A 144,179-nucleotide genomic window follows, 5' to 3' on the forward strand; every position below is an offset into this window, starting at 1 on the left:
TGATATGCATGATGATCTAGTGTATAACATTCCAAATTGAAAATTTGGGATGTTACAAACCTACCCCCCTTAAGATGAATCTCGCCCTCGAGATTCGGGTTGGCTAGAAAATAGGTGAGGGTGGTCTTTGAGCAAATCTTCCTCTCGTTCCCAGGTGGATTCATCCTCCGTGTGGTGGCTCCACTGAACTTTGCAAAACTTGATAACCTTGCTGCGAGTAACTCGGCTAGCAAACTCGAGGATCTTAATTGGTTTCTCCTCATTGGTCAAATCGTTATCCAACTAATAGTTTCCAAAGGCACTGTGTCTCTCAACGGTATGTCAGCCATCTCCGCGTGACATTTCTTTAACTGAGAAACGTGGAACACATCATGTACTCCTGACAATCCTTCGGGCAATTCCAACTTGTAGGCCACTTCTCCCATACGCTCCAAAACTCGATATGGTCCTACAAATCGTGGCGCTAACTTCCCTTTAACTGCAAAATTTTTGCTCCCCGAAGTGGAGATACTCGAAGATAAGCTCTGTCTCCGACTTCGTAAACTGTCTCCTTGCGTTTAGAATCCACATAACTCTTCTGTCTGGACTGGGCTACCTTGAGCCTATCGCGAATCAATTTCACCTTCTGTTCCGACTCCTTAATCAAGTCAGGACCAAACAACTGGCGGTCTCCAACTTCGTCCCACGACAACGGTGTCCTGCACCTCCTTCCGTACAAAGCTTCGAAAGGGGCCATCCTTAAACTGGTTTGGTAACTATTGTTGTAAGAGAACTCTGCATATGGAAAATTATCGTCCCAACTAGATCCATAATCTAGCGCACAAGCTCTCGGCATATCGTCCAAAATCTGATTGACTCTCTCGGTCTGTCCATCTGTCTGTGGATGAAAAGTTGTACTGAATTCTAGCCTGGTACCCAAAGTTTCGTGCAATTGCTTCCAGAACTTTGAGGTAAACTGGGTTCCTATATCCGATACGATACTCCTTGGAACTCCATGCAAACATACGATCCTGGTCATGTATATCTTTGCCAACTTAGCACTGGTATAAGTGGTCTTTACTGGGATGAAATGAGCTACTTTCGTCAATCGATCAACTACAACCCAAATCGAGTCATAGCCTGAACGAGTCCTGGGCAATCCCGTGATAAAATCCATGCCTAGCTTATACCAGTTCCATTCGGGTATCGGCAATGGTTGTAACAATCCTGCTGGCTTCTGATGCTCTGCCTTTACTCTCTGACATACATCACAAACTGCTACATACTCCGCAATATCCTTCTTCATTCTGGTCCACCAGAAAATATCCTTCAAATCCAGATACATGTTGGTATTTCCTGGGTGAATTGAATACGGTGAGTCGTGTGCCTCTTGCAAAATCAACTTCCTGATCTCCGGGTCATTGGGCACATAAACACGGTCTTCAAACCATAGGGTGTCGTGCTCATCCTCACGAAATCCTTTAGCTTTTCCTTTGCTCAGTTTCTCCTTTATAGCGGCAATCTCTTTGTCAGCTTTCTGAGCTTCCCTGGTTTTATACCCTAAACCCTAAATCCAGATGATAGCGATGATGACTATGTTGATGAAGCCGGAGCAGATATCATGGAGTCTGCAACCGAAGAATATTTCTAGTAGACCACCTCATCAGTAGTAGTAGTCCACCATGTAAATATATTAGTCCGAGCACTTTTGCGATAGTTAGATCGATTGTATGCCCTTGTTTGATTGATTGAATGAAGTGAATTGTTTGCTTTTGCCGCATGTGCATATGGGTAGTGTTTTCTCTTTAGACCCCCTCTATTCTTACATCTCATCTTTTCTAAACCCTCAGATGTCTCCGAGACATGACCCCGGATTTACCTTTCCACCGGAGCTCACCCAGTTGATCCAGCAGCAGAACACATTGATGCAGTTGCTAGTCTAGAATCAGAATCAGGGGAACAACAACAACCCACCACCACCACCACCTGTTGATCATTTAGCCCGTTTTCTTAGGCTGAACCCGCCAGTGTTTTCCAGTAGCACCGAGCCAATAGTAGCAGATGATTGGCTCCGCAAGACAGCTAGAGAGTTGACCACAGCAGGATGCACAGATGCGGAGAAGGTGAAGTTTTCCGCACATCAGCTTGAAGGACCCGCAGCATCATGGTGGGAGAATTTCACAGCCACTTTCCCTGTCGACACTGTCACATGGGACCAGTTTCAGCAGGCTTTTCGTACTGCCCATGTTTCAGCAGGAGCTATGTCCATGAAGAAGCGAGAGTTTCGCAACTTGCGCCAAGGAGGACGGACAGTTGGCCAGTATGTGGAGGACTTTAGTAAGCTAGCACGTTATGCCCCAGATGACGTTGCTATGGATGCAGGTAAGCAGGAGAAGTTTCTGGAAGGACTGAATGATGAGTTGAGCATGCAGTTGATGGTGGCAACCTTCAACAACTACCAGGAGTTGGTAGATCGTGCTCTTATGATTGAAGGCAAGTAGCATCAAATTCAGAACCGCAAGAGGAAGTATGGACAAGGAAAGTACAATTCAGGAGCTCAGCAGAAGCCACGTTTTACCCCTAGACCGGGAGGACATTTTCAGCATACCCATGGAGGAGGTAGCTCGCACAATCAAAATGGCCCCAGGAATGGTAATGGTAATGAAGGAAGTAACGGCCAGAACCGCACCAACCCATCAACCCCAGCCAAGAAAGACACGAGCCAAGTCACTTGCTTTAAGTGTTCGAAGACCGGACATTATGCCAATGAATGTCCTGAAGGCCGGAATGGCAATGGAAGTTCTGGGAAGAAGCCGAACCCTTTCAACAGGGGACAAGTGAACCACGTTAGCGTGGAGGAGGTTGAAGCTCAGCCTGATGCAGTAATAGGTAAGTTTTTGGTTAAGTCATTTACTGCACTCATTCTTTTTGATACTGGTGCATCGCATTCAAACATCTCAAGGGGATTTGTGGATAAGTATAACCTGTCAACCCAAGCCCTTAGGTCACCCATGTTAGTAACCTCTCCTGGAGTAGAATATGTGGCTAGTCTATGGTGTGATCGGTTACCATTAAGGATTGGTAACTATGTTTTTCCCTCGGACCTAATAGTACTGGAATCTCAAGGATTGGATGTGATATTAGGCATGGATTGGTTATCAAAGTATGAAGAGAATATTGAATGTGCTAGTAAGTCAATTTTACTTACCACCCCAGAAGGGAGAAGGATCAAGTATGTATCCCGACACGTGTCAAAGAGGACTCAAGTAAATTGCTTAGCAGGAGTTGTACAGGAGGAAGTACTAGTGGTAAAAGAATTCCCTGATGTATTTCCAGAGGAGTTGCCAGGCATGCCACAAGATAGAGACATTGAGTTTTTGATTGAGCTATTGCCAGGCATAAGGCCAATATCAAAGAGACCATACAGAATGCCTGCAAAGGATTTGGTAGAAATTAAGAAGCAGATTAAAGAGTTACTGGATAAAGGTTATATTCGCCCAAGTTCTTCACCTTGGGGATCGCCGGTACTTCTAGTGGGGAAGAAGGATGGATCGTTAAGGATGGTTGTTGATTATCAAGGATTGAATGAAGTAACGATCAAGAACAAGTACCCACTACCAATGATCAATGATCTGTTTGATCGATTGCAAGGAGCTAAGGTATTTTCCAAGATCGACCTGCGATCAGGATACCACCAGTTGAAGATTCGAGAACAGGATATTCCTAAGACAGCTTTTACCACCAGGTATGGGCTGTACGAGTATACCGTTATGTCATTTGGTCTGACTAACGCACCTGCATATTTTGTGAACATGATGAACAAAGTGTTTATGGAGTTTTTGGATAAGTTCGTCGTAGTGTTCATTTATGATATCCTGGTTTACTCGAAGAACAAAGAGGAGCATAAGGAATATTTGTGTTGGTTCTTGGAAAGCTCAGAGAACATAAATTATATGCCAAGTTTAGCAAATGTGAGTTTTGGTTGAAGGAAGTAGGATTCCTCGGACACGTTATATCCGGAGAAGGAATAGCAGTTGATCCCACAAAAGTTGATACCGTGACCAAGCGGGAAGCAACAACCACGGTTGGAGAGATACGGAGTTTTCTTGGACTCGCAGGATACTACCTGAGATTTATTGAGAATTTCTCAAAGATTGCGAAGCCTATGACGGAGTTGTTGAAGAAAGATACCAAGTTCACATGGACGGAGGAATGTGAGGCTAGTTTCCAGGAGTTGAAGAAATGTTTGGTTACTTCACCATTGTTGATTTTACCGGATCAGACCAAGGATTATGAGGTGTATTGCGACGCTTCACGTCGAGGACTTGGAGCAGTGCTTATGCAGGAAGGGAGAGTTGTTTCATATGCCTCAAGACAACTGAAACCTCATGAGTTGAATTATGCTACGCATGATTTGGAATTAGCAGCCGTAGTGCATGCATTGAAAACATGGAGACATTTCCTCATTGGAAACCATTGTGAGGTGTACACGGATCATAAGATTTTGAAATACATTTTCACACAGAAGGAGTTAAACCTCAGACAAAGGAGATGGTTGGAGCTCATCAAGGATTATTATATGAGATTGCATTACCGTCCCAGAAAGGCTAATGTAGTAGCTGACGCATTAAGCCGTAAGAGCCATGCCAATACATTAATGACGGGAGAAATCCCAAGGGAGTTAGCCGAAAATCTTCGAGAGTTATGTTCGGAAATAGTTCCGAGAGGCTATGTAGCAGCATTGGAGATTCAGTCAATTTGATGGATAGAATCAGAGAAGCTCAGAAGACTGACAAGGAGATTGCCTCTATAAAGGAGAAAATAAGCGAAGGAAAGGCTAAAGGATTTCGTGAGGATGAGCACGACACCCTATGGCTTGAAGACCGTGTTTATGTTCCCAATGACCCGGAGATTAGGAAGCTAATTCTGCAAGAGGCACACGATTCACCATATTCGATTCACCCAGGAAATACCAAGATGTATTTGGATTTGAAGGATATTTTCTGGTGGACCGGAATGAAGAAAGATATTGCGGAGTATGTAGCAGTTTGTGATGTGTGTCAGAGAGTAAAGGCAGAGCATCAGAAGCCAGCAGGATTGTTACAACCATTGCCGATACCCGAATGGAAGTGGGATAAGTTAGGCATGGATTTTATCACAGGATTACCCAGGACATGTTCAGGCTATGACTCGATTTGGGTTGTAGTTGATCGGTTGACGAAAGTAGCTCATTTCATCCCGGTAAAGGCCACTTACACCAGTGCTAAGTTGGCAAAGATATACATGACCAGGATCGTATGTCTGCATGGAGTTCCGAGGAGTATCGTATCAGATAGAGGAACCTAGTTTACCTCAAAGTTCTGGAAGCAGTTGCACGAAACGTTGGGGTACCAGGCTAGAATTCAGTACAGCTTTTCATCCACAGACAGATGGATAGACCGAGAGAGTCAATCAGATTTTGGAGGATATGCTGAGAGCTTGTGCGCTAGATTACGGATCTAGTTGGGATGACAATTTGCCATATGCAGAGTTCTCTTACAACAACAGTTACCAAACCAGTTTAAAGATGGCCCCTTTCGAAGCTTTGTACGAAAGGAGGTGCAGGACACCGTTGTCGTGGGACGAAGTTGGAGACCGCCAGTTGTTTGGACCTGATTTGATTAAAGAGTCTGAACAGAATGTGAAATTGATTCGTGATAGGCTCAAGGTAGCTCAGTCCAGACAGAAGAGTTATGCAGATTCTAAACGCAAGGAGACTGTTTATGAAGTTGGAGATAGAGCTTATCTTCAAGTATCCCCACTTCGGGGAACAAAGTATTTTGGTGTTAAAGAAAAGTTAGCGCCACGATTTGTAGGACCATATCGAGTTTTGGAGCGTATGGGAGAAGAGACCTACAAGCTGGAATTGCCCGAAGGATTGTCAGGAGTTCATGATGTGTTCCACGTTTCTCAGTTGAAGAAGTGCCACGCGGAGATGGCTGACATACCCTTGAGAGACACAGTGCCATTGGAAACAATTCAGTTGGATAACGATTTGACCTATGAGGAGAAACCAATTAAGATTCTCGAGTTTGCCAGCCGAGTCACTCGCAGCAAGGTTATCAAGTTTTGCAAACTTCAGTGGAGCCACCACACGGAGGATGAATCCACCTGGGAACGAGAGGAAGATTTGCTCAATGACCACCCTCACCTATTTACTAGCCAACCCAAATCTCGAGGGCGAGATTCATCTTAAGGGGGGGTAGGTTTGTAACATCCCCAATTTTCAATTTGGAATGTTATACACTAGATCATCATTGCATATCATATTTTACTTTGCTTTTAGTTTGATCCTAGAAATTTCTACACAACTCAAGGACCCACGGAGAGAGTTGGGGAATTCATTATTTTCATATTTGAGTTTTCTCAAATTTTGAGAATAGGATCATTTGATTTAATTATTTTATCATCAATTATTTCTATTACAAAAATATGAGAGAGGGAATAAAATAACTTTCCCAAAATAAAGAAATATTGAGAATTTAATAATAAAATGAAATAAGATTTTATTTCAGAGTTTTCGTTATTTTATTTGAATTTAGGAAAAATGTGCGTTTTTAAAAATTGCATTTAGGCTCCAAATAAATGTTCACCTTGTGCGGCTTGATTTTAGAAGCCCGGGAAAATTTATTTCGGGATTTTTGGAGTCCGTTTAGTATTTCTTTTTATTTTTCTTCTGCGCGTAATTATTTAAAAAAAAGGCAACCGACCTAACCGGGCCGTGTCCGCTCGGGCCTCTGGCCTGGCAGGCTTTATAAGCCGGGGCACCCGAGGCCGAAGCCAGCCCAGCCGCCGCCGCCCCCAAACCCTAGCCCCGTGCCACCCGCCAGCGTCGCCGCCGCCGCACGCCGCCGCCGCCGCCGCCGGAGCCGTCGCCCGCCACCTCGCCGACCCGCCGCCCGAGGTCGCCTCAAAATCCGTGCCGCCGTTTTTTTTCGAAAAACCATTCGGTTTTTTCGTCGGTTTTTTTAGTTTCGGTTTTTTTAAATAGATCGGTTTTTCTGATTTATTTAATTAGCGAGCGTTCGTCCGTTCGTTCATTCTAGCGAACGTTTGTTGTTTTTCTTTTTCTCATATTAAATCCACGATTTTTCTGATCGCGATTTCTGATCCGATTTTCGTTTTAGTATAACTTTTCGCTCGTTTATCAGAATCATGCGATTCAAGCGCCTGGAGTTTTGTCTCGAAACCCTCTATCCATTTAACCAACTTAAACAAGTTTTTGTTACTATAAAATTTTACTTAGATCCAGATTAGTAGAACGAAGTTGTTTTCTTTCGTCGTTTGATTTTCGTTGCTTCGTTCGATTTGATTCTTTTTGCAAACCGGAGTTCTTAAGTTGAACCTTCTGGTTAGATCTCTTATTTGAGTTTTACCCGTGCATTAGATGAGTACTTATTGTAAGCTTGTTTGTTTGTCTGTGATAGAATACCTGGAGTGCGCCGCCTGTTACTTCGGATCGCTAGGTTTCACGGATCATCAGCAAGGCAAGTAACACTTGATCATACCTTTCCTACTACCCAGTTTTATTGCATTAGATCAAATCCTCAAACATTGCATGATTAGGATCTAATTAAATTGTGGGATGGGAAGTAGTTGAGGTAGTACCTATTACCTGTTATTATCAAACCTTTGGGAGTTACTTCTATGTTTTCTTATTATGCCATGCTATGCTAGTAGACGTGGATTGGGTGAGTGATATCCATGACAGATGTGAGTTTGTTAATTAATTGTTTATCTAAGGTAGCAACTTAAACACACATCTGGGTGGATTGAGGCACCTGGGTAATCCAGGATTTGCCTGTTTTCTTTTGGACTGCCACCCAGGCTCAAAGGGATCATGAGATTTTTCATGCTAGAAACTTCTGTGTGCAGCCACAAGCTATTATGGGCTCTAGCATAGTTGACTAAGTCGTGCAAACTCTTACAGTGGTAGACTAGCAGATGTAGGGGATATAGGTGGTACGGTCTACCCGATCGTAAGGTGCTAGCGCTTCTGAAAGACTATGTCTCGGTCATCTGTCTTCTCAAACACCATGTAGTGCGAGAAACCAAACGGAGGCGATCGAGTCTTGTGGGGAAAAGTGCGCAAACCTCTGCAGAGTGTATTAAACTAATCATGGTTAGCCGTGTCCCCGGTTATGGACATCTTGAGTATCTAGTACTTGCATTATCATGTGAATCTCAACATGTTACTCTAAATTAATTTTGTTGGGTTTTGTTAATGATGATGTTTAATTGGGATTGAGGATGCTGTCAACCATTCTCAATGTTTAACAACTACCATGATTGTTAAATAAATTTGATTCCTTTGTAGTAGGGAAAAATTGGCTTTACGCAAAACTATAACCATAGAGCTTTCCACCAGCCAAATATGCATATAGTATAGCTGTTTCATTCCATTACTCTCTATGTGTTACCTTGCCAGCATATTCCATGTGCTGACCCGTTTCGGGCTGCAATGTTAATGTTGCAGACTTTTCAGACGACGATTAAGGAGTGTTTAGGTCGTGGTTCTATACTCAGTGATGCCGTTGGAGTTGATGGACTCACTTATCTTCCTAGCCATCCGTTGTTATCATTGTTAGATGGCCTTAAGCCATATTTATTGTAATAAGTTCTCTATGGAGACACTCGATGTAATAAGTGTGTGATTGCTACTCTGTTATAAATCCTCCGAGTACTGTGTGGTGTCAGCATTACTGATCCAGGGATGACACCGGAGCACAGAGATCAGGCTGTTTGAGGTCTGGTCGGTACATGTAGTCATCAAGCATCGTTCTTGCCATCTCAATAAAAGTCCGGTTCTTCCTCTCAACAACTCCATTTTGTTGAGGCGTGTACGTGATACGCCCATTTTGCATCATGTTTTCTTACTGTTATTTACATTTTATCCATAAAAATGCTTTTGGAGTAATTCTAATGCATTTTCTCTCATAATTTTCAAGGTACACACCAAGAGGGAGAATTCTAACAGCTGGAAATCTGGACCAGGAAAAGCTACGTCAGGCCACCTATTCTACACAACTCCAAACAAGCTGAAACTTCATGGAGATTTTTTATGGATTATTTAAGAACTATTGGAGCAAATAACTACCAGAGGGGGCCCACCAGGTGGGCACAACCCACCTGGGTGCACTAGGGAGCCCAGACGCGCCCTGGTGGGTTGTGCCCTCCTCGGCCCACCTCCAGTGCCCATCTTTTGGTATATAAGTCATTTTGACCTAGAAAAAAAATAAGGGGAGGACTTTCAGGACAAAGTGCCGCCGCCTCGAAGCGGAACTTGGGCAGGAGCACTTTTGCCCTCCGGTGGAGCAATTCCACCGGGGGAACTCCCCCCCCCCCCTGGAGGGGGAAATCATCGTCATCATCATCACCAACAACTCTCGCATCTTGGGGAGGGCAATCTCCATCAACATCTTCAACAGCACCATCTCCTCTCCCACCCTAGTTCATCTCTTGTGTTCAATCTTGTTGCCGGAACTATAGATTGGTACTTGTGGGTGACTAGTAGTGTTGATTACATCTTGTAGTTGATTACTATATGGTGTATTTGGTGGAAGATTATATGTTCATATCCATTATGCTATTTAATACCCCTCTGATCAGGAGCATGTTTATCATTTGTGAGTATTTACCTTTGTTCTTGAGGTCATGGGAGAAATCATGTTGCAAGTAATCATGTGAATTTGATTTTTGTTCGATATTTTGATAGTATGTATGTTGTGACTCCCTTAGTGGTGTCATGTGAACGTCGACTACCTGACACTTCACCATATTTGGGCCTAAGGGGATGCATTGTGGAGTAGCAATTAGATGATGGGTTGCGAGAGTGACAGAAACTTAAACCCCAGTTTATGCGCTATTCCGTAAGGGACCGATTGGATCCAAAATTTTAATCCTATGGTTAGAATTTATTCTAAATACTTTTCTCGTAGTTGCGGATGCTTGCAGGAGGGTTAATCATAAGTAGGAGGTTTGTTCCAGTAAGAACAACACCTAAGCACCGGTCCACCCACATATCAAATTATCAAAGTAGCAAACACAAATTAAACCAACATGATGAAAGTGACTAGATGAAATTCCCGTGTACCCTCAAGAACGCTTTGCTTATCATAAGAGACCATTTTGGCATGTCCTTTGCCTCAAAAGGTTTGGGCTACCTTTCTACACTTTTGTTCCTACTACCGTTACTTGCTCGTTACAAATTATCTTGCTATCAAACTACTCTACTACTTACAATTTCAGCACTTGTAGACATTACCTTACTGAAAACTACTTGTCATTTCCTTTTGCTGCTCGTTGGGTTCGAGACTCTTACTTATCAAAAAGAGCTACAATTGATCCCCTATACTTGTTGGTCATCAAGGCTATTTTCTGGTGTCGTTGCCGGGGAGTGAAGCACCTTTGGTAAGTGGAATTTGGTAAGGAAACATTTATATAGTGTGCTGAAATTTATTATCACTTCTTACTATGGAAAACAATCCTTTGAGGGGTTTGTTCGGGGTATCTTCACCTCGTCCGGAACCACAATTAGCTCCCCTCAACCTACTGCACCTACTGAAAATATTGAATATGAAATTCCTTCGGGTATGATAGAACAACTGCTAGCTAATCCATATGCAGGAGATGGAACCGAACATCCTGATATGCACTTGATATATGTAAAACAAATTTGTGGATTGTTTAAGCTTGCAGGTTTACCCAGAGATAAAGTTATGAAGAAGGTTTTCCCTTTATCTTTGAAGGTAAAATCATTGGCATGGTATAGGCTATGCGATGATATTGGATCATGGAATTGGAATCGTTTGAAATTGGAGTTCCACCAAAAAAATTATCCTATGCATCTAGTTCATCGTGATCGGAATTATATATATAATTTTTGGCCTCATGAAGGAGAAAGTATCGCTCTAGCTTGGGGGAGGCTTAAGTCAATGTTATATTCATGCCCCAATCATGAGCTCTCAAGAGGAATTATTATCCAGAACTTTTATGCTCGGCTTTCTCGTAATGATCAAACCATGCTTGATACTTCTTCTGCTTGTTCCTTTATGAAGAAGACTATTGAATTCCGGTGGGATCTTTTGGAAAGAATTAAAAACAAATCTGAAGATTGGGAACTCGACAAAGGTAAAGAGTCGGGTATTAAACTTAAGTATGATTGTGTTAAATCTTTTATGGATACCGATGCTTTTCAAAAGTTTAGCACTAAATATGAACTTGATACTGAGATAGTAGCCTCCTTTCGTGAATCATTTGATACTCATGTTGAACTCCCTAAAGAGAAGTGGTTTAAATATCACCCACCTATTAAAGAAGAAATTTAAGAACTGGTACCAGTTAAAGAAAAAACTATACTTTATAATGTTGATCCAGTTGTTCATTCTGCTTATATAGAGAAACCACCTTTCCCTGTTAGGATAAAGGAACATGCTAAAGTTTCAACTATGGTTAACAAAAGCTATATCAGAACACCTAAACCTGATGAAAAAATTAAAGTAGAAGCTAGTATTGCCAAACCTGGTAATAAAGATATACATAGACCTGTTGTTGGCATGCTTGCCATCTCAGTTAAAATAGGAGATCATTGTTATCATGGTTTATGTGACATAGGTGCTAGTGTGAGTGCTATTACTTACACTTTATACCAAGAAATTATGAATGACATAGCACCCACAGAGATAGAACAAATAGATGTTAGTATTAAACTTGCTAATAGAGACACTATATCACCAATTGGGATTGTTAGAGATGTTGATGTCTTGTGTGGGAAAATAAAATACCCTATTGATTTTCTTGTTCTTGGTTCCCCACAAGATGACTTTTGTCCCATTATATTTGGTAGACCTTTCTTGAACACCGTTAATGCTAAGATAGATTGTGAGAAACAAACTGTCGATGTTAGTTTTGGTAATGAGTCTCAAGAGTTAATTTTTCCAAGTTTAGTAGAAATCTTCATGAAAAATAATTGCCTAATAAATATGAATTAATTGGTCTTGCTTCTATTGTTGTACCACCTACAGATCCTTTAGCACAATATTTGCTAGACCATGAGAATGATTTTCATATGCATGAAAGAAATGAAATAGACAAAAATTTCTTTGAAAAACGTCCTCTGCTTAAACACAGTTTTCCTATTGAAACTCTAGGAAGTCCTCCTCCATCTAAAGGTGATCCAATGTTTGAATTAAAAAAAATTTCTAACACTTTGAAATATGCGTATCTTGATGAAAAGAAGATATATCATGTTATCATTAGTGCTAACCTTTCAGAACATGAAGAAGAAAGATTATTGAAAGTTCTAAAGAAGCACCGAGCTGCTATTGGATATACTCTTGATGATTTAAAGGGCATTAGTCCCACTCTATGTCAGCATAAAATTAATATGGAACCTGATGCTAAACCCATTGTTGATCACCAACGTCGGTTAAATCCGAAGATGAAAGAAGTGGTAAGAACAGAAATATTAAAACTTCTGGAAGTAGCTATAATCTATCCCATAGCTAATAGTAGATGGGTAAGTCATGTTCATTGTGGTCCTAGGAAAGGAGGTATTACTGTTGTTCCTAATGATAAGAATGAACTTATTCCACAAAGAATTGTTACAGGCTGTAGAATGGTAATAGATTTTAGAAAACTAAACAAAGCAACTAGAAAAGATCATTACCCTTTGCCTTTTATTGATCAAATTCTTGAAAGGTTATCTAAGAACACACACTTTTGCTTCCTTGATGGATATTCTGGCTTTTCACAAATACATGTTTCTCAACCTGATCAAGAAAAGACCACTTTTACTTGTCCCTTTGGAAACTATGCTTATAGACGTACGCCTTTTGGTTTATGTAATGCACCTGCTATCTTTTAAAGATGTATGACTGCTATATTCTCTGACTTTTGTGAAAAGATAGTTGAGGTTTTCATGGATGAATTTTCTATTTATGGGAAGTCTTTTGATGATTGTTTAAGCAATCTTGATCAAGTTTTGCAGAGATGTGAACAAACAAATCTTGTCTCGAATTGGAAGAAGTGCCACTTTATGGTTAATGAAGGCATTGTCTTGGGTCATAAAATTTCTGAAAGAGGTATTGAAGTGGATCGAGATAAGGTTGACGCAATTGAGAAAATGCCATGTCCTAAAGATATAAAAGGTATTTGTAGTTTCTTAGGTCATGCTGGTTTCTATAGGAGATTTATCAAAGACTTATAAAAAATTTCTAGGCCTCTCACTAGTCTCTTGCAGAAGGATATTCCTTTTTATGATGATTGTTTAGAAGCCTTTGAAAAACTTAAGAAAGTTTTAATTTCTACACCTATTGTTCAACCTCCTGATTGGAACTTGCCTTTTGAAATTATGTGTGATGCTAGTGATTATGCTGTTGGTGCAGTTCTAGGACAAAGAGTTGATAAGAAACTTAATGTTATTCATTATGCTAGTAAAACTCTATACAGTGCTCAAAGAAATTATGCTACTACTGAAAAAGAATTCTTAGCAATTGTGTTTGCTTGTGATAAATTTTGACCTTATATTGTTGATTCCAAAGTAACTGTTCACACAGACCATGATGCTATTAAATATCTTATGGAAAAGAAAGATCCTAAACCTAGACTTATTCGATGGGTTCTCTTGTTAGAAGAATTTGATTTACCTATCATTGATAGAGAAGGAGCTGAGAACCCAGTTGCTGATAATTTGTATAGGCTTGAAAATGTGCTTGATGACCCACTACCTATTGATGATAGTTTTCTTGATGAGAAGTTAGCTGCAATAAATGTTTCTCATGGTACTCCTTGGTATGCTGACTATGCTAATTACATTGTTGCTAAATATTTACCACCTAGCTTTACATACCAACAAAATAAAATTTTCTTCTATGATTTAAGACATTACTTTTGGGATGACCCACATCTTTATAAATGAGTAGATGGTATTATTAGTCGTTGTGTACCTAAGCATGAACAGGGAAAAATCCTACGGAAATGTCACTCCGAGGCTTATGGAGGGCATCATGCTCGAGATAGAACTTCTCACAAGGTATTGCAATCTGGATTTTATTGGCCTACTCTCCTCAAGGATGACCGTACGTTCGTCTTATCTTGTGATGAATGTCAAAGAATAGGTAATATTGGTAAGCGTCAAGAAATGCCTATCAATTATTCACTTGTTGTTGAACCATTTGATGCTAAGGGATTTGATTACATGGGACCTTTTCCTTCCTCTAATGGGTATAGACATGTTTTGGTTGCTGCTGATTATGTTACTAAATGGGTAGAAGCTATTCCAACCAGTAGTGCTGATCACAACACCTCTATTAAGATGCTTAAGGAAAATATTTTCCCAAGGTTTAGAGTCCCTAGATATTTAATGACTGATGGTGGTTCACACTTTATTCATGGTGATTTCCGTAAAATGCTTGCCAAGTATGATGTTAACCATAGAATTTCATCACCATATCATCCTCAGTCTAGTGGTCAAATTGAACTTAGCAATAGAGAAATAAAATTAATTTTGCAAAAGACTGTCAATAGGTCCTGGAAGAATTGGTCTAAGAAATTAGATGATGCACTTTGGGCTTATAGAACAGCATATAAAAAACCTATGGGTATGTCACCTTATAAAATGGTTTATGGAAAAGCATGTCATTTGCCTCTTGAGTTAGAACATAAAGCATATTAGGGCATCAAAGAACTCAATTATGATTTCAAACTTGCTGGTGAAAAGAGGTTATTTGATATTAGCTCATTAGATGAATGGAGAACCCAAGCTTATGAAAATGCAAAATTATTCAAAGAAAAAGTTAAAAGAGGGCATGACAAAAGAATTCAAAAGCATGAGTTTAAGGTTGGAGAATATGTTCTTTTGTACAACTCTCTTTCAGATTCTTTTCAGGAAAACTCCTCTCAAAATGGGAAGGCCCATACGTCATCGAGGAGGTTTACCGGTCTGGAGCCATCAAAATAAATAATTCCAAAGGTACTAACTCGAAGGTTGTCAATGGGCAACGAATAAACCATTATATCTCAGGCATGCCTATTAATGTTGAAAGTAATATTATCCAAACTATGACACCGGAAGAACACATAAAAGAGTCCTTCCGGAACACTCCAGAATCGTGAAAATAAGGAGGTATGTAATACGGTGAGTAAACGGACTCCGAAAAATCCGCAAAAATATTTTATCAGTTTTGGAATATTTAAGAATTTTAGGAATAAAGAAACTTCCAGGAAGCGTCCCCTGGTGGGCACAAGACACCAGGGCGCGCCAGGCACCTGGCGCGCCCAGGTGGGTTGTGCCCACCTGGGACACCTTCCGTACTCTATTTTTCTACCTTATGCTTGTACTCAAAGATTAAAAAATCTATATATACTTCCCGAACCTGTTGATCACCGTATCGCGGAGAAATCCCTTGTTCTCTTTTCTTGCCGTTTTCTGACAGATTCAACTCGACCAACGTCATGTCTTCCTCACCCTTCAACAATGGAGAAGGAGACATAAGGTCGGTCCAGGAAGATCTAAGGAGGGATGAAGCCGAAGAGGTTGCTATGGAGGAAGAAGAGGAAAGCCCCTCTGGGATTCACCCTCCGGCCTCCGAGAGGGATACACTGGCTGGCATCTCTACTCACCCTGATCCTCATTAAGCCATGGGATCACCGAGCAATAAAGCGAGCCTGGAAGTGCAAGAAGAGCTCACACCGAGGAGTGATACGTCTCCAACATATCTATAATTTTTGATTGTGCTATTATATTATCTATTTTGGATGTTTAATGGGCTTTAATATACTCTTTTATATTATTTTTGGGACTAACCTATTAACTGAAGGCCCAGTGCAAATTGTTGTTTTTTTCCTATTTCAGTGTTTCGCAGAAAAGGAATATCAAACGGAATCCAAACGGAATGAAACCTTCACGAGGATCTTTCTTTGAACAAACGCAATCCAGGAGACTTGGAGTGGAAGTCAGAAACGCAATGAGGCGGCCACGAGGCAGGAGGGCGCGCCTAGGGGGGTAGGTGCGCTGATACGTCTCTGTCGTATCTACTTTTCCAAACACTTTTGCCCTTGTTTCGGACTCTAATTTGTATGATTTGAATGGAACTAACCCGGACTGACGCTGTTTTCAGCAGAATTACCAGGGTGTTGTTTTATGTGTAGAAAACAAATATTCTTGGAATGACCTGAAACTCCATGGAACAACTTAAAAAAAATAAAAAATCCTCGCAAAAGATGAAGACCAGGGGGCCCACACCCTTCTCATGAGGGTGCCCCCCCCTAGGGCGCGCCCCTACCTCGTGGGCCCCCTGGAAACCCTCCGACGCCAACTCCAACTCTATATATTCGCTTTCGGAAGGAGAAAAATAAAGGAGAAGAAATCATCACGTTTTACGATACGGAGCCGCCGCCAAGCCCTAAAACCTCTCGGGAGGGCTGATATGGAGTCCGTTCGGGGCTCCGGAGAGGGGGATTCGTCGCCTTCGTCATCATCAACCATCCTCCATCACCAATTTCATGATGCTCACCGCCGTGCGTGAGTAATTCCATCGTAGGGTTGCCGGACGGTGATGGTTTGGATGAGATTTATCATGTAATCGAGTTAGTTTTGTTACGGTTTGATCCCTAGTATCCATTATGTTCTGAGATTGATGTTGCTATGACTTTCCTATGCCTAATGCTTGTCACTAGGGCCCAAGTGCCATGATTTCAGATCTGAACCTATTATGTTTTCATGAATATATGTGAGTTCTTGATCCTATCTTGCAAGTCTATAGTCACCTACTATGTGTTATGATCCGGCAACCCCGAAGTGACAATAATCGGGACCACTCCCGGTGATGACCGTGGTTTGAGGAGTTCATGTATTCACTATGTGCTAATGCTTTGTTCCGGTTCTCTATTAAAAGGAGGCCTTAATATCCCTAAGTTTCCAATAGGACCCTGCTGCCACGGGAGGGTAGGACAAAAGATGTCATGCAAGTTCTTTTCCATAAGCACGTATGACTATATACGGAATACATGCCTACATTACATTGATGAATTGGAGCTAGTTCTATGTCACCCTATGTTATGACTGTTACATGATGAACCACATCCGGCATAATTATCCATCACTGATCCGGTGCCTACGAGTTTTCCATATACTGGTTTACCCTTATTTACTTTCCCGCTGCTACTGTTACAATCACTACAAAATACCAAAAATATTACTTTTGCTGTCTTTACTTTTGTTGCTGCTACCACCACTATCATATTACTTTGCTACTAAACACTCTGCTGCAGATACTAAGTTTCTAGGTGTGGTTGAATTGACAACTCAGCTGCTAATACTTGAGAATATTCTTTGGCTCCCCTTGTGTCGAATCAATAAATTTGCGTTGAATACTCTACCCTCGAAAGCTGTTGCGATCCCCTACACTTGTGGGTTATCAAGACTAATTTCTGGCGCCGTTGCCGGGGAGCATAGCTCTATTCTTTGAGTCACTTGGGATTTATATCTGCTTATCATTATGAAGAACTTGAGAGATCCAAAAATCAAGATCTATCCCTCAACTACGAGGGGAGGTAAGGAACTGCCATCTAGCTCTGCACTTGATTCACCTTCTGTTATGAGTAAGTTTGTGACACCTACACCTGCTTCTGCTATTCGTTCTGATATGTCGCATGTTATTGATGATGCCACTTCTGCTATGCATGATACTTATGATGAAACTTCTTCTATGCCTGATACTACTGTGCCCCTTGGTGAATTTCTTGATGAACAAATTGCTAGGGCTAGAGAAAAAGAAATTATTGAATCTGAATACGATGATGATAGTGATGATGAAAATATGCCTGTTATTCCTGAGGGTTATCTTTTTGATATGGAATCTTCTGCCGCTATTTTTGCTTGCAAAGATAGATATGAGCTTAAGAGGTTATTAATTAAATGAAACAAAGAATCACTTAGAGATAAAATGAGACCCGACCCTACTTTTGCTACTTCACCTATATGTGTTCCTGATAAAGATTATGAATTCTCTGTTGATCCTGATATAATTACTTTGGTTGAATCTGATCGGTTTATGGCTATGAATCTGAAACTGTTGTGGCACATCTTACTAAGTTAAATGATATAGCTGCACTGTTCACTAATGATGAGAGATCACGTTACTTCTATATACTCAAAATATTTCCGTTCTCATTAAAGGGTGATGCTAAGATATGGTTTAATTCTCTTGATCCTGGTTGTGTGCGTAGTCCCCAGGATATGATTTATTACTTGTCTGCTAAATATTTCCCTGCTCATAAGAAACAAGCTGCTCTGAGGGAAATATACAACTTTGTGCAAATTAAAGAAGAGAGTCTCCCACAAGCTTGGGGGAGGCTTCTCAAGTTACTTAATGCTTTGCCTGATCATCCTCTTAAGAAACCCGAAATACTTGATATCTTTTATAATGGACTAACCGATGCTTCCAGAGATTACCTGGATAGTTGTGCTGGTTCTCTTTTTAGGGAAAGAACACCAGATGAAGCTGAAATTCTATTGAATAATATGTTGACAAATGAAAATAATTGGGCACCTCCTGAGCCAGCTCCTGAGCCAGCTCCTTCTCCAATTACGGAGCCTATTCCTAAACCGACTTCGAAGAAGAGGGGTGTTCTATTTCTCAGTCCTGAAGATATGCAAGAGGCAAAGAAATCTATGAAAGAAAAGGTATTAAAGCTGAAGACATTAAGAATTTACCTCCTATTGAGGAAATACATGGTCTTAATTCACAACCTATTGAAGAAACTTATGATCTCAATTATTTATTTGTTGAAGAACCTCCTGACCCCGATATCCCGACACAGGTAGTAAAGGTAAATTCTCTTTATAGATATGATAAAGCTGAAGTTCCTCCTACTAAAATTGCTAGTCAGTGCTTGGATGAGTTTGATAACTTTATGTATAAGCAAGACGACTTCAATTCTTATTTTGGTAGACAATTAAAAGAAAATGCTTATATGATTAGACACTTGGGTGACTATATGGCTAATATTAAAGATGAACTTAAACTTGTTAGCAAACATGCTTCTATGGTTACCACTCAAGTAGAACAAGTACTTAAGGCTCAAAAAGAAGTGCTTGATGAAATTAATAGTAAGAAAAATGATTATGTTGTTAGAGTGGCTACTAGAACTGGTAGAATGACTCAGGAACCATTGTATCCTGAAGGCCACCCTAAGAGAATCGAGCAAGATTCTCAGAGAAATAATATTGATGTTCCTAGTTCTTCTAGAAAGAAGAAAAAGAAAAATGATAGAAGTGTGCAAACTTCTAGTGAACCTATTGCTGAACCACCTGATAATCTAAATGATATATCTATGTCTGATGCTGAAACACAATCTGGTAAACATGAACCTAATAAAAATATTAATGATGATGTTCATGATGATGCTCAACCTAATAATAACAATGATGTAGAAATTGAACCTGCTGTTGATCTTGATAACCCACAATCAAAGAATCAATGTTATGATAAAAGAGACTTTGTTGCTAGGAAACATGGTAAAGAAAGGGAACCTTGGGTTCAGAAACCCATGCCTTTTCCTCCAAAATCATCCAAGAAAAAGGATGATGAGGATTTTGAGCACTTTGCTGAAATGATTAGGCCTATCTTTTTGCATATGCGATTAAATGATGTGCTCAAAACAAATCCTTATGCTAAATATATGAAGGATATCATTACTAATAAAAGAAAGATACCAGAAGCTGAGATTTCCACCATGCTTGCTAATTATACTTTTAAGGGTGGAATACCAAAGAAACTTGGAGATCCTGGAGTACCTACTATACCTTGCTCCATTAAAAGAAATTATATTAAAACTGCTTTATGTGATCTTGGAGCCGGTGTTAGTGTTATGCCTCTCTCTTTATATCGTAGACTTGACTTGAATAAGCTGACACCTACCGAAATATCTTTGCAAATGGCTGATAAATCAACTGCCATACATGTTGGTATTTGTGAGGATGTGCTTGTTGTGGTTGCAAACGTTACTATTTTAACAGACTTTGTTATTCTTGATATTCCCGAGGATGATAGTATGTCTATTATTCTTGGAAGACCTTTTCTTAATACTGCAGGGGCTGTTATTGATTGCAACAAAGGCAATGTCACTTTTCATGTTAATGGTAATGAGCATACGGTACACTTTCCGAGGAAACAACCTCAAGTTCATAGTATCAACTCCATTGGAAAAATTCCATCGATTATAATTGGAGGTTCTGAATTTCCTCTTCCTACTGTCAAAAAGAAATATGATATACTTATTATAGGGGATGTGCATATCCCCGTTGAGGTAACTTAGTGTTATTCGAAATTTCTTCAGTTCCATGATTATTGGAATGAGTTTGTTAACAAGACTTGATCAACCTTGTTAGTGGATTATTTTTGATGAGCATGAGATGGATGAAACTAGAAGCATAAACTTCTGTACCCTCTCTATACTTTCTGTTAATTAGTAGAAATAAAATAAAAATAGATATTTTTCTGTCTGTTATCTGATTATCCGTGCAATATAAAAATATCCCGAAAATAAAAGTCCTCAGAATGACAAGCCAATTTAATATGATTTTTTCGGGAATATTTGTGGATTTACTGTGCAAAAATTACCGCGGGAGGAGCTGCCACCTGGCCACGAGGGTGGTGGGCGCCCCCCCCCTATAGGGCGCGCCCCCTGCATCATGGGCCCACGGTGGCCCTCCTCCACTTATCCCAGCACCCATCTTCTTCCTCTGTCTCACACAAACCCAAAAAACCAACTCAAGCACGAGTTCCAGCCACTTTTGCTGTGATTTTCGATCTCCTTGCTCAAAGCACCTCTCGCAAAACTGCTTGGGGAGATTGTTCCTTGGTATGTGACTCCTCCATTGGTCCAATTAGTTTTTGTTGTAGTGCTTTATTCTTTGCAAATTTGTGCTGCATAGGTGACCATGTTCTTGAGCTTGCATGTCAAATTTATATGGTTCTAAGTAGTTCTAATGCTTGATATAGGCTCTAGGCACTTGTAGGAGTAGTTGCTATCGGTTTTATTGAAGTTGGTTCACTTTTGTTTTGAAGTTACTAAAAATTTCAGATTATTTCAGAAAATAGTGAGGAGATTCTTGAGGGGCTCATTGAGCCAAAGCTCAAAGGAAAAGACACCCAAGCCTAAGTATAATTTGCCACGCACCACGGAGGTTCGGGCGTGTGAATGGCCTTCCAAAGATTTCTTGAGAGCAGCCGGGATTTATGAAGATTTTCATGAATTGGCTCACAATGCAGGCCTCACCGCTTTCCTCCACAACCAGTGCGATCAGTATCTCTTACTCACAAATACCTTTGTGCAAAACTTTCATTTTCATTCTAGGAACTCACCACCCACGGTGGAGTTTCATTTATATGATGAGCAAAAGGAGATGTCACTTTATGATTTCTATCGGATTTGTTTAGTCCCTTTTGAGGGCAAGACAGAAGAACCACACCATGATGATGTGGAGGGATTTATTAATAATATCACTATAGGAGAAACCAGGAAGGTTTCCGATGCATGAATCACTAGCATACATTTTCCTGTTTTACGTTACTTTGCATTATTTGCTGGTCGTTGTTTAATTGGATGCGGAAACTGTGGAAACCTTAGTATCCTTGATATAATTATTCTACTCCAAGGTTTATACAGTGATAACACTTTTAGTATGGGCGGTATTATTGCTAGACGATTAAATATGAACAGTACTAAGGGCCCCATCTTTGGAGGCATCTATGCTACACGCCTAGCCGCATATTTTAACATACCTATTAGGCATGATGAGAAGGAAGAAAAGGTGTTGCCCCGTGTTTATCTAGATCATAAAAGTATGGTGGCACATGATTTTATTGTTAAGAATAGGGCAGGAGAGCTTAAATATCAATTGTTCTTTAATAAACATCATCCTGGGACTATTACCTTGCCTGCTCCTTCTTTGTTTGATTTGACTTTAGGCACGTACCTTGTTCCGTTGACGGCTATTCACGCCTACCGGAACCGTGCACCAGCCGAGAAGCCAGAACCAGAACCACAATTTGATCCTTCACGACAGTCTAACTATCAGTGGGATCCGGAGATGATTGCCAGCCAGTGGCAATCGGAGCCTTCTTCTTCCTCATCGCAGTAAGACCCCAACTATTACTATGGATATCCGCCAAGCCAGCCGTGGCCATAGACCAACTTAGGACAAAAGCTTAAGCTTGGGGGAGTACGTATTTCTCACCGACATTACATTTATGTTCACACACACTCATTGCTAGATGTCGATGTTCATACCTTTTCACTGTAATATCCATGCTAGTTTATTTTCTTTTTCCTGCTTTCTTCTTGTGTGTTTTTTAAACCTTAAGAAAAACCAAAAAATTAGTAGTAGTTTATTTTTCTGCTGTAGTAGTAATAATTAAAAAGAAAACCCAAAAATATTTCCCGTTCTTCTTTTGCTTGTTGGGAGCTTTCCTGTCTAAATAGTTTTATTTCTTTTCTTTTGTTTGGGGGTCAGTAGGAGAAGACCATAATTAAATTGTTGAAGTGACTCTTATATGCATTATTGTTGAATTAACCAAAGAGCCCATATTGCCTTGTCTTCTCCTGTTTATTGAATGCTCGCAGATTCCAGCTTAGTCCAATGCACGTGCACTCTTATTATTATTCCCACCGTTCGGTCGTGCAAGTGAAAGGCAATTATGATGATATATGATGGACTGACTGAGATGAGAAAAGCTGGTATGAACTCGACCTCTTTTGTTTTTGTAAATATGATGAGTCCCGCGTTCCTGATTTAGCTTATTATGAATAAACATGTTTGCAATGACAATTAGAGATCGTAGTTGCTTGTGCCATGCTTGATTAGCTATGAGTTATAATGGTTTACCTTGTGTGCCAACATGCTATTGAGATGATTATGATGTGGTATGATGGGGTGGTATCCTCCTTTGAATGATTTAAGTAACTTGACTTGGCACATGTTCATGCATGTAGTTGAAACAAATCAACACAGCCTTCACAATATTTATGTTCATGGTGGATTATATCCTACTCATGCTTGCATCCAATGTTTATTAATTTTAATGCATGTACATGGTTGTTGACGCTCTCTAGTTGGTCGCTTCCCAGTCTTTTGCTAGCCTTCACTTGTACTAAGCGGGAATACTGCTTGTGCATCCATTCCCTTAAACCCCAAAGTTATTCCAGATGAGTCCACTATACCTTCCTATATGCGGTATCTACCTGCCGTTCCAAGTAAATTTGTATGTGCCAAACTCTAAACCTTCAAATGAACATTCTGTTTTGTATGCTCGAATAGCTCATGTATCAACCAAGGCTGTCCTTATCTTCCGTGTTAGGCGGGTTATTCTCAAGAGGAGTGGACTCCGCTCCTCACTCACGAGAAAATGGCTGGTCACCGGGATGCCCAGTCCCATGCTTTATGCAAAATAAATCAAAATTAATTGCATAAAAAACTCCCCCTGGGACCTGATGTATGTTGGAGGCACTCGTTGTTTCGAGCAAGCCATGAATTGATGTTTGTTGGTGGAGGGGGAGTATAAACTTTACCATTCTGTTTGGGAACCGCCTATAATGTGTTTAGCATGGAAGATATCGCCATCTCTTAGTTGCTACGTTGACAATGAAAGTATACCGCTCAAAATACAATTTATCTCTGTTTCAAAACCGAGCTCTGGCACCTCTACAAATCCCTGCTTCCCTCTGCGAAGGGCCTATCCATTTACTTTTATGCTGAGTCATCACCCTCTTATTAAAAAGCACTAGCTGGAGAGCGCAGCTGTTATTTGCATTCATTATTGTTAATTTATATTGGGTGTGACTATGATTGGATCTCTTTTACCATGAATTACAATGTCTAGTGAGTCCTTGATCTTTAAAGGTGCTCTGCATTTATGTTTTGCGGTCTCAGAAAGGGCTAGCGAGATACCATCCTGTTATATCATATTATAATTGTTTTGAGAAAGTGTTGTCATCCAACATTTATTATTATGACTTGCTAGTTGATTATGCTATTGATATGAGTAATTATGAGGCCTGAGAATTATTGCAAATGTGGTTAGTTATGATCTATGCTGAAAACTTGAATGCTAGCTTGACATAGTTACAACAACAAGAGCAAACAGAGTTTGTAAATTTTTTTATTTCTTTCTTTCAGTTTGTCAACTGAATTGCTTGAGGACAAGCAAGGGTTTAAGCTTGGGGGAGTTGATACGTCTCTGTCGTATTTACTTTTCCAAACACTTTTGCCCTTGTTTTGGACTCTAATTTGTATGATTTGAATGGAACTAACCCGGTCTGACGCTATTTTCAGTAGAATTACCATGGTGTTGTTTTATGTGCAGAAAACAAATATTCTGGGAATGACCTGAAACTCCACGGAACATCTTAGAAAAAACAATAAAAAATCCTCGCAAAAGATGAAGATCAGGGGGCCCACACCCTTCTCACGAGGGTGCCCCCCCTAGGGCGCGCCCCCCTACCTCGTGGGCCCCCTGGAAACCCTCCGACGCTAACTCCAACTCTATATATTCGCTGTCGGAGAGAAAAAAATAAAGGAGAAGAAATCGTCACCTTTTACGATACGGATCCGCCACCAAGCCCTAAAACCTCTTGGGAGGGCTGATCTGGAGTCCGTTCGGGGCTCCGGAGAGGGGGATTTGTCGCCGTCATCACCATCAACCATCCTCCATCACCAAAATCATGATGCTCACCGCCATGCGTGAGTAATTCCATCGTAGGCTTGCTGGACGGTGATGGGTTGGATGAGATTTATCATGTAATCGAGTTAGTTTTGTTAGGGTTTGATCCCTAGTATCCATTATGTTCTGAGATTGATGTTGCTATGACTTTGCTATGCCTAATGCTTGTCACTAGGGCCCGAGTGCCATGATTTCAGATCTGAACCTATTATGTTTTCATGAATATATGTGAGTTCTTGATCCTATCTTGCAAGTCTATAGTCACCTACTATGTGTTATGATCCGACAACCCCGAAGTGACAATAATCGGGACCACTCCCGGTGATGACCGTGGTTTGAGGAGTGCATGTATTCACTATGTGCTAATGCTTTGTTCCGGTTCTCTATTAAAAGGAGGCCTTAATATCCCTAAGTTTCCAATAGGACCCCGCTGCCACGGGAAGGTAGGACAAAAGATGGCATGCAAGTTCTTTTCCATAAGCTCGTATGACTATATACGAAATACATGCCTACATTACATTGATGAATTGGAGCTAGTTCTGTGTCACCCTATGTTATGACTGTTACATGATGAACCGCATCCGGCATAATTATCCATCACTAATCCGGTGCCTACGAGTTTTCCATATACTGGTTTACGCTTATTTACTTTCCCGCTGCTACTGTTACAATCACTACAAAATACCAAAAATATTACTTTTGCTGTCTTTACTTTTGTTGCTGCTACCACCACTATCATATTACTTTGCTACTAAACACTCTGCTGCAGATACTAAGTTTCCAGGTGTGGTTGAATTGACAACTCAGCTGCTAATACTTGAGAATATTCTTTGGCTCCCCTTGTGTCGAATCAATAAATTTGGGTTGAATACTCTACCCTCGAAAGCTGTTGCGATCCCCTACACTTGTGGGTTATCACATGCCCCCCACCCTCGTGGGCCCCTCGTAGCTCCACCGACCTACTTCTTTCGCCTATATATACACTTATACCCTGAAAACATCCAAGAGAGCCACGAAACCCCTTTTCCACCGCCGCGACCTTCTGTACCCGTGAGATCCCATCTTGATGCCTTTTCCGGCTATCTGCCGGAGGGGGATTCGATCACGGAGGGCTCCTACATCAACATCATAGCCTCTCTGATGATGTGTGAGTAGTTTACCACAGACCTTCAGGTCCATAGTTATTAGCTAGATGGCTTTTTCTCTCTCTTTGGTTCTCAATACAAAGTTCTCCTCGATGTTCTTGGAGATCTATTCGATTTAATACTTTTTGCAGTGTGTTTGCCGAGATCCGATGAATTGTGGGTTTATGATCAAGATTATCTATGAACAATATTAGATTCTTCTCTGAATTCTTATATGCATGATTTGATATCTTTGCAAGTCTCTTCGAATTATCGGTTTAGTTTGGCCTACTAGATTGATCATTCTTGTAATGGGAGAAGTGCTTAACTTTGGGTTCAATCTTGCGGTGCTTGATCCCAGTGACAGAAAGGGAACCGACATGTATTGTGTTGTTGTCATCGAGGATAAAAATATGGGGTTTATATCATATTGCTTGAGTTTATCCTCTACATCATGTCATCTTGCCTAATGCGTTACTCTGTTCTTATGAACTTAATACTCTAGATGCATGCTAGAGAGCGGTCGATGTGTGGAGTAATGGTAGTAGATGCAGAATCATTTTGGTCTACTTGACACGGACATGATGCCTATGTTCATGATCATGCCTAGATATTCTCATAACTATGCGCTTTTCTATCAATTGCTCGGTAGTAATTTGTTCACCCACCGTAATATATGCTATCTTGAGATAAGCCACTAGTGAAACCTATGGCCCCGGGTCTACTTTACATCATATAAGTTTCCGATCTACAATTCTAGTTTACTATTTATTTTGCAATCTTTACTTTTCAATCTATACAACAAAAATACCAAAAATATTTATCTTATTATCTTTATCAGATCTCACTTTTTCAAGTGGTCCTGAAGGGATTCACAGCCCCTTTATCGCGTTGGTTGCAAGGTTCTTGATTGTTTGTGCAGGTACTAGGCGATTTGCGTGTAGTCTCCTACTGGATTGATACATTGGTTCTCAAAAACTGAGGGAAATACTTACGCTACTTTGCTGCATCACCCTTTCCTCTTCAAGGAAAAACCAACGAATGCTCAAGAGGTAGCAAGAAGGATTTCTGGCGCCGTTGCTGGGGAGATCTACGCTCAAGTCAAGACATACCAAGTACCCATCATAAACTCTTCTCCCTCGCATTACATTATTTTCCATTCGCCTCTCGTTTTCCTCTCCCCCACTTCACCTTTCCCGTTTTATTCGCCCTTCTTCCGTTCGATCTTGTGTTACCATGTACCTTCCTTTTTCTTGCATCTTCCCTTGCTAAAAGTTTATGGATCCTCATCCACTTACTAATCACTTTAAGAGATCCAATTATGATGAACCTATTGCTAGTGAGTTGAGTGCACTAGATTATCTTTATGAGGTTTTGCTTGAAATTCGTGAATCTGAAAAGTGTGATGGATTACTTTATGAAGCTATTCATGATAGATCTTTGAATAAAAATCATGATTGCAATGATTTTATTATAAATTCTATTGATGTAAATTGTGCTAATAATATGCAAAACCCTAAGCTTGGGGATGCTTTTTTTAATACGTCCTCTACTTGTTGCAATGATCATGATTGGGTTGATTCTTCTTATGATCTTAGAAATTTATTTAAGCCCCATGATGAATATGAGATTGATAATAGTGTTTGCAATATTATTGAAAGTGGGTTTGGAAGAGTGTTGATACGTCTCCAATGTATCTATAATTTTTGATTGCTCCATGCTATATTATCTACTGTTTTGGACATTATTGGGCTTTATTATCCACTTTTATATTACTTTTGGGACTAACCTATTAACTGGAGGCCCAGCCCAGAATTGCTGTTTTTTGCCTATTTTAGGGTTTCGAAGAAAAGGAATATCAAACGGAGTCCAAACGGAATGAAACCTTCGGGAACGTGGTTTTCTCAACAAACTTGATCCAGGAGACTTGGACCCTACGTCAAGAAACAAAGGAGGAGGCCACGAGGTAGGGGGCGCGCCTACCCCCCCAGGCGCGCCCTCCACCCTCGTGGGCCCCCTGTTGCTCCACCGACGTACTCCTTCCTCCTATATATACCTATGTACCCCCAAACGATCAGATACGGAGCCAAAAACCTAATTCCATCACCGCAACTTTCTGTATCCACGAGATCCCATCTTGGGGCCTGTTCCGGAGCTCCGCCGGAGGGGGTATCCATCACTGAGGGCCTCTACAACAACACCATAGCCACTCCGATGAAGTGTGAGTAGTTTACTTCAGACCTTCGGTCCATAGTTATTAGCTAGATGGTTTCTTCTCCCTTTTTGGATCTCAATACAAAGTTCTCCCCCTCTCTTGTGTTGATCTATTCGATGTAATCTTCTTTTTGCATTGTGTTTGTTGAGACCGATGAATTGTGGGTTTATGATCAAGATTATCAATGAACAATATTTGAATCTTCTCTGAATTCTTTTATGTATCATTGGTTATCCTTGCAAGTCTCTTCGAATTATCAGTTTGGTTTGGCCTACTAGATTGATCTTTCTTGCAATGGGAGAAGTGCTTAGCTTTGGGTTCAATCTTGGGGTGTCCTTTCCCAGTGACAGTAGGGGCAGCAAGGCACGTATTGTATTGTTGCCATCAAGGATAACAAGATGGGGTTTTTATCATATTGCATGAATTTATCCCTCTACATCTTGCTTAAGGTGTTACTCTATTTCCATGAACTTAATACTCAAGATGCATGCTGGATAGCGGTCGATGAGTGGAGAAATAGTAGTAGATGCAGGCAGGAGTCGGTCTACTTGTCTCGGACATGATGCCTATATACATGATAATACCTAGATACTCTCATAACTATGCTCAATTCTGTCAATTGCTCAACAGTAATTCGTTCACCCACCGTAAAATACTTATGCTCTTGAGAGAAACCACTATTGAAACCTATGGCCCCTAGGTCTATCTTCATCATATTAATCTTCCTATACTTATTTATTTACTTTGCTTTTTTACTTTGCTTTTATTTTACTTTGCATCTTTATCACAAAATTACAAAAAATATTATCTTATCATATCTATCAGATCTCACTCTCGTGAGTGACCGAGAAGGGATTGACAACCCCTTATCGCGTTGGTTGCGAGGAGTTATTTGTTTTGTGCAGGTACGAGGGACTCGCGCGTAGCCTCCTACTGGATTGATACCTTGGTTCTCAAAAACTGAGGGAAATACTTACACTAGTTTGCTGCATCATCCTTTCCTGTTCAAGGAAATCCAACGGAGTGCTCAAGAGGTAGCAAGAAGATTTCTGGCGCCGTTGCCGGGGAGTCTACGCAAAAGTCAACATACCAAGTACCCATCACATACCCTTATCTTTCGCATTACATTATTTTCCATTTGCCTCTCGTTTTCCTCTCCCCCACTTCACCCTTGCCGTTTTATTCGCCCTCTCTCTCTATCCACCCTCTCTTTCTCTATTTGCCTCCTTTTGCCCTTTGCTTTTTGTTTGCTTGTGTGTTCGATTGCTTTCTTGTCACGATGGCTCAAGATAACACTAAATTATGTGACTTTACCAATACCAACAACAATGATTTTATTAGCACTCTGATTGCTCCTCTTACCGATGCTGAATCTTGTGAAATTAATGTCACTTTTGCTGAATCTTGTCATGAAAGATCCATTTTCCGGCCTTCCTAGTGAAGATGCTGCTACCCATCTAAATAGCTTCGTTGATTTATGTGATATGCAAAAGAAGAAAGATGTGGACAATGATATTGTTAAATTGAAGTTATTTCCTTTTTCGCTTAGAGATCGTGCTAAGGCTTGGTTTTCATCTTTGCCTAAAAATAGTATTGATTCTTGGAACAAGTGCAAATATGCTTTTATCTCTAAGTATTTTTCTCCCGCTAAGATCATCTCTCTTAGAAACGATATTATGAATTTTAAGCAACTTGATCATGAACATGTTGCACAAGCTTGGGAGAGGATGAAATTAATGATACGTAATTGCCCTACTCATGGTTTGAATTTGTGGATGATTATACAAAACTTTTATGCCGGATTGAATTTTGCTTCTAGAAATCTTTTAGATTCGGCCGTGGGAGGCACTTTTATGGAAATCACTTCAGGAGAAGCTACTAAACTCCTAGATAATATTATGGTTAATTATTCTCAATGGCATACTAAAAGATCTTCTAATAAAAAAGTGCATGCGATAGAAGATATTAATGTTTTGAGTGGAAAGATGGATGAACTTATGAAATTATTTGCTAATAAAAGTGTTTCTTCTGATCCTAATGATATGCCTTTGTCTACTTTGATTGAGAATAATAATGAATCTTTGGACGTGAATTTTGTTGGTAGGAATAATTTTGGTAACAACGCGTATAGAGGAAACTTTAATCCCAGGCCTTATCCTAGTAATTCCTCAAATAATTATGGTAATTCCTACAACAATTATTATGGAAATTTTAATAAGATACCCTCTGATTTTGAATCTAATATTAAAGAATTTATTACTTTGCAAAAGAATTTCAATGCTTTGATTGAAGAAAAATTGCTTAAGATTGATGATTTGGCTAGGAACGTTGATAGAATTTCTCTTGATGTTGATTCTTTAAAGCTTAGATCTATTCCTCCTAAGCATGATATCAATGAGTCTCTCAAAGCCATGAGAATTTCCATTGATGAGTGCAAAGAAAGAACCGCTAGGATGCGTGCTAAGAAAGATGCCTTTATAAGACCATGTTCTTCTAGTTCCTATAAAAATAAAGATGAAGATCTAAAAGTTATTGATGTGTCCCCCATTGAATCTTTGTTTTGCAAAATGAATCTTGATAATGATGGGACTGATTATGATCCACCTTTACCTAGAAGGCGTTCCAAAAATTCAGAGGTTTTAGATCTTGATGCTAAATTTGATGAAAGTGGGATTGAAGAAATTAAAACCCTAGATACTAATAAACCCACTATTATGGATGTCAAGGAATTTAATTATGAAAATTTCTCTTTGATTGGTTGTGTTTCCTTGTTGCAATCCATGCTAAATTCTCATCATGCTTATAGTCAAAATTAAGCATTCACTAAACATATCATTGATGCCTTGATGCAATCTTATGAAGAAAAACTTGAGTTGGAAGTTTCTATCCCTAGAAAACTTTATGATGAGTGGGAACCAACTATTAAAATTAAAATTAAAGATCATGAGTTCTATGCTTTGTCTGATTTGGGTGCTAGTGTTTCCATGATTCCCAAGACTTTGTGTGATTTGTTAGGTTTCCGTGATTTTGATGATTGCTCTTTAAACTTGCACCTTGCGGATTCCACTATTAAGAAACCTATGGGAAGAATCAATGATGTTCTCATTGTTGCAAATAGGAATTATGTTCCCGTAGATTTTATTGTTCTTGACATAGATTGCAATCCTTCATGTCCTATTATTCTTGGTAGACCTTTCCTTAGAACGATTGGTGCAATTATTGATATGAAGGAAGGAAATATTAGATTCCAATTTCCGTTAAGGAAAGGCATGGAACACTTTACTAGAAAGAAAATCAAATTACCTTATGAATCTATTATGAGATCCACTTATGGATTGCCTACCAAAGATGGCAATACCTAGATCTATCCTTGCTTTTTATGCCTAGCTAGGGGCGTTAAACGATTGCGCTTGTTGGGAGGCAACCCAATTTTACTTTTATTCCTTGATTTTTGTTCCTGTTTAATAATAAATAATTTATCTAGCCTCTGTTTTGGTTGTGTTTTTTTGTGTTTAATTAGTGTTTGTGCCAAGTAGAACCGTTGGGAAGACTTGGGGAAAGTCTTGCTATCTTGCTGCAAAAAACAGAAACTTTAGCGCTCACGAGAACTGCTGTCATTTTTATTTGGAAAGTGATATTTAGTTAATTATTTTTGAATATGATTAATAGATAAATTCCTCACGTCCAGCAATTTATTTTATAATTTTTGGTGTTCCAGATCTTGCGCTAGCTACAGATTACTACAGACTATTCTGTTTTTGACAGATTCTGTTTTTCATGTGTTGTTTGCTTATTTTGATGAATCTTTGGCTAGTAAAATAGTTTATAATCCATAGAGAAGTTGGAATACAGTAGGTTTAACACCAATATAAATAAAGAATGAGTTCATTACAGTACCTTGAAGTGGTCTTTTGTTTTCTTTCGCTAACAGAGCTCACGAGATTTTCTACTTTGAGTTTTGTGTTGTGAAGTTTCCAAGTTTTGGGGTAAAGATTTGATGGATTATGGAACAAGGAGTGGCAAGAGCCTAATCTTTGGGATGCCCATGGCACCCCCAAGATAATATAAGGACACCTAAAAGCCAAAGCTTGGGGATGCCCCGGAATGCATCCCCTCTTTCGTCTACTTCTATCGGTAACTTTACTTGGAGCTATATTTTTATTCACCACATGATATGTGTTTTCCTTAGAGCGTCTTGTATGATTTGAGTCTTTGATTTTTAGTTTAACACAATCATCCTTTATGTACACACCTTTTGAGAGATCCATACATGATTTGGAATTTGTTAGAATACTCTATGTGCTTCGCTTATATCTTTTGAGTTATATAATTTTGCTCTAGTACTTCACTTATATTTCTTAGAGCACGGTGGTGGATTTGTTTTATAGAAACTATTGATATCTCATGCTTCACTTAGATTATTTTGAGAGTCTTAAATAGCATGGTAATTCTCTTAAATAATCATAATATGCTTGGTATGCAAGAATAGTAAAACTTTCTTATGAGTGTGTTGAATACTATGAGAAGTTTGATGCTTGATAATTGTTTTGAGATATGAAGATGGTGATATTAAAGTTGTGCTAGTAGAGTAGTTGTGAATTTGAGAAATACTTGTGTTAGAGTTTGTGATTCTCGTAGCATGCATGTATGGTGAACCGTTATGTGATGAAGTCGGAGCATGATTTATTTTTTGATTGTCTTCCTTATGAGTGGCGGTCAGGGACGAGCGATGGTCTTTTCCTACCAATCTATCCCCCTAGGACCATGCGCATAATACTTTGCTTTGATGACTTGTTGATTTTTGCAATAAGTATATGAGTTCTTTATGACTAATGTTGAGTCCATGGATTATACGCACTCTTCTTCCTTCCACCTTTGCTAGCCTCTCTAATACCGCACAACTTTCGCCGGTATCATACACCCACCATATACCTTCCTCAAAACAGCCACCATACCTACCTATTATGGCATTTCCATAGCCATTCCAAGATATATTGCCATGCAACTTTCCACCGTTCCGTTTATTATGACACGCTCCATCACTGTCATATTGCTTAGCATGATCATGTAGTTGACATCGTCTTTGTGGCAAAGCCACCGTTCATAATTCTTTCATACATGTCACTCGTGAGTCACTACACATCCCGGTACACCGCCGGAGGCATTTATATAGAGTCATATCTTGTTCTAAGTATTGAGTTGTAATTCTTGAGTTGTAAGAAAATAAAAGTGTGATGATCATCATTACTAGAGCATTGTCCCAGTGAGGAAAGGATGATGGAGACTATGATTCCCCCATAAGTCGGCATGAGACTCCGGACGAAAATAAATAAATAAATAAAAGAGGCAAAAGAATCCCAAACAAAAAATGAGAGAAAAAGAGACAAGGGGCAATGCTAATATCCTTTTACCACACTTGTGCTTCAAAGTAGCACCATGATCTTCATGATAGAGAGTCTCCTATGTTATCACTTTCATATACTAGTGGGAATTTTACATTATAGAACTTGGCTTGTATATTCCAATGATGGGCTTCCTCAAAATGCCCTAGGTCTTCGTGAGCAAGCGAGTTGGATGCACACCCACTAGTTTCTTTTGTTGAGCTTTCATACACTTATAGCTCTGGTGCATCCGTTGCATGGCAATCCCTACTCACTCACATTGATATCTATTGATGGGAATCTCCATAGCCTGTTGATACGCCTAGTTGATGTGAGACTATCTTCTCCCTTTTTTGTCTTCTCCACAACCACCATTCTATTCCACCTATAGTGATATATCCATGGCTCACGCTCATGTATTGCGTGAAGATTGAAAAAGTTTGAGAATGTCAAAAGTATGAAACAATTGCTTGGCTTGTCATCGGGGTTGTGCATGATTAAAATATTTTGTGTGGTGAAGATAGAGCATAGCCAGACTATATGATTTTGTAGGGATAACTTCCTTTGGCCGTGTTATTTTGAGAAGACATGACTGCTTTGTTAGTATGCTTGAAATATTATTATTTTTATGTCAATACGAACTTTTATCTTGAATCTTTCGGATCTGAATATTCATACCACAATTAAGAACAATTACATTAAAATTATGCCAAGTAGCACTCCACATCAAAAATTATCTTTTTATCATTTACCTCCTCAAGGACGAGCAGGAATTAAGCTTGGGGATGCTTGATACGTCTCCAACGTATCTATAATTTTTTATTGCTCCATGCTATATTATCTACTGTTTTGGACATTATTGGGCTTTATTATCCACTTTTATATTACTTTTGGGACTAACCTATTAACCGGAGGCCGAGCCCAGAATTGTTGTTTTTGCCTATTTTAGGGTTTCGAAGAAAAGAATATCAAACGGAGTCCAAACGGAATGAAACCTTCAGGAACGTGATTTTCTCAACAAACGTGATCCAGGAGACTTGGACCCTATGTCAAGAAACAAAGGAGGAGGCCATGAGGTAGGGGGCGCGCCTACCCTCCCCCCCCCCAGGCACGCCCTCCACCCTCGTGGGTCCCCTGTTGCTCCACCGACGTACTCCTTCCTCCTATATATACCTACGTACCCCCAAAAGATCAGATACGCAGCCAAAAACCTAATTCCACCGCCGCAACTTTCTGTATCCACGAGATCCCATCTTGGGGCTGTTCCGGAGATCCGCCGGAGGGAGCATCCATCACGGAGGGCTTCTACATCAACACCATAGCCTCTCCGATGAAGTGTGAGTAGTTTACCTCAGACCTTCGGGTCCATAGTTATTAGCTAGATGGCTTCTTCTCTCTTTTTGGATCTCAATACAAAGTTCTCCCCCTTTCTTGTGGAGATCTATTCGATGTAATCTTCTTTTTGCGGTGTGTTTGTTGAGATCGATGAATTGTGGGTTTATGATCAAGATTATCTATGAACAATATTTGAATCTTCTCTAAATTCTTTTATGTATGATTGCTTATCTTTGCAAGTCTCTTTGAATTATCAGTTTGGTTTGGCCTACTAGATTGATCTTTCTTGCAATGGGAGAAGTGCTTAGCTTTGGGTTCAATCTTGCGGTGTCCTTTCCAAGTGACAGTAGGGGCAGCAAGGCACATATTGTATTGTTGCCATTGAGGATAACAAGATGGGGTTTTTATCATATTGCATGAATTTATCCCTCTACATCATGTCATCTTGCTTAAGGTGATACTCTGTTTCCATGAACTTAATACTCTAGATGCATGCTGGATAGCGGTCGATGAGTGAAGTAAGAGTAGTAGATCCAGGCAGGAGTCGGTCTACTTGTCTCGGACGTGATGCCTATATACATGATCATACCTAGATACTCTCATAACTATGCTCAATTATGTCAATTGCTCAACAGTAATTCATTCACCCACCGTAAAATACTTATGCTCTTGAGAGAAGCCACTAGTGAAACCTATGGCCCCCGGGTCTATCTTCATCATATTAATCTTCCTATACTTATTTATTTACTTTGCATCTTTATCACAAAATTACCAAAAATATTATCTTATCATATCTCTAAGATCTCACTCTCGTGAGTGACCGAGAAGGGATTGACAACCCCTTATCGCGTTGGTTGCGAGGACTTATTTGTTTGTGCAGGTACGAGGGACTCACGCGTAGCCTCCTACTGGATTGATACATTGGTTCTCAAAAACTGAGGGAAATACTTACGCTACTTTGCTGCATCATCCTTTCCTCTTCAAGGAAATCCAACGCAGTGCTCAAGAGGTAGCAAGTGTCAACTTTAGATCCCACATATTTGGATAATGTTCAATCTTATGAAATTTTTGATAAAAGTGGGTTTGCAGATGTCATGACTTTAGTTAATGTTAATCCCACTATTTTGGAAGAGTGTCAACTTTGCATGCATGTGGATCGTGTTGAAAATATTTTATGTGATAGATATTTTGTTGAATTTGCCTATGATCCCACATGTAATTATTATGAGAGAGGAAAATATGATTGTAGAAAATTTCATGTTACTAAATTACCTCTCGTTATGTTGAGATTGCTACTGTTTCTTTTAGCTTCCTTGCATATGCTAGTTTTTGCTTGCTATGATAATTTGTTTGCCTATAAGATGCCTATTCATAGGAAGTATGTTAGACTTATATGTGTTTGTCACGTGTTTGTAAGTGCATCTAGTGCCACCCCTAGTTGGTTTTGGAGTATTGACGACAAACCTGGTTGAGGGACTAATGTGTTTGTGAGAATTGCAGGATAACACAGGTAGAAGTCCCTCATTGATTCGGTTTTCCTACCGGAGATGATCCCTAAAAATGTATGAAGACATTGGAGTCAAAGGTGGGATGTGAAGACATTCACATTGAAGACTATGACAAGAGAAGACAACGTGTGAAGACTATGGAGCACGAAGACTTAGTTGTTTCGTCGTTCTTTTTCTTCTTTGTTGAGTCATAGGAACCACTGTACTGTTAAGTGGGGTCCAAGAGAACCAGTCAGAATGACTGAAGTGATGCTTAACCAAAATCCTATGTCTTCGAGCGAAGACAATGAGAGCAAATCTTATCCAGAGCTGGGTAAGTCAGCTTTTCTTGTAGCCCAAGTAAAGTTGCCGTGTGTGTTTGAAATCTGACCATTGGAACACGTGTCAGTTCCTTAGTGACCCAGGGTCATTTCGGACAAATCAGGTCGGGTTGCCTAGTGGCTATAAATGCCCACCCCCTACAACCATAAATGGGTGGCTGCTCAGAGTTAGTGCACGACTTTTGTCGTTTGAGAGCAACCCACCTCGAAGCCTTTGAGAGAGAATTCCTTGCGAGGATAAAGCCCTAAACACCCAGAGCCAAAGAGTGTTAGGCATCACTTAAGTCTTCCTGTCTGTGTGATCTGAAGACTTATTACACTTGAGGACTGTGAATCCTCCAGTCGGTTAGGCGTCGCGTCCTGAGCATCCAAGAGTCATTGTGGATCGCCGGTGAACGAAGTCTGTGAAGGTTTGGAAGTCTACCTTGAAGACTTACCAGAGTGATTGGGCGAGGACTGTGTGTCCTTAGCTCAAGGGGAATAAGGTGAAGACGTGGTCTTCTGAGTTGAATCTCAGCCTCCCTAACCAAACGTACAGTTGTCACAGCAACTGGAACTGGTCCAACAAATCATTGTCTTCAATGAGTCACTGGTTTCATCCTTCCCATCCCTTTACTTACTGTTGGTCCTGGTGAAGTCATTGTATAATTGCATTATCTTTTGTCTTCACTGAGTGACTGCTTGTTCTGATTGGCTTCACACTATCTTCCTACCTGATCTATACCGCCTAGCTGCTATTAGTCATTGTGCTTCCACTTCATTGAATACTTGACTATGGCTTGCTTAGTGTAGTATACCTTCCGCTGCATGGTAATAGGTTTATTCCTATCATTTGTCTTCGAAACTTCCATGTTTTGAAGACTTTCATAAAAATCGCCTATTCACCCCACACCCCTCTAGTCAATCACTAGCACTTTCAATTGGTATCAGAGCAAGGTACTCCCTTGTTCTGTGTGATTCAGTTTAACCACCATGAGTTTTAGCTATGTCGGCTGCAGGGATAATCAAAGTCTCCGCTGCGTGCCCAGTCTTTGATGGAACTGAATATCCCTACTAGAATAATAAGATGTGCATGCATCTTGAAGCCATTGATGTCGACCTATGGTATTTCGTCAAGAATGGCATTCCCAAGGCTGGTGAAGGTGTCATCGCTGCTGATGTCAAGAAGTTCGTTCAACTGGACTCCACTGCCAAGAACATCATCTGTGGTCATCTGACCAAAGGACAGTATGGCCGTGTGAGTGCTTTGGAAACATCTAAGCTAGTCTGGGACTGGCTCTCCAAGGTCAACGAAGGCATCTCAACCTAGAGAGATCAGAGAATCAGTGTCCTTCGCAACCTCTTCAACCGCTTCAAGAGAAATGACAATGAGAATGTCCAGCTCACGTTTGATCGACTCACTGACATCACAAATAAGCTTCAAGCCCTCGGCGCTACTGAGATCACCAAGCATGAAGTCGTCAAGACACTCCTGAGATCACTTGACAGCTCGTTTGACACCCTAGCCCTGATGATTCAAGAACGTCCTGACTTCAAGACACTCGATCCGTCTGACATACTTGACAGGCTCAACACACATGAGTTTCAGCTTTCTAAGAAAAGAGACATCTACGGTCCCAACTATGGGCGAACTCGTGCCTTGAAGGCAAAAGCTGTCTCCTCATCTGAAGAAGAATCTGAGAGTAGTTATGGTGATCCTGAAGACATTGGAAAGGAGCTTGCTATGCTTGTGAAGAAGTTCCAAAAATTCACCAAGAGGAAAGGCTTCAGAAAGTCTTCACGATCAAGCTCAAGGAATGATGAAGCTTCTGCTCATGACTACAAGAAGAGAACATGCCACAAGTGCAAGAAACTTGGCCACTACATCTTTGAGTGTCCGCAGTGGGACAATGAAATCAAGAAGAAAAATAAGAGCAAGGAGTATGATTCTGACGACAAGAAGAAGAAGAAATACTCAAAGTCTTCTTCCAAGTCTCCCTCAAAGTCTTCATCACACAAGAAGAGCTCATCTGGCAAGGCTCGTGCATTTGTTGGCAAGGAAATGGATTCAGAGGAGGAGTCCGCTTCTGAGGAGGCGGAGGTGGAGTCTGAGGAGGAGTCCGATTCTGGCGTTGCGAGTCTGGCTACAACATACATTGCCAAGTCCATCTTCAACACTGAAGACAATGACTTCATCACCGACACCGATGCAAATGACAAGGACCACTACACTCCCACCTACTGCTTCATGGCATGTGGTGCCAAGGTAAACACACGCACTACTCACTATCAAACATCCAGAGAAGATGATTCTGATTGTGGTTCCAAAGCCAGCTACAAAACACTTGCTAAAATTGCAACTGAACAACAGAAAGCTATGGAACATATTCAAAAACTTGTTGGGGAACGTTGCAGAAAACAAAAAATTTCCTACGGTTTCACCAAGATCCATCTATGAGTTCATCTAGCAACGAATGATCGGATTGCATCTACATACCTTTGTAGATCACGCACGGAAGCGTTCAAAGAACGGGGATGAGGAAGTCGTACTCGACGTGATCCAAATCATCGGAGATCCTAGTGCCGAACGGACGGCACCTCCGCGTTCAACACACGTATGGTCAGCGTGACGTCTCCTCCTTCTTGATCCAGCAAGGGGGAAGGAGAGGTTGAGGAAGATGGCTCCAGCAGCAGCACGACGGCGTGGTGGTGGTGGAGCAGCAGTACTCCGGCAGGGCTTTGCCAAGCTCGTGATGGAGGAGGAGATGTGTTGGGGAGGGGAGGGGCTGCACCTTGGATGTCCTTTGCAGCCCTCCCCTCACCCCTCTATTTATAGGGGAAGGGGAAAGGGGGCTGGCCCCCTCTAGATGAGATCTAGAGGGGGGGCGGCGGCCAAGGGGAGGGGGGCTTGCCCCCCAAGCAAGGGGGCGCCCCCCCTTAGGGTTTCCCCCAACCCTAGGCGCATGGGCCCTAGGGGGAGTGGTGCCCCAGCCCACTTTGGGCTGGATCCCTTCCTCATACAGCCCATAAGGCCCTCCGGGAGAGGTGGCCCCTCCCGGTGGACCCCCGGAACCCCTCCGGTGGCCCCGGTACAATACCGATATGCCCCCGAACCTTTCCGGTGACCGTATGACAACTTCCCATATATAATTCTTTACCTCCGGATTATACCGGAACTCCTCGTGACGTCTAGGATCTCATCCGGGACTCCAAAAAACTTTCGGATTACTGCATACTCATATCTATACAACCCTAGCGTCAGCGAACCTTAAGTGTGTAGACCCTACGGGTTCGGGAGACAAGCAGACATGACCGAGACGACTCTCTGGTCAATAACCAATAGCGGGATCTGGATATCCATGTTGGCTCCCACATGCTCCTCGATGATCTCATCGGAAGAACCACGATGTCGAGGACCTAATCAATCCCGTACTCAATTCCTTTTGTCAATCGGTACGTTACTTGCCCGAGACTCGATCGTCAGTATCCCAATACCTTGTTCAGTCTCGTTAACGGCAAGTTACTTTACTCGTACCGTAATGCATGATCCCATGATCAACCACTTGATCACATTGAGCTCATTATGAATATGCATTACCGAGTGGGCCCAGAGATAACTCTCCGTCATACGGAGTGACAAATCCCAGTCTCGATTCGTGCCAACCCAACAGACACTTTCGGAGATACCTGTAATGTACCTTTATAGTCACCCAGTTACGTTGTGACGTTTGGCACACCCAAGGCACTCCTACAGTATCCGGGAGTTGCACAATCTCATGGTCTAAGGAAATGATACTTGACATCCAGAAAAGCTACAGCAAACGAACTACACGATCTTTGTGCTATGCTTAGGTTTGGGTCTTGTCCATCACATCATTCTCCTAATGATGTGATCCCGTTATCAATGACATCCCCATGTCCATAGCCAGGAAACCATGACTATCTGTTGATCAACGAGCTAGTCAACTAGAGGCTCACTAGGGACACATTATGGTCTATGTATTCACACATGTATTACGATTTCCGGACAATACAATTATAGCATGAATAATAGACAATTATCATGAACAAGGAAATATAATAATCATTTTATTATTGCCTCTAGGGCATATTTCCAACAGTCTCCCACTTGCACTAGAGTCAATCATCTAGTTACATTGTGATGAATCGAACACCCATGGAATTCTGGTGTTGATCATGTTTTGCTCTAGGGAGAGGTTTAGTCAACGGATCTGCTACATGCAGGTCCGTATGTACTTTACAAATCTCTATGTCTCCATTTTGAACACTTTCACGAATGGAGTTGAAGCGAAGCTTGATATTCCTGTTCTTCCTATGAAACCTGGGCTCCTTGGCAAGGGCAATTGCTCCAGTGTTGTCACAGAAGAGAGTCATCGGGCCCGACGCATTGGGTATGACTCCTAGGTCGGTAATGAACTCCTTCACCCAGACTGCTTCCTGTGCTGCCTCCGAGGCTGCCATGTACTCCGCTTCACATGTAGATCCCGCCACAATGCTTTGCTTGCAACTGCACCAGCTTACTGCCCCACCATTCAAAATATACACGTATCCGGTTTGTGACTTAGAGTCATCCAGATCTGTGTCGAAGCTAGCATCGACGTAACCCTTTATGACAAGCTCTTCGTCACCTCCATAAACGAGAAACATTTCTTTAGTCCTTTTCAGGTACTTCGGGATATTTTTGACCACTGTCCAGTGTTCCATGCCGGGATTACTTTGGTACCTTCCTACCAAACTCACGACAAGGTTTACATTAGGTTTGGTACACAGCATAGCATACATGATAGACCCTATGGCCGAGGCATAGGGGACGACACTCATCTTTTCTCTATCTTCTGCCATGGTCGGGCATTGAGCCAAGCTCAATCTCGTACCTTGCAATACAGGCAAGAACCCCTTCTTTGACTGATCCATTTTGAACTTCTTCAATATCTTGTCAAGGTACGTACTCTGTGAAAGACCAATGAGGTGTCTCGATCTATCTCTATAGATCTTGATGCCTAATATATAAGCAGCTTCTCCAAGGTCCTTCATTGAAAAACACTTGTTCAAATAGGCCTTTATGCTTTCCAAGAATTCTATATCATTTCCCATCAACAGTATGTCATCCACATACAATATGAGAAATGCTACAGAGCTCCCACTCACTTTCTTGTAAATGCAGGCTTCTCCATAAGTCTGCATAAACCCAAACGCTTTGATCATCTCATCAAAGCGAATGTTCCAACTCCGAGATGCTTGCACCAGCCCATAAATCGAGCGTTGGAGCTTGCACACCTTGTCAGCATTCTTAGGATCGACAAAACCTTCCGGTTGCATCATATACAATTCTTCCTTAAGGAAACCATTAAGGAATGCCGTTTTGACGTCCATTTTCCATATTTCATAATCATAGAATGCGGCAATTGCTAACATGATTCGGATGGGCTTCAGCTTCGCTACGGGTGAGAAAGTCTCATCGTAGTCAACCCCTTGAACTTGTCGATAACCCTTAGCGACAAGCCGTGCTTTATAGATGGTCACATTACCATCCGCGTATGTCTTCTTCTTAAAGATCCATTTATTTTCTATGGCTCGCCGATCAACGGGCAAGTCAGTCAAAGTCCATACTTCATTTTCATACATGGATCCTATCTCGGATTTCATGGCTTCCAGCCATTTGCCAGAATCCGGGCCCGCCATCGCTTCTTCATAGTTCGAAGGTTCATCGTTGTCTAAAAACATGATTTCCAAGACAGGGTTGCCATACCACTCTGGTGCGGAACATGTCCTTGTGGACCTACGAAGTTCAGTAGCAACTTGATCTGAAGTTTCATGATCATCATCAACAACTTCCTCTCTAGTCGGTCCAGGCACCTCAGGAACATTTTCTTGAGTTGCGCCACTTACCGGTTCAAGAGGTAATACTTCATCAAGTTCTACCTTCTTCCCACTTATTTCTTTTGAGAGAAACTCTTTCTCTAGAAAGGACCCATTATTGGCAACAAAGATCTTGCCTTCGGATCTGAGGTAGAAGGTATACCCAACAGTTTTTTTAGGGTATCCTATGAAGACGCATTTTTCCGACTTGGGTTCGAGCTTTTCAGGTTGAAGTTTCTTGACATAAGCATCGCATCCCCAAACTTTTAGAAATGATAGCTTAGGTTTCTTCCCAAACCATAATTCATACGGTGTCATCTCAACGGATTTTGAAGGAGCCCTATTTAAAGTGAATGCGGCAGTCTCTAAAGCATAGCCCCAAAATGATAGCGGTAAATCGGTAAGAGACATCATAGATCGCACCATATCTAATAGAGTGCGATTACGACATTCGGACACACCATTACGCTGATGTGTTCCAGGCGGCGTGAGTTGTGAAACTATTCCACATTTTCTTAAGTGTGTGCCAAATTCGTGACTCAAGTATTCTCCCCCACGCTCTGATCGCAAGAACTTGATTTTCTTGTCACGTTGATTCTCAACCTCACTCTGAAATTCCTTGAACTTTTCAAAGGTCTTAGACTTGTGTTTCATTAAGTAGACATACCCATATCTACTCAAGTCATCAGTGAGGGTGAGAACATAAAGATAGCCACCGCGAGCCTCAACACTCATTGGACCGCACACATCGGTATGTATGATTTCCAATAAGTTGGTTGCTCGCTCCATTGTTCCTGAGAACGGAGTCTTGGTCATTTTACCCATGAGGCATGGTTTGCACGTGTCAAATGATTTGTAATCAAGAGACTCTAAAAGTCCATTTGCATGGAGCTTCTTCATGCGTTTGACACCTATGTGACCAAGGTGGCAGTGCCACAAGTATGTGGGACTATCATTATCAACCTTACATCTTTTGGTATTCACACTATGAATATGTGTAGCATTACGCTCGATATTCATTAAGAATAAACCATTCACCATCGGAACATGACCATAAAACATATCTCTCATATAAATAGAACAACCATTATTCTCGGATTTAAATGAGTAGCCATCTCGTATTAAACAAGATCCTGATACAATGTTCATGCTCAAAGCTGGCACTAAATAACAATTATTGAGGTTTAAAACTAATCCCGTAGGTAAATGCAGAGGTAGCGTGTCGACGGCGATCACATCGACCTTGGAACCATTCCCGACGCGCATCATCACCTCGTCCTTCGCCAGTCTCCGCTTATTCCGCAACTCCTGCTTTGAGTTACAAATGTGAGCAACCGCACCGGTATCAAATACCCAGGAGCTACTACGAGTACTGGTAAGGTACACATCAATTACATGTATATCACATATACCTTTTGTGATGCCGGCCTTCTTGTCCGCTAAGTATTTGGGGCAGTTCCGCTTCCAGTGACCACTTCCCTTGCAATAAAAGCACTCAGTCTCGGGCTTGGGTCCATTCTTTGGCTTCTTCCCGGCAGCTTGCTTACCGGGTGCGGCAACTCCCTTGCTGTCCTTATTGAAGTTCTTCTTACCCTTGCCTTTCTTGAACTTAGTGGTTTTATTCACCATCAACACTTGATGTTCCTTTTTGACTTCTACCTCTGCTGATTTCAGCATTGCAAATACTTCAGGAATGGTCTTTTCCATCCCCTGCATATTGAAGTTCATCACAAAGCTCTTGTAGCTTGGTGGAAGCGACTGAAGGATTCTGTCAATGACCGCATCATCTGGGAGATTAACTCCCAGCTGAGTCAAGTGGTTATGCAACCCAGACATTTTGAGTATGTGCTCACTGACAGAACTATTTTCCTCCATCTTACAGATGAAGAACTTGTCGGAGACTTCATATCTCTCGACCCGGGCATGAGCTTGGAAAACCATTTTCAGCTCTTCGAACATCTCATATGCTCCGTGTCACTCAAAACGCTTTTGGAGCCCCGGTTCTAAGCTGTAAAGCATGCTGCACTGAACGAGGGAGTAATCATCAGCACGTGTCTGCCAAGCATTCATAACGTCTTGGTTCTGTGGGACGGGTGTGTCACCTAGCGGTGCTTCTAGGACATAATCTTTGTTGGCAGCTATGAGGATGATCCTCAGGTTCCGGACCCAGTCCGTATAGTTGCTGCCATCGTCTTTCAGCTTGGTTTTCTCTAGGAACGCGTTGAAGTTGAGGACAACATTGGCCATTTGATCTACAAGACATATTGTAAAGATTTTAGACTAAGTTCATGATAATTAAGTTCATCTAATCAAATTATTCAATGAACTCCCACTTAGATAGACATCCCTCCAGTCATCTAAGTATAGCATGATCCGAGTTGACTAGGCCGTGTCCGATCATCACGTGAGACAGACTAGTCAACATCGGTGAACATCTTCATGTTGATCGTATCTTCTATACGACTCATGCTCGACCTTTCGGTCTTCTGTGTTCCAAGGCCATGTCTGTACATGCTAGGCTCGTCAAGTCAACCTAAGTGTATTGCATGTGTAAATCTGTCTTACACCCGTTGTATGTGAACGTTGGAATCTATCACACCCGATCATCAGGTGGTGCTTCGAAACAACGAACTGTCGCAACGGCGCACAGTTAGGGGGAACACTTTCTTGAAATTATTATGAGGGATCATCTTATTTACTACCATCGTTCTAAGTAAACAAGATGCAAAAACATGATAAACATCTCATGCAATCAAATAATAATAGTGACATGATATGTCCAATATCACATAGCTCCTTTGATCTCCATCTTGGGGCTCCATGATCATCTTGTCACCGGCATGACACCATGATCTCCATCATCGTGTCTCCATGAAGTTGCTCGCCAACTATTACTTCTACTACTATGGCTAACACATTTAGCAATAAAATAAAGTAATTTACATGGCGTTTCTCAATGACACGCAGGTCATACAAAAATAAAGACAACTCCGATGGCTCCTGTCGGTTGTCATACTCATCGACATGCAAGTCGTGATTCCTATTACAAGAACATGATCTCATACATCACATATATCATTCATCATTCATCACAACTTTGGCCATATCACATCACAAAACACTTGCTGCAAAAACAAGTTAGACGTCCTCTAATTGTTGTTGCAAGTTTTACGTGGCTGCAAGAGGGTTCTAGTAAGAACGTTTTCTTACCTACGTTAAAGCCACAACATGATTTGTCAACTTCTATTTACCCTTCATAAGGACCCTTTTCGTCGAATCCGCTCCAACTAAAGTGGGAGAGACAGACACCCGCCAGCCACCTTATGCAACTAGTGCATGTCAGTCGGTGGAACCGGTCTCACGTAAGCGTACGTGTAAGGTTGGTCCAGGTCGCTTCATCCCACAATACCGCTGAAGCAAAATAAGACTAGTAGCGGCAAGAAAGTTGACAACATCTACACCCACAACAAATTGTGTTCTACTTGTGCAAAGAGAACTACGCATAGACCTAGCTCATGATGCCACTGTTGGGGAACGTTGCAGAAAACAAAAATTTCCCTACGGTTTCACCAAGATCCATCTATGAGTTCATCTAGCAATGAGTGATCGGATTGCATCTACATACCTTTGTAGATCATGCACGGAAGCGTTCAAAGAACGGGGATGAGGAAGTCGTACTCGACGTGATCCAAATCACCGGAGATCCTAGCGCCGAACGGACGGCACCTCCGCGTTCAACACACGTACGGTCAGCGTGACGTCTCCTCCTTCTTGATCCAGCAAGGGGGAAGGAGAGGTTGAGGAAGATGGCTCCAGCAACAGCACGACGGCGTGGTGGTGGTGGAGCAGCAGTACTCCGGCAGGGCTTCGCCAAGCTCGTGACGGAGGAGAAGATGTGTTGGGGAGGGGAGGGGCTGCGCCTTGGATGTCCTTTGCAGCCCTCCCCTCACCCCTCTATTTATAGGGGAAGGGGAAAGGGGGCCGGCCCCCTCTAGATGAGACTAGGGGGGCGGCCAAGGGGAGGGGGGCTTGCCCCCCAAGCAAGGGGGCGCCCCCCCTTAGGGTTTCCCCCAACCCTAGGCGCATGGGCCCTAGGGGGAGTGGTGCCCCAGCCCACTTTGGGCTGGATCCCTTCCTCATGCAGCCCATAAGGCCCTCCGGGAGAGGTGGCCCCTCCCGGTGGACCCCCGGAACCCCTCCGATGGCCTCGGTACAATACCGATATGCCCCCGAACCTTTCCGGTGACGGTATGACAACTTCCCATATATAATTCTTTACCTCCGGATTATTCCGGAACTCCTCGTGACGTCCAGGATCTCATCCGGGACTCCAAACAACTTTCGGATTACTGCATACTCATATCTATACAACCCTAGCCTCACCGAACCTTAAGTGTGTAGACCCTACGGGTTCGGGAGACAAGCAGACATGACCGAGACGACTCTCTGGTCAATAACCAACAGCGGGATCTGGATACCCATGTTGGCTCCCACATGCTCCTCGATGATCTCATCGGATGAACCACGATGTCAAGGACCTAATCAATCACGTACTCAATTCCCTTTGTAAATCGGTACGTTACTTGCCCGAGACTCGATCGTTGGTATCCCAATACCTTGTTCAGTCTCGTTACTGGCAAGTCACTTTACTCGTACCGTAATGCATGATCCCGTGATCAACCACTTGATCACATTGAGCTCATTATGATGATGCATTACCGAGTGGGCCCAGAGATACCTCTCCGTCATACGGAGTGACAAATCCCAGTCTCGATTCGTGCCAACCCAACAGACACTTTCGGAGATACCTGTAATGTACCTTTATAGTCACCCAGTTACGTTGTGACGTTTGGCACACCCAAGGCACTCCTATGGTATCCGGAAGTTGCACAATCTCATGGTCTAAGGAAATGATACTTGACATCCTGAAAAGCTACAGCAAACGAACTACACGATCTTTGTGCTATGCTTAGGTTTGGGTCTTGTCCATCACATCATTCTCCTAGTGATGTGATCCCGTTATCAATGACATCCCCATGTCCATAGCCAGGAAACCATGACTATCTGTTGATCAACGAGCTAGTCAACTAGAGGCTCACTAGGGACACGTTATGGTCTATGTATTCACACATGTATTACGATTTCCGGACAATACAATTATAGCATGAATAATAGACAATTATCATGAACAAGGAAATATAATAATCATTTTATTATTGCCTCTAGGGCATATTTCCAACAAAACTATTCGACAAAAGCGATGATCTGTTAGACGCTGAAATGACTCGATCTCAGTCCTTAATTGAAGACATAAAAAATCTTCATGTTAAGTATGAGGAACTTGAAAGTCGTCATGAAACACTCTCAACGACTCATGAAAAGCTTTCCTATGATTATCGTCAAAGGAAGCAAGATCCTGAGAAATTGAGAGCGGCTCATGAAGATCTTCAAAATGAAAATGAGTCACTTCATGCCAAACAGATCAGTCCCACTCAGGAAGGATTTGAACCACCATGTCTTAAATGCATTGAGCGTGACAATGCTACTTCTGTTGCTGGATGTTCTACTGCTGCTACTATTGCAATATCTTCAACTATTTATGTGGTAACTAACCCCTCTGCTGAGGATACCACTGCAATTGCTGATGAAAATGCTAGGTTAAAGACATTGCTTGAAACAGGGATGTACAAAAGTCTCAAAGGGCATCAGACACTATGTGATGTCCTCAAAAGGCAGATCCTGAGCCGAAACCCTAGAAAAGAGGGTCTTGGGTTCGAAAGGAAAATGCATGCTGATGGCTCTTACTGGAAACCTGAGCAGTACCCCAAAACCACATGGGTTGCTGCAAAGGAGCCCTCAGTGGATCCATCCACCCTGTCAGGCTTCAATTGTGCTAATCCCATTGTTATTGATGAATCCTTTGATGCAAACTATAAACTGTTTAAGAATCAGAATGGTGAAGTGTTTGCCAGGTATATTGGTACTAACTGCAGGAATGGGCCACCTATGAACAAAGTCTGGGTGTCGAAAAGGTTGCTGGAGAATCTTCCTGTGAATGTCATCATGACACCACAAGTGAAGAAGACAAACCCCAGACCACAGGCTTCGTATGGTTCAAAGGCTTCATACAGACAAAGGACTCACCTGAGTCACACTAATGCAAATGTTTTGCAGGGAAGCCATACTCAGGCCTATGAATATGAGCGTGTTTCATCAAACCTCCATGTTCATAAGACCAAGAACTACTCTGCTTATTCTTATGAGTACTATTGTCCACCTGCAAGACTTTTTGCTAGGGCTCCAAAGCCAAAATTCTCAGATGCTGCACTTAGACTCATTGCTTCGAAGCCACCCTTGAAGATGTGGGTGGCTAAGAAAGCTTAACTCTCTTTTGCAGGGAAAGGTCTCCAACCGACAATCAAATTCATATGAAGCTATTGCTGGGGACCTTAAACATCTTGTAGGGCGCAAGATCAAATGCCCAAATGGTCTTATTATGTATTTTGTTCATGAGTCACTTGCTACTTGCCCTCAGTCCGAACCTCGATCTAAGCTTTCATAATCCACTTGCTCGTCAAATGTTTATGCTTCATAATTCTCTTCGTGAGGCCTATCCCCCTAACTGCACTGTAGGGTACGACACCAGCTGCTTCAGAGTGGATTATTGATAGGGGTGTACGAATCACATGACTGGCAAGCAAAGTCTTCTCATGGACTCAACCTTACGTCCATCTGACAAAAGTCACATCACATTTGCTGACACTGGTAAAAGCAAGGTATTGGGTCTAGGTAGAGTTGCAATCTCAAGGGATCAACACATGGATAAAGTCATGCTTGTTGAATCCCTTGGTTTCAACTTAATGTCTATCTCAATGCTTTGCGATTGGAACATGATTGTGATGTTTGGAAAATATCGTTGCCTTGTTCTAATGGAAACTGACAAGTCTCTAGTCTTTGAAGGGTATCGGAAAGATGATTTGTACATGGTAGATTTCTCAGAAGGAGCACAACTTGCCGTATGTCTTATAGCAAAAACTTCTGAATGCTGGCTCTGGCATCGGAGGCTAGGGCATGCTGGCATGAGGAACCTGCACACCCTTGCAAAGAAGAAGCATATCATAGGCATCGAGGGCGTCAAGTTCAAGAAAGATCACTTATGCGGTGCCTGTGAAGCAGGAAAGATGACGAGGGCCAAGCATCCCTCAAAGACAATCATGACAACGACTCAACCCTTCGAACTGCTCCACATGGATCTTTTCGGTCCCACTCATTACTCAACTCTTACTACTACTGCTTGTCTCTATGGCTTTGTCATTGTTGATGATTATTCAAGATATACTTGGGTGCATATAATCCTCTACAAGACTGAAGTGCAGGATGTCTTCAGACGCTTCGCCAATCGAGCCATGAACAACTATGGCGTCAAGATCAAGCACATCAGAAGTGACAATGGCACTGAATTCAAGAACACTGGCCTAGACACTTATCTTGATACTTTGGGCATCACACATGAATTCTCAGCTCCGTACACGCCGCAGCAGAATGGCGTCGTGGAACGCAAGAACAGAACACTTATTGAGATGGCCCGGACGATGCTTGATGAATACAAGAATCCAAGAAAGTTCTGGCCTGAAGCCATTGATACTGCATGCCATATCATCAACTGTGTTTATCTTCACAATCTTCTGAACAAGACATCCTATGAAATCCTTACTGGCAAGAAGCCAAATGTCAGTTACTTCAGAGTATTTGGTGCCAGGTGCTGGATCAAGGATCCACATCACACTTCAAAATTTGCACCGAAAGCACATGAAGGTTTTATGCTTGGATATGGAAAGGATTCGCACTCCTACAGAGTCTTCAACCTCTTTCACTATAAAGTGGTTGAAACTATGGATGTGCGGTTCGATGAGACTAACGGCTCGCAAAGAGAGCACCTGCCAAATGTGCTAGATGAAGTTCCATCCAGTGAATCAATCAAACTTATGGAACTAAAGAAATCATATCATCTGAAGCTCAGCCTGAGGAGGAACCTATCATCTCTGCACCTAATCAACCTGAAGACAATGCTCAGCCTGAAGATAATCCTTCTAACGATGACAATGATTAGCAAGATCAAAATCTTGGTCCTGTGCATCCTCGTGTTGCAAATGAAGTACAGATTGAAAGGATAATTGATAGCATCAATGCACCAGGTCCACTCACTCGTTCAAGGGCAACACAGCTAGCTAACTTCTGTGGGCACTTCGCATTCGTCTCAATATCTGAACCCAAGAAAGTTGATGAAGCCTTCATGGTACCTGAATGGATTCAAGCCATGCAAGAAGAGCTCCAGTAGTTTGAGCTGAATAATGTTTGGGAACTGGTTAAGCGTCCTGATCCTCGTAAGCACAATATAATAGGCACTAAATGGATATATCACAACAAGCAAGATGAGCGTGGTCAAGTTGTCAGAAACAAAGCTCGTCTCGTTGCTCAACGATACACTCAAGTTGAAGGGATTGACTTCGATGAAACATTTGCTCCGGTGGCTAGGCTTGAAGCCATACGCATACTTCTAGCCTATGCAAATCATCATAACATTCTTCTATATCAAATGGATGTGAAGAGCGCTTTTCTCAATGGCAAGATTGAAGAAGAAGTGTATGTTGCACAACTGCCTGGCTTTGAAGATCCAAAACATCCTGACATGCTGTACAAGCTCAACAAGGCACTGTATGGCCTCAAACAAGCCCCTCGAGCTTGGTATGACACACTCAAAGACTTCTTGAAGAGCAAAGGCTTCAAACCTGGTTCTCTTGATCCCACTCTCTTCACGAAGACATATGATGGTGAACTGTTTGTGTGCCCAATATATGTGGATGACATTATCTTCGGCTGCACCAATCAGAAATACAGTGAAGAGTTTGGATATATGATGCAAGAGCAATATCAGATGTCCATGATGGGTGAGCTGAAGTTCTTCCTTGGTCTTCAAATACGTCAGCAACGCAACGGCATCTTTATATCTCAAGAAAAATACCTCAAAGATTGCCTGAAGAAATTTGGAATGCAAGACTGCAAAGGCTACACGACACCAATGCCAGCCAAACACCATCTGGGTCCCGACAACAATGGTAAAGAGTTCGATCAAAAGGTATACCGCTCCATGATTGGTTCCTTGCTTTATTTATGTGCATCTAGGCCAGATATCATGCTTAGTGTTTGCATATGTGCCCGGTTCCAAGCGGCACCAAAGGAATCGCACCACTTAGCTGTGAAGCGAATTCTCAGATATTTGGCTCACACCCCAACACTAGGATTATGGTATCCAAAGGGCTCAAAGTTTGATCTAGTTGGATTGTCGGATGCTGATTATGCTGGTGACAAGGTGGATCGCAAGTCTACATCAGGCACATGCCATTTTCTGGGACGACCACTTGTATGTTGGTCTTCAAAGAAGCAGAACTGTGTATCTCTCTCCACCGCTGAATCTGAATACATTGCTGCTGGATCTTGCTGCGCTTAGCTTCTATGGATGAAGCAAACACTCAAAGACTATGGCATTCATCTGAAGCAAGTGCCACTCTACTGCGACAACGAAAGTGCCATCAAGATTGCCAACAACCCAGTTCAGCACTCGAAGACAAAGCACATTGAAATTCGTCATCACTTTCTCAGAGATCATGTTATGAAGGAAGATATTGATATCATACACGTCAACACTGAAGAGCAATTGGCAGATATCTTCACCAAGCCCTTGGATGAGAAGAGGTTTTGCAAGTTACGGTGTGAGCTAAATATCTTGGAATCCTCAAATGTCATGTGATCACGCACACATCCTAACACTTAAGCATGTTGATGACTTAGATGTGCAACACACGAAGTAAAGTATATCTTCAAACAAAGAAGACTTACATTCTGAGTGTGAATATATTAATGTGGAATTTGACTTCGGAGCGCCACGATAATTGTGTGTCGTGTCTAGGTCTAATATTTCCTATACGGTGGGTAACGCCACCACCAAAATTCTTCCCCTTGAAGTGTTTTCTCATGGCGTTACATTTGCAAATTCTTCGCATTTTGTTTGTCTTCACTGATTAAAAGTTCTCCTGTTTATCTATAACTTACTGATTTGGTTTTTGTCCTCTACAGCATTCACTTATAGCTATGGCTTCTTGATGAATCTTTCGAACTAAGTGAATGTGATCGGACCCTAACCCCTCTATGCTTCTTTCCTAAGTCTATCTATCCAAATCATATGCATTCTATTGACACTGTCAAAATGTCTTCTCTGCATCCTTGTCAGCAGAAGACACAGAGACAAACATTGATGCGTTTTCAATGCTAAATCCTTTCACCTGAAACCCGGAGAAGTGGGAACAACCACTCAACAATCTAGGCGTGCATGGGAACGTGCAACAACCTCTGATGTGTTGCATGATAGCCACGTGTCCTTCAGATGTGAATCGCCAGGGGCACCTGTGTAATAACACTGTGCCGTCCCTATCCCTATAAATACACGCCTCACCAGGGTCATTATCCCTTCTTCCACTCTCGCACAAACCCTAGCGCCACCGCTAGCCCTCGACGATGCCGACGACGAAGCGCTTAGCTGCCGCGACCTCACCGACGCCATCTTCACGCCGGCCGCGGACATCATCTTCTCCGCCGTCACTGTAGGTGTCCTCCGTCGCCAAGTTAGGGCATGGACGATCGAACTTCTCGGCTCCTCTCCCACTCCGTCTAGCAGTTCTTCATGTGGTAAATAAAACCTCCTTTTACGGCCCCTTTGATCCTATAGATTCATCACTTTCCACCACAAGCAATTTATGTTCACACAAGTTGGATCTCATTCATACTGCATCTCATAATATGCCTAGTATGTTCACTTATGCTTCACAAAGTAGTTAGATTCCTCACTTGTACTTATTCAAGGATTCGTACAAATCTGGAACCAACTCTCTATCTATGGGTGAATGTCTTCGCACTATGAGGTCATTGTCTTCTAAACTGATTTATCTTTCAAAATCTTCTGAGAATGCATATGACCTCTTCCCCTTCCCTCGCACCTTAATGCTATCACAGGTACATGTCCGTGGGAGAATCCCTGGGTTCTCATAGTCTGCATTCATTTGCAAAATTCTTACAGCATCATATAAATTCTCCTGGAGCCAGTTCTTGTCTGACTAGTAGACGGAAGACTTTGACAGTTTTGAAGCCTTTCAGTTTAAACTTCATGGCATCAGAAAAATCTGCAAGGAAGGGGGGCAGACAGCGTCGTGGAAACACTGCTAAGGACCTGCCACCAGATCTCTATGAGCTGTACAAGTCACATCCAAAGAGACCTATGGAGAACACAAGAACCGAATCCAATGGATTCGAAGACATTGGGCAGAGGAATGGTTCAAGTACAGATTCGTCACCGACAAATATGCTGAGAAGAGTGCCATTAAGGACCCCTGGGGTTATATCATATACAAAGGTCTTCGGTCCAAATCAAAGTCCGAAGCTATTGCTCAAGGCTTTTACCCCTGCATGCTTCGTGGACCTCAGCCTGCTAATGCCGAGCCATCCTTTCTGTTATGGTGTCGCGAAGACAATCTCTTCAAGCGCAACTATCAGTTTGCACAGAATACTGCCAAGGAAAACAAGAAGTCATCGGGATTAGACTTCAACCCAGGCCCCTCTGCGCCACGTGCTGATGGCACATGAGAAGCTGAACCCAATCTGGTTGGGCCCTTCTACAACCTAGAAGGTCTCATCACTCATATTATGGTTCAAGGGGCAGTCGTGGATCAACCTGCAGACGATGCTGAATCTGACGAAGCACCTGCACCACCGAAGCCAAAGAAGCTAAAGAAGCCTAAAGCTTCAAGGCCTGCCCTAGCACCAAAAGTCTTATGAGTGAAGCCTCTGGCCACTGCACCTCCTGAACATAGCGTGCAGTCTGAAGATTTGTCACGCATCTCCAAGCCCTCCAAAGTGAAGATGCTCTTGCAACCCACTAGCGAAGCACTGACCGCTGCTGCTATTCTGCGCAATGATGCCATTGATCTGTGCAGCGACGGCAATCTTGGCGGTGATGCTCTTGAGCAGTTGATCAAGAGCAAGCAAGAGGCAGAAATCTTCAATGACCTTCCTCTCTTTGATGTTGAAATCATCAACACATTCATTGATGAGTGGTTTGACAGCCCAAATGTCAGCTTTGATGATCTTCAGCTTCCGATTGGCCTGAGCGTCGCCTTCCACAGAGCCATTGCTGCTGAGCTGGCTCTAGCTTAGAAGATTGTTGAACTGAAGCATAAGATCGATTATGAAAAGGCTCAGTTCAAGAAGCACATGGCCAAGCTCAACGTTGAAGACATTCAGAACTTCCAGACCATGATGCATGAGCTTAAGGAAGCTTTTTGAACCAAACACGAAGAAGCCAAGGGTTCTCGTGAGCGCATGAAGGATCTTGCAGCTAAATGTGTCCAAGGATACAATGAGGCTGAAAAGCGCAAGGCCTTGGGGCGACTAGGGACCAACACTCGAATGGCGGCCAAGAAGAAGAAGAAGCCAGTTGTGGCAGAACCTGTAGCACCAAGGCCGGAAGTACATCCAATTGTCTTCCCAGCTAGTATGACAAGCTTGAAGCCTAAGGTCCCCACAGTGGCTTCTGAACTGAAGAAAACAAGGGCTGCTAAAGCTGAAGCCAGAAAACGCAAAACCAAGGGCACTACCGATGATGCTCCTCCAACCAAGAAACGCAAAACCAAGAAGAGAGATCGGGCTGCTCCCACAGAGCCCCTCAATATCGAGCCAATCTCAGTGGCTCTTCCTGAGTCAGAACATCGAGAGCGCCAGTTGATAGTTCATGAGCCTGCTTCCACAGAGGCTCCTGAAGCTGAAGACAATCCAGCTGTTGACCCCACCGCAGCTGAAGACATTGGTCCTCACGACAATGTTGAAGATGATGAAGTCCTTCCTCAGATCGAGAACCAGTTGGTATCATCGCTTGTGCTCACGCACAGCGAACTCATCAGCATTGGTCGTCCTCTGACGCCAACTGCTCAGGATGCATCGTGGGCTGATCACCCACAACAACAAGACACCCCAAGCTCTCCCCAACCGCAAGCTACCTCACCAGTGCAAGATGACGATGACTTTGTGGCCCACACTCCATCTCCACAAGCGTCGCCAGCATTACACAGGCTTTGCAAAGGACCAAGGCCCCAAGTCACTCCCACTGTGCATGTGTCTGAATCTGAAGCCAAAATGGCTAAAGATATTCCGGCTGCATAAGCCGATGAAGAAGAACCAGGAGTTGAAGCAGAAAGAGTTGCCACACCCTCGTCGCACCAAGATGTTGTTCTCGAGGAGAACGTGACTGACCCTCCAGCTCCTGAAGTGGAGGTGAACAATCCTGAGGCGACCACCAATATCAACACTGAAGCCAATGATGTGGTCATGGCTGAAGCTAATGTGGTGCCTGAAGCTAATGTGGTGCCTGAAGCTAATGTGGTGCCTGAATCTACTGTGGTGCCAGAAGTCCATGCACCTGAAGCAAATGTGGCCCCTGAAGCCCATGACGACAATGCCAATGCTCCAGTTCCCCCTCCAAGACCTCACACAATGGAGCTGGCATATGATCGTGGTCAGCCTGTTATGATCCGATGGCCCATTCTGACTCCTCCGCCTGCTGCTGGTCCACAATTTGAGTATCACGTCGAGCACAGACCTCAAGTCCAAAAACCAAAGCCAAGACTTCCACGATTCCCAGGCACTGCCACTTCACCTGGGGTCTTCAATGTGAATGGCTTCGTGGGACATAATACCTTCTTCAACAGCTCCAAGAATCCTTATACTAGACCTCGCATTTCCTCAGATCAGTTCTGGAGCTATCAGCAGTGCAGCTACTATTCCTGCGTTCTATACAATCAAGGGCGCATATTTCCACATATGCGCCTAGACTCTGAAGCTATAGCTGGCCTGCCCTGCCTTGAAGAAGCGTTATATTGCTTCAGAGATGCTGGACTGTTGCAGTTTGTCACTGACAAGGAGCACTGGAATGAAGAGCTTCTGCTCCAGTTCTATGCAACTCTCCACATTCGAGGCTACAACAGGGATCCAAAGACTTGGGTCCTTGAGTGGATGACAAGCAATGTCCATCATGAAGCTAAAGCTCTTGATATCATTGAGCTCACAGGCCTGCCCACTCCTGGTGAATACTATGAACCAGGTTGTCAACAACACCAAAATGCCTTGGAAAGCATATTTCAGAAGCCAGAAACCAACATGAGTCAAATGCTGATCATGATGAAGCCTCTGCCTCACGACGCTGAATACCCCTCTGAGTTCTTTGTTGAAGACCTAGAGTACCTGCCTCGCACCATTTACCATATCATCGGGAAGACTCTATGGCATGTCAAAGGACAGTCATCTGCAGTGAAGCTTGAAGGAGCAATGAAGACTTTGGTTTTCTATATTTTCAATGGCATCAGCTTCAAGGCTCAAGACTTCTTCATCATGCAGTTGGCTGCATCTGGCTCCGACATCTTTGGGTTGAAATTCTATGCTCCATGGGTCATGCGTCTGATCAAGCGTCACTCAACCTTCAACTATCAGCCGTCTGCGCGCAATCATCTTATATTCTTTCCCGAGGTTGATCTGTCAGTTGAAGCTATTTACCCAGAGCCTGCTAAGGATCCCATTTATCTTCACAATGTTGATCACCAAAGCTTCACCCAGCCCATTGAAGGAGTTCCAGAAGTTTCTCGTGTTTATCCCCTTGCTGGAAACACACGTGCCCCTCGCGCTCAAACTGATGCCACTGGTAGCACCATTGCGCAAAGGCCTCGAAGACGATCTCGTGTCCTAAATGACCGAGAGCTTCTTGTCGCACTGCATCAGAAACAGGACAAACATCACGACTGGCTTAAGCGTTAGATGCAAAGCCTTTTGGTGGATGTCAACCGCATTCACAATCTTGCCACCAAGAATGCCTTTGTCACTCATGAAACCTGTCGGAGGTCGTGGAAGAGTTTGACCCTACTCAGTGCTGAAGTTGATCTGCAAGACGATGGCTTCACCGAACGGTTCAAGTTTGACTCAACTCCTCCCAGAAATGCTCACTTGCGTCGGACTCCCTCACTTGAAGATTCTGACTACTCGTCCTCAGCTGCGACCGTAAATGCCAGAGTCATCGATGACCAAGATGATGCAACTTCACCTCCTCCAACTTTAGCGCGTGTCGACACTGCACCAAGTTCTTTTGCACCATCGGATCTCAACGACGACCCTGCTGCCTCGCCTGCACCGCATGGGAACGAGTAGGCGCTCTATGTCTTCAAACCTTTTGGTCCTCACTGACAAAAGGGGGAGAAGCATATGAGTTGATAGTCTTCAAGCGGGTCAATATGGGTGGTTGCTTTACTTTTTGCTACTTTTGCTAAGTGCTTACAACTCTCGTTTTCGATACATTTGGTTCCTTGAGTTGTAACACTTAAACTCGATGGTCGTCTGCTACTTATTTGCTATTCTGTGATGCGATGATAAATTCCGCATGTGCGACGATAAATTCCACACTTAGATCATTTTGTAGACGTCCATTTTTCATTATGCATGTCATTATCTTCGTTACATCATATCTTGCATGATGAATTGTCATCATAGGTTGAAGAGGATCTCCACAAGTACAACCTTCCATGTGCATTTGCATTCCAAAAGCAAATTACTTATATGCACATCTTCAGGGGGAGCCCTTGCAACTTATGAAGACAATACCCTATCCTTTACAATTTCACATATTTTATTCCCCGTTAAAGACTTCAACCAGTTTGTCATCAATCACCAAAAAGGGGGAGATTGTAAGTGCATCTAGTGCCACCCATAGTTGGTTTTGGAGTATTGACGACAAACCTGGTTGAGGGACTAATGTGTTTGTGAGAATTGCAGGATAACACAGGTAGAAGTCCCTCATTGATTCGGTTTTCCTACCGGAGATGACCCCTAAAAATATATGAAGATATTGAAGTCAAAGGTGGGATGTGAAGACATTCACATTGAAGACTATGACAAGAGAATACAACGTGTGAAGACTATGGAGCGCGAAGACTTAGTTGTTTCGTCATTCTTTTTCTTCTTTGTTGAGTCATAGGAACCACCGTACTGTTAAGTGGGGTCCAAGGGAACCAGTCAGAATGACTGAAGTGATGCTTAACCAAAATCCTATGTCTTCGAGCGAAGACAATGAGAGAAAATCTTATCCAGAGCTGGGTAAGTCAGCTTTGCTTGTAGCCCAAGTAAAGTTGTCATGTGTGTTTGAAATATGACCGTTGGAACACGTGTCAGTTCCTTAGTGACCCAGGGTCATTTCGGACAAATCAGGTCGGGTTGCCTAGTGGCTATAAATAGCCCACCCCCTACAACCATAAATGGGTGGCTGCTCAGAGTTAGTGCATGGTTTTTGTTGTTTGAGAGCAACCCACCTCGAAGCCTTTGAGAGAGAATTCCTTGCGAGGATAAAGCCCTAAACACCTAGAGCCAAAGAGTGTTAGGCATCACTTAAGTCTTCCTGTCTATGTGATCTAAAGACTTATTATACTTGAGGACTGTGAATCCTCCAGCTGGTTAGGCGTCGCGTTTTGAGCATCCAAGAGTCATTGTGGATCGCCGGTGAACAAAGTCTGTGAAGGTTTGGAAGTCTACCTTGAAGACTTACCAAAGTGATTGGGCGAGGACTGGGTGTCCTTAGCTCAAGGGGAATAAGGTGAAGACGTGGTCTTCTGAGTTGAATCTCAGCCTCCCTAACCAGACGTACAGTTGTCACAACAACTGGAACTGGTCCAACAAATCATTGTCTTCAACGAGTCACTGGTTTCATCCTTCCCATCCCTTTACTTACTGTTGGTCCTGGTGAAGTCATTGTATGATTGCATTATCTTTTGTCTTCACTGAGTGACTGCTTGTTCTGATTGGCTTCACACTATCTTCCTACCTGATCTATACTGCCTAGCTGCTATTAGTCATTGTGCTTCCACTTCATTGAATACTTGACTATGGCTTGCTTAGTGTAGTCTACCTTCCGCTGCATGGTAATAGGTTTATTCCTATCGTTTGTCTTCAAAACTTCCATGTTTTGAAGACTTTCATAAAAATCGCCTATTCACCCCCCCCCCCTCTGGTCGATCACTAGCACTTTCAGTGTTTCATGATGCTCTCTTTGTGCTTCAATTCTTGTCTTTCATGTGAGCATCATTGAAATTATCAATGCCTAGCTAGGGGCGTTAAATGATAGCGCTTGTTGGGAGGCAACCCAATTTTATTTTTGTTCTTTGTTTTTTGTTCCTGTTCAGTAATAAATAATTCATCTATACTCTGTTATGATTGTGTTTTTATGTTTTAATTAGTGTTTGTGCCAAGTAAAGCCTTTAAGATCTTCTTGGGTGATTGTTATTTGATCTTGCTGTAAAAAACAGAAAGTATGCGCTCACAAGAATAATTTACATTTTTAACAGGGAGCGATAAAATGCCAATTCCAACTGCAGTACATCAATATACCAATTATTCAGGTCTTCCTAAATTTTTGGAATTTTTGGAGTTACAAAAGTATCCGAAACCTCCAGATTACTACAGACTGTTCTGTTTTTGACAGATTCTATTTTTCGTGTGTTGTTTGCTTATTTTGATGAATCTATGGCTAGTATCGGGGGGTATGAACCATAGAGAAGTTGGAATACAGTAGGTTTAACGCCAATATAAATAAATAATGAGTTCATTATAGCACCTTAAAGTGGTGGTTTGTTTTCTTATACTAACGGAGCTCATGAGATTTTCTGTTTAAGTTTTGTGTTGTGAAGTTTTCAAGTTTTTGGGTAAATATTTGATGGATTTTGGAATAAGTAGTGGCAAGAGCCTAAGCTTTGTGATGCCGAAGGAACCCCAAGGTAAAATTCAAGGACAACCAAAAGCCTAAGCTTGGGGATGCCCCAGAAGGCATCCCCTCTTTCGTCTTCGTCTATCGGTAAGTTTACTTGAGGCTATATTTTTATTCACCACATGATATGTCTTTTGCTTGGAGCATCTTGTACGATTTGAGTCTTTGGTTTTTAGTTTACCATAATCATCCTTGCTGTACACACATTTTCGAGAGACACACAAGAATCGGAATTTATTAGAATACTCTATGTGCTTCACTTATATCTTTTGAGCTAGATAAGTTTGCTCTAGCGCTTCACTTATACCTTTTTAGAGCACGGTGGTGGTTTTATTTTATAGAAATTATTGATCTCTCATGCTTCACTTATATTATTTTGAGAGTCTTTTAGAACAGCATGGTAATTTTCTTTGGCTATAAAATTAGTCTTAATATGAAACCTTCGCGAGGATCTTTCTTGGAACAAACTCAATCCAGGAGACTTGGAGTGGAAGTCAGAGACGCAACGAGGCGGCCACGAGGCAGGAGGGCGCGCCCCCCACCCTCGTGGGCCCCTCGTAGCTCCACCGACCTACTTCTTTCGCCTATATATACTCTTATACCCTCAAAACATCCAGGAGAGCCACGAAACCACTTTTCCACCGCCGCAACCTTCTGTACCCGTGAGATCCCATCTTGGGGCCTTTTCTGGCAATCTGCCAGAGGGGGATTCGACCACGGAGGGCTTCTACATCAACACCATAGCCTCTTCGATGATGTGTGAGTACTTTACCACAGACCTTCGGGTCCATAGTTATTAGCTAGATGGCTTTTTCTCTCTCTTTGGTTCTCAATACGAAGTCCTCCTTGGTGTTCTTGGAGATTTATTTGATGTAATACTTTTTGCGGTGTGTTTGCCAAGATCCGATGAATTGTGGGTTTACGATCAAGATTATCAATGAACAATATTGATTTTTTCTCTGAATTCTTATATGCATGATTTGATATCTTTGCAAGTCTCTTTGAATTATCGGTTTAGTTTGGCCTACTAGATTGATCGTTCTTGCAATGGGAGAAGTGCTTAGCTTTGGGTTCAATCTTACGGTGCTTGATCCCAGTGACAGAAAGGGAACTGACACGTATTGTATTGTTGCCATCGAGGATAAAAAGATGGGGTTTATATCATATTGCTTGAGTTTATCCCTCTATATCATGTCATCTTGCCTAATGCGTTACTCTGTTCTTACGAACTTATTACTCTAGATGCATTATGGATAGCGGTCGGTGTGTGGAGTAATAGTAGTAGATGTAGAATCGATTCGGTCTACTTGACACGGACGTGGTGCCTATGTTCATGATCATGCCTAGATATTCTCATAACTATGCGCTTTTCTATCAATTGCTCGGCAGTAATTTGTTCACCCACCGTAATATATGCTATCTTGAGACAAGCCACTAGAGAAACCTATGGCCCCCGGGTATACTTTACATCATATAAGTTTCCGATCTACAATTCCAGTTTACTATTTATTTTGAATCTTTACTTTTCAATCTATACAACAAAAATACCAAAAATATTTATCTTATTATCTTTATCAGATCTCACTTTTGCAAGTGGCCTTGAAGGGATTGACAATGCCTTTATCGCGTTGGTTGCAAGGTTCTTGATTGTTTGTGCAGGTACTAGGCGATTTGCGTGTAGTCTCCTACTGGATTGATACCTCGGTTCTAAAAAATTGAGGGAAATACTTACGCTACTTTGTTGCATCACCCTTTCCTCTTCAAGGGAAAACCAATGCATGCTCAAGAGGTAGCATGGAGGCCCTTACACATGTTACATCATAATAATTTTCATAATTTGATTCACGGTTATGGGTTCGAGAACACTCCTCGTAGGCACATGTCATCCAACTGGGACATATCCCGGCCAAGAGAAAACATTGCAGGAACAAAACCGTGGGGCCCTGAAAATAAACACATAATGGCTCAAGTGAAGGAAAACAGTGAATTAATTCATCAAGCCCTTTGGGAGATTCAAGGTTTGAGGGATCTACTCATGGTTATATTGGAGAATACTACTTCATCACCACCATCATCTTCTTCACCACCAAAAGAGAATTAGGTATCGGGTATGGGCACTCCCCTTGGCTTCCGCCAAGCTAGGGGGAGGTGCCCCGGTATCGTATCATCCCACTATCTTTTTGCTTTTAATTATTTTAGTTCGATCCTTTTGCTTTAGATGAACAAAAGTTTAGTTCGATCCTTTCTTCTTTGAGAGTTTGCTTAGTGATCTATCCTTGTAATTGTGTGCAAGTTATATAATAAAGTTCAGTATGAGTTTTTGCTTTCTTTACTTTCATGTTGCAAATAAAAGAAAATAAATAAGAAAGGAAACAAATAAAATAAAGGAATTAAATAAATAAAATATTATATACTAATCCTATGGTAGGTGATGGCACCACATAAGGAAAAGTATAGGTAGAAAATTTTATTAGAGATTGACAAACATAGCATTAGCCAATGATGCAAGTCATGAAAGAATTAATAAGGGAAGAGAGGATTCACATGTAAAAATACTATCCTAGAAATCTTTTGTTATTGTGAGCCTTCATCAAAATATTATATGCCAAAATTGTTGACGTTGGACAAGGAAGACAAATTAATGATTTATGTTTGTTCATACTCACATAGAAGTCATATTGCCATAAATTCTTTAACATGTGGTGATTGCCCCCTATCTTTGCAAGCCAAAAAGTCTGCACTAAGTAGAGATACTACCTGTGCATCCAAAAACCCTTAAACCCAAATCTTATTTTCAAGTGTCCACCATACCTACCTAGGGATTGAGAAAGATCCCTCAAGTAAGTTGTCATCGGTGCAAAAAGGCAATAAAATTGCTTCTAAAAGTGTGAGATCATTTAGTGTAAGAGAAAATTGAGCGTTGCACGAACTTATGATGGTGAAGAATAAAAGCGACAGACTGCATAATAAAGGTCGCTATCACAAGGGGCAATGTAACGTGATGTTATTTTGCACTAAGGGATTGAGCATACAAACAAATAAGCGCATGGCAACCTCTGCTTCCCTCTACGAAGGGCCTATCTTTTACTTTTATGTATTTACTTTTATGCAAGAGTCAAAGTTTTCCTCTCTATTCCTTTTATTTTTCTCCTTTGGCAAGCATCATGTAGTGAGGAAAGATCTAGGCACATATGTCCAGTTGAATATGGTGGCATGAGTTATTATTGTTGACATCACCCTTGACGTGAGTATGTTGAGAGGCGAAACCATAAGCCCCTATCTTTCTATGTGTCCGGCTGAAACATTTTGCTCATGGGTATGTGATGTCTACTACACAACCTTCTTCTTGTAGACGTTGTTGGGCCTCCAAGTGCAGAGGTTTGTAGGATAGTAGCAAATTTCCCTCAAGTGGATGACCTAAGGTTTATCAATCTGTAGGAGGCGTAGGATGAAGATGGTCTCTCTCAAGCAACCCTGCAACCAAATAACAAAGAGTCTCTTGTGTCCCCAACACACCCAATACAATGGTAAATTGTATAGGTGCACTAGTTAGGCGAAGAGATGGTGATACAAGTGGTATATGGATAGTAGATAATAGTTTTTGTAATCTGAAAATATAAAAACAACAAGGTAACAAGTGATAAAAGTGAGCATAAACGGTATTGCAATGACAGGAAACAAGGCCTAGGGTTCATACTTTCGCTAGTGTAAGTTCCCTCAACAATAAAAACATAATTGGATCACATAACCATCCCTCAACATGCAACAAAGAGTCACTCCAAAGTCACTAATAGCGGAAAACGAACAAAGAGATTATGGTAGGGTACGAAACCACTTCAAAGTTATTCTTTCCAATCAATCCGTTGGGCTATTCCTATAAGTGTCACAAACAGCCCTAGAGTTCGTACTAGAATAACACCTTAAGACGCAAATCAACCAAAACCCTAATGTCACCTAGATACTCCAATGTCACCTCAAGTATCCGTGGGTATGATTATATGATATGCGTCACACAATCTCAGATTCATCTATTCAACCAACACATAGAACCTCAAAGAGTGCCCCAAAGTTTCTACCGGAGAATCACGGCGAAAAGTGTGCCAACCCCTATGCATGGGTTCATGGCTGGAACCCGCAAGTTGATCACCAAAACATACATAAAGTGAGTCACGTGGTATCTCCCATTGTCACCACAGATACGCACGACAAGACATACATCAAGTGTTCTCAAATCTTTAAAAGACTCAATCCGATAAGATAACTGAAACTCAATTCATTACAAGAGAGTAGAGGGGCAGGAGAAACATAAGATCCAACTATAATAGCAAAGATCGTGCCAAATCAAGAACACGAGAGAGAGAGAGAGATCAAACACATAGCTACTGGTACATACCCTCAGCCCCGATGGTGGACTACTCCCTCCTCGTCATGGATAGCGCTGGGATGATGAAGATAGCCACCAGAGAAGGATTCCCCCTCCGACAAGGTGCCAGAACGGGTCTAGATTGGCTTTCGGTGGCTACGAAGGCTTCTGGCGGTGGAACTCTCGATCTATTGTGCTCTCAGATGTTTTTAGGGTATATGGAGATATATAGGCGGAAGAAGTACGGCAGGGGGCCACGAGGGGCCCACGAGGGTGGAGGGCGCGCCCAGGGGGGTGGGCGCGCCCCCTACCTTGTGGCCTCCTCGAAGCTTCCCTTACGTGCACTTCAAGTCTTCTGGGCTTCTTTTGATCCAAAAATAAGTTCCGTAAAGTTTCAGGTCAATTGGACTCCGTTTGATTTTTCTTTTCTTTGAAACCCTAAAACAGGGTAAAAACAGAGACTGGCACTGGGCTCTGGGTTAATAGGTTAGTCCCAAAAATGATATAAAATTGTATAATAAAGCCCATAAACATTCAAAACAGTAGATAATATAGCATGGAGCAATCAAAAATTATAGATGCGTTGGAGACGTATCAGCATCCCTGTAACATCCCAAATTTCCAATTTGGAATGTTATACATTAGATCATAAATGCATATCATATTTTATTTTGATTTTGGTCTTGATCCTAGAAATTCTACGCAACTCAAGGACCCACGGAGAGAGTTGGGGAATTTGTCATTTTCATATTTGAGCTTTCTCAAATTTTGCGAATAGGATCATTTGATTTTATTTATTTTATCATCAATTATTTCTATTACAAAAATTTGAGAGAGGGAATAAAATGAATTTCCCAAAATAAAGAAATATTGAGGATTTAATAAAAAATCAAATAAGATTTTATTTCGGAGTTTTTCGTTATTTTATTTGAATTTAGGAAAAAATGTGCGTTTTTCAAAATTGCATTTAGGCCCCAAATAAATGTTCACCTTGTGCGGCTTGATTTTAGAAGCCCGGGAAAATTTATTTTGGAATTTTTGGAGTTTGTTTAGTATTTCTTTTTATTTTTCTTCCGCGCGTAATTATTTAAAAAAAAATCGCACCGACCTACGGGCCGTGTCCGACCTGGACACCGGCCCGGGAAGGCTTTATAAGCCGAGGGACCCGACCCCCACAGCCCACCCGACGCTCCCCAAACCCTAGCCCGCCACCGCCGCCGCCGCCGCCGCCGGACGACGCCGCCGCCGCACGCCGCCCGAGGTTCGCCGCGCCTCGAAGTCCGCGCCTGTTTTTTTTTCTGAAAAACCGTTCGGTTTTTCCGTCGGTTTTTTTAGATTCGTTTTTTTAAATATATAGTTTTTTTGATTTATTTAAATAGCGAGCGTTCGTTCGTTCTAGCGAACGCTCGTCGTTTTTCTTTTTCTCGGATTTAATCCGCGATTTTTCTGATCACGATTCCTGATCCGATTTTCGTTTTAGTATAACTTTTCGCTCGTTTATCGGAATCAGGCGATTCAAGCGCCTGGAGTTTCGTCTCAAAACCCTCTAACCGTGTAACCAACTTAAACAAGTTTTTGCTACTGTAAAATTTGCCTTAGATCCAGATTAGTAGAACGAAGTTGTTTTCTTTCGCCGTTTGACTTTCGTTGCCTCGTTTGATTTGATTCTTTTTGCAAACCGAAGTTCTTAAAGTGAACCTTCTGGTTAGATCTCTTATTCTAGTTTTACCTGTGCATTAGATGAGTACTTATTGTATGCTTGTTTGTTTGTTTGCGATAGTGTATCCAGAGTGCGCCGCTTGTTACTTCAAATTGCTAGGTTTCCCGGATCATCAGCAAGGCAAGTAACACTTTGATCATACCTCCTACTACCCAGTTTTATTGCATTAGATAAATCCTCAAACATTGCATGATTAGGATCTAATTAAATTGCGGGATGGGAAGTAGATGAGGTAGTACCTATTACTTGTTTATTATCAAACCTTTGGGAGTTACTTCTACGTTTGCTTATTATGCCATGCTATGCTAGTATACGTGGATTGGGTGAGTGGTATCCATGACAGATGTGAGTTTCTTAATTAATGGTTTATCTAAGGTGGCAACTTAAACACACATCTGGGTGGATTGAGGCACCTGGGTATTCCAGGACTTGCCTGTTTTCTTTTGTACCGCAACCCAGGCTCAAAGGGATCATGAGACTATTCATGCTAGAAACTTCCGTGTGCAGCCACAAGCTATTATGGTCTCTAGCATAGTTGACTACGTTGTGCGAACTCTTACGGTGGTAGACTAGCAGATGTAGGGGATGTAGGTTGTACGGTCTACCCGGTCGTAAGGTGCTAGCGCTTCTGAAAGACTATGTCTCGGTCATCCGTCTTCTCAAACACCATGTAGTGCGAGAAACCAAACGGAGGCGATCGAGTCTTGTGGGGAAAAGCGCAAACCTCTGCAGAGTGTAATAAACTAATCATGGTTAGCCGTGTCCCCAGTTATGGACATGTTGAGTATCTAGTACCTGGATTTTCATGTGAGTCTCAACATGTTACTCTAAATTAATTTTGTTGGGTTTTGTTTAATGATGATGCTTAATTGGGATTGAGGATGTTGTAAACCATTCTCAATGTTTAACAACCACCATGATAGTAATTAAATTTATTCCTTTGAAGTAGGGAAAAATTGGCTTTACGCAAAACTGTAACCATGGAGCTCTCCAACAGCCAAATATGCATATAGTATAGCTGTTTCATTCCATTATTCTCTATGTGTTAAGTTGCCAGCATATTCCATGTGCTGACCCATTTCGGGCTGCAACATTAATGTTGCAGACTTTTCAGATAACGATTAAGGAGTTTTAGGTCGTGGTTCTATGCTCAGTGATGCCGTTGGAGTTGATGGACTCACTTATCTTCCAAACCTTCCGCTGTTATCGTTATTAGATGGTCTTAAGCCATATTTATTGTAATAAGTTCTCTTTTGAGACGCTCGATGTAATAAGTGTGTGATTGCTACTCTGTTATAAATCCTCTGAGTACTGTGTGGTGTCAGCATTACTGATCCAGGGATGACACCGGAGCACAGAGATCCGACTATTTGAGGTCTGGTCGCTACAGAGATGGTATCAGAGCACACACTGACTGTAGGACACGACCACTAAGCTAAAGACCTAGAACACTATTCACCCTCTTCTCTTCTGACTCCTCATCTTTTCTACTCTTTTAGGATGGCGGATGCAAGGAACAAGTTCACGCAACCGGATGAAGATACACCCTTTGGACGTCACTTGAAGGAAGTCACTAGATACATGAACATAGGAGTACCAAGCTTCACCGGAACCTACAACGCCACTTTACCTAAAGAAGAGCGCTGGATGATTCAAGTTCAAGTTCCAGGAAGGACGTTCATGCCAGTCACTGAGCCCATAGAGTTTTCTTTTGATGCACCAACTTGGAATCTAGGAAAGAGCATGGCAGCTCACATCGCCATGGGACGCATTGGAGAAGTCTACCGCAATGATCTCAAGGATACTATCTACCAGATTTGTGGGTGCCGAGACGAGCACTGGGAGATGATCAGCACCAGGAAAGATATTTCAATTGCAGCTTTTATCCAGGAGTTAAACCAGCAGATTCGACGACAGGAGAACTAGATGTGCGCCGACATGATAGATCTGAAGAAGGCTAAGACTAGAATCAAGGAACTGGAGGAAGAACTCAAGGCTACACGTGAAGATTATGAAGAGGAAATTAAAGTATTGGTGGATAAGAATGCCGACCTAACAATGAAGATCGGGATATTCATGGGACACCCTACATCAGTAGATGAAGACAAAGAACCCAAGGAGATTCGCCCGGAAGACTACATCATCATCGATGACACCGATTCGGATCCAGATGATAGTGATGACGATTATGTTGATGAAGCTGGAGCAGATATCATGGAGTCTGCAACCGAAGAATATTTCTAGTAGACCACCTTATCAGTAGTAGTAGTCCACCATGTAAATATAGTAGTCCGAGCACTTTGCGATAGTTAGATCAATTGTATGCCCTTGTTTGATTGAATGAAGTGAATTGTTTGCTTTTGCCTAATGTGCATATGGGTAGTGTTTTCTCTTTAGACCCCCTCTATTCTTAAATCTCATCTTTTCTAAACCCTCAGATGCCTCCGAGACGTGACCCTGGATTTACCTTTCCACCGGAACTCACCCAGTTGATCCAGCAGCAGAACACATTGATGCAGTTGCTAGTCCAGAATCAGAATCAGGGGAACAACAACAACAACCCACCACCACCACCACCACCTGTTGATCACTTAGCCCGTTTTCCTAGGCTGAATCCGCTGGTGTTTTCCAGTAGCACCGAGCCGATAGTAGCAGATGATTGGCTACGCAAGACAGCTACAGAGTTCACCACACTCGGGTGCAAGATGCAGAGAAGGTGAAGTTTGCCGCACATCAGCTTGAAGGACCAGCAGCATCATGATGGGAGAATTTCACAGCCACTTTCCCTGTCGACATTGTCACATGGGACCAGTTTCAGCAGGCTTTTCGTACTGCCCATGTTTCAGCAGGAGCTATGGCCATGAAGAAGCGTGAGTTTCACAACTTGCGCCAAGGAGGACGGACAGTTGGCCAGTATGTGGAGGAATTTAGTAAACTAGCACGTTATGCCCCAGATGACGTTGCTACGGATGCAGCAAAGCAGGAGAAGTTTCTGGAAGGACTGAATGATGAGTTGAGCATGCAGTTGATGGTGGCAACTTTCAACAACTACCAGGAGTTGGTAGATCGTGCTCTTACGATTGAAGGCAAGCAGCAGCAAATTGAAAATCGTAAGAGGAAGTATGGACAAGGGAAGTACAATTCATGAGCTCAGCAGAAGCCACGTTTTACCCCTAGACCGGGAGGACATTTTCAGCATACCCATGGAGGAGGTAGCTCGCACAATCACAATGGCACCAGAAGTGGTAATGGGAATGGAGGAAGCAACGGCCAGAACCGCACCAACCCATCAACCCCAGCCAAGAAGGACCTGAGCTAAGTCACTTGCTTTAAGTGTTCGAAGACCGGACATTATGCCAATGAATATCCTGTATTACAAAATGTAAATAGCAATGGAAGCTCTAGGAAGAAGCCGAACCCTTTCAACAGGGGGCAGGTGAACCACGTTAGCGTGGAGGAGGTTAAAGCTCAGCCTGATGCAGTAATAGGTAAGTTTTTGGTTAAGTCATTTACTGCACTCGTTCTTTTTGATACTGGCGCATCGCATTCATACATCTCAATGGGATTTGTGGATAAGTATAACCTGTCAACCCAAGCCCTTAGGTCACCCATGTTAGTAATCTCGCCTGGAGTAGAGTATATGGCTAGTCGATGGTGTGATCGGTTACCCTTAAGGATTGGTAACTATGTTTTTCCCTCAGACCTAATAATATTGGAATCCCAAGGATTGGATGTGATATTAGGCATGGATTGGTTATCAAAGTATGAAGGGAATATTGAATGTGCTAGTAACTCAATTTTGCTTACCACACGAGAAGGGAGAAGGATCAAGTATGTATCCCGACATGTGCCAAAGAGGGCTCAAGTAAATTGCTTAACAGGAGTTGTGCAGGAGGAAGTACCAGTGGTAAGGGATTTACCTGAAGTATTTCCAGAAGAATTGCCAGGCATGCCACCAGATAGAGATATTGAGTTTTTGATTGAGCTGTTGCCAGGCACAGGGCCAATATCAAAGAGACCATATAGGATGCCAGGAAAGGATTTGGTGGAAATTAAGAAGCAGATTAAGGAGTTACTGGATAAAGGATATATTCGCCCAAGTTCTTCGCCTTGGGGATCGCCAGTACTTCTAGTGGAGAAGAAGGATGGATCGTTAAGGATGGTTGTTGATTATCGAGGATTGAATGAAGTAACGATCAAGAACAAGTACCCACTACCTATGATCAATGATCAGTTTGATCGATTGCAAGGAGCTAAGGTATTTTCCAAGATCGACCTGCGATCAGGATACCACCAGTTGAAGATTAGAGAACAGGATATTCCTAAGACAGCTTTTACCACCAGGTATGGGCTGTACGAGTATACCGTTATGTCATTTGGTCTGACTAACGCACCTGCATATTTTATGAATATGATGAACAAAGTGTTTATGGAGTTTTTGGATAAGTTCGTCGTAGTGTTCATTGATGATATCCTGGTTTACTCGAAGAATGAAGAAGAGCATAAGGAACATTTGCGATTGGTATTTGGAAAGCTCAGAGAACATCAACTATATGCCAAGTTTAGCAAATGTGAGTTTTGGTTGAAGGAAGTAGGATTCCTCGGACACGTTATATCTGGAGAAGGTATAGCAGTAGATCCCACTAAAGTTGATACCGTGACCAAATGGGAAGCACCGACCACGGTTGGAGAGATACGAAGTTTTCTGGGACTCGCAGGATACTACCGAAGATTTATTGAGAATTTCTCAAAGATTGCAAAGCCTATGACTGAGTTGTTGAAGAAGGATACCAAGTTCAAATGGACTGAGGAATGTGAGGCTAGTTTCCAGGAGTTGAAGAAACGTTTGGTTACTTCACCAGTGTTGATTTTGCCAGACCAGACCAAGGATTATGAGGTGTATTGCGACGCTTCACGTCGAGGACTTGGAGCAGTGCTTATGCAGGAAGGGAGAGTTGTTTCATATGCCTCACGATAGCTTAAGCCTCATGAGTTGAATTATGGTACGCATGATTTGGAGTTAGCAGCCGTAGTGCATGCACTGAAGACTTGGACACATTTTCTGATTGGAAACCATTGCGAGGTGTATACGGATCATAAGAGTTTGAAGTATATTTTCACACAGAAGGAGTTAAACCTCAGACAAAGGAGATGGTTGGAGCTCATCAAGGATTATGATATGAGATTGCATTACCATCCCGGAAAGGCTAATGTAGTAGCTGACGCATTAAGCCGTAAGAGCCACGTCAATACATTAATGATGGGAGGAATACCAAGGGAGTTAGCAGAAAATCTTTGTGAACTATGTTTGGAAATAGTTCCGAGAGGCTATGTAGCAGCATTGGTGATTCAGTCTACATTAATGGATAAAATCAGAGAAGCCCAAAGGACTGACAAGGAGATTGCCTCTATAAAGGAGAAACTTGGCAAAGGAAAGGCTAAGGGATTTCGTGAGGATGAGCACGACACCCTATGGTTTGAAGATCGTATTTACGTGCCCAATGACCCGGAGATCAGGAAGTTGATTCTGCAAGAGGCACACGATTCACCATATTCGATTCACCCAGGAAATACCAAGATGTATTTGGATTTGAAAGACATTTTCTGGTGGACCGGAATGAAGAAGGATATTGCGGAGTACGTGGCAGTTTGTGATGTATGTCAGAGAGTAAAAGGAGAGCATCAGAAGCCAGCAGGATTGCTACAACCATTGCCGATACCCGAATGGAAGTGGGATAAGTTAGGCATGGATTTTATCATGGGATTACCCAGGACTCGTTCAGGCTATGACTCGATTTGGGTTGTAGTCGATCGATTGATGAAGGTAGCTCATTTCATCCCAGTAAAGACCACTTACACCAGTGCTAAGTTGGCAAAGATATACATGACCAGGATCGTATGTTTGCATGGAGTTCCAAGGAGTATCATATCGGATAGAGGAATCCAGTTTACCTCAAAGTTCTGGAAGCAGTTGCACGAAACTTTGGGTACCAGGCTAGAATTCAGTACAGCTTTTCATCCACAGACAGATGGACAGACCGAGAGAGTCAAACAGATTTTGGAGGATATGTTGAGAGCTTGTGCGCTAGATTACGGATCTAGTTGGGACAACAATTTGCCATATGCAGAGTCCTCTTACAACAACAGTTACCAAACTAGTTTAAAGATGGCCCCCTTCGAAGCTTTGTACGGAAGGAGGTGCAGGACACTGTTGTCGTGGGACGAAGTTGGAGATTGCCAGTTGTTTGGACCTGACTTGATTAAAGAGCCTGAACAGAAGGTAAAGTTGATTCGCGACAGGCTCAAGATAGCCCAGTCCAGACAGAAGAGTTATGCAGATTCTAAACGGAAGGAGACAGTTTACGAAGTTGGAGATAGAGCTTATCTTCGAGTATCTCCACTTCGGGGAACAAAGCGTTTTGGAGTTAAGGGAAAGTTAGCACCACGATTTGTAGGACCATATCGAGTTTTGGAGCGTATGGGAGAAGTGGCCTACAAGTTGGAATTGCCCGAAGAATTGTCAGGAGTTCATGATGTGTTCCATGTTTCCCAGTTGAAGAAATGTCACGCTGAGATGGCTGACATACCTTTGAGAGACACAGTGCCATTGGAAACAATTCAGATCCTCGAGTTTGCCAGCCGAGTCACTCGCAGCAAGGTTATCAAGTTTCGCAAAGTTCAGTGGAGCCACCACACAGAGGATGAAGCCACCTGGGAGCGAGAGGAGGATTTGCTCAAGGACCACCCTCACCTATTTTCTAGCCAACCCGAATCTCGAGGGCGAGATTCATCTTAAGGGGGGTAGGTTTGTAACATCCCAAATTTTCAATTTGGAATGTTATACATTAGATCATAAATCCATATCATATTTTATTTTGATTTTGGTTTTGATCCTAGAAATTCTACGCAACTCAAGGACCCACGGAGAGAGTTGGGGAATTCGTCATTTTCATATTTGACCTTTCTCAAATCTTGAGAATAGGATCATTTGATTTTATTTATTTTATCATCAATTATTTCTATTACAAAAATATGAGAGAGGGAATAAAATGACTTTCCCAAAATAAAAAAATATTGAGGATTTAATAAAAAATCAAATAAGATTTTATTTCGGAGTTTTTCGTTATTTTATTTGAATTTAGGAAAAAATGTGCGTTTTCAAAATTGCATTTAGGCCCCAAATAAATGTTCACCTTGTGCGGCTTGATTTTAGAAGCCCGGGAAAATTAATTTCGGGATTTTTGGAGTCTGTTTAGTATTTCTTTTTATTTTTCTTCCGCGCGTAATTATTTAAAAAAATCGCACCGACCTACGGGCCGTGTCCGACCAGGACACCGGCCCGAGAAGGCTTTATAAGCCGGGGGACCCGACCCCCACAGCCCACCCGACACGCCCCAAACCCTAGCCCGCCGCCGCAGCCGCCGCCCCGCCGCCGCATGCCGCCCGAGGTTCGCCGTGCCTCGGATTCCGCGCCTGTTTTTTTTTCTGAAAAACCGTTCGGTTTTTCCATCGGTTTTTCCGTCGGTTTTTTTAGATTCGTTTTCTTTTTTAAATAGATCGGTTTTTTCGATTTATTTAAATAGCGAGCGTTCGTCCGTTCGTTCGTCCTAGCGAACGCTCGTCGTTTTTCTTTTTCTCGGATTAAATCCGCGATTTTTCTGATCGTGATTCCTGATCCGATTTTCGTTTTAGTATAACTTTTCGCTCGTTTATCGGAATCAGGCGATTCAAGCGCCTGGAGTTTCGTCTCGAAACCCTCTAACCGTTTAACCAACTTAAACAAGTTTTTGCTCCTGTAAAATTTGACTTAGATCCAGATTAGTAGAACGAAGTTGTTTTCTTTCGCCGTTTGACTTTTGTTGCCACGTTTGATTTGATTCTTTTTGCAAACCGGAGTTCTTAAAGTGAACCTTCTGGTTAGATCTCTTATTTGAGTTTTACCTGTGCATTAGATGAGTACTTATTGTATGCTTGTTTGTTTGTTTGTGATAGAGTACCCGGAGTGCGCCGCTTGTTACTTCGAATCGCTAGGTTTCTCGGATCATCAGCAAGGCAAGTAACACTTTGATCATACCTCCTACTACCTAGTTTTATTGCATTAGATCAATCCTCAAACATTGCATGATTAGGATCTAATTAAATTGCGGGATGGGAAGTAGATGAGGTAGTACCTATTACCTGTTTATTATCAAACCTTTGGGAGTTACTTCTACGTTTGCTTATTATGCCATGCTATGCTAGTAAACGTGGATTGGGTGAGTGATATGCATGACAGATGTGAGTTTGTTAATTAATGGTTTATCTAAGGTGGCAACTTAAACACACATCTGGGTGGATTGAGGCACCTGGGTATTCCAGGACTTGCCTGTTTTCTTTCGGACCGCCACCCACGCTCAAAGGGATCATGAGACTATTCATACTAGAAACTTCCGTGTGCAGCCACAAGCTATTATGGGCTCTAGCATAGTTGACTAAGTCGTGCGAACTCTTATAGTGGTAGACTAGCAGATGTAGGGGATGTAGATGGTACGGTCTACCCGATCGTAAGGTGCTAGCGCTTCTGAAAGACTATGTCTCGGTCATCCGTCTTCTCAAACACCATGTAGTGCGAGAAACCAAACGGAGGCGATCAAGTCTTGTGGGGAAAAGTGCGCAAACCTCTGCAGAGTGTAATAAACTAATCATGGTTAGCCGTGTCCCCGGTCATGGACATCTTGAGTATCTAGTACCTGGATTTTCATGTGAGTCTCAACATGTTACTCTAAATTGATTTTGTTGGGTTTTGTTTAATGATGATGCTTAATTGGGATTGAGGATGCTGTCAACCATTATCAATGTTTAACAACCACCATGATAGTAATTAAATTTATTCCTTTGAAGTAGGGAAAAATTGGCTTTACGCAAAACTGTAACCATAGAGCTTTCCAACAGCCAAATATGCATATAGTATAGCTGTTTCATTCCATTATTCTCTATGTGTTACCTTGCCAGCATATTCCATGTGCTGACCCGTTTCGGGCTACAACATTAATGTTGCAGAATTTTCAGACGACGATTAAGGAGTTTTAGGTCGTGGTTCTATGCTCAGTGATGCCGTTGGAGTTAATGGACTCACTTATCTTCCAAGCCTTCCGCTGTTATCGTTATTAGATGACCTTAAGCCATATTTATTGTAATAAGTTCTCTTTTGAGACGCTCGATGTAATAAGTGTGTGATTGCTACTCTGTTATAAATCCTCCGAGTACTGTGTGGTGTCAGCATTATTGATCCAGGGATGACACCGGAGCACAGAGATCAGACTGTTTGAGGTCTGGTCGCTACAATCCCCAAGCTTAATTCATGCTCGTCCTCGAGTAGGTAAATGGTAAAAGAAAGAATTTTTGATGTGGAATGCTAGTACGCATAATTTCAATGTAATTCTTCTTAATTGTGGTATGAATATTCAGATCCATAAGATTCAAGACAAAAGTTCATATTGACATAGAAATGATAATACTTCAAGCATACTAACTAAGCAATTATGTCTTCTCAAAATAACATGGCCAAAGAAAGTTCATCCCTACAAAATCATATAGTTGGGTCATGATCCATTTTCGTCACACAAGAATGCTTTGATCATGCACAACCCCGATGACAAGCCAAGCAATTGTTTCATACTTTAGTAATCTCAAACCTATAAACTTTCACGCAATACATGAGCGCGAGCCATGGATATAGCACTATGGGTGGAATAGAATATAATTAGGGGGTAATGTGGAGAAGACAAAAAAGGAGAAAGTCTCACATCAATGAGGCTAATCAATGAGCTATGGAGATGCCCATCGATTGATGTTAATGTAAGAAGTAGGGATTTCCATGCAGCAGATGCACTAGAGCTATAAATGTATGAAAGCTCAACAAAAGAAACTAAGTGGGTGTGCATCCAACTTGCTTGCTCACAAAGACCTAGGACACTTGAGGAGGCCCGTTGTTGGAATATACAAGCCAAGTTCTATAATGAAAAATTCCCACTAGTATATGAAAGTGACAAAATGCTACCTCTTGAGAACTGTGTTGGATTTCCCCGAAGAGGAGAGGATGATGCAGCAAAGTAGCGTAAATATTTCCCTAGTTTTTGAGAACCAAGGTATCAATCCAGTAGGAGGCTACGCTCGAGTCCCTTGTACCTACACAAAAACAATAGCTCAACACAACCAACGCGCTTAGGGGTTGTCAATCCCTTCACAGTCACTTACGAAAGTGAGATCTGATAGAGATGATAAATAATATTTTTGGTATTTTTGGTATAGAGATGCAAAGTAAAAAGTAAAAGGCAAAGTAAAAGCAAAGCAATAATAAAGTGATGGATATTTATATGATGAGAAAGAGATCCGGGGGCCATAGGTTTCACTAGTGGCTTCTCTCAAGAGCATAAGTATTCTACGGTGGGTGAACAAATTACTGTTGAGCAATTGACAGAATTGAGCATAGTTATGAGAATATCTAGGTATGATCATGTATATAGGCATCACGTCCGAGACAAGTAGACCGACTCCTGCTTGCACCTACTACTATTACTCCACTCATCGACCGCTATCCAGCATGCATCTAGACTATTAAGTTACAAACATAGTAACGCCTTAAGCAAGATGACATGATGTAGAGGGATAGTTTCATGCAATATGATAAAAACCACATCTTGTTATCCTTGATGGCAACAATACAATACGTGCCTTGCTGCCCCTTCTGTCACTGGGAAAGGACACCTCAAGATCGAACCCAAAGCTAAGCACTTCTCCCATGGCAAGAACAACAAATCTAGTAGGCCAAACCAAACTGATAATTCAAAGAGACTTGCAAAGATAACCAATCATACATAAAAGAATTCAGAGAAGATTCAAATGTAATTCATAGATAGACTTGACCATAAACCCACAATTCATCGGTCTCAACAAACACACCGCAAAAAGAAGATTACATCGAATAGATCTCCACAAGAGAGGGGGAGAACATTGTATTGAGATCCAAAAAGAGAGAAGAAGCCATCTAGCTACTAACTATGGACCCGTAGGTCTGAGGTGAACTACTCACACTTCATCGGAGAGGCTTGGATGATGATGTAGAAGCCCTCCGTGATCGATTCCCCTTCCGGCGGAGCTCTGGAACAGGCCACAAGATGGGATATCGTGGATACAGAAAGTTGCGGTGGTGGAATTAGTTTTTTGGCTCCGTCTCTGATCGTTTGGGGGTACCTAGGTACATATAGGAGGAAGAAGTATGTCGGTGGAGCTTCGAGGGGCCCACGAGGTAGGGGGCGTGCCCTCCACCCTCGTGACCGCCTCGTGGCTTTCTTGACGGAGGGTCCAAGTCTCCTGGATCTTATCTGATGAGAAAATCATGTTCCTGAAGGTTTCATTCCGTTTAGACTCCGTTTGATATTCTGTTTCTCCGAAACACTGAAATAAGCAAAAAAACAACTATTCTGGGCCGGGCCTCCGGTTAATAGGTTAGTCCCAAAAATAATATAAAAGTGGAAAATAAAGCCCAATATAGTCCAAAACAGTAGATAATATAGCATGGAACAATCAAAAATTCTAGATACGTTGGAGACGTATCAAGCATCCCCAAGCTTAATTCATGCTCGTCTCGAGTAGGTAAATGATAAAAAGAGAATTTTTGATGCGGAGTGCTACTTGGCAAAATTTCAATGTAAATCTTCTTAATTGTGGTATGAATATTCAGATCCAAAAGTTCTTGTTGACATAAAAATAATAATACTTCAAGCATACTAACAAAGCAATTATGTCTTCTGAAAATAACATGGCCAAAGAAAGCTATCCCTACAAAATCATGTAGTCTGGCTATGCTCTATCTTCACCACACAAAGTATTTAAATCATGCACAGCCCCGATGACAAGCCAATCAATTGTTTCATACTTTTGACATTTTCAAAACTTTTTTGATCTTCACGCAATACATGAGTGTGAGCCATGGATATAGCACTATATGTGGAATAGAATGGTGGTTGTGGAGAAGACAAAAAGAGGGGAAGATAGTCTCACCTCAACTAGGCGTATCAACGAGTTATGGAGATGCCCATTGAGGGAGTCCCGGATTAGGGGGTGTCCGGATGGCCGGACTATACCTTCAGCCGGACTCCTGGATTATGAAGATACAAGATTGAAGACTTCTTCCCGTGTCCGGAAGAGACTTTCCTTGGCGCGAAAGGCAAGCTTGGCGATACGGATATATAGATCTCCTACCATTGTAACCGACTTTGTGTAACCCTAACCCTCTCCGGTGTCTATATAAACTGGAGGGTTTTAGTCCGTAGGACAACATACAGAACAACAATCATACCATAGGCTAGCTTCTAGGGTTTAGCCTCTCCGATCTCGTGGTAGATCTACTCTTGTACTACCCATATCATCAATATTAATCAAGCAGGACGTAGGGTTTTACCTCCATCAAGAGGGCCCGAACCTGGGTAAAACTACGTGTCCCTTGCCTCCTGTTACCATCCGGCCTAGACGCACAGTTCGGGACCCCCTACCCGAGATCCACCGGTTTTGACACCGACATTGGTGCTTTCATTGAGAGTTCCTCTATGTCGTCGCCATCAGGAAGGATGCCTCGCCCCATCTTTAAAGATGGCACCGTTGCCAAGGGAGCTTTGGCTGTCGGCCAAACCATCCGGCTAGGTGGTTTTCTCATGACCGCCTGTTCGGCTTCTGCGCCGACGATGACCTCTCGAGCCATCGAAAACAATCTTCATGTCGGCTCGGAACTCGCCGAGCAGTTAGATCCAATGGAGCTATCCTCCATAAACGAGCTCTTGGATCGCATCGCCGCCCTGGGAGTCGCTACGGATTACGACCAGATTGGGCCTAAGCCCGATCTGAGAGAGATTAACTCTCCCCAAGTCACCCATCACGTTGCCGTGGTAGAGGGACAGTGCGGCGACCCTTCATCTATCTTAAGGACTAGCTACGTCCGGATTCCCGATCCCTCCAAGCCGGATACCTGCGGAGGGGAGGATATCACTCAAGACCTGAACTCAGAGTCAGGCGACGGGTTGGATTCATTGGACAACATCCAGGAATCCAAATTTTCGAGTTCGGAAATTCCTCGGCCTCTGAGCCTCATATGGGGTGAGGCTTCGGATTTAATTCCACCCACCCACCCGAACATAAGCGATCTATCCCAAATCAGGCAAGAGCCCGAAGAAACAGTACATCATTACTGGGCCAGATTCCTCCTGGTTAGGAATAGGATAAGGGACTGCCGCGAGGAAGACGCAATCTCTATCTTCTGCGATAATTGCACGGACAAGGGAATCCTCAATGCCACAAGTTGCCGTGATATTATACGCTTCGCTGACTTGGCGTCCATTGTACAAAAATACTGTGCGATGGAAAGCGCCTGGAAAACCAAAATAAAATTTTGGGACGATCCGGCCCTGAATACAAACCCAGTCCGAAATAAAAGGGTGCATCATCGCCAGACACCCGGGTCAAACACCAAAAAGCAAAAACCCTCTACAGGGCATGGAACCGTACTGGAAGGATGGCTTAATGGACCCTGTAAAATTCATAGTACAGAGGACGCCACACCAACTCATAGCCTTAGAGCATGTTGGATACTCCGGCAGGTGGCCAAAATTGGCGAAGATCTCCTAATTCCGAAGGCCATAGAAAGCCTCCCCAGAGACACCAATACGGTATTAACAGTCTCCGAGACTTCCGCATCAAATAATATGCGAAAAAGGACACTCCGCAGCCTTGCCGAAGTCTACCAAGTAGCAACAATAAACCCATGGAGTGACACGGCTATTACCTTTAACGGCAGTGATGAACCTAAATTCCGAACAGCCCGAGCACCAGCCGCATTGGTCCTCAGTCCAATAGTGGACGTCTTTCGTCTTACCAAGGTACTCATGGACGGCGGCAGCGGATTGAACCTCATTTATGAGGAAACCCTTCAAAAAAATGGAAAAAGACTGGAACCGCATTGAGCGAAGCAACACAACCTTTAGAGGAATAATCTCCAGACGAGAAGCGCGCTGTACAGGAAAAATCACACTAGATGTGGTGTTCGGCACGCCGGATAATTACAGGTCCGAAGAGGTCACGTTCCATGTGGCTCCGTTCAGCAGCGGTTATCACGCTCTGTTAGGGCGGGAAGCGTTTACAATCTTCCAAGCAATACCCCATTACAGATACATGAAGCTCAAGACGCCCGGGCCTAAAGGGATCATCACTCTCGCTAGTGATCCAGACATAGCACTCCGCGCCAAAAACAAGACAGCCGCACTGGCCCTCGAGGCACTATCTGAAGCCCTAGCGGCTGAGGAACTGACTGCGCTGCGCTCCACGGTGAATAGGGACGATGTGGTACTCGACAAAAGATCCAAGTCCACCTCCTTTAAACCGGCGGACGAAATAGTCAAATTCCAGGTCCATCCAACAGACCCCAATAAAACAGCTTCCATCGAGGCACAGTTAAACCCTGATGTAGACGCCGCACTGCGAGAGTTCCTACGAGAGAACTGGGACATTTTCTCCTGGCACCCTTCAGACATGCCAGGAATCCCATGCAGGCTGGCCGAGCACAACCTAAATATCCTAAAAGGATTCAAACCTGTCAAACAAGCTCTTCGGCGTTTTTCCGAACCTAAGAGACGGGATATGGGAGAGGAGCTAGCAAAGCTATTGGAGGCCGGATTCATCAGAGATATAAAACATCCGGACTGGCTAGCAAACCTGGTGATGGTACCAAAGAAGGACAAATCCTGGCGCCTGTGCGTTGATTTTAAAGACCTTAACAAGGCTTGCCCAAAGGATCCCTTCCCCCTCCCCCGCATCGATCAAATTATCGACGCTATCGCAGGACACGATTCGTTGTGTTTCCTCGACGCATATTCTGGCTACCATCAAATCAAGATGGCAGAATCAAACCAAGCCGCAACGGAATTTATTACACCATACGGCCCATTCTGCTTCAACACAATGCCCTTCGGGCTCAAAAACGCCGGCGCAACATATCAGCACATGATTCAGATATGTCTGGCAAACCAGATCGGCAAAACAGTGGAGGCATATGTAGATGATGTGGTCGTCAAAACAAGACATGTCGAATCTCTAGTAGACGACTTGAGGCTCACATTTGATAACCTCCGAACATACGACATCAAGCTCAACCCGGAAAAATGCGTTTTCGGCGTCCCAGCCGGAAAGCTCTTGGGCTTCATTGTATCCGGTAGAGGAATTGAAGCACATCCAGCCAAGATCCGAGCTCTGTCACAATTGGATATCCCAAAGGACCTCAAACAAATACAAAAGTTAACCGGATGCGTGGTGGCTCTAAGCCGCTTTATCCCCCGCTTGGGAGAAAAGGCCCTACCCCTTTACCGCCTCCTTCGGCGCACCGAACACTTCGAATGGACGGATGCAGCCACGGCCGGACTCGACGAAATAAAAGCCATATTGGCAACAAACCTAGTCCTGGCCGCACCAAACATTGGCGAACCAATGCTATTGTACATTGCAGCAACACATCAGGTTGTAAGCACAGTGCTCGTCGTCGAACGAGAAACGGACGGACACAAATTCCCCCTTCAAAAACCGGTCTATTATGTGTCCACTGTCCTCACTCCGTGCAAATCACAGTACCCGCATTATCAAAAGATCGCTTACGCGGTATTCATGGCATCTCGGAATCTACGACACTACTTTCAAGAGTGTTCAATAACAGTAGCCTCGGAAGTACCACTTAACGATATTATAAACAACCGTGACGCAACGGGCCGGATTGCAAAATGGGCCATTGAGCTCCTCCCGTTCGACATAACATATAAGCCACGGCGAGCCATCAAGTCGCAAGTTTTGGCCAACTTCGTCGCAGAATGGACGGAGGCCGAACTCCCTAAAGAGTACGGCACATATTCAAATTGGATCATGCATTTCGATGGCTCCAAGATGATGGCCGGACTAGGGGCTGGCGTCTTTTTGACGTCCCCCATAGGAGACACAGTTCAATACGTACTCCAGATTATGTACACAGACTCCAACAATGCAGCCGAATATGAGGCCCTTTTACATGGTCTCCGGATGGCAGTATCCATGGGCATTGAACGCCTAGAGGTGCGCGGGGACTCGAACCTCGCAATATCCCAAATAAATGGAGACTTCGATGCCAAGGATCCAAAAATGGCAGCTTACCACAACGACGTCCTAAAAATGTCAGCTCAGTTCGAAGGGCTTGAATTTCACCATATAACCCGGGAAAATAATCAGGCGGCAGATGTCCTTGCATGCATCGGCGCAAAACGCGATGTAGTCCCCCCCAACATCTTCCTGGAAAGGCTGTTCAAGCCATCCGTAGTATGGGAAGGGGAGCCGAACAATAACAGCCTGGACCCAACCGCACTGCCCAACACCGATCATTCTGATACAATCGGAGGCTCTGCCAATGAAATAACACCTTCAGCCCACGTAATAATGGCCGTCATCGCCCCGTGGACAGAACCATTCCTCGCCTACCTTACTAGGCAGGAACTCCCCGAGGACCAAAATGAGGCACGCTGCATAATGCGGCGATCCAAAGCCTACAAAGTCCACGAGGGAGAGCTTTATAAGAAAAGCACTACCGGAGTCCTTCAAAGGTGCATCTCCGAAGAGGAAGGGCGGAACCTCCTGGCTGAAATTCATGCCGGACTCGGCGGTCATCACGCTGTAGCCCGGTCCCTTGTAAGCAAGGCCTTCCGTACAGGCTTTTATTGGCCGACGGCCCGGGCAGACGCCCAGGACTTAGTCCAGCGATGCGTCGGTTACCAACTCTTTGCAAACCAAAGCCATATGCCACCCACCGCCCTCCAAACTATCCCCATCACTTGGCCCTTCGCGGTCTGGGGGCTTGACATGGTTGGACCCCTTAAAGGCGGAACCCACAAGCAAAAATACTTACTGGTCATGGTGGATAAGTTCACCAAATGGATAGAAGCCAAGCCTGTTAAGACGGCCGAATCCGGACCGGTGATAGACTTTATATCCGGGGTTGTACACCGTTACGGCATCCCCCACAGCATCATCAGTGATAACGGCACGAACTTTACGGGCGACGAGGTAAAACTCTGGTGCAAAAACATGGGCATCAAGCTCGATTATGCTTCCGTCTATCACCCACAAACTAACGGCCAGGTCGAACGTGCAAATGGTCTTATCATGAGCGGCATCAAACCCAGATTAGTGCGGTCCCTCAAGGAATCTAACACGCACTGGGTAGAGGAGCTCGACTCCGTACTCTGGGGGCTGCGGACCACGCCGAATCGCACCACCGGATACACACCATTCTTTATGGTGTACGGCGCAGAGGCAGTTTTGCCTTGCGACATAATTCATGACTCACCTTGAGTGCGCATGTACGAAGAAAGAGAAGCCGAGCTCGATCGGCAGGACAGTTTGGACGCATTGGAGGAGGAGCGTGACGTGGCAAAAGCCCGTTCCGCATTCTATCAACAGCAGGCTCGAAGATACCAAAGCAGAGAAGTACGGGCCAAAAATTACAACGTTGGCGAATTAGTTCTACGCCTGCTGGACAAGAAAAGGGACAAACTCAAGCCCAAGTGGGAAGGTCCCTTCATAATTGACCAAGTCCTGACTGGTGGAGCGTACCGCCTGCGAGATGCATCAGATAACCGACTCGAGCCGAACCCATGGAACGTAGCCCGTCTCCGAAGATTCTATGCCTAGCGCCGGACTCTGTGTTCGTCTCCTTCCTCTGTCCATTTTTTATATACTGTCTGTCTTACATTTCTCTCCTTCTCCCCTTCCTTTCTCTTATAGCCTTTAAAGGCTCATCAAATGACGTGCTATTCGCACTCATTAAACCTAGGGGCTTCTTTTACCAGAAGCTTATTTATACGGGCTTCATGCCCAACACATGTGTGACACTTCCGCATGTACCTTTTATTTCACCATTATATGCATCGATATGACTTAAGTTTTGGCCAAGCTGGGTTGCCTGGCTCCTGTGCTTACCCCTACGTTCCCGATTATTTGGCTAGGCGGTAAAGGGAGCACCTCTGCGATTGTTACTGCCGGATCAGCCAGATGTGTACCTCAGACTAGGTGAAGCCGAAAGCTAGCGTTCTTAAGGGAATATTCGGTCGGTGACCTAAAAGATGATCTTTTACTTATTTATTTATGCGCCCCCAGATGCTTTTTCCTGCGTCTTTTTCGCAGAATGGGCATGCACTTTAGGGCATGCCTCCCAGGGAAAGGAACCCCTAACGGAACTATTCTCCCTGGAAGATGTTTCTTACTAACCATGTAATAACTAGTCGGGCACTTGTCTGTTCACGCACTAATGACTCCTACGCCTGGTCTACATGCATTCCCCGGTTCTTATATAACCGCATGGGAATTCGGACACACTCCGGACCGTCAGGTCCCGAGGCTGAAGCGAAAAGGTCGGCCATGACAAACATGTACAATCCGGCTAGAAGGCATTATAAATGTCAATTAAATTACATAGTCATTCTGACTGATTGTATTCCTCTTCAATACCATCTAACAAACTGTCTAATTTATAGTCCTGCTGGGAATACTTTGCGGCCAATTCTACTTGGCTGTATACTAAGCTTACAGGTATCTCCTTCCCATCGGGCCCACAGGACCGACCTCAGCCATGTGGTTGGGGCCAGCCTTTGTGTACTGCATCTTCACCATGGCCCAGGCCTACCTAGCGCCTTGACGACAGGCCGATATCTTCCACAATCGGGAGCGCAAGCTCTCCAAGACCTTGGGGCACGGAGATGGATGGCCATAGGGCCTGGGCGACGCCTCGCATCGCCTTCCGAACTCGCTCGAGCAGTTGTGAGATCTCAGGAAGAAGGTCACCTGTAGAACCGGGCATCTCCTCTGCAGGACGACCTGTTAGCACACCTACAGACATTACTCTATTAGTCGACTTCCCCGCCAAACTTTTTTTTTCTCCAAAGGTTCGTTCAAGCACTTACTAAATATGCCGCGCCGAAGCCGCTGATTCTCCTTAACGGAGTCTGACAGCTGCGCACGAACATCTTTCAGCTCAACGCCCAGCTTGGTGTTGGCATCTTGGAGATCATTCTTCTCCCGCCTCACCTTTGTCAGCACCTTCTCACCAGCCTTCAGTTGGCGTAGGAGGTGTTGCCTTTCCGGATTCAATCCGGCGCCATCTGCAATTTCATTTGTCAGATTCGCACCCATGTCGTGCTTCGCAAAATACTTATCTTTCGAAGTGTATATTACCAGAGGGGGTCTCCTTGGGCTCCACTGCCGCGGCTAGTGCGGCCTCAAGTTGGGCTTTGCACTCTTCCAGCTCCTGGGACAGTAGGGAATTCTTTTCTGTAAGAACCTGCATAACATATGATCCTTAAATCAGTTATTCTAACTGTTTCAAGTCTCGGGGGCTACTGGTATATATATATAATTACCAAAATTTTCTTACCCGTATGTCTTTTACATATTGCTCCGTGGCTCTGGCTAGACCATTTTGAGCGGCACGGAGGTACGCATCTCCCGAATTGAAGGCATCTAATGCCTCTCGGGAGAAACAAGCGTCGCGAAGAATTGTCCGGTGACGCCTGTGGTTCATGGCACTCTCCACCTCAGAGTTGGTGGTAGACAACCTGTCCATGTCCTCCGTCGGAGGAGCGTCTAGTGCGTGCCTTGTGTTCGCCTCCGCCTCCGGACCAGGCTTTGGAGCCTGGATGGTGGAGGCACGATTGGCAGCCTCTCCGGATATAGTCCGGCGAGGTCTCTTTGTCCTGAAGAGAGCACGAATGTTAACATGCCTTGAAGGTATAACACCTGGGATAAGGGGGTGCGCCATACCTTTGCATTGACGTCTCGATCCGAACTGCACCTCTTTTCTGCCCACGGGGCCCTGCGGCCCCTCGTTGGCTTGTCGCCGCAGGTTCGGCCTCCCGTCTCAAAAACCTCCCCTGCAAAGCTCGGTTGTAATCAGGAAACTAAAAACACGAGAGGGCGGACCCCTATTCAGGGTACTGGGACTTTGATCTCAGTTACCTGGGAGGCCAGGATTATCCCTGGGTAATCGGCCGTAATGGCCACCAAGGCGTTGTCCTTTCTCAATTGATGAAACACTCCATCAATCAGCTCCACAGATAAGTCCGGATCCTCTTGAGAGGCCGGGTCGAGGGACCGTCCTGGGTCCTCGGGTTGTGGAGGAGGGCTGTTTATTTCTTTAACAGCTTGGCGCAGTTCCTGCGTTAAAGTCGTTAGACTGAATATTTAACGATGGGAATATAAAACGGAGGGGCAAGTAAACCACTTACCCAGCTTGGGGGATTGTACATAGAAAATCCACCCTGCAGGTTGACGCGGAGAAATTCCTCCTCTTCTCCCTTGTACAAAGCGGACAAGGTCTTTGTTAGGGCCGCAGCCGAATCCGGTCCCTTACGGCCGTAGCGGGTGGCGTCGTCCTCTCCGTTGAAATCCCACATGGGGTGGCCTCTGTACTGTAGCGGCTGCACCCCTCGCATGATGCATGCGGCCATGACCCCGATCATGGTCAGTCCAGAATGAGCTAACAATCTTATCCAGCTCATCAGGTAACAGACGTCCTTGTCACTTTCCCTCTGAGGGCTCCGTGGACGCCAACTTAGGCGCTTCTTTAGTGGAGCACTGTCGAACTCAGGGAGGCCGATCCGGACAGGATCCGGCAGCGGGACGTCCTCTATGTAAAACCATTCCGAAGGCCAGTCCTCGGACGCCTTCTTTGGGGTTCCGGATAGATATCCGGTCCTGGCGATGCGCCACACTTCGGCTCTGCCCACTTGATATATCGACCCCTTCTGAGAGCGGGGCACAAGGCAGAATAGCTCTTTCCATAGCCCGAAATGAGCCTCAACACCCAAGAACAGCTCGCAGAGGGCTATGAAGCCCGCGATATGCAATACGGAGGCAGGCGTAAGATTGTGTAGCTGGAGGCCATAGAACTCCAGGAGCCCCCGGAGAAACGGATGGATTAGAAATCCGAGCCCTCTTATTAAATAAGGGACAAGGCATACCCACTCTCCTTTGGAGGGATTAGGGGCACTCTCCGCTTGCTCTCCGCCATTATAGATGGCAAGACCGGCTCGAACCGGGACCATATAGGCCGGGGGGAGAAATCCCTTGGTCTGGAGCGTCACTAGCTCGCTATTATTGGGATGGAACATCTCTCCCAATATCCAGGCTGAGGGCTGGAGGGGCGAAAGGAGGAGTTGCGACGGCTGGCCATGGTGGTATGGACCTTTGTCAGATGCATTCTGATGAACACTCGCGAAGGGGAGAAGGTGTGGTTTGGATCTAAATCCTCGTCCCTTAAATGGGCGGCTCATTTACACGGCTAGGGGTGTGGATGTAAAAACACTCAGACTTTTCATATTCGTTTGACACGTGGGAGACGGCCATTATTGGGCGTAGAAGCCGAGGAGCACAGCATTTACAAGAAATCGGACTTTATCCGACAGGTACACGGAATTTGAAGGAGAACCCGCCTTGCAATGCCAAAGACAAACTGCGTGTCCGGAAGGGACTTTCCTTGGCGTGGAAGGCAAGCTTGGCGATACGGATATATAGATCTCCTACCATTGTAACCGACTTTGTGTAACCCTAACCCTCTCCAAACCGGAGGGTTTTAGTCCGTAGGACAACATACAGAACAACAATCATACCATAGGCTAGCTTCTAGGGTTTAGCCTCTCCGATCTCGTGGTAGATCTACTCTTGTACTACCCATATCATCAATATTAATCAAGCAGGACATAGGGTTTTACCTCCATCAAGAGGGCCCGAACCTGGGTAAAACTTTATGTCCCTTGCCTCATGTTACCACCGGCCTAGACGCATAGTTCGGGACCCCCTACCCGAGATCCACCGGTTTTGACACCAACACCCATCAATAGATATCAATGTGAGTGAATAGGGATTGCCATGCAACGGATGCACTAGAGCTATAAGTATATGAAAGCTCAACAAAATAAACTAAGTGGGTGTGCATCCAACTTGCTTGCTCACGAAGACCTAGGGAATTTTTAGGAAGCTCATCATTGGAATATACAAGCCAAGTTCTATAATGAAAAATTCCCAGAAGTATATGAAAGTGACAAAATGAGAGACTCTCTATCATGAAGATCATGGTGCTACTTTGAAGCACAAGTGTGGTAAAATGATAGTAACATTGTCCCTTCTCTCTTTTTCTCTCATTTTTTGTTTGGGCCTTTTTTTATGGCCTCTTTTTTTTCGTCCGGAGTCTCATCCCGACTTGCGGGGGAATCATAGTCTCCATCATCCTTTCCTCACTTGGGAAAATGCTCTAATAATGATGATCATCACACTTTTTATTTTTCCTACAACTCAACAATTACAACTCAATACTTAGAACAAAATATGACTCTATATGAATGCCTCCGGCGGTGTACCAGGATATGCAATGAATCAAGAGCGACATGTATGAAAAAATTATGAATGGTGGCTTTGCCCCAAATACGATGTCAACTACATGATCATGCTAGCAATATGACAATGATGGAGCGTGTCATAATAAACGGAACAGTGGAAAGTTGCATGGCAATATATCTCGGAATGGCTATGGAAATGCCATGATAGGTAGGTATGGTGGCTGTTTTGAGGAAGGTATATGGTGGGTGTATGATACTGGCGAAGGTGCGCGGTATTAGAGAGGCCAGCAATGGTGGAAGGAAAGAAAGTGCGTATAATCCATGGACTCAACATTAGTCATAAAGAACTCATATACTTATTGCAAAAATCTAGAAGTTATCAAAGCAAAGTATTACACGCATGCTCCTAGGGGGATAGATTGGTAGGAAAAGACCATCTCTCGTCCCCGACTGCCACTCATAAGGAAGGCAATCAATAAATAAATCATGCTCCGACTTCATCACATAACGGTTCACCATATGTGCATGCTACAGGAATCACAAACTTTAACACAAGTATTTATCAATTTCACAACTACTCAACTAGCATGACTCTAATATCACCATCTTCATATCTCAAAACAATTATCAAGCATCAATCTTTTCTTATTATTCAACACACTCAAAAGAAAGTTCTACAAATCTTGAATACCAAGCATATTATTGTTAAGCAAATTTCCATGCTATTAAAGACTCTCAAAATAATCTAAGTGGAGCATGAGAGATCAATAGTTTCTATAAAACAAATCCACCACCGTGCTCTAAAAGATATAAGTGAAGCACTAGAGCAAAACTATAAAGCTCAAAAGATATAAGTGAAGCACTAGAGCAAAACTATAAAGCTCAAAAGATATAAGTGAAGCACATAGAGTATTCTATAAAATTCCAAATTATGTATGGCTCTCTAAAAAGGTGTGTATAGCAAGGATGATTTTGGTAATCTAACAAGAAAAGACTCAAATCATAAAAGACGCTCCAAGCAAAACACATATCATGTGGTGAATAAAAATATAGCTCCAAGTAAAGTTACCGATAGAAGTAGACGAAAGAGGGGATGCCTTCCGGGGCATCCCCAAGCTTTGAATTTTTAGTGTCCTTGTATTATCTTGGGGGTGCCATGGGAATCCCCAAGCTTAGGCTCTTGCCACTCTTTGTTCCATAATCCATCAAAATTTTACCCAAAACTTGAAAACTTCAAAACACAAAACTTAAAGTAGAAAATCTCGTGAGCTCCGTTAGCGAAACAAAATAAAAGATCACTTCAAGGTACTGTAATGAATCATTCTTTATTTATATTGGTGTTAAACCTACTGTATTCCAACTTCTCTATGGTTTATAAACTATTTTACTAGCCATAGATTCATCAAAATAAGCAAACAACACACGAAAAACAGAATCTGTCAAAAACAGAACAGTATGTAGTAATCTGTAGCTAGCGCAAGATCTGGAACCCCAAAAATTCTAAAATAAATTTCTGGAAGTGAGGAATTTATCTATTAAACATATTCAAAAATAATTAACTAAATATCACTTTCCAAATAAAAATTACAGCAGTTCTCATGAGCGCTAAAGTTTCTGTTTTTACAGCAAGTTCAACAAGACTTTCCCCAAGTCTTCCCAACGATTCTACTTGGCACAAACACTAATTAAACACAAAAAACACAACCAAAACAGAGGCTAGATAAATTATTTATTAAATAACATCAAGGATAAATATTGGGTTGTCTCCCAACAAGTGCTTTTCTTTAAAGCCTTATAGCTAGGCATAATATTTCAATGATGCTCACATGAAAGACAAGAATTGAAGCACAAAGAGAGCATCATAAAACACGTGACAAACACATCTAAGTCTAAAATAATTCCTATGCATAGGCATCTTATAGGCAAACAAATTATCAAGGTAAGCAAAAACTAGCATATGCAAGGAAGCGGAAAGAAACAATAGCAATCTCAACATAACGAGAGGTAATTTAGTAACATGAAAATTTATAACACTATATTTTCCTCTCTCATAATAATTGCATGTGGGATCATAAGCAAATTCAACAAAATATCTATCGCATAAAATATTTTCAACACGATCCACATGCATGCAAAGTTGACACTCTTCCAAAATAGTGGGATTAACATTAACTAAAGTCATGGCCTCTTCAAACCCACTTTTATCAAAAAATTCATAAGATTGAACATTCTCCAAATATGTGGGATCTAAAGTTGATACTCTTCCAAACCCACTTTCAATAATATTGAAAACACTATTATAAATCTCATATTCATCATGGGGCTTAAATAAATTTTCAATATCATAAGAAGAATCACCCCAATCATGATCATTGCAACAAGTAGAGGACATAGCAAAACTAGCATCCCCAAGCTTAGGGTTTTGAATATTTTTAGCACAATTTACATGAATAGAATTTATAATAAGATCATTGCAATCATGATTTTTATTCAAATATCTATCATGAATCGCTTCATAAAGTAATTCATCACACTTTTCAGATTCATGAATTTCAAGCAAAACCTCATAAAGATAATCTAGTGCACAAAACTCACTAGCAATTGGTTCATCATAATTGGATCTCTTAAAAAGATTAGCAAGCGGATGAGGATCCATAGATCTTAGGTTCTCTATTTAGTAATAAATAAACAACTATTCCAATCATAGGAGCAAACAAGAAACGGGAAAAAGAGGCAAATTGGGAAAGAGAGAGGGTGAATAAAACGGCAAGGGTGAAGTGGGTGAGAGGAAAACGAGAGGCAAATGGCAAATAATGTAATGCGGGAGATAGGGATTGTGATGGGTACTTGGTATGTTGACTTTTGCGCAGACTCCCCGGCAACGGCGCCAGAAATTCTTCTTGTACCTCTTGCGCACTGCGTTGGATTTCCCCGAAGAGGAGAGGATGATGCAGCAAAGTAGCTGTCGGTGTCAAAACCGGCAGATCTCGGGTAGGGGGTCCCGAACTGTGCGTCTAGGCCGGATGGTAACAGGAGGCAAGGAACACGATGTTTTACCCAGGTTCGGGCCCTCTTGATGGAGGTAAAACCCTACGTCCTGCTTGATTAATATTGATGATATGGGTAGTACAAGAGTAGATCTACCATGAGATCAAGGAGGATAAACCCTAAAAGCTAGCCTATGGTATGATTGTTGTATGATGAAGTTGTCCTATGGACTAAAACCCTCCGGTTTATATAGACACCGGAGAGGGTTAGGGTTACACAAAGTCGGTTACAATGCTAGGAGATCTTGAATATCCGCATCGCCAAGCTTGCCTTCCACGCCAAGGAAAGTCCCATCCGGACACGGGACGAAGTCTTCAATCTTGTATCTTCATAGTCCTGGAGTCCGGCTGAAGGTATAGTCCAGCTACCTGAACACCCCCTAATCCAGGACTCCCTCAGTAGCCCCTGAACCAGGCTTCAATGACGACGAGTCTGGCGCGTAGATTGTCTTCGGCATTGCAAGGCGGGTTCCTCCTCCAAATTCTTCATAAAAGTTTGTAAACACCAAGAGTAGTGTCCGGCTCTGCAAAATAAGTTTCCACGTATTGCCACAGAGAGAATAATATTAACACAAATCTAATCTGCTGACGTATTCCGCAGTGTGACATCACACTACGGCCAAGCCTTTATTCGAATCGTTTTCACTTTTCCACCTCAGCGTGTTTTGCGAGGTGGTTTCCTTGGCACGTCTTGTCAAATCAGAGATCGTGTCCCCCGTTTACGGGATTGTCATCAATACGGACGTGGGTAACCCAACTGCACCATTTATCATGGCGCTTGGGAGGCAAGCGAGTTTTACTAGGCTGGTGGGGACGCATAGTCGCATCCGCTCATATAAGGGGATAAGGATCCACCTTTTTACCTACGCCTTCTTCCTCCTTTGCCTATCCATCTTCTGCGCACCCGAGCTCCAGCGCCCAAGCCCGCACTTCCTACCTCAACCTTCTCCAACAATGTCCGGAGCGGGAGGCAAGTGGACGGTCTCCTCCGTCACGGAGCGCCATGTCAAAAGGCTAAGGAAGGCCGGATACCTGTCCAAAGACATCGTGCACCGGCTTCCTGAGGAGGGGCAGCTTCTCCCCACCCCAAGGCCCCGTGAGAGGGTAGTATTTCTTCCCCACTTCCTCCGCGGACTGGGTTTTCCTCTCCACCCATTTGTCCGCGAGCTCATGTTCTACTATGGCCTAGATTTCCACGATTTGGCCCTGAACTTCATCCTCAATATCTCGGCGTTTATCGTCGTGTGCGAGGCTTTCCTCTGCATCCGCCCCCATTTCGGCCTCTGGCTCAAGACCTTCAACGTCAAGCCAAAGGTGGTGCGCGGCAACCAGGCGGAGTGCGGAGGTGCCATGGCGGGCAAAATAGCCAACGTCCTATGGCTTGAGGGCTCCTTTGTGGAGACCTTGAAGGGGTGGCAGTCAGGGTGGTTTTACATCACCGAGCCACGCGATCCGAAGTGGATCGCAGCCCCTGAATTCCGATCCGGACCCCCTACGCGGCTCATGTCCTGGAAGGAGACGGGCTTGTCATGGGGCGATGAAGAAGAGATGACCGGACTGCAAAAATGCATCTAGTCCCTGGTGAACAAGCAGCTCAAGCTTGTCAACATAGTCCAGGTCATGCTCGTCCGCCGGATCCTTCCGTGTCAAGAACGGGACTTCAATTTGTGGGAGTTCAACCCGGTGCAGCACCGAACTCTGAGCAGGCTCTTCGACACGACGTACGAAGATGTCTGGAAGGGGCTAACCAAAGGCGCCGAGGCTCCCACATCCGCCTCCAAAGACCGCGGATTCAGCTCGCAGCGTCCTGCTGGCGAGGTAAAATATTTTCATCTTTTACAGGATGTTAAGTTTTCTTCATAGTTTGACTCTATGCGGGATCTAAACTCCCTCACCTTTGACAGGATTGGCAGGCGAAGTCCGGACTGATTAATTGTCCGGCTCCCTTGCCCGAAGACCCAGCCCCTGCTCTCCTAGTGAAGCTGTTGGTTCTGTCACCTTATGTGGTGCCGGAGAAGAAGGCCAAGAAGAAGAAGGCCACGGGGACTCAAAAGAGTTCCCGGCATATGGTGGTGTCGGACTCGTCGTCCGATGAGTCCGAGACGCACTCCTCCCGTGAAGACGAGGAGGAGGAAGAAGAGACCTCTCCCCCTCCAGCGGGGGAGGAAAGAAGAGGAAGGCCGCCCTAGTAGGGGGGGCCGAAGCGTCCAAGAAGAGGAAAACCCCTCCGCCAGACTACGCCCCCGACGCCGACGAGGACGAAGAGGAGTGGCCGGACAGGGCCAAGCGTCCGGCGAAATCGTAAGTGTTCGGATACCAGAGTAACTCATGATATTCCTTTTGTTGCGCAGCTTTCCCTAATGTCGAATATAATCATGCAGCCCGCCCAAGGACGGGCTCAACGAGTCGTCAAGCGGCTCCCTGGATTCATCGGACGTGAATTCAGTTCTGCCAGCTGCCTCCCCCTATGCTGCGGATGATGCTGAAGTGGCGTCGTGACAAGCTCCGGGGCAAGAGGAGGTGGTCCAGGAGGAGCCGCGAGGCGACCTCCCGGACTCCATGAGTAAAGGGGACAAGACCCCCCAGGGCTCCAAGTCCGGCTTTAAGCCGGACACCGCGCCGGAATCATCAACGGTTCCGGACCGCGGCAGGCGAACTCCTGCCAAGAGGAGCAAGCCTATTGAGCCGGCGTCCTCCGTCCAACCGAAGGCGCCGGACAATCTGCTGGAGGTGCTTAAGGGCGCCTCCATCGACGAGGAGCACCGTACCATCATGAGTACGGTGGTCCAGAAGGTTCGGTCCGCCAAAAGCGGACTTACTAAAGCTTGTGCTAGCCTTCTAACAGGCTTTGAGGTAAGTAGAAATATGTAAAAATATTACCGCATAAACAGTAGCCCCTGATGCTTTGTTTGGCGTTCGGAAAGAAAAGCCGAATAGAGGATCTATTAAATATCGCAGGAGTCTAACTAAAAAGGAGTCAATATACGTATGCAGGCTTCGCTGCTGGCCACCGCCGCACTGACTGCGGAGGTGGGTGCCCTGAAGCAGGGCCTTGAGCGGACCGAGCAAGAGCTCGGCCTTGCCAAACGGCAGCTCGAGGAGAAAGAAGGTAAGAGATACCTTATAAAAAAATGCCTATAAGAAGACGCAATTGCAAAAAATGACAGGAGTGTACTGCTTATTGTAGGGGCCACAACTGAGGTGGCGACCCTCAAGCAGGCGTTGTCCGAGGCCAAGAAGAGAGCGGCCACGGAGCGCACCGAGCAAGAGAAGTTTGAGGCGCAGTTCGGCGAGGTGCAGCAAGAGCTTCAGGCTCTCATGAAAAAACATGAGAGTTTGGAGATCGACTCGAAGACGCGAGCGTCCGAGCTTGCTGCGGCCCTTAAAACTGCCAAATCTGCCAAGGCCGAAGCCCAGAAGGCCCTCCAGGAATTGGATGCGGTGAAAAAGATAGCGGCAGGTAAGGCATTCTCTATGCAAAGCAGACATATAAAAGTAAACTACTTGTTACTTACCCGAATCCGGAGCTCTCCAGGGGCATTCGCAGATCTTCCCCGCAGCATATCCGATGCCGCCGCATAATACCGAGTCGAGGAAGGTAGCTCGACAGAGAAGGTGTTCTGGTCTCAGTACGCTGAGGCCGGACACCCTGTGCCCTTGAGCGACCAGCTAAAGCAGCTGGTCGAGCTCCACAAGGCGGCCGAACAGGCCCTGAAGGGCTTCATAGTTCGGCTCTGGCCTGGAGAGGCCCTGCCTGGGAGCTACTTCGGACTGGTGCGGCGGCTGGTGGAGGCTTGTCCAAGGCTCGAGGTCATCAAGCGCTCCGTCTGCATCGAAGGTGCCCGTAGGGCCCTTGCCCGTGCAAAGGTGCACTGGGGTAAGCTGGACGGTGAGAAGCTTGTGAGGGAAGGGCCGCCGTCGGGGAAGGAGCATCGCAAGCCCGAGAACTATTACAAGGATGTTCTGGCCGGTGCCCGCCTTATGGCGGATGAATGCACCAAGGATGTAATTTTTGAATGAACTCGCTCGTGTTATCCTGTGCGCTGAAAACTTGTTCATATGCGCTAAGCAATGCTTGAATTTAAAATATTACTTTCTGTGCGGCCATTCATCAAAAAATTGAGGGATGGCCAGTCGACGGCTTCTACCCCATGCCACTAGTGCTGGGGTGTTCGGGATAAACCTGAGCGCTCTTTTTCCCATGATTGGGTCCGTCGAGGGAGGCGCTCAGCACAACGAACAAGGCAATCGGACTATAATGCTTGAACACTCTCACTTAGCCATAGAACTCTATAATTTTAAATTTCGGCGAAGCCCCTAGTATTCGGAAGACCGAGTTCGGGGCGCTATCCACGCCTTGGCCAGACAAAGCCGGTTCCTCGCTCGAAGCGGCATAAGTCTTTAAGGACTCGAAAAACCTCTCGAATAGCGACCGGTCTCTCGCCTCATCATGACAGTCAGTTTTAGCTTTCTCTACTGAGGTGCTCAGCCCAGCTCAACTGGGGCACAATCGCAGTAGTTCTCCTAGTGCTACCTTAGCCGATATAGCGGAACGTAAGGCACCAAAACATAGGAGCCGGGCAAACCCAACTATTGACCCAAATCATGATTCGGAGCCGATGCATATAGTGCTATAAGTTCGGGGTGCCGCACTTGTGAAAGTGTACGGACTTCTCACGCCATATTGATGGGTACTGAATCCCCTGGCGTATTTTTGCCGTACCATAGTGTACGGATGCAACATGTTATTGATAAACATATATATAAAAAGAGGATAATGCAAAAAATATACAAAAAGCTATGCATTGTTTATAGAAAGGCTGCTATGAAAGCGGAACGATACAAATAGTGCGATAAGCAAAATAAATTGGACTATTTAACATGTCCTGGCCAGGGGCAGGCCGCGGAATTGTATTAAAAAAACAGGTATACTGCTCGCAATAGAGACCACCTAGATCTTGCATCATTTGTGCGGCAGTTGAATTGCCGAACGGGTCATCCGAAGTATGGAGTCCTGAGAGTAAGAGAAAAAAAGGAATCCGGCAGCCCCTGGTGCGGTTTAAGCCGTATTTCGGGCATGCCGTGATAGTGCCCCTTCCCTTGTGCCCATGGCATTTCAAGAGCATAGTTATGTACGCGAAGCACTGGTTTCGCTATATCGCGAGGGCTAGGGTTGGGGCCGCATTGCTACGCTAGCTCAGAACGTGCCAGGCGGTCTTGTTGTAGGATACTCCGGGCGCGCTTGACAGTGTCCGCCTTTTTGAAGGCCGAACTGGAGAACTGCCTAGAGAGGCCGCTTTGTACTTCTGCTGCGAGCGCTGCCGTGTGCTCCTCCGTTCGGAGGGAGTGTTCGGTGTTCCCATTGACCGTGATTACTCCTCTAGGGCCTGGCATCTTGAGCTTGAGGTATGCATATGCGGTACCGCGTTGAATTTTGCGAATGCGGTTCGCCCGAGCAGTGCGTGATAGCCACTACGGAACGGGACTATGTCGAAGATTAACTCCTCGCTTCGGAAGTTACCCGGAGATCCGAAGACCACTTCTAGTGTGACTGAGCCTGTACAGTTGGCTTCTACACCTGGTATGACGCCTTTAAAGGTCGTTTTGGTGGGCTTCATTCTCGAGGGATCTATGCCCATTTTTCGCACTGTGTCCTGGTAAAGCAGGTTCAGGCTGCTGCCGCCGTCCATGAGGACTCTTGTGAGATGAAATCCGTCAATGATTGGGTCTAGAACCAATGCGGCGAAGCCGCCGTGAAGGATCCTAGTGGGGTGGTCCCTTCGATCAAAGGTGATCGGGCGGGAGGACCATGGGTTGAACTTTGGGGCGACTGGCTCCATCGTATATACGTCCCGTAACGCACGCTTCCGCTCCCTCTTGGGGATGTGGGTTGCGTATATCATGTTCACCGTCCGCACTTGCGGGGGAAATCCCTTCTGTCCACCGTTGTTCGGCGGCCTGGGCTCCTCCTCGTTGTCGCTATACATCCCCTTGTCTTTGTTTTCGGCTCTTAACTTGCCTGCCTGCTTGAACACCCAACAATCCCTGTTGGTGTGATTGGCTGGCTTTTCGGGGGTGCCATGTATCTGGCACAAGCGATCGAGTATTCGGTCCAAACTGTACGGGCCCTGAGTATTTCTTTTGAATGGCTTTTTCCGTTGACCGGATTTGTAGCCTCGGAATCCGGCATTAACTGTCGTATCCTCGTTGTTGTCGCTGTTAACGCGGTGCTTTTGTTTGTTCCGATGCGACCTGTCGCTTTTGTCCTTGGTTTTCGAATTACCAGGGTTCTTGGTTAAATTGTTGCTGCGAGCTAGCCAGCTGTCTTTTCCCGCGCAAAAGCGGGTCATGAGTGTCATGAGGGCTGCCATAGATTTCGGTGTCCCAGGTGCCGGGCAAGCCACTCGTCACGGATATTATGCTTGAAGGCCGCTGAGGCCTCTGTGTCCGGACAGTCGACTATTTGGTTTTTCTTTGTTAGGAACCGTGTCCAGAATTGCCTGGCCGATTCCTCTGGCTGCTGAATTATTTGGCTTAGGTCATCGGCGTCCGGTGGTCGCACATAAGTGCCCTGGAAGTTGTCAAGGAATGCGGCTTCCAGCTCCTCCCAAGAACCGATTGAGTCTGCTGGCAAGCTGTTAAGCCAATGCCGGGTCGGTCCCTTAAGTTTGAGTGGGAGGTATTTGATGGTGTGTAGATCATCACTGCGGGCCATGTGGATATGAAGGAGATAATCCTCGATCCATACCGCATGATCTGTTGTGCCATCGTACAATTTGATGTTTACGGGTTTGAAGCCCTCAGGGATTTTATGATCCATTACTTCATCTGTGAAGCATAGTGGGTTTGCGGCGCCTTTGTATTGGGCTATATCACAACGCAGCTCGAAGGAGCTTTGTCTGTTGAGTTCGGCCCGGCCGGATTTATTGCATCCGGAGTGACGATCACCGTCACGTGCCGTGGGGCGCCTGCGCGATCCGTAGATCGGTCTTGTTTGCCTTGCCTTGTCCTCCAGTATGTCGCGCAGGTCGGGCGCATTTTCCCGTGCCTTAGTATGCTTGACGCGGCATCGGGGCATGGCTTGAGTGGAGGGCCAAGAGGCCTCTCTGTCGTGGCCACGAGGTGGCCGGTCGGCCATGTCATGCGCTGGTGATGTAGGTGCTTCCTCCTCTAGTCGGGGTAGCAGCATGCGCTTTGCGTAACTCTTGGAGGGGCGTTCGAGTTCATACTCTTCGGCCGCAAGGACTTTAGTCCATCTTTCAGCTAGCAAATCATGATCAGCTCTAAGCTGTTGCTGCTTTTCTTGAGGCAACTTGCCGTGGCCGTAAGCCTGCGTTTAAAACGCTCTTGTTCGGCGAGATCCTCTGGCACAACGAACTAGTCGTCGTCGAGGCTTGCTCATCTTCGTAGGGAGGCGTATAATTATCGTCCTCAACCTCTTGGTCCGCCGCGCTCTCGTGAGGGCTGGCTTCTCTGTCCTCCTGTGCTGAATCTTGCTGGAGGGGGTGTTCTTCGGCGCTATCCGGAGTAGTATTATCTCCCGTGCCGGAATCACCGTTTTTTCTTTGGCGGGATTTAGAGCGGCGCCGCTGACGCCGGTGCTTGGGCTGTTTCTTAGAGGTATCGTCCCCCGCTGTTCCATCGCCATCTCCATCCTTTGGAGTGTCCACCATATATATGTCATATGACGAGGTGGCCTTCCAGCGCCCTACAGGTGCTGGTTCTTGTTCGTCTCCTGCATCATCGTCCATGCCGTCGATGTCTTCGGAGTCGAAGTCAAGCATGTCGGTTAAGTCGTCGACAGTGGCTACGAAGTGGGTGGTGGATGGGTTTTGAATTTCTTCATCATCCGTATCCCAACCTTGCTGACCGTAGTCCGGCCAGGGCTCTCCTGATAAAGAGAGAGACTTTAGAGAATTCAGGATGTCGCCGAAGGGCGAGTGCTGAAAGATGTCCGCGGCGGTGAACTCCATTATCGGCGCCCAATCGGATTCGATCAGAAGGGGCGCGGGGGGCTCGGAGTTCGGAGAGGAATCCGGCTCCTTGGAGTCACGGGCCATGCGAAGTGCGGGGCTGGAGTTTGGCTCGATCGCCTTTGAGATCGCAGCCCCAGAGGCAGCATCCAACCACTGATCCTCGATCGGCGTAGTACGCTCCGAATCAATGGTCGGAACCGATGCGTGTGCGGCCTCCAAGGCGCTGTTCGGCGACAGAGCTATATCATGCCCATCGAGACAGTGCGGCGCGCTTGGCTGTGGCTCGAATCCGTTGAAGATCAAGTCCCCGCGGATGTCAGCCGTGTAGTTTAGGCTTCCAAACCTGACCTGATGGCCAGGGGCGTAGCTTTTGATCTGCTCAAAGTGGCCAAGCTAATTGGCCCGCAGTGCGAAGCCGCCGAAGACGAAGATCTGTTCGGGGAGAAAAGTCTCACCCTGGACTGCATCGTTGTTGATGATCGAAGGAGCCATCGGGCCTAAAAGCGATGACACAGAGGAACTCTCAATGAAAGCACCAATGTCGGTGACAAAACCGGCGGATCTCGGGTAGGGGGTCCCGAACTGTGCGTCTAGGCCGGATGGTAACAGGAGGCAAGGAACACGATGTTTTACCCAGGTTCGGGCCCTCTTGATGGAGGTAAAACCCTATGTCCTGCTTGATTAATATTGATGATATGGGTAGTACAAGAGTAGCTCTACCACGAGATCAACGAGGATAAACCCTAAAAGCTAGCCTATGGTATGATTGTTGTATGATGAAGTTGTCCTACGGACTAAAACCCTCCGGTTTATATAGACACTGGAGAGGGTTAGGGTTACACAAAGTCGGTTACAATGCTAGGAGATCTTGAATATCCGCATCGCCAAGCTTGCCTTCCACGCCAAGGAAAGTCCCATCCGGACACGGGACGAAGTCTTCAATCTTGTATCTTCATAGTCCTGGAGTCCGGCTGAAGGTATAGTCCGGCTACACGAACACCCCCTAATCCAGGACTCCCTCAGTAGCGTAAGTATTTCCCTCAGTTTTTGAGAACCAAGGTATCAATCCAGTAGGAGGCTACGCTCGAGTCCCTTGTACCTACACAAAAAAATAGCTCAACGCAACCAACGCGCTTAGGGGTTGTCAATCCCTTCACGGTCACTTACGAAAGTGAGATCCGGTAGAGATGATAAATAATATTTTTGGTATAGAGATGAAAAGTAAAAAGTAAAAGGCAAAGTAAAAGCAAAGCAATAATAAAGTGATGGAGATTGATATGATGAGAAAGAGACCCGGGGGCCATAGGTTTCACTAGTGGCTTCTCTCAAGATCATAAGTATTGTACGGTGGGTGAACAAATTACTGTTGAGAAATTGACAGAATTGAGCATAGTTATGAAAATATCTAGGTATGATCATGTATATAGGCATCACGTCCGAGACAAGTAGACCGACTCCTGCCTGCACCTACTACTATTACTCCACTCATCGACCGCTATCCAGTATGCATCTAGAGTATTAAGTTAAAAACACAGTAACGCCTTAAGCAAGATGACATGATGTAGAGGGATAGTTTCATGCAATATGATAAAAAAACCATATTGTTATCCTCGATGGCAACAATACAATACGTGCCTTGCTGCCCCTTCTGTCACTGGGAAAGGACGCTGCAAGATCGAACCCAAAGCTAAGAACTTCTCCCATGGCAAGAACAACCAATCTAGTAGGCCAAACCAAACTCATAATTCGAAGAGACTTGCAAAGATAACCAATCATACATAAAAGAATTCAGAGAAGATTCAAATATTATTCATAGATAGACTTGATCATAAACCCACAATTCATCGGTCTCAACAAACACACCGCAAAAATAAGATTACATCGAATAGATCTCCACAAGAGAGGGGGAGAACATTGTATTGAGATCCAAAAAGAGAGAAGAAGCCATCTAGCTACTAACTATGGACCCGTAGGTCTGAGGTGAACTACTCACACTTCATCAGAGAGGCTTGAATGATGATGTAGAAGCCCTCTGTGATCGATTCCCCTTTCGGCGGAGCTCTGGAATAGGCCCCAAGATGGGATCTCGTGGATACAGAAAGTTGCGGTGGTGGAATTAGGTTTTTGGCTCTGTCTCTGATCGTTTGGGGGTACGTAGGTATATATAGGAGGAAGAAGTACGTCGGTGGAGCTTCGAGGGGCCCACGAGGCAGGGGGCGCGCCCTCCACCCTCGTGACCGCCTCATGGCTTTCTTGACGGAAGGTCCAAGTCTCCTGGATCTTATCTGATGAGAAAATCACGTTCCCGAAGGTTTCATTCCGTTTGGACTCCGTTTGATATTCTGTTTCTCCGAAACACTGAAATAGGCATAAAAAACAGCAATTCTGGGTTGGGCCTCCGGTTAATAGGTTAGTCCCAAAAATAATATAAAAGTGGAAAATAAGGCCCAATATAGTCCAAAACAGTAGATAATATAGCATGGAGCAATCAAAAATTATAGATACGTTGGAGACGTATCACAAAACAAGAGACTCTCTATCATGAAGATTATGGTGCTACTTTGAAGCACAAGTGTGGCAAAGGATAGTAGCATTGTCCCTTCTCTCTTTTTCTCTCTTTTTTTATTTTTTTATTTTTTATTTTTTTTATTTGGGCCTTTCTCTTTTTTTATGGCCTTTCTCTTTTCTTTTTTTGGGCCTTCTCTCTTTTTTTATGGCCTTTCTCTTTTTTTTTATTCCTCACTTGGGACAATGCTCTAGAAAGTGATGATCATCACACTTCTATTTATTTACAAGTTAATGATTACAACTCGATACTAGAACAAGATATGACTCTATTTGAATGCCTTTGGCGGTGTACCGGGATTGCGATGATGCATGAGTGACATGTATGAAAGAATTATGAGAGGTGGCTTTGCCACAAATATGATGTCAACTACATGATCATGCAAAGCAATATGACAATGATGATGCGTGTCATAATAAACGGAAAGGTGGAAAGTTGCATGGCAATATATCTCGGAATGGCTATGGAAATGCCATAATAGGTAGGTATGGTGGCTGTTTTGATGAAGATATAAGGGGGTTTATGTGTGATAGAGCATATCATATCACGGGGTTTGGATGCACCGGCGAAGTTTGCGCCAACTCTTAATGTGAGAAAGGGCAATGCACGGTACCGAAGAGGCTAGCAAGGATGGAAGGGTAAGAGTGTGTATAATCCATGGACTCAACATTAGTCATAAAGAACTCACATACTTATTGCAAAAATCTACAAGTCATCAAAAACCTCGGCACTACGCGCATGCTCCTAGGGGGATAGATTGGTAGGAAAAGACCATCGCTAGTCCCCGACTGCCACTCATAAGGAAGACAATCAAATAACACCTCATGTTTCAAATTTTTTACACAACGTTTACCATATGTGCATGCTACAGGACTTGCAAACTTCAACACAAGTATTTCTCAATTTCACAACTACTCAACTAGCACGACTCTGATATTATTACCTCCATATCTCAAAACAATCATCAAGCATCAAACTTCTCTTAGTATTCAAAACACTTATAAGAAAATTTTACTAATCTTGAATACCTAGCATATTAGGATTTTAAGCAAATTACCATGCTATTTAAGACTCTCAAAATAATATAAGTGAAGCATGAGAGTTCATCTATTTCTTCAAAATAAAACTACCACCATGCTCTAAAAGATATAAGTGAAGTACTAGAGCAAACAACAAACTACTCCGAAAGATATAAGTGAAGATCAATGAGTAGTCGAATAATTATGCAACTATGTGAGGACTCTCTAACATTAAATAATTTCAGATCTTGGTATTTTATTCAAACAGCAAGCAAAGCTAAATAAAATAAAATGACGCTCCAAGCAAAACACATATCATGTGGCGAATAAAAATATAGCTCCAAGTAAAGTTACCGATGAATGAACACGAAAGAGGGGATGCCTTCTGGGGCATCCCCAAGCTTAGGCTCTTGGTTGTCCTTGAGTATTACCTTGGGGTGCCTTGCGCATCCCCAAGATTAGGCTCTTGCCACTCCTTATTCCATAGTCCATCGAATCTTTACCCAAAACTTGAAAACTTCACAACACAAAACTTAACGGAAAACTCGTAAGATCCGTTAGCGAAAGAAAACAAAACACCACTTCAAGGTACTGTAATGAACTCATTCTTTATTTATATTGGTGTTAAACCTACTGTATTCCAACTTCACTATGGTTTATAAATTCTTTTACTAGCCATAGATTCATCAAAATAAGCAAACAACACACGAAAAGCAGAATCTGTCAAAAACAGAACAGTCTGTAGTAATCTGTAACTAACGCAAACTTCTGGAACCCCAAAAATTCTAAAATAAATTTCTGGACCTGATTAATTTATCTATTAATCATATGCAAAAAGAATTAACTAAATAGCACTCTCCAATAAAAATGTCAGCAATTCTCGTGAGCGCTAAAGTTTCTGTTTTTTACAGCATGATCATAAAGACTTCACCCAAGTCTTCCCAAAGGTTCTACTTGGCACAAACACTAATTAAAACATAAAAAATCAATAATAATAGAGGATAGATGATTAATTTATTACTAAACATGAGAAAAAAAGCAAGGAAAAAAAATAAAGTTGGGTTGCCTCCCAACAAGCGCTATCGTTTAACGCCCCTAGCTAGGCATGATGATTTCAATGATGCTCACATAAAGGATAAGAATTGAAATATAAAGAGAGCACCGTGAAGAATACGACTAGCACATTTAAGTCTAACCCAATTCCTATGCATAGGGATTTTGTGAGCAAACAACTTATGAGAACAAGAATCATCTTGCATAGGAAGGTAAAACAAGCATAAGTTCAAAGTTTTAAGCACATAGAGAGGGAACTTGATATTATTGCAATTCCTACAAGCACATATTCCTCCCTCATAATAATTTTCAGTATCATCATGAATGAATTCAACAATATAACCAGCACCTTAAACATTCTTTTCATGATCTACAAGCATATAAAATTTACTACATTCCACACAAGCAAATTTCTTCTCATGAATAGTAGTGGGCGCAAAATCAACAAAGTAACTATCATGGTATTGAAAATTGAAATCAAGATGACAAGTTTCATTGTTACCATTATTCTTTAAAGCATACGTGTCATCACAATAATCATCATAGATAGGAGGCATGCTTTCATCATAATAAATTTGATCATCAAAACTTGGGGGACAAAAAATATCATCTTCATCAAACATAGCTTCCCCAAGCTTATGGCTTTGCATATTATTAGCATCATGGGTATTCAAGGAATTCATACTAACAACATTGCAATCATGCTCATCATTCGAATATTTAGTGCCAAACATTCTAATGCATTCTTCTTCTAGCACTTGAGAACAATTATTGGAATCCTTATTTTCATGATAGATATTAAAAACATGAAGCATATGTGGTAACCTTAATTCCATTTTTTGTAATTTTCTTTTATAAACTAAACTAGTGATAAAACAAGAAACTAAAAGACTTGATTGCAAGATCTAAAGATATACCTTCAAGCACTCACCTCCCCGGCAACGGCGCCAGAAAAGAGCTTGATGTCTACTACACAACCTTCTTCTTGTAGACGTTGTTGGGCCTCCAAGTGTAGAGGTTTGTAGGACAGTAGAAAATTTCCCTCAAGTGGATGACCTAAGGTTTATCAATCCATAGGAGGCGTAGGATGAAGATGGTCTCTCTCAAGCAACCTTGCAACCAAATAACAAAGAGTCTCTTGTGTCCCCAACACACCCAATACAATGGTAAATTGTATAGGTGCACTAGTTCGGCGAAGAGATGGTGATACAAGTGGTATATGGATAGTAGATAATAGTTTTTGTAATCTGAAAATATAAAAACAGCAAGGTATCCAGTGATAAAAGTGAGCATAAACGGTATTGCAATGATAGGAAACAGGGCCTAGGGTTTATACTTTCGCTAGTGTAAGTTCCCTCAACAATAATAACATAATTGGATCACATAACCATCCCTCAACATGCAACAAAGAGTCACTCCAAAGTCACTAATAGCGAAGAACGAACGAAGAGATTATGGTAGGGTACGAAACCACCTCAAAGTTATTCTTTCCAATCAATCCGTTGGGCTATTCCTATAAGTGTCACAAACAGCCCTAGAGTTCATACTAGAATAACACCTTAAGACGCAAAGCAACCAAAACCCTAATGTCACCTAGATACTCCAATGTCACCTCAAGTATCCGTGGGTATTATTATACGATATGCGTCACACAATCTCAGATTCGTCTATTCAACCAACACATAGAACCTCAAAGAGTGCCCCAAAGTTTCTACCAGAGAATCATGACGAAAACGTGTGCCAACCCCTATGCATAGGTTCATGGCCAGAACCCGCAAGTTGATCACCAAAACATACATCAAGTGGATCACGTGGTATCCCATTGTCACCACAGATACGCACGGCAAGACATACATCAAGTGTTCTCAAATCTTTAAAGACTCAATCCAATAAGGTAACTCCAAAGGGGAAACTCAATTCATTACAAGAGAGTAGAGGGGGAGGAGAAACATAAGATCCAACTATAATAGCAAAGCTCGCGATACAACAAGATCGTGCCAAATCAAGAACACGAGAGAGAGAGAGAGAGAGAGAGATCAAACACATAGCTACTGGTACATACCCTCAGCCCCGAGGGTGGACTACTCCCTCCTCGTCATGGATAGCGCCGGGATGATGAAGATAGCCACCGGAGAAGGATTCCCCCTCCGGCAGGGTGCCGAAACGGTTCTAGATTGGCTTTCGGTGGCTACGGAGGCTTCTGGCGGCGGAACTCCCGATCTATTGTGCTCTCGGATGTTTTTAGGGTATATGGAGATATATAGGCGGAAGAAGTACGTCAGGGGGGCACGAGGGGCCCACGAGGGTGGAGGGCGCGCCCCCCTACCTCGTGGCCTCCTCGAAGCTTCCCTTATGTGCACTTCAAGTCTTCTAGGCTTCTTCTGATCCAAAAATAAGTTTCGTGAAGTTTCAGGTCAATTGGACTCCGTTTGATTTTCCTTTTCTTCGAAACCCTAAAACAGGGTAAAAACAGAAACTGGCACTGGGCTCTGGGTTAATAGGTTAGTCCCAAAAATGATATAAAATTGTATAATAAAGCCCATAAACATTCGAAACAGTAGATAATATAGCATGGAGCAATCAAAAATTATAGATACGTTGGAGACGTATCAGTATGCAGTGAGTGTTAGCAATCATAGAAGACCATATGATGGTTGAGTATGTGGACTTGCCTAAAGGCTCCGACACATGACCCTTCCTGAAAAGATGATGAATTGTAGTTGCAAACTTGACTGAGAACATAGTTTGTTGGTTTCTGATAGAGTTTTTGCTTTATACTTCGATTGTGTGATGAACTATTACTTATTCATGAGAAGTATATGATAAAAGTCATATGTTTAATTTTGTTGCTGCTATAATAATCAACATGATGCTTCTATGTCCGTATTTTGTTTTTATCGACACCTCTCTCTCAAAGCATGTGCACATGTTTTTCGATTTTGGTTTTCGCTTGAGGACAAGTGAGGTCTAAGCTTGGGGGAGTTGATACGTCCATTTTGCATCATATTTTCTTACTGTTATTTACAATGTTTTTATCCATAATAATTATTTTTGGAGTAATTCTAATGCCTTTTCTCTCATAATTTGCAAGGTAAACACCAAGAGGGAGAATTCTAGCAGCTGGAAATCTGGACCGGGAAAAGCTACATTAGGCCACCTATTCTTCACAACTCCAAACAAGATGAAACTTCACAGAGATTTTTTATGGATTATTTAAGAATTATTGGAGCAAATAACTACCGTAGGGGGCCCACCGGGTGGACACAACCCACCTGGGCGCGCCAGCGAGCCCAGGCGCGCCCTGGTGGGTTGTGCCCTCCTCGGCCCACCTCTGGTGCCCATCTTTTGGTATATAAGCCATTTTGACCTAGAAAAAATAAGGGGAGGATTTTCAGGACGAAGTGTCGCTGCCTCGAGGCGGAACTTGGGCAGGAGCACTTTTGCCCTCTGGCAGAGCGATTCCGTCGGGGGAACTTCCCTCCCAGTGGGGGAAATCATCATCATCATCATCACCAACAGCTCTCTCATCTTGGGGAGGGCAATCTCCATCAACATCTTCAACTACACCATCTCCTCTCAAACCCTAGTTCATCTCTTGTGTTCAATCTTGTTACTGGAACTATAGATTGGTACTTGTGGGTGACTAGTAGTGTTGATTACATCTTATAGTTGATTACTATATGGTTTATTTGGTGGAAGATTATATGTTCAGATCCAATATGCTATTTAATACCCCTCATATCATGAGCATGTTTATCATTTGTGAGTAGTTACCTTTGTTCTTGAGGTCACGAGAGAAATCATGTTGCAAGTAATCATGTGTATTTGATATGTGTTCGATATTTTGATAGTGTGTATGTTGTGACTCCCTTAGTGGTGTCATGTGAACATCGACTACATGACACTTCACCATATTTGGGCCTAAGGGAATGCATTGTGGAGTAGCAATTAGATGATGGGTTGCGAGAGTGACAGAAACTTAAACCCCAGTTTATGCGCTATTCCGTAAGGGACCGATTGGATCCAAAAGTTTAATGCTATGGTTAGAATTTATTCTTAACACTTTTCTCGTAGTTGCGAATGCTTGTGGGAAGGTTAATAATAAGTAGGAGGTTTGTTCAAGTAAGAACAGCACATAAGCACGGGTCCACCCACATATCAAATTATCAAAGTAGCAAACACAAATTAAACCAATATGATGAAAGTGACTAGATGAAATTCCCGTGTACCCTCAAGAACGCTTTGCTTATCATAAGAGACCGTTTTGGCCTGTACTTTGCCTCAAAAGTATTGGGCTACCTTGCTGCACTTTTGTTACTACTACCGTTACCTGCTCGTTACAAATTATCTTGCTATCAAACTACTCCGCTACTTAGAATTTCAGCACTTGTAGACATTACCTTACTGAAAACTACTTGTCATTTCCTTCTGCTCCTCGTTGGGTTCGACACTCTTACTTATCAAAAAGAGCTACAATTGATCCCCTATACTTGTGGGTCATCAGTACGTGGCCAAGAACTCGTGTGAAATCCCTTCTTCGTCAAGAAAGGTATCCACATTTGCGTTCTTGAACTCCGTTCTGTTGTCGCTGTGAACCTTCTTGATCTTCACTTCAAATTTATTTTGGGCCTTCCTAGCGAAGTTCTTGAAGATCTTTTGGACCTGTGATTTACCATCAAGAAAGAACACCCACGTAAATCTTGAAAAATCATCGACTATGACTAAACCAAATGAGTTTCCACCGAGACTTTTATAGGCGTTGGGACCAAAGAGATCCATATGAAGTAGCTCGAGCAGTCTTCTCGTGGTCATGATGTTCTTCACGGGGTGACTTCCTCCAACTTGTCTTCCTTCTTAACAAGCACTGCACAGTCTATCCTTGTCAAATAAAACATCTTTTACTCCAAGGATACGATCACCTTTAATAAGCTTATCAAGATTTCGCATGCCCACATGATCTAACCTCCTATGCCACAACCAACCTTTAGAAGATTTAGCAATTAAGAAAGTTCTAGGTTGAGCCTTTTTAGTGAAATCAACAATGTATAGATCACCTCTACGTATAGCAGTAAAGACCATATTGTAATTATCTCTACGAAACACTTGGCAATCTACTTCAGTAAATAGGACATTGAAACCAAAGTCAGCAAGTCTAGATATGGAAAGTAAATTATAGACAAGAGATTCAATGAGCATAACATTTTGTATGGAGCTATCATGTGAGATGGCCACCTTACCAAGGCCAACCACCTTACCCTTTAAGTTCTCACCAAAAGTGACATACTTTCGAGGGTCGTCGTTTTCAGCTAGCTTACGAAACATATCCTTGTCTCCGGTCATGTGATCGGTTACATCCACTATCCAGAACCCATTCCTTTCCTCCAGCCATGTAGCCACGAAGGTTAGCCATAAGACCAAAGTGTCTCATAGACTCATCGAGATCAAAGTCACTATCATCATCCTCATCATAGTATCCATGTTCAACATTGTCTTATGATTGATCAATTCCTAGAGAGAGTGATTCATTAGATAAGTGATCATCACAATGTTCATCTTTATGAATTATAATGGCTTCAGAGATGATATTGCAAATGATTCCAACATCTCATTTGGCACGCATAAGGTCAGGAAGCTCAAATAAACAATCACCAAACTTAGGATCATTGGAATTCATATTCTCAAAGCAATAGACTTGTGAAGGATCTCATCTAAATATTGCAAGTAATAGTTTGGGAATCGTTCCTCCAGAAATCTCCATATGGTGTAAGCACAGTCAAGAGTAGGCAAGCAAACAAACAAATTTCTAGGCAAACCTCTAGTAATAAGATTGACAGTTCTAAGGTTGCGGATCATGTCAATAGACTCATCATAGGTTGGATGCAAAGGATCAAAAAGGGGTGCACAAGGGCTAGTAATGTACTTGTTCAAGTGACATTCATTCAAAATCTCAAGCATCTCATTTTTTCACTCATGAAAGAACTCTCCATTAAGTATAGGCACTCTACGTCTAAGACTCCCCAACATAGACTCATCCATCTTCCTCCAATGGTGATTAAACCAAAGCAATGGAGACCGATGCTCTGATACCAATTGAAGGATCGAGAAGATGTGTCTAGAGGGGGGTGATTAGACCCTCAACAAGGAAAGTAGCAGTTTTTCATTTATTTAAGTTAAGGTGGAGTTTTAGCACAAGTTTAAACATTCGCAATACATTTCAAGCAAGCATGGAAAGAGTATATGAGCAGCGGAAAGTAAAGCATGCAACTTGCAAGAAAGTAAAGGGATGAGATTGGAGTGTGCAAACGCAATTTGAGACACGGAGATTTTTGGCATGGTTTCGATAGGTTGTGCTATCGACTATCGTACATCCATGTTGATGGAGACTTCAACCCACGAAGGGTAACGGTTGCGTGAGTCCACGGAGGGCTCCACCCACGAAGGGTCCACGAAGAAACAACCTTGTCTATCCCACCATGGCCATCGCCCACGAAGGACTTGCCTCACTTAGGTAGATCTTCACGAAGTAGGCGACCTCCTTGCCCTTACAAACTCCTTGGTTCAACTCCACAATCTTGACGGAGGCTCCCAAATGACACCTAACCAATCTATGAGACACCACTCTCCAAAAGGTAATGGATGGTGTGTTGATGATGAACTCCTTGCTCTTGTACTTCAAATGATAGTCTCCCCAACACTGAATTCTCTCTCACGGATTTGGATTTTGTGGAAAGATGATTTGAGTGGAAAGAAACTTGGGGAAGGCTAGAGATCAATATTCTTGTGGTTGGATTGGAACATCTTGGTCTCAACACATGAGTAGGTGGTTCTCTCTCAAAAAATGAATGCTGGAAATGTAGGCATGTTCTGATGGCTCTCTCCATGAATGAAGAATGGGTGGAGGGGTATATATAGCCTCCACACAAAATGTAACCGTTACACACAATTTACCAAACACGGTGGGACCGAATACTAAAACTCGGTCAGACCAATTTAGTTCAAAATGTGAACTTTATAGCTTTCGGTGGGACCGATATGATCAACTCGGTGAGACTGATGTGCTAGGGTTAGGGTAAAACCTCAACTCGGTTTGACCAATTACACAAACTCGGTGAGACCGATTTTGGTAATAAGAAAAATAGGGATTTGGTCAAGCAAACTCGGTGGGACCGATTGAGTATCTCGGTGAGACCGAAATGATTGCAAAGGGCAACAGAGAGTTTGCAAGCCCATCTCGGTGAGACCGAGATCCCATCGATGAGATCGAATTGATTAGGGTTTCTGGCAATGGCTATGTCAAGTGAACTCGGTGGCGCCGAATAAATCAAATCGCTGGGGCCGATTTTGACTTTAGGTTTAGGACATATGTGGAAATGAGAAGGTGGTTGAGGGCTTTGGAGCATATCACTAACCACTTTGAGCAAGCAAGCCATTACGCAATACCTCATCCCCTTTTAATAGTATTGGCTTTCCTAAGGACTCAATGTGATCTTGGATCACTAAAATAGAAATGAAGAGCCTTGAGATTTTGCCAATCTTCTATCCTTAGCTTCTTGAAGGGGTTCCACATCCTCTTGTCCATGCCACGCCTACGTTGAACTTTCTAAAATTGCTAGATAAAAGTATTAGTCCAACAAGAGATATGTTGACATTAATTACCAAAATCACCCAGGGAGCACTTGTGCTTTCAGATGGCAAAGTGGACAAAGGTATATTTGATATACATGTTATTGATGTGTACTTTACTAGTGTTCATAGTAACCCCAGGGTATTTGATACCCGTTCAGTTGCTAAGATTAGTAAACTCGAAACAGGAGTTGCAAAATGAACGGATACTAGTTAAGGGCAAGGTGACGATGTGTGTTGGAAGTGATTCCAAGGTTGATAAGATCACCATCGCACACTCCCTTTACCTTCGGGATTAGTGTTAAACCTAAAATAAATGTTATTTGGTGTTTGCGTTGAGCATGAATATGATTGGATCATGTTTATTGCAATACGGTGATTCATTTAATTCAAAGAATAATTGTTGTTCTGTTTACATGAATAAAACCTTCTATGGTCATACATTCAATATAAATGGTTTATTGAATCTCAATTGTAGTGATACACATATTCATAATATTGATGCCAAAAGACGCAAAGTTGATAATAATAGTGCAACATATTTGTGGCACTACCATTTAGGTCATTGATACGTCTCCAACGTATCTATAATTCATGAAGTATTCATGTTGTTATTTTATCATTCTTGGATATTTTATAATCATTTTATAGCAACTTTATATCATTTTTTGGGACTAACCTATTGACCCAGTACCCAGTGCCAGTTGCTGTTTTTAGCTTGTTTTTTACATCGCAGCAAATCAACAGTGGGCCTTTTTACATCACAGGAAATAAAATGGAGTCCAAACACCGTGAAACTTTTGTGGATTTTTTATGGACTAGAAGACCAATAGTGGGCCAGAGAAGCACCTGGGGGTGCCCCGAGGGGGGCACAACCCACTAGGGCATGCCTGGGGGGCCAGGCACGCCCAGTTGGGTTGTGCCCACCTCGATGGCCTCCCGCACCCCCTCTTTACCCTATAAATTCACAAATATTCCGAAAACCCTAGGGGCTAACCTAGATCAGAAGTTCCGCCGCTGCAAGGCTCTGTAGCCACCAAAAACCAATCCAGACCCTTTCCGGCACCCTGCCGGAGGGGGGAATCATCTCCGGTGGCCATCTTCATCATCCTGGCAGCCACCACGATGAGGAGGGAGTAGTCCACCCTCGGGGCTGAGGGTTTGTACTAGTAGCTATGTGTTTAATCTCTCTCTATCTCTCGTGTTCTTGAGATGTCATGATCTTGATGTATTGCGGGCTTTGTTAATATAGTCAGATCATATGGTGTTTTCCCCTCTCTATCTTGTTGTGATGAATTGAGTTTTTCCGTTTGAGATTTCGTTGTTATCGGATTGAATACTTTTATGGATTTGAGAACACCTGATATATGTCTTGCAATTGAATACTCGTGGTGACAATAGGGTATCGTATTGATTCACTTGATATATGTTTTAGCACTCAACTCACGGATCCCCGAGGTGACATTGGGTAATCTATGCATAGGGGTTGATGCACGTTCTTGTCTTTGTTTCTTCGGTAGAAATCTTGGGTCACTCTTTGAAGTTCTTTGTGTTGGATTGAATATTATGAATCTGAATTTTCTTTGGTGTTATTTTAGTACGAACTCTTGGTTAGATCGATCGGAAAGAATAGCTTCGTGTTATTTTAGTACGAACTCTAGGATATATTGATCGGAAAGAATAGCTTTTAGGTGGTTTCGTACCCTACAAACAATTCCGTCTTATGTTCTCCGCTAGATAGGAACTTTGGAGTGATTCTTCATTGCATGTTGAGGGATGGTTATATGATCCATTTACATTAGCATTGTTGAAAGATTGCACTAGCGAAAGTGCGGACCCTAGGCCTCATTTTCAAGCATTGCAATACCGTTTTTGTGCCTGTTACTATTTGCTACCTTGCTGTTTTTATTGATTCATATTATAAAAATATATATCTAGCATCCATACTACACTTTAATCACCATCTCTTCGTTGAACTAGTGCACCTATACAATTTGCCATTGTATTAGGTGTGTTGGGGACACAAGAGATTTCTTGTATTTGGTTGCAGGGTTGTTTGAGAGAGACCATCTTCATCCTACGCCTCCCACGGATTGATAAACCTTAGGTCATCCACTTGAGGGAAAATTGCTACTGTCCTACAAAACTCTGCGCTTGGAGGCCCAACACGAGTCTACAAGAATAAAGTTGCATAGTAGACATCAAGCTCTTTTCTATGGAATTGCTCTAATGCTTCACTTATATCTTTTTGAGCATGGTGTGCTTTAGTATTTTTGAAGAAATTCTCTCTTGCTTCACTTAAATTAATTTGAGAGAAAGAAATATTATGATCATGATCTTCATTTATATCTTTTTGGAGTAGCTTGTCATTTACACTTGTGCTCCACTTATATCCTATGAGTAAATTGTTGAATAAATTGAATGTCACGAAGTTGAAATCATATCATGCCTAGTGGTAGCTTCACATTGGGTTTAGAAAGTGAAATATTTTGAGGCTTTGCAATCACAATATTGGTCATACAAGCAATTCACGAATAATTAGTATAAGGAAGAGAACTTTCACATATAAATACACTATCATGGAAATCTTTTGTGATTGTGAGCCCCCATCAAAATATTATATGCCAAAATTGTTAACGTTGGACAAGGAAGACAACGTAATGGTTTATGTTTGTTCATATTCACATAGAAGTTATATTGTCATAGATCCTTCAACATGTGGTGCTTGCCCCCATCTTTGCTAGCCAAAAACTCTGCACCAAGTAGAGATACTACTTGTGCCTCCAAAAACCCCTAAACCCAAATCTTATTTTCAAGAGTCTGCCGTACCTACCTAAGGATTGAGCAAGATCCTTCAAGTAAGTTGTCATCGGTGCAATAAGGCAATAAAAATTGCTTCTAAAAGTGTTAGATCATTTAGTTTAAGAGAAAATTGAGCATTGCACGAACTTGTGATGGCAAATAATAAAGCAATAGACTGCATAATAAAGGTTGCTATCATAAGGGGCAATATAACATGACATTCTTTTGCACTAAGAGGTTGAGCATACAAACAAATAAGCACATGGCAACCTCTGCTTCCCTCTGCGAAGGGCATATCTTTTACTTTTCAGTATTTACTTTTATGCAAAGAGTCAAAGTTTTTCTCTCTATTCCTTTTTATTTTTCTCTTTCGGCAAGCATCATGTGGTGAGGAAAGATCTAGGCACATATATCTAGTTGGATATGGGTATCATGACTTATTATTGTTGACATCACCCTGGAGGTGAATACGTTGGGAGGCAAAACTATAAGCCCCTATCTTTCTATGTGTCTGGTTGAAACATTTTTCTCATGTGTATGCGATGAGTGTTAGCAATCATAGAATACTATATGATGGTTGAGTATGTGGAGCTCTTACTTAAACTCTGTTGAAAAAGTTGAATTGCACTTGCTTGGTGACTGAGAACATAGGTTGTTGAGTTTTAAGAGAATTCATTGTTTGAACCTTAACATGTGAATTGGTTGCTACTTTAAACATGAGAAACTTTATAAGAAAGAGTTGTTGTCATGATGCTAGGAAAAGTGACTGACATTGTCATTGATCAAACTTGTGCACTTTGCTAGCATTCACACTTCATAAATTATTTCTTTTATCATTTACCTACTCGAGGTCGAGTAGGAATTAAGCTTGGGGATGCTGATATGTCTCCAACGTATCTATAATTTATGAAGTATTCATGCTGTTATTTTATCATTCTTGGATGTTTTACAATCATTTTATAGCAACTTTATATCATTTTTGGGGACTAACCTATTAACCCAGTGCCTAGTGCCAATTGTTGTTTTTTGCTTGTTTTTTACATCGTAGGAAATCAATATCAAATGGAGTCCAAACACTGTGAAACTTTTTGTGGATTTTTTTATGCACCAGAAGACCAACACTGGGCCAGAGAAGCACCTGGGGGTGCCCCGAGGGGGCACAACCCACCAGGGCGCGCCTGGGGGCCCAGGCGCGCCCAGGTGGGTTGTGCCCACCTCGGTGGCCTCCCACACCCCCTCTTTACCCTATAAATTCACAAATATTATGAAAACCCTCGGGGTTAACCTAGATCAGAAGTTCTGTTGGCGCAAGGCTCTATAGCCACCGGAAAATAATCTAGACGCTTTCCGGCACCCTGCCGGAGGGGGGAATCATATCTGGTGAACCATCTTCGGCAGCCACCACGATGAGGAGGGAGTAGTCCACCCTCGGGGCTGAGGGTTTATACCTGTAGCTATGTGTTTAATCTCTCTCTCTCTCTATCTCTCTCTCTCTCGTGTTCTTGAGATGTCACGATCTTGATTTATCGTGGACTTTGTTAATATAGTCGGATCATATGGTGTTTCCCCTCTCTATCTTGTTGTGATGAATTGAGTCTTTCCCTTTGAGATTTCATTGTTATCGGATTGAATACTTTTATGGATTTGAGAACACTTGATACATGTCTTGTAATTCAATACTCGTGGTGACAATGGGGTATCGTATTGATTCACTTGATATATGTTTTGGCACTCAACTCGCGGATTCCCAAGGTGAAATTGGGGTAATCTATGCATAGGGGTTGATGCACGTTCTTGTCTTTGTTTCTTCGGTAGAAATCTTGGGGCACTCTTTGAAGTTCTTTGTGTTGGATTGAATATTATGAATCTGAATTTTTTTTGGTGTTATTTTAGTATGAACTCATGGTTAGACGATTGGAAAGAATAGCTCTGTGTTATTTTAGTACGAACTCTAGGATAGATTGATCGGAAAGAATAGCTTTCAGGTGGTTTCGTACCCTACAAACAATTTTGTCTTATGTTCTCCGCTAGATAGGAACTTTGGAGTGATTCTTCGTTGCACGTTAAGGCATGGTTATATGATCCAACTATATTAGCATTGTTGAGAGATTGCACTAGCGAAAGTACGGACCCTAGGCCTCATTTTCAAGCATTGCAATACCGTTTTTGTGCCCGTTACTATTTGCTACCTTGCTGTTTTTATTGATTCATATTATAAAAATATATATCTAGCATCCATACTACACTTTAATCACCATCTCTTCGTTGAACTAGTGCACCTATACAATTTGCCATTGTATTAGGTGTGTTGGGGACACAAGAGATTTCTTGTATTTGGTTGCAGGGTTTTTTGAGAGAGACCATCTTCATCCTATGCCTCCCATGGATTGATAAACCTTAGGTCATCCACTTGAAGGAAAATTTCTACTATCCTACAAAACTCTGCGCTTGGAGGCCCAACACGAGTCTACAAGAATAAAGTGGCATAGTAGACATCAGTCATATTGGTATAAAGCGCATGAAGAAACTCCATGCCGATGGACTTTTGGAATCACTTTATGATGAATCATTTGATGCTTGCGAACCATGCCTCATGGGCAAGATGACTAAGACTCCGTTCTCCAGAACAATGGAGTGACCAACTGACTTATTGGAAATAATACATACCGATGTATGCTGTCCAATGAGTGTTGAGGCTCGCGATGGGTATCATTATTTTCTAACCTTGACAGATGATTTAAGAAGATATGGGTATATCTACTTAATGAAACACAAGTCTGAAACATTTGAATAGTTCAAAGAATTTTAGAGTGAGGTGGAGAATCATCGTAACAAGAAAATAAAGTTTGTATGATCTGATCGCGGAGGCGAATATTTGAGTTACGAGTTTGGCCTTCATTTAAAACAATGTGGAATAGCTTCACTACTCACACCACCTGGAACGGGTTATGCATTAGAGACAGTTGCATTCACTTCAAATAGGGCACCGTCTAAATCCATTGACACGACACCGTATGAACTATGGTTTCACAAGAAACCTAAGCTGTCATTTCTTAAAGTTTGGGGTTGCGATGCTTATGTGTAAAAGCTTCAGCCTGATAAGCTCGAACCCAAATTGGAGAAATGTGTCTTCATAGGATACCCAAAAGAAACTATTGGATACACCTTCTATCACAGATCCGAAGGCAAGATCTTTGTTGCTAAGAATGGATCCTTTCTAGAGAAGGAGTTTCTCTCGAAAGAAGTGAGTGGGAGGAAAATAGAACTTGATGAGGTAATTGTACCTTCTCTCGAATTGGAAAGTAGCTCATCACAGAAAACCGTTCCCGTGATGCCTACACCAACTAGAGAGGAAGCTAATGATAATGATAATGAAACTTTAGAGCAAGTTACTACAGAACCTCGTAGGCCAACCAGAGTATGTTCCACACTATAGTGGTACGGTAATCCTGTTCTGGAAGTCATGTTACTAGACCATGGTGAACCTACGAACTATGAGGAAGCGATGAAGAGCCTAGATTCCGATAAATGGCTTGAGGCCATGAAATCTGAGATAGGATCCATGTATGAGAACAGAGTGTGGACTTTGGTGGACTTTCCCGATGATCGGCAAGCCATTAAGAATAAATGGATCTAGAGGAATACGAACGCTGATGGTAGTGTTACTATCTACAAAGCTCGACTTGTTGCAAAAGGTTTTCGACAAGTTCAAGGTGTTGACTATGATGAGATTTTCTCACTCGTAGCGATGCTTAAGTCTGTCCGAATCATGTTAGCAATTGCCACATTTTATGAAATCTGGCAAATGGATGTCAAAACTGCATTCCTTAATGGATTTCTTAAAGATGAGTTGTATATGATGCAACCAGAAGGTTTTGTCAATCCTAAAGGTGCTAACAAAGTGTACAAACTCCAGCAATCCATCTATGGACTGGTGCAAGCATCTCGGAGTTGGAATATACGCTTTGATAAGGTGATCAAGGCATATGGTTTTATACATACTTATGGTGAAGCCTGTATTTACAAGAAAGTGAGTGGGAACTCTGTAGCATTTTTGATATTATATGTGGATGACATATTGTTGATCAAGAATGATATAGAATTTCTGGATAGCATAAAAGGATACTTGAATAAGATGTTTTAAATAAAAGACCTCGGTGAAGCTACTTATATATTGAGCATCTAGATCTATATGGACAGATCAAGACGCTTGATAGGACTTTCACAAAGCACATACCTTGACAAGATTTTGAAGGAGTTCAAAATGGATCAGTCAAACAAAGGGTTCTTACCTGTGTTACAAGGTGTGAAGTTGAATAAGACTCAAAACCCGACCACGGTAGAATATAGACAGAGAATGAAAGGCATTCCCTATGCTTCAGTCATAAGTTCTATAAAGTATGTCATGCTGTGTACCAAACCTATTGTGTGCCTTGCCATAAGTATGGCAGGGAGGTACCAATAGTGATCCAGGAATAGATCACTAGAAAGTGGTCAAAATTATCCTTAGAGGACTAAGGAAATATTTCTCGATATGGAGGTGATAAAGAGTTTGTTGTAAAGAGTTACGTCGATTCAAGTGTTGGTGTCAAAACCGGCGGATCTCGGGTAGGGGGTCCCGAACTGTGCGTCTAAGGTCGATGGTAACAGGAGACATGGGACACGATGTTTTACCTAGGTTCAGGCCCTCTTGATGGAGGTAATACCCTACGTCCTGCTTGATTGATCTTGATGAGTATGAGGATTACAAGAGTTGATCTACCACGAGATCGTTGTGGCTAAACCTTAGAAGTCTAGCATGTATGATTGTGATTGTCTCTACGGACTAAACCCTCCGGTTTATATAGACACCGGAGGGGACTAGGGTTACACAAAGTCGGTTATAGAGAAAGGAAATAATACATCCGGACGCCATGCTTGCCATCCATGCAAAGGAGATTCTCATCCGGACACGGGAGGAAGTCTTCTATCTTGTATCTTCTTGGCCCAACGGTCCGGCCCACGTCACACAGGTTGGACGCCCAAGGACTGATATGTCTCCAACGTATCTATAATTTTTGATTGTTCCATGCTATTATATTATATGTTTTGGATGTTTATGGGCTTTTATTAAACACTTTTATATTATTTTTGGGACTAACCTATTAACCCAGAGCACAGTGCCAGTTTCTGTTTTTCCCTTGTTTTAGTGTTTCGCAGAAAAGGAATATCAAACGGAGTCCAATTGACCTGAAACTTCACGGAACTTATTTTTAGACCAGAAGAAGCCCACGGAGTATCGGAGATGGACCAGGAGAGTCCCGGTCTGCCCACGAGGATGGGGGCACGCCCACCCCCCCCCCCTGGGCACGCCCCCCCTGCCTCGTGGACAGCCCGGAGGTCCACCGACGTACTTCTTCCTCCCCTATATACCCATATACCCTAAAAACTTCGGGGAGCAGAATAGATCGGGAGTTCCGCCACCAGAAGCCTTTGTAGCCACCGAAAACCAATCTAGACCCGTTCCAGCACCCTGCCGGAGGGGGGATCCATCACCGCCGGCAGTCTTCATCATCCCGGCGCTCTCCATGACGAGGAGGGAGTAGTCCACCCTCGGGGCTGAGGGTATGTACCAGTAGCTATGTGTTTGATCTCTCTCTCTCTCTCGTGTTCTTGAGGTGGCACGATCTTTATGTATCGCGGGCTTTGCTATTATAGTTGGATCTTATGATGTTTCTCCCCCTCTACTCTCTTGTAATGAATTGAGTTTTCCCTTTGTAGTTATCTTATCGGACTGAGTGTTTAAGGATTTGAGAACTCTTAATGTATGTCTTGCGTGGGATACCCATGGTGATAATGGGGTATTCCATTGATCCACTTGATGTATGTTTTGGTGATCAACTTGCGGGTTCCGTGACCTTGGGAATCTATGCATAGGGGTTGGCACACGTTTTCGTCTTGACTCTCCGGTAGAAACTTTGGGGCACTCTTTGAAGTTCTTTGTGTTGGTTTAATAGATGAATCTGAGATAGTGTGATGCATATTGTATAATCATGCCCACGGATACTTGAGGTGACATTGGAGTATCTAGGTGACATTAGGGTTTTAGTTGATTTGTGTCTTAAGGTGTTATTCTAGTACGAACTCTATGAATAGATCGATCCAAAAGAATAACTTTGAGGAGGTTTCGTACCCTACCATAATCTCTTCGTTTGTTCTCCTCTATTAGTGACTTTGGAGTGACTCTTTGTTGCATGTTGAGGGCTAGTTATATGATCCAATTATGTTATTATTGTTGAGAGAACTTGCACTAGTGAAAGTATGAACCCTAGGCCTTGTTTCAACACATTGCAATACCGTTTGTGCTCACTTCTATCATTAGTTACCTTGCTGTTTTTGCATTTTCAGATTACAAAAACCTTTATCTACCATCCATATACCACTTGTATCACCATCTCTTCGCCGAACTAGTGCACCTATACAATTTACCATTGTATTGGGTGTGTTGGGGACACAAGAGACTCTTTGTTATTTGGTTGCAGGGTTGCTTGAGAGAGACCATCGTCATCCTACGCCTCCTATGGATTGATAAACCTTAGGTCATCCACTTGAGGGAAATTTGCTACGGTCCTACAAACCTCTGCACTTGGAGGCCCAACAACGTCTACAAGAAGAAGGTTGTGTAGTAGACATCAAGCTCTTTTCTAGCGCCGTTGCCGGGGAGGTTAGTGCTTGAAGGTATATCTTTAGATCTTGCAATCGAATCTTTTAGTTTCTTGTTTAATCACTAGTTTAATCTATAAAATAAAACTACAAAAAAATGGAATTAAGGGTACCTCATATGCTTCATCTTTTTAATATCTTTCATGAGAATAAGGATTCCGATAATTGTGCTCAAGTGCTAGAAGAAGAATGCATTAGAATGTTTTGCACTAAATATTTGAATGATGAGCATGATTGCTATGTTGTTAGTATGAATTCTTTGAATATCCATGATGCTAAAGATATGCAAAGCCACAAGCTTGGGGAAGCTATGTTTGATGAAGATGATATTTTTTGTCCCCCAACTTTTGAATGGCAAATTTATTGTGATGATAGCATGCCTTCTATTTATGATGATTATATTTATGAAAGTGGATTTGGAGAGGTCATGACTTTATTTAGTGATGAATCCACTATTTCGGAAGAGGTTCCAATTGATTATGAGAACAAAGTTGCTATCTATGATGATTATTGTGACGAATTGTATGCTATTAAGAATAATGATAACCATGAAACTTGTTGTCATGATTTTATTTTTCAATTGGATTATGCCTCACTTGATAATTATTTTGTTGAGTTTGCTCCCACTATTATTCATGTGAAGAAATTTGCTTAGGTGGAGAGTAATAAAAATTCTATGCTTGTAGATCATGAAAAGAATGCTTTATGTGATAGTTATATTGTTGAATTCATTCATGATGCTACTGAAAATTACTATGAGGGAGGAACATATGCTTATAGGAATTGCAATAATATCAAGTTTCCTTTCTATGTGCTTAAAGTTTCAAGGTTATTCTTGTTTTACCTTCCTATGCAAGTTGATTCTTGTTCCCATAAGTTGTTTGCTCACAAAATACCTATGCATAGGAAGTGTGTTAGACTTAAATGTGCTAGTTATATTCTTCATGATGCTCTCTCTATGTTTCAATTCCTATCTTTTATGAGAGCATCATTGAAATCATCATGCCTAGCTAGGGGCGATAAACGATAGCGCTTGTTGGGAGGCAACCCAATTTTATTTTTTGTTCCTTGCTTTTTGTTCCTGTTTAGTAATAAATATTTCATCTAGCCTCTGTTATGGTTGTGTTTTTTGTATTTAATTAGTGTTTGTGCCAAGTAGAACCTTTGGGAAGACTTGAGGAAAGTCTTTGCGATCATGCTGTAAAAAAACAGAAACTTTAGCCCTCACGAGATTAGCTAGATTTTTTTACTGAAAATGCTATTTAGTTGATTCTTTTCGAATATGATTAATAGATAAATTCCTCAGGTCCACATATTTATTTGAGAATTTTATGAGTTCCGTAAGTGGTCGAAACCTATAGATTACTACAGACAGTTCTGTTTTTGACAGATTCTGTTTTCATCATGTCGTTTGCTTATTTTGATGAATCTATGAGTAGTATCGGAGTGTATGAGCCATAGAGAAGTTGGAATACAGTAGATATTACAGCAATATTAATTTAGAATGAGTTCACAACAGTACCTAAGTGGTGATTTATTTTCTTATACTAACGGAGCTTACGAGTTTTCTGTTAAGTTTTGTGTTGTGAAGTTTTCAAATTTTGGGTGAAGATTCGATGGACTATGGAATAAGGAGTGGCAAGAGCCTAATGTTGGGGATGCCCAAGGCACCCCAAGGTAATATTCAAGGACAACCAAGAGCCTAAGCTTGGGGATGCCCCGGAAGGCATCCCCTCTTTCGTCTTCGTTCATCGGTAACTTTACTTGGAGCTATATTTTTATTCACCACATGATATGTGTTTTTCTTGGAGCATAAATTTATTTTGTTAGGATTTGATTGTTGTTATTTATAACAATGTTTAGCATCTTTTATTTCAATAAAAGTGGCATTGATAGCCTTTACTATGCCTATTTTACAAGTCTTCATGTTGTTGTTTGAAAACAGAAAGTTTACCGCTGTTGCAATAATTCCCTAGAAAAGTCAGAATGTGATAAAATGTTGAAAACTTTTGCATATTAAGATCTGATAAATTTAATACAGTGGTATTTTTCTTTCATAATTTTTGGAGCTAGGGAAGTATGAATCTTGCTGCACTCTTTATAGACTGTCCTGTTTAGGCAGATTGCTGTTATGTTTGCATTGTTTGCATATGTTTGCTCATTTAATGATTCTATTTGAGGATATGACTATTAAATATGCATAGGCATTTAGTATGCAATGTTGAATAATAATTTTAGTGATTTGCTACAGTAGAGTATGATAAGGTTTTTGCAATGGTTTATACTAACTTATCTCACGAGTCCTTGTTGAGTTTTGTGTGGATGAAGCTTTTGAGATTTTGGGAGGCCATGATATGAGAGGAATTAAGGAGACACAAAAGCTCAATCTTGGGGATTCCTGAGGCATCCCAAGATAATATTTCAAGAAGTCTCAAGCGTCTAAGCTTGGGGATGCCCCGGTTGGCATCCCACATTTCTTCTTCAACAACTATCGGTTAGTTTTGGTTGATCCTAAGTTTTTTTTTCTTCGCATGATGTTTGCCATTATTAGAATGCCATTTTATTTTGCTTTGCTTGCTGTTTGAATAAAATACCAAGATCTGAAGTTCTTAAATGTCAGAGAGTCTTCACATAGTTGCATAATTATTCGACTACTCATTGAATCTTCACTTATATCTTTGGGAGTAGTTTGTCATTTGCTCTAGTGCTTCAGTTATATATTTTAGAGCACGACAGTGGTTTTATTTTGACGAAACAGATGAACTCTCATGCTTCACTTATATTATTTTGAGAGTCTTAAACAGCATGGTAATTTGCTTTAATTGTGAAATTAATCTCCCATATTGAGTTCATTGAATATCATCAGAAGTTAGATACTTGATAAGTGTTTTGGGATATAAAGGTGGTAATATTAGAGTGTGCTAGTTGAGTAATTGAGAAATTGAGAAATACTCATTTTAAAGTTGGCAAGTCCCGTAGCATGCACGTATGGTAAAAGTTGTGTGACAATTTTGACATATAGGTGTTCTTTTATTGCTTTCCTTATGAGTGGCGGTCGGGGACGAGCGATGGTATTTTCCTACCAATCTATCCCTCTAGGGGCATGCGCAGTAGTACTTTGCTTCGAGGACTAATAAACTTTTGCAATAATTATATGAGTTCTTCATGACTAATGTGAGTCCATGGATTATACGCACACTTACCTTTCCGCAATTTTCTAGCCTCTTCGGTACCGTGCATTGCCCTTTCTCACCTTGAGAGTTGGTGCAAACTTCGCCGATGCATCCAAACCCCGTGATATGATACGCTCTATCACACATAAACCTCCTTATATCTTCCTCAAAACAGCCACCATACCTACCTATCATGGCATTTCCATAGCCATTCCGAGATACATTGCCATGCAACTTTCCACCGTTTCATTTATCATGACATACTCCATCATTGACATATTGCTTTGCATGATCATGTAGTTGACATTGTATTTGTGGCAAAGCCACCGTTCATAATTCTTTCATACATGTCGCTCTTGATTCATTGCATATCCCGGTACACCGCCGGAGGCACTCATATAGAGTCATATTTTGTTCTAAGTATTGAGTTGTAAGTAAATAAAAGTGTGATGATCATCATTATTAGAGCATTGTCCCAAGTGAGGAAAGGATGATGGAGACTATGATTCCCCCACAAGTCGAGATGAGACTCCGGACTAAATAAAAAAAGAAGAGGCCATAAAAAAGAGAAAAGGCCCAAATAAAAAAATGAAAAATGAAAAAAAATGAAAATGAGAGAAAATGAGAGAAAAAGAGAGAGGGGACAATGCTACTATCCTTTTACCACACTTGTGCTTCAAAGTAGCACCATGATCTTCATGATAGAGAGTCTCCTATGTTGTCACTTTCATATACTAGTGGGAATTTTTCATTATAGAACATGGCTTGTATATTCCAATGATGGGCTTCCTCAAAATGCCCTAGGTCTTCGTGAGCAAGCAAGTTGGATGCACACCCACTTAGTTTCTTTTGTTGAGCTTTCACATATTTATATCTCTGGTGCATCCGTTGCATGACAATCCCTACTCCTCTCATTGACATCAATTGATGGGCATCTCCATAGCCTATTGATTAGCCGCGTCAATGTGAGACTTTCTACTTTTTTGTCTTCTCTCATAACCCCCATAATTATACTTCACTCCATCCATAATGCTATACCCATGGCTTGCGCTCATGTATTGCGTAAGAGTTGAAAAGGCTGAAGCGCGTTAAAAGTATGAACCAATTGCTCGGCTTGTCATCGGGGTTATGCATGATGAGAACGTTTGTGTGACAATATTGAAACATAGCCTAACTATATGATTTTTTAGGGATAAGCTTTCTTTGGCTATGTTATTTTGATAAGACATAATTGCTTGGTTAGCATGTTTCAAGTATTATTGTTTTTATGTCAACATCAAACTTTTATCTTGAATCTTTCGGATCTAAATATTCATGCCACAATAAAAAGATTTACATTGAGAATTATACTAAGAAGCATTCCACATCAAAAATTCTGTTTTTATCATTTACCTACTCGAGGACGAGCAGGAATTAAGCTTGGGGATGTTGATACGTCTCCAACGTATCTATAATTTTTTATTGTTCCATGCTATTATATTATCTGTTTTGGATGTTAATGGGCTTTTATTAAACACTTTTATATTATTTTTGGGACTAACCTATTAACCTAGAGCCATGTGTCAGTTTCTGTTTTTCCCTTGTTTCAGTGTTTCGCAGAAACGGAATATCAAACGGAGTTCAATTGACCTGAAACTTCACGGAACCTATTTTCGGACCAGAAGAATCCCACGGAGTATCAGAGATGGACCAGGAGAGTCCCGGGCTGCCCACGAGGGTGGGGGCGCGCTCATCCCCTGGGCGCCCCTCCCCCCTACCTCGTGGACAGCCCGGAGGTCCACCGACATACTTCTTCCTACCATATATACCCATATACCCTAAAAACTTCGGGGAGCAGAATAGATCGGGAGTTCCGCCGCCAGAAGCCTCTGTAACCACCGAAAACCAATCTAGACCCATTCCGGCACCCTGCCTGAGGGGGGGATCCATCACCGGTGGCCATCTTCATCATCCCGGCGCTCTCCATGACGAGGAGGGAGTAGTCCACCCTCGGGGTTGAGGGTATGTACAAGTAGCAATGTGTTTGATCTCTCTCTCTCTCGTGTTCTTGAGGTGGCCCGATCTTGATGTATCGTGAGCTTTGCTATTACAGTTGGATCTTATGATGTTTCTCCCCCTCTACTCTCTTGTAATGAATTGAGTTTTCCCTTTGAAGTTATCTTATCGGATTGAGTCTTTAAGGATTTGAGAACTCTTGATGTATGTATTGCGTGGGATACCCGTGGTGACAATGGGGTATTCTATTGATCCACCTGATGTATGTTTTGGTGATCAACTTGCGGGTTCCGTGACCTTGGGAATCTATGCATAGGGGTTGGCACACGTTTTCGTCTTGACTATCCGATAGAAACTTTGGGGCACTCATTGAAGTTCTTTGTGTTGGTTAATAAATGAATCTGAGATTGTGTGATGCATATCATATAATCATACCCAAGGATACTTGAGGGGACATTGGAGTATCTAGGTGACATTAGGGTTTTGGTTGATTTGTGTCTTAAGGTGTTATTCTTGTATGAACTCTATGAATAGATCGATCCGAAAGAATAACTTTGAGGTGGTTTCGTACTCTACCATAATCTCTTTGTTTGTTCTCCGCTATTAGTGACTTAGTAGTGACTCTTTGTTGCATGTTGAGGGCTAGTTATATGATCCAATTATGTTATTATTGTTGAGAGAACTTGCACTAGTGAAAGTATGAACCCTAGGCCTTGTTTCAACACATTGCAATACCATTTGTGCTCACTTTTATCATTAGTTACCTTGCTGTTTTTGCATTTTCAGATTACAAAAACCTTTATCTACCATCCATATACCACTTGTATCACCATCTCTTCGCCGAACTAGTGCACCTATACAATTTACCATTGTATTGGGTGTGTTGGGGACACAAGAGACTCTTTGTTATTTGGTTGCAGGGTTGCTTGAGAGAGACCATCGTCATCCTACGCCTCCTATGGATTGATAAACCTTAGGTCATCCACTTGAGGGAAATTTGCTACGGTCCTACAAACCTCTGCACTTGGAGGCCCAACAACGTCTACAAGAAGAAGGTTGTGTAGTAGACATCAAGCTCTTTTCTAGCGCTGTTGCCGGGGAGGTTAGTGCTTGAAGGTATATCTTTAGATCTTGCAATCGAATCTTTTAGTTTCTTGTTTAATCACTAGTTTAATCTATAAAATAAAACTACAAAAAAATGGAATTAAGGGTACCTCATATGCTTCATATTTTTAATATCTTTCATGAGAATAAGGATTCCGATAATTGTGCTCAAGTGCTAGAAGAAGAATGCATTAGAATGTTTTGCACTAAATATTTGAATGATGAGCATGATTGCTATGTTGTTAGTATGAATTCTTTGAATATCCATGATGCTAAAGATATGCAAAGCCACAAGCTTGGGGAAGCTATGTTTGATGAAGATGATATTTTTTGTCCCCCAACTTTTGAATGGCAAATTTATTGTGATGATAGCATGCCTTCTATATATGATGATTATATTTATGAAAGTGGATTTGGAGAGGTCATGACTTTATTTAGTGATGAATCCACTATTTCGGAAGAGGTTCCAATTGATTATGAGAACAAAGTTGCTATCTATGATGATTATTGTGACGAATTGTATGCTATTAAGAATAATGATAACCATGAAACTTGTCGTCATGATTTTAGTTTTCAATTGGATTATGCCTCACTTGATAATTATTTTGTTGAGTTTGCTCCCACTATTATTCATGTGAAGAAATTTGCTTAGGTGGAGAGTAATAAAAATTCTATGCTTGTAGATCATGAAAAGAATGCTTTATGTGATAGTTATATTGTTGAATTCATCCATGATGCTACTGAAAATTACTATGAGGGAGGAACATATGCTTGTAGGAATTGCAATAATATCAAGTTTCCTTTCTATGTGCTTAAAGTTTCAAGGTTATTCTTGTTTTACCTTCCTATACAAGTTGATTCTTGTTCCCATAAGTTGTTTGCTCACAAAATACCTATGCATAGGAAGTGGGTTATACTTAAATGTGCTAGTTATATTCTTCATGATGCTCTCTTTATGTTTCAATTCCTATCTTTTATGAGAGCATCATTGAAATCATCATGCCTAGCTAGGGGCGATAAACGATAGCGCTTGTTGGGAGGCAACCCAATTTTATTTTTTGTTCCTTGCTTTTTGTTCCTGTTTAGTAATAAATATTTCATCTAGCCTCTGTTATGGTTGTGTTTTTTGTATTTAATTAGTGTTTGTGCCAAGTAGAACCTTTGGGAAGACTTGAGGAAAGTCTTTGCGATCATGCTGTAAAAAAACAGAAACTTTAGCCCTCACGAGATTAGCTAAATTGTTTTACTGAAAAATGATATTTAGTTGATTCTTTTCGAATATGATTAATAGATAAATTCCTCAGGTCCACAAATTTATTTGAGAATTTTATGAGTTCCGTAAGTGGTCGAAACCTATAGATTACTACAGACTGTTCTGTTTTTGACAGATTCTGTTTTCATCATGTCGTTTGCTTATTTTGATGAATCTATGAGTAGTGTCGGAGTGTATGAGCCATAGAGAAGTTGGAATACAGTAGATATTACACCAATATTAATTTAGAATGAGTTCACAACAGTACCTAAGTGGTGATTTATTTTCTTATACTAACGGAGCTTACGAGTTTTCTGTTAAGTTTTGTGTTGTGAAGTTTTCAAATTTTGGGTGAAGATTCGATGGACTATGGAATAAGGAGTGGCAAGAGCCTAATTTTGGGGATGCCCAAGGCACCCCAAGGTAATATTCAAGGACAACCAAGAGCCTAAGCTTGGGGATGCCCCGGAAGGCATCCCCTCTTTCGTCTTCGTTCATCGGTAACTTTACTTGGAGCTATATTTTTATTCACCACATGATATGTGTTTTGCTTGGAGCGTAAATTTATTTTGTTAGGATTTGCTTGTTGTTATTTATAACAATGTTTAGCATCTTTTATTTCAATAAAAGTGGCATTGATAGCCTTTACTATGGCTTTTTTACAATTCTTCATGTTGCTGTTTGAAAACAGAAAGTTTACCGCTGTTGCAATAATTCCCTAGAAAAGTCAGAATGTGATAAAATGTTGAAACCTTTTTCATATTAAGATCTGACAAATTTAATACAGTGGTATTTTTATTTCATAATTTTTGGAGCTAGGGAAGTATGAATCTTGCTGCACTCTTTACAGACTGTCCTGTTTAGGCAGATTGCTGTTATGTTTGCAATGTTTGCATATGTTTGCATATTTAATGATTCTATTTGCGGATATGACTATTAAATATGCATAGGCATTTAGTATGCAATTTTGAATAATAATTTTAGTGATTTGCTACAGTAGAGTATGATAAGGTTTTTGCAATGGTTTATACTAACTTATCTCACGAGTCCTTGTTGAGTTTTGTGTGGATGAAGCTTTTGAGATTTTGGGAGGCCATGATATGAGAGGAATTAAGGAGACACAAAAGCTCAAGCTTGGGGATGCCCGAGGCATCCCAAGATAATATTTCAAGAAGTCTCAAGCGTCTAAGCTTGGGGATGCCCCGGTTGGCATCCCACCTTTCTTCTTCAACAACTATCGGTTAGTTTTGGTTGACCCTTAGTTTTTGTTTCTTCACATGATGTTTACCATTATTAGAATGCCATTTTATTTTGCTCTGCTTGCTGTTTGAATAAAATACCAAGATCTGAAATTCTTAAATGTTAGAGAGTCTTCACATAGTTGCATAATTATTCGACTACTCATTGAATCTTCACTTATATCTTTGGGAGTAGTTTGTCATTTGCTCTAGTGCTTCACTTATATATTTTAGAGCACGACAGTGGTTTTATTTTGACGAAACAGATGAACTCTCATGCTTCACTTATATTATTTTGAGAATCTTAAACAGCATGGTAATTTGCTTTAATTGTGAAATTAATCTCCCATATTGAGTTCATTGAATATCATGAGAAGTTAGATACTTGATAAGTGTTTTGGGATATAAAGGTGGTAATATTAGAGTGTGCTAGTTGAGTAATTATGAAATTGAGAAATACTCGTGTTAAAGTTGGCAAGTCCCGTAGCATGCACGTATGGTAAAAGTTGTGTGACAATTTTGACATATAGGTGTTCTTTTATTGCTTTCCTTATGAGTGGTGGTCGGGGACGAGCGATGGTCTTTTCCTGCCAATCTATCCCTCGAAGAGCTGAAAATGGTTTTTCAAGCTCATGCTCGGGTCGAGAGATATGAAGTCTCCGACAAGTTATTCAGCTGTAAGATGGAGGAAAATAGTTCTGTCAGTGAGCACATACTCAAAATGTCTGGGTTGCATAACCACTTGACTCAGCTGGGAGTTAATCTCCCGGATGACGCGGTCATTGAAATAATCCTTCAGTCGCTTCCACCAAGCTACAAGAGCTTTGTGATGAACTTCAATATGCAGGGGATGGAAAAGACCATTCCTGAAGTATTTGCAATGCTGAAATCAGCAGAGGTAGAAGTCAAAAAGGAACATCAAGTGTTGATGGTGAATATAACCACTAAGTTCAAGAAAGGCAAGGGTAAGAAGAACTTCAAGAAGGACGGCAAGGGAGTTGCCACGCCCGGTAAGCAAGCTGCCGGGAAGAAGCCAAAGAATGGACCCAAGCCCGAGACTGAGTGTTTTTATTGCAAGGGAAGTGGTCACTGGAAGCGGAACTGCCCCAAATACTTAGCGGACAAGAAGGCCGGCATCACGAAAGGTATATGTGATATACATGTAATTGATGTGTACCTTACCAGTACTCGTAGTAGCTCCTGGGTATTTGATACCGGTGCGGTTGCTCACATTTGTAACTCAAAGCAGGAGCTGCGGAATAAACGGAGACTGGCGAAGGACGAGGTGACGATGCGCGTCGGGAATGGTTCCAAGGTCGATGTGATCGCCGTCGGCACGCTACCTCTACATTTACCTACGGGATTAGTTTTAAACCTCAATAATTGTTATTTAGTACCAGCTTTGAGCATGAACATTGTATCGGGATCTCGTTTAATACAAGATGGCTACTCATTTAAATCCGAGAATAATGGTTGTTCTATTTATATGAGAGATATGTTTTATGGTCATGCTCCGATGGTGAATGGTTTATTCTTAATGAATCTCGAGCGTAATGCTACACATATTCATAGTGTGAATACCAAAAGATGTAAGGTTGATAATGATAGTCCCACATACTTGTGGCACTGCCGCCTTGGTCACATAGGTGTCAAACGCATGAAGAAGCTCCTTGCAGATGGACTTTTAGAGTCTCTTGATTACGAATCATTTGACACGTGCGAACCATGCCTCATGGGTAAGATGACCAAGACTCCGTTCTCAGGAACAATGGAGTGAGCAACCAACTTATTGGAAATCATACATACTGATGTGTGCGGTCCAATGAGTGTTGAGGCTCGCGGTGGCTATCGTTATGTTCTCACTCTCACTGATGACTTGAGTAGATATGGGTATGTCTACTTAATGAAACACAAGTCTGAGACCTTCGAAAAGTTCAAGGAATTTCAGAGTGAGGTTGAGAATCAAAGTGATAGAAAAATAAAGTTCTTACGATCAGATAGTGGGGGAGAATATTTAAGTCACGAATTTGGCACACACTTAAGGAAATGTGGAATCGTTTCACAACTCACGCCGCCTGGAACACCTCAGCGTAACGGTGTGTCCGAACGTCGTAATCGCACTCTATTGGATATGGTGCGATCTATGATGTCTTTTACCGATCTACCGCTCTCATTTTGGGGCTATGCTTTAGAGACTGCCGCATTCACTTTAAATAGGGCTCCGTCGAAATCCGTTGAGACGACACCGTATGAATTATGGATTGGGAAGAAACCTAAGCTGTTGTTTCTAAAAGTTTGGGGATGCGATGCTTATGTCAAGAAACTTCAACCTGAAAAGCTCAAACCCAAGTCGAAAAAATGCGTCTTCATAGGATACCCTAAGGAAACCATTGGGTATACCTTCTACCTCAGATCCGAAGGCAAGATCTTCGTTGCCAAGAATGGATCCTTTCTAGAGAAGGAGTTTCTCTCGAAAGAAGTAAGTGGGAGGAAAGTAGGGCTTGATGAAGTACTGCCTCTTGAAGCAGAGAGTAGCGTAGCTCAGGAAAATGTTCCTGTGGTGCCTGCACCGATTAGAGAGGAAGTTAATGATGATGATCAAGATACTTCGGATCAAGCTCCTACTGAACTTCGTAGGTCCACAAGGACACGTTCCGCACCAGAGTGGTACGGCAACCCTGTCTTGGAAATCATGTTGTTACACAACGGTGAACCTTCGAACTATGAAGAAGCGATGGCGGGCCCAGATTCCAACAAATGGCTAGAAGCCATGAAATCCGAGATAGAATCCATGTATGAAAACAAAGTATGGACTTTGACTGACTTGCCCGAAGATCGGCGAGCCATAGAAAATAAATGGATCTTTAAGAAGAAGACAGACGCGGATGGTAATGTGACCATCTATAAGGCTCGACTTGTCGCTAAGGGTTATCGACAAGTTCAAGGGGTTGACTACGATGAGACTTTCTCACCCGTAGCGAAGCTGAAGTCTGTCCGAATCATGTTAGCAATTGCCGCATTCTATGATTATGAGATATGGCAAATGGATGTCAAAACGGCATTCCTTAACGGCTTTCTTAAGGAAGAATTGTATATGATGCAGCCGGAAGGTTTTGTTCGATCCTAAGAATGCTAACAAGGTGTGCAAGCTCCAACGCTCAATCTATGGGCTGGTGCAAGCATCTCGGAGTTGGAACATTCGCTTTGATGAGATGATCAAAGCGTTTGGGTTTATGCAAACTTATGGAGAAGCCTGCGTTTACAAGAAAGTGAGTGGGAGCTCTGTAGCATTTCTCATATTATATGTGGATGACATAGTGTTGATGGGAAATGATATAGAATTCTTGGAAAGCATAAAGGCCTATTTGAACAAGTGTTTTTCAATGAAGGACCTTGGAGAAGCTGCTTATATATTAGGCATCAAGATCTATAGAGATAGATCGAGACGCCTCATCGGTCTTTCACAAAGTACGTACCTTGACAAGATATTGAAGAAGTTCAATATGGATCAGTCCAAGAAGGGGTTCTTGCCTGTATTGCAAGGTGTGCGATTGAGCACGGCTCAATGCCCGACCACGGCAGAAGATATAGAAGAGATGAGTGTCATCCCCTATGCCTCAGCCATAGGGTCTATTATGTATGCCATGCTATGTACCAGACCTGATGTAAACCTTGCCGTAAGTTTGGTAGGTAGGTACCAAAGTAATCCCGGCAAGGAACACTGGACAACGGTCAAAAACATCCTGAAGTACCTGAAAAGGACCAAGGATATGTTTCTCGTTTATGGAGGTGGCGAAGAAGCAATCTTGGTGAAGGAGTTCATCACCGACCTAGGAGTCATACCCAATGCGTCGGGGCCGATGACTCTCTTCTGTGACAAAACTGGAGCTATTGCCCTTGCCAAGGAGCCCAGGTTTCACAGGAAGACCAGGCATATCAAGCGTCGCTTCAACTCCATTCGTGAAAGTGTTCAAAATGGAGACATAGAAATTTGTAAAGTACATACGGACCTGAATGTAGCAGATCTGTTGACTAAACCTCTCCCTAGAGCAAAACATGATCAACACCAAAATTCCATGGGTGTTCGATTCATCACAATGTAACTAGATGATTGACTCTAGTGCAAGTGGGAGACTGTTGGAAATATGCCCTAGAGGCAATAATAAAATGATTATTATATTTCCTTGTTCATGATAATTGTCTATTATTCATGCTATAATTGTATTATCCGGAAATCGTAATACATGTGTGAATACATAGACCACAATGTGTCCCTAGTGAGCCTCTAGTTGACTAGCTCGTTGATCAACAGATAGTCATGGTTTCCTGGCTATGGACATGGGGATGTCATTGATAACGGGATCACATCATTAGGAGAATGATGTGACGGACAAGATCCAAACCTAAGCATAGCACAAAGATCGTGTAAGTTCGTTTTGTGAGAGCTTTTCTAATGTCAAGTATCATTTCCTTAGACCATGAGATTGTGCAACTCCCGGATACCGTAGGAGTGCTTTGGGTGTATCAAACGTCACAACGTAACTGGGTGGCTATAAAGGTGCACTACGGGTATCTCCGAAAGTGTCTGTTGGGTTGGCACGAATCGAGAATGGGATTTGTCACTCCGTATGACGGAGAGGTATCTCTAGGCCCACTCGGTAATGCATCATCATAATGAGCTCAATGTGACCAAGGGGTTGGTCACGAGATCATGCATTACGGTACGAGTAAAGTGACTTTCCGGTAACGAGATTGAACAAGGTATTGGGATACCGACGATCGAGTCTCGGGCAAGTAACGTACCGATTGACAAAGGGAATTGAATACGGGATTGATTAAGTCCTCGACATCGTGGTTCATCCGATGAGATCATCGAGGAGCATGTGGGAGCCAACATGGGTATCCAGATCCCGCTGTTGGTTATTGACCGGAGAGGCGTCTCGGTCATGTCTGCGTGTCTCCCGAACCCGTAGGGTCTACACACTTAAGGTTCGGTGACGCTAGGGTTGTAGTGATATTAGTATGCAGTAACCCGAAAGTTGTTCGGAGTCCCGGATGAGATCCCGGACGTCATGAGGAGTTCCGAAATGGTCCGGAGGTAAGGATTTATATATAGGAAGTCCAGTTTCGGCCAGCGGGAAGGTTTCGGGGGTTACCGGTATTGTACCGGGACCACCGGAAGGGTCCCGGGGGTCCACCGGATGGGGCCACCTATCCCGGAGGGCCCCATGGGCTGAAGTGGCGTGGGAACCAGCCCCTGATGGGCTGGTGCGCCCCACCCAAGGGCCCAAGGCGCCTAGGGTTGGAAACCCTAGGGGGCCGTTGCCCCCCAAGGGGGCATGCGCCCCCCTGGTTGGAAACCCTAAGGGGCCGTTGCCCCCAGGGGCCGCCCCCCCCCCTTTTAGATGGGATCTCCAAGGGGGCATGCCCCCCCTAGCCCCTATATATAGTGGAAGGGAGGGAGGGCAGCCGCACCTTGCTCTTGGCGCCTCCCTCTCCCTCCGTAACACCTCTCCTCCCCGCTTGTGCTTGGCAAAGCCCTGCCGGGATCCTGCTGCATCCACCACCATGCCGTCGTGCTGCTGGATCTTCATCAACCTCTCCTTCCCCCTTGCTGGATCAAGAAGGACGAGACGTCTTCCCAACCGTACGTGTGTTGAACGCGGAGGTGCTGTCCGTTCGGCACTTGGTCATCGGTGATTTGGATCACGGCGAGTACGACTCCATCATCCCCGTTCACTTGAACGCTTCTGCTCGCGATCTACAAGGGTATGTAGATGCACTCCTATTCCCCTCGTTGCTAGAATACTCCATAGATTGATCTTGGTGATGCGTAGAAAAATTTTAATTTCTGCTACGATCCCCAACAGAAACTTGTCGTCATGATTTTAGTTTTCAATTGGATTATGCCTCACTTGATAATTATTTTGTTGAGTTTGCTCCCACTATTATTCATGTGAAGAAATTTGCTTAGGTGGAGAGTAATAAAAATTCTATGCTTGTAGATCATGAAAAGAAAGCTTTATGTGATAGTTGTATTGTTGAATTCATTCATGATGCTACTGAAAATTACTTTGAGGGAGGAACATATGCTTGTAGGAATTGCAATAATATCGAGTTTCCTTTCTATGTGCTTAAAGTTTCAAAGTTATTCTTGTTTTACCTTCCCATGCAAGTTGATTCTTGTTCCCATAAGTTGTTTGCTCACAAAATACCTATGCATAGGAAGTGGGTTAGACTTAAATGTGCTAGTTATATTCTTCATGATGCTCTCTTTATGTTTCAATTCCTATCTTTTATGAGAGCATCATTGAAATCATCATGCCTAGCTAGGGGCGATAAACGATAGCGCTTGTTGGGAGGCAACCCAATTTTATTTTTTGTTCCTTGCTTTTTGTTCCTGTTTAGTAATAAATATTTCATCTAGCCTCTGTTATGGTTGTGTTTTTTGTATTTAATTAGTGTTTGTGCCAAGTAGAACCTTTGGGAAGACTTGAGGAAAGTCTTTGCGATCATGCTGTAAAAAAACAGAAACTTCAGCCCTCACGAGATTAGCTAAATTTTTTTACTGGAGAATGCAATTTAGTTGATTCTTTTTGAAGATGATTAATAGATAAATTCCTCAGGTCCACCAATTTATTTGAGAATTTTATGAGTTCCGTAAGTGGTCGAAACCTATAGATTACTACAGACTGTTCTGTTTTTGACAGATTCTGTTTTCATCATGTCCTTTGCTTATTTTGATGAATCTATGAGTAGTATCGGAGGGTATGAGCCATAGAGAAGTTGTAATACAGTATATATTACACCAATATTAATTTAGAATGAGTTCGCAACAGTACCTAAGTGGTGATTTATTTTCTTATACTAACGGAGCTTACGAGTTTTCTGTTAAGTTTTGTGTTGTGAAGTTTTCAAATTTTGGGTGAAGATTCGATGGACTATGGAATAAGGAGTGGCAAGAGCCTAAGATTGGGGATGCCCAAGGCACCCCAAGGTAATATTCAAGGACAACCAAGAGCCTAAGCTTGGGGATGCCCCGGAAGGCATCCCCTCTTTCGTCTTCGTTCATCGGTAACTTTACTTGGAGCTATATTTTTATTCACCACATGATATGTGTTTTGCTTGGAGCGTAAATTTATTTTGTTAGGATTTGCTTGTTGTTATTTATAACAATGTTTAGCATCTTTTATTTCAATAAAAGTGGCATTGATAGCCTTTACTATGGCTTTTTTACAATTCTTCATGTTGCTGTTTGAAAACAGAAAGTTTACCGTTGTTGCAATAATTCCCTAGAAAAGTCAGAATGTGATAAAATGTTGAAACCTTTTTCATATTAAGATCTGACAAATTTAATACAGTGGTATTTTTATTTCATAATTTTTGGAGCTAGGGAAGTATGAATCTTGCTGCACTCTTTACAGACTGTCCTGTTTAGGCAGATTGCTGTTATGTTTGCAATGTTTGCATATGTTTGCATATTTAATGATTCTATTTGTGGATATGACTATTAAATATGCATAGGCATTTAGTATGCAATTTTGAATAATAATTTTAGTGATTTGCTACAGTAGAGTATGATAAGGTTTTTGCAATGGTTTATACTAACTTATCTCACGAGTCCTTGTTGAGTTTTGTGTGGATGAAGCTTTTGAGATTTTGGGAGGCCATGATATGAGAGGAATTAAGGAGACACAAAAGCTCAATCTTGGGGATTCCTGAGGCATCCCAAGATAATATTTCAAGAAGTCTCAAGCGTCTAAGCTTGGGGATGCCCCGGTTGGCATCCCACATTTCTTCTTCAACAACTATCGGTTAGTTTTGGTTGATCCTAAGTTTTTTTTTCTTCGCATGATGTTTGCCATTATTAGAATGCCATTTTATTTTGCTCTGCTTGCTGTTTGAATAAAATACCAAGATCTGAAATTCTTAAATGTTAGAGAGTCTTCACATAGTTGCATAATTATTCGACTACTCATTGAATCTTCACTTATATCTTTGGGAGTAGTTTGTCATTTGCTCTAGTGCTTCACTTATATATTTTAGAGCACGACAGTGGTTTTATTTTGACGAAACAGATGAACTCTTATGCTTCACTTATATTATTTTGAGTCTTAAACAGCATGGTAATTTGCTTTAATTGTGAAATTAATCTCCCATATTGAGTTCATTGAATATCATGAGAAGTTAGATACTTGATAAGTGTTTTGGGATATAAAGGTGGTAATATTAGAGTGTGCTAGTTGAGTAATTATGAAATTGAGAAGTACTCGTGTTAAAGTTGGCAAGTCCCGTAATATGCACGTATGGTAAAAGTTGTGTGACAATTTTGACATATAGGTGTTCTTTTATTGCTTTCCTTATGAGTGGTGGTCGGGGACGAGCGATGGTCTTTTCCTACCAATCTATCCCTCTAGGGGCATGCGTAGTAGTACTTTGCTTCGAGGACTAATAAACGTTTGCAATAATTATATGAGTTCTTTATGACTAATGTGAGTCCATGGATTATACGCACACTTACCTTTCCGCAATTTTCTAGCCTCTTCGGTACCGTGCATTGCCCTTTCTCACCTTGAGAGTTGGTGCAAACTTCGCCGGTGCATCCAAACCCTGTGATATGATACGCTCTATCACACATAAACCTCCTTATATCTTCCTCAAAACAACCACCATACCTACCTATCATGGCATTTCCATAGCCATTCCGAGATACATTGCCATGCAACTTTCCACCGTTTCATTTATCATGACATACTCCATCATTGACATATTGCTTTGCATGATCATGTAGTTGACATTGTATTTGTGGCAAAGCCATCGTTCATAATTCTTTCATACATGTCGCTCTTGATTCATTGCATATTCCGGTACACCGCCGGAGGCACTCATATAGAGTCATATTTTGTTCTAAGTATTGAGTTGTAATTCATGAGTTGTAAGTAAATAAAAGTGTGATGATCATCATTATTAGAGCATGGTCCCAAGTGAGGAAAGGATGATGGAGACTATGATTCCCCCACAAGTCGAGATGAGACTCCGGACTAAATAAAAAAAGAGGCCATAAAAAAAGAGAAAAGGCCCAAATAAAAAAATGAAAAAATGAAAAAAAATGAAAATGAGAGAAAATGAGAGAAAAAGAGAGAAGGGACAATGCTACTATCCTTTTACCACACTTGTGCTTCAAAGTAGCACCATGATCTTCATGATAGAGATTCTCCTATGTTGTCACTTTCATATACTAGTGGGAATTTTCATTATAGAACATGGCTTGTATATTCCAATGATGGGATTCCTCAAAATGCCCTAGGTCTTCGTGAGCAAGCAAGTTGGATGCACACCCACTTAGTTTCTTTTGTTGAGCTTTCACATATTTATATCTCTAGTGCATCCGTTGCATGACAATCCCTACTCCTCTCATTGACATCAATTGATGGGCATCTCCATAGCCTATTGATTAGCCGCGTCAATGTGAGACTTTCTACTTTTTTGTCTTCTCTCATAACCCCCATCATTATACTTCACTCCACCCATAGTGCTATACCAATGGCTTGCGCTCATGTATTGCGTAAGAGTTGAAAAGGATGAAGCGCGTTAAAAGTATGAACCAATTGCTCGGCTTGTCATTGGGGTTATGCATGATGAGAACATTTGTGTGACAATATTGAAACATAGCCTAACTATATGATTTTTTAGGGATAAGCTTTCTTTGGCTATGTTATTTTGATAAGACATAATTGCTTGGTTAGCATGTTTGAAGTATTATTGTTTTTATGCCAACATCAAACTTTTATCTTGAATCTTTCGGATCTAAATATTCATGCCACAATAAAAAGATTTACATTGAGAATTATGCTAAGAAGCATTCCACATCAAAAATTCTGTTTTTATCATTTACCTACTCGAGGATGAGCGGGAATTAAGCTTGGGGATGTTGATACGTCTCCAACGTATCTATAATTTTCTTATTGTTCCATGCTATTATATTATCTGTTTTGGATGTTTATGGGCTTTTATTAAACACTTTTATATTATTTTTGGGACTAACCTATTAACCTAGAGCCATGTGTCAGTTTCTGTTTTTCCCTTGTTTCAGTGTTTCGCAGAAACGGAATATCAAACGGAGTCCAATTGACCTGAAACTTCACAGAACTTATTTTCGGACCAGAAGAATCCCACGGAGTATCGGAGATGGACCAGGAGAGTCCCGGGCTGCCCACGAGGGTGGGGGCGCGCTCACCCCCTGGGCGTCCCCCTACCTCGTGGACAGCCCGGAGGTCCACCGACGTACTTCTTCCTCCCATATATACCCATATACCCTAAAAACTTCGGGGAGCAGAATAGATCGGGAGTTCCGCCGCCAGAAGCCTCTGTAACCACCGAAAACCAATCTAGACCCGTTCCGGCACCTTGCCTAAGGGGGGGATCCATCACCGGTGGCCATCTTCATCATCCCGGCGCTCTCCATGACGAGGAGGGAGTAGTCCACCCTCGGGGCTGAGGGTATGTACAAGTAGCAATGTGTTTGATCTCTCTCTCCTGTTCTTGAGGTGGCCCGATCTTGATGTATCGTGAGCTTTGCTATTATAGTTGGATCTTATGATGTTTCTCCCCCTCTACTCTCTTGTAATGAATTGAGTTTTCCCTTTGAAGTTATCTTATCGGATTGAGTCTTTAAGGTTTTGAGAACTCTTAATGTATGTCTTGCGTGGGATACCCGTGGTGACAATGGGGTATTCTATTGATCCACCTGATGTATGTTTTGGTGATCAACTTGCGGGTTCCGTGACCTCGGGAATCTATGCATAGGGGTGGCACACGTTTTCGTCTTGACTCTCCGGTAGAAACTTTGGGGCACTCTTTGAAGTTCTTTGTGTTGGTTGAATAGATGAATCTGAGATTGTGTGATGCAGATCATATAATCATACCCAAGGATACTTGAGGTGACATTGGAGTATCTAGGTGACATTAGGGTTTTGGTTGATTTGTGTCTTAAGGTGTTATTCTTGTATGAACTCTATGAATAGATCGATCCAAAAGAATAACTTTGAGGTGGTTTCGTACCCTACCATAATCTCTTCGTTTGTTCTCCGCTATTAGTGACTTAGGAGTGACTCTTTGTTGCATGTTGAGGGCTAGTTATATGATCCAATTATGTTATTATTGTTGAGAGAACTTGCACTAGTGAAAGTATGAACCCTAGGCCTTGTTTCAACACATTGCAATACCGTTTGTGCTCACTTTTATCATTAGTTACATTGCTGTTTTTATATTTTCATATTACAAAAACCTTTATCTACGATCCATATACCACTTGTATCACCATCTCTTCGCTGAACTAGTGCACCTATACAATTTACCATTGTATTGGGTGTGTTGGGGACACAAGAGACTCTTTGTTATTTAGTTGCAGGATTGCTTGAGAGAGACCATCTTCATCCTACGCCTCCTACGGATTGATAAACCTTAGGTCATCCACTTGAGGGAAATTTGCTACTGTCCTACAAACGTCTGCACTTGGAGGCCCAACAACGTCTACAAGAAGAAGGTTGTGTAGTAGACATCAAGCTCTTTTCTAGCGCCGTTGCCGGGGAGGTTAGCGCTTGAAGGTATATCTTTAGATCTTGCAATTGAATCTTTTAGTTTCTGGTTTAATCACTAGTTTAATCTATAAAAGAAAACTACAGAAAAATGGAATTGAGGGTACCTCATATGCTTCATCTTTTTAATATCTTTCATGAGAATAAGGATTCCGATAATTGTGCTCAAGTGCTAGAAGAAGAATGCATTAGAATGTTTGTCACTAAATATTTGAATGATGAGCATGATTGCTATGTTGTTAGTATGAATTCTTTGAATATCCATGATGCTAATGATATGCAAAGCCACAAGCTTGGGGAAGCTATGTTTGCTGAAGATGATATTGTTTGTCCCCCAAGTTTTGATGAGCAAAGTTATTTTGATGATAGCATGCCTCCTATTTATGATGATTATATTTATGAAAGTGGATTTGGAGAGGTCATGACTTTCTTTAGTGATGAATCCACTATTTCGGAAGAGGTTCCAATTTATTATGAGAACAAAGTTGCTATCTATGATGATTATTGTGATGACTTGTATGCTATTAAGAATAATGATAACCATGAAACTTGTCGTCATGATTTTAGTTTTCAATTGGATTATGCCTCACATGATAATTATTTTGTTGAGTTTGCTCCCACTATTATTCATGAGAAGAAATTTGCTTATGTGGAGAGTAATAAAAATTCTATGCCTGTAGATCATGAAAAGAAAGCTTTATGTGATAGTTGTATTGTTGAATTAATTCATGATGCTACTGAAAATTACTATGAGGGAGGAACATATGCTTGTAGGAATTGCAATAATATCAAGTCTCCTTTCTATGTGCTTAAAGTTTCAAAGTTATGCTTGTTTTACCTTCCTATGCAAGTTGATTCTTATTCCCATAAGTTGTTTGCTCACAAAACCCCTATGCATAGGAAGTGGGTTGGAATTAAATGTGCTAGTTATATTCTTCATGATGCTCTCTTTATGTTTCAATTCCTATCTTTTATGAGAGCATCATTGAAATCATCATGCCTAGCTAGGGGCAATAAACGATAGCGCTTGTTGGGAGGCAACCCAATTTCATTTTTTGTTCCTTGCTTTTTGTTCCTGTTTAGTAATAAATATTTCATCTAGCCTCTGTTATGGTTGTGTTTTTTTTGTTTAATTAGTGTTTGTGCCAAGTAGAATCTTTGCGAAGACTTGGGGAAAGTCTTTGCGATCATGCTGTAAAAAACAGAAACTTTAGCTCTCACGAGATTAGCTAAAACCTTTTACTGGAAAATGCTATTTAGTTGATTCTTTTTTAAGATGATCAATAGATAAATTCCTCAGGTCCACCAATTTATTTGATAATTTTATGAGTTCCAGAAGTGGTCGAAACCTACAGATTACTGCAGACTGTTCTGTTTTTGACAGATTCTGTTTTCATCGTGTTGTTTGCTTATTTTGATGAATCTATGAGTAGTATTGGAGGGTATGGGCCATAGAGAAGTTGGAATACAGTAGATATTACACCAATATGAATTTAGAATGAGTTCACAACAGTACCTAAGTGGTGATTTATTTTATTATAATAACGGAGCTTACGAGTTTTCTGTTAAGTTTTGTGTTGTGAAGTTTTCAAGTTTTGGGTGAAGATTCGATGGACTATGGAATAAGGAGTGGCAAGAGCCTAAGCTTGTGGATGCCCAAGGCACCCCAAGGTAATATTCAAGGACAACCAAGATCCTAAGCTTGGGGATGCCCCGGAAGGCATCCCCTCTTTCGTCTTCGTTCATCGGTAACATTACTTGGAGCTATATTTTTATTCACCACATGCTATGTGTTTTGCTTGGACCGTAAATTTATTTTGTTAGTATTTTCTTGTTGTTATTTAGAACAATGTTTTGCATCTTTTATTTTAATAAAAGTGGCATTGATAGCCTTTACTATGCCTATTTTACAAGTCTTCATGTTGCTGTTTGAAAACATAAAGTTTACCGCTGTTGCAATAATTCCCTAGAAAAGTAAGAATGTGATAAAATGTTGAAACCTTTTGCATATTAAGATCTGATAAAGTTAATATAGTGTGATTTTTCTTTCATAATTTTTTGAGCTAGGGAAGTATGAATCTAGCAGCACTCTTTATAGACTGTCCTGTTTAGGCAGATTGTTGTTATGTTTGCATTGT

This window comes from Triticum urartu, chromosome 5A (genome assembly GCF_056163025.1).
Source record: "Triticum urartu cultivar PI428250 chromosome 5A, HENAU_Tu73, whole genome shotgun sequence".
In the NCBI taxonomy this organism is placed as follows: Eukaryota; Viridiplantae; Streptophyta; class Magnoliopsida; order Poales; family Poaceae; genus Triticum; species Triticum urartu.